This window comes from Hordeum vulgare, chromosome 7H (assembly GCF_904849725.1).
Source record: "Hordeum vulgare subsp. vulgare chromosome 7H, MorexV3_pseudomolecules_assembly, whole genome shotgun sequence".
Taxonomy (NCBI): domain Eukaryota; kingdom Viridiplantae; phylum Streptophyta; class Magnoliopsida; order Poales; family Poaceae; genus Hordeum; species Hordeum vulgare.
In genome coordinates this window covers 148,861,777-149,005,955 of record NC_058524.1, presented here as the reverse complement: position 1 = coordinate 149,005,955, position 144,179 = coordinate 148,861,777, and the positions used below count along the sequence as shown (strand labels likewise).

Here is a 144,179-nt window from a genome sequence, read left to right as displayed (position 1 = left end):
TATCTTGTCAAACTTTGGATGTTTTGTCTGCCTTTTATATCTTTTTTGGGACTAACTTATTAACTCAGTGCCAAGTGCCAATTCTTGTTTTTTCCGTGTTTTTGACCCCATTCAGAGGAGAATTTTAAATGGTGTCCAAACGGAAAAGAACTTCCGAAAAGATTTTTTTCCGGAATAGAAGATACGCAGGGGACGTGAGAACCAAGGCAGAGGCCACCAGGGGAGGCCACAAGCCCCCTAGGCGCGGCCAGGGGGGGCCCGCGCCTAGAAGGCTTGTGGCCCCCGTGTGGCTCGTCTGTCCTACCTCTTCCGCCTATAAATTTGTGAAAAATCCAAAACTGCGAGAGAGATCCACGAAAATACTTTTCTGCCGCCGCAAGCTTTGGTCTCCGCAAGATCCCATCTGGGGCACGTTCTGGTGCCCTGCCGGAGGGGCGATTCGAATACGGAGGGCTTCTTCATCAACACCATGACCTCTCCGATGATGCGTGAGTAGTTCACCATAGACCTTCGGGTCCATAGCTAGTAGCTAGATGGATTCTTCTCTCTCTTGGATCTTCAATACAAAGTTGTCCATGATCTTCATGGAGATCAATCCGATGTATTCTTCTTTGCGGTGTGTTTGTCGAGATCCGATGAATTGTGGATTTATGATCAGATTATCTATGAATATTATTTGAGTTTCTTCTGATCTCTTATATGCATGATTTCATATCCTTGTAATTCTCTTCGAGTTGTGGGTTTTGTTTGGCCAACTTGATCTATGATTCTTGCAATGGGAGACGTGCTTGGTTTTGGGTTCATAACGTGTGGTGACCTCACCCAGTGACAAAAGGGGTAGCGAGGCACGCATCGTGTTGTAGCCATCAAGGGTAAAAAGATGGGGTTTACATCATTGGTTTGAGTTTATCCCTCTACATCATGTCATCTTGCTTAAGGCGTTACTCTGTTTGTCATGAACTCAATACACTAGATGCATGCTGGATAGCGGTCGATGTGTGGAGTAATAGTAGTAGATGCAGAAAGTATCGGTCTACTTGTCTCGGACGTGATGCCTATATGTATGATCATTGCCTTAGATATCGTCATGACTTTGCACGGTTCTATCAATTGCTCGACAGTAATTTGTTCACCCACCGTAATATTTGCTATTTTGAGAGAAGCCTCTAGTGAACACTATGGCCCCCGGGTCTACTTCACACCATATTTTCAGCCTTACACTTTTTACTTCGTTGCACTTTCCGCCTTCACATCTCACTTTGCAATCAATCTTGAAGGGATTGACAACCCCTTTATAGCGTTGGGTGCAAGCTCGTTGTGTTTGCGCAAGTACTCTGGACACTTGGCTTGATTCTCCTACTGGATTGATACCTTGGTTCTCAAACTGAGGGAAATACTTACTGCTCCGGTGCTGCTTCACCCTTTCCTCTTCAAGGGAAAACCAACGCAAGCTCAAGAGGCAACAACGAAATTCAGAAAAAGTCTTCAGCAAATTCTTCAAACAGTGACAATGAAACTATTCAACATACAATATTGAGGAATTGAAAGAGTTGAAGAAATAGAACCCGTATCACGATGAAGACAATTGTTGATGACCCAGTTCCAACTGCTATGACAGTCGTACGTCTGGTTTGGAGCGGCTTGGTATTGAAACCAAAGGACACACAGTCCCGGAACACACAGTCCCTATCGTATTCTCCTTGAGATAAGGACACACAGTCCTCACGCAACACTCGTGGTATGTCTTCAGGGCAGACTTCCAAACCCTCATAAACTCGGTCACCCGGCGATCCACAATTGGCTGCTGGATGCTCTAGACCATGACGCCTAACCGTCTTGAGGATGCACAGTCGTCAAAGGTAAAAGGCTTCAGTTCCACACATGAACAAATTCTTCATGATGCTCAATCACTTGGTTTTTGGTTTGTGGTTTGGTGTTTGGGGTATTTCCTCACTTGATGATTTACTCTTGAAGACTCTGAGGAATTTGGGTTGCTCTAAATGACAAGTTTCCGTTTCTCGCGGAGCAGCCAACCAGCTAGTGGTATTGGGGGTGGCTATTTATAGCGTGGGAGCATCCCGACATGATTTGACATAAATGCCCTTAAATATTGTGACCGTTGGTGTGGATAGGATTGGTGAGGTGGAGCGTATCACAACAACGGTTAGAACTCTCAACTGTGAGAGTCCTCATGTCTCTCATATTCCTCACTTGAGGCTTTTGTAGGTTTAGGCTTGGGTTGAGCATCATGAGGGAATTCATTCCGTAGTATTACCTCGACCCCCTTTAACAATACAGTGTTCCTAAGACTCAAGACTAAAGAAAACGAAACAGAAAGAGTAAGTCTTGAAGCTTCGAAGTCTTCATGCAGTTTTTCTTCAGGGCACACTGAATTCCTCATCTTCAATATCTTCATGAGGAATATCAATTTCATCGCAATTTCTTCGCGATCAAAGTCTTCAAGCTTAGGCCAATTTCTTCAGCCGAATACATACATTTTTAGGGGTCGATATTCATCGTATAAATCAAACTCCTCAGCGACTTGTAGAGCATGTGTACACTTATAAACACATTAGTTACTTAGCCTATAAGTCTTCAAACCACCAAAATCACTAAGGGCACTAGATGCACTTACAACTATTAGTAAGCAACTTGACGAAGTCAATAGGGAAGTGTCCAATCTCAAGTCACAATTTGCAAACTGAAGAGTTGATAGGAAAGATATCTGCTACTTCTCAAACAACAATGCCATAAATTGACAAGTTGACGGAGATTGGGCTTGCGTTGGTTTTTCCCTTGAAGAGGAAAGGGTGATGCAACACAGGAGCAGTAAGTATTTCCCTCAGTTTGAGAGCCAAGGTATCGATCCAGAAGGAGGGTCTCGTCAAGTCCAGAGTACCTGCGCAAACACAAAAAAGCTTGCACCCAACGCTTCAAAGGGGTTGTCAATCCCTTCAAGATTGTTTGCAAAGTGAGATCTGAAGGCGAAAAGTGCAACGAAGTAAAAAGTGTAAGGCTGAAAATATGGTGTGGAGTAGACCCCGGGGCCATAGTGTTCACTAGAGGCTTCTCTCAAACTAGCAAGTTATACGGTGGGTGAACAAATTACTGTCGAGCAATTGATAGAACCGTGCAAAGTCATGATGATATCTAAGGCAATGATCTAGCATGTAGGCATCACGTCCGAGACAAGTAGACCGATACTTTCTGCATCTACTACTATTACTCCACACATCGACCACTATCCAGCATGCATCTAGTGTATTGAGTTCATGACGAACAGAGTATCGCTTTAAGCAAGATGACATGATGTAGAGGGATAATCTCAAACCAATGATGAAAACCCTATCTTTTTACCCTTGATGGCAACAATACGATATGTGCCTCGCTGCCCCTTCTGTCACTGGGTGAGGTCACCGCACGGTATGAACCCAAAACCAAGCACTTCTCCCATTGCAAGAATCATAGATCTAGTTGGCCAAACAAAACCCACAACTCGAAGAGAATTACAAGGATATGAAATCATGCATAAGAGAGATCAGAAGAAACTCAAATAAGATTCATAGATAATCTGATCATAAATCCACAATTCATCAGATCTCGACAAACACACCGCAAAAGAAGATTACATCGGATAGATCTCCATGAAGACCATGGAGAACTTTCTATTGAAGATCCAAGAGAGAGAAGAAGCCATCTAGTTACTAGCTATGGACCCGTAGGTCTATGGTGAACTACTCACGCATCATCGGAGAGGTCATGGTGTTGATGGAGAAGCCTTCCGTGTCCGAATCCCCCCTCCGGTAGGGCACCATGACGTGCCCGAGATGGGATCTTGCGGAGACAGAAGCTTGCGGCGGTGGAAAAGTGATTACGATGCTCGCGTGATTTTTTGGGAATATTTGGGAATTTATAGGCGCAAGATCTAGGTTAGGGGACCTCCAGGGGGCCCACAAGCCTGCATGGTGCGCCCCCTGGCTGCGGGGTGGGGGTTGTGGGGCCCCTGGGGCTCTTCTGGCTTGGCCCCCGTTTCAGGAATTTTCTTCCGTTTGGACTCCGTTTCAACATCTCTCTGAAAGGGGTCAAAAGCATGGAAAAAACAGGAACTGACACTTGGCACTGGATTAATAAGTTAGTCCCAAAAAATAAATAAAAGGCATGCAAAACATCCAAAGTTTGACAAGATAATAGCATGAAACCATAAAAAATTATAGATACGCTGGAGACGTATCAAGGATCCCCAAGCTTAACTCCTGCTCGTCCTCGAGTAGGGAGGTGATAAAGAATGAATTTTTGATGTGGAATGCTACCTAGCATAGTTGTCCTTTGCAACTTCTTTCACGTGGCATGAATGTTCAGATCCGTACGATTCAAAACAATAGTTTGCTATTGACATGAAAACAATAATACTTCAAGCAAACTAGCAAAGTAATCATGAACTTTCAAAATAACAAGGCCAAAGAAAGTTATCCCTACAAAATCATATAGTCTGGCTATGCTCCATCATCCTCACACAACTAATGTAAATTATGCACAACCCAAGAATTGGCCAAGTAATTGTTTTCGCACTCTTACTTTCTCAAACTTTTTATAACTATCACGCAATACATGAGCGCGAGCCATGGATATAGCACTATAGGTGGAATAGAGTGTGGTGGTGGTTGTGAGACCAAAAAGGAGGAGATGGTCACATTGACTCGGCGTATCAATAGGCTATGGAGATGCCCATTAATAGATATCAACGTGAATGAGTAGGGATTGCCATACAAGAGATGCACTAGAGCTATAAGTATGTGAAAGCTCAAAAGGAAAACTAGTGGGTGTGCATCCAACTTGCTTGCTCACGAAGACCTAGGGAAATTTTGAGGAAGCCCATCATTGGAATATACAAGCCAAGTTATATAAAAGATTCCCACTAGCATATGGTAGTGACAAAGCAAGAAGCTCTCAATCATGAAGAACATGGTGCTAACATGAAGCACAAGTGTGGAAAAAGATAGTAGCATTGTCCCTTCTCTCTTTTTCTCTCATTTTTTTATTTGGGCTCTTAGGCCTCTTTTTTTCTTTTCTCCTTTTTTTGTTTTTGGGCTCTTTGGCCTCTTTTTTATTTCCTCACATGGGACAATGCTCTAAAAATGATGAACATCACACTTTTAGTTACTCAAAGCTCAAAGATCACAATGATGATGACTCCATAGGAAATGCCTCCGACAGTGTACCGGGATGTGCAACAATCTAGTATGATCATGCAATGGCAATATGAGAGTGATGACACAAGTCATGAGACGGAACGGTGGTAGTTGCATGGCAATATATCTCGGAATGGCTATGAAAATGCCATAGTAGGTAGGTATGGTGGCTGTTTTGAGGAAGGAATTTGGTGGGTTTGTGCACCGGCGAGAATTGTGCGGCACTAGAGAGGCTAGCAATGGTGGAAGGTGAAAGTGCATATATACCATGGACTCAACATTAGTCATAAAGAACTGACATACTTGTTGCGAAAGTTTTTATTAGTAATCGAAACAAAGTGCTAAACGCATACTCCGAGGGGAAGGGTTGGTAGGTGTAAACCATCGCGCGATCCCGACCTCAACACAAAGGATGACAATCAATAGATCAATTATGCTCCGACTTCCTAACATAGCGGTTCACCATACGTGCATGCTACGGGAATCACTAACTTCAACACAAGTATTTCTAGATTCATAACACTCTACTAAAATAGCTTTTCATACTCCCGAATCCATGTCTCAAAACTAATTGAGAGGAATCGAAACTTTTCTTTCTACTCAATGCACATGAAGATGGAGGTTTTTGCATCCTCTTTGGGTACCTAGCACATGGGACTACTTTCATAGCATAAGCCAATTACAAAATCACACACCGCCGTGCTCTAAAGATATAAGCGTAGCACAAGAGCAAAAGTATCTAGCTCAAAAGATATAAGTGAAGCACTAGAGCAAAAGTATCTAGCTCAAAAGATATAAGTGAAGCACTAGAGCAAGAGTATCTAGCTCAAAAGAGATAAGTGAAGCACTATGAGCATTCTAGCAAAATCATGATGAGTGCATCTCTCTCTCTCAAAAAGGTGTGTATCAAGGATGATTGTGACACAACAAAAAGAAAAGACTCCTATGATACAAGACGCTCCAAGAAAAACACATATCATGTGGTGAATAAAAATATAGCCCCAAGTAATGTTACCGATGGATTGAAGACGAAGAGGGGATGCCTTCCCGGGGCATCCCCAAGCTTAGGCTTTTTGGTGTCCTTGAATTTGGCTTGGGGTGCCTTGGGCATCCCCAAGCTTGAGCTCTTTCCACTCCTTATCTCTTTGTCCATGAGAACATCACCCAAAACTTGAAAACTTAACAACACAAAACTTAAACAGAAACTTGTGATAACATTAGTACAAGAAAACAAACTACCACTTATTTTGGTACTGTAGCAAACTTGAATTCCATCTATATTGATGATGGGCTACTGTATTCTCACTTTTCCATGGCTAGTACCCCCCGATACTAACCATAGTTTCATCAAAACAAGCAACCAACCCAACAAAAACAGAATCTGTCAAAAATAGACCAGTCTGTAGCAATCTGTATACTTCGTATGCTTCTGGTACATCAAAAAATCTGAACAATGATCTGGGGAAAAAGCATATCAATCAGCATAAAAAAGAATAAACTCAAAAGCTCTTTCTGGATAAAAATGAAAAATCATCTCGTGAGTGAAAACTTTCTGTCTTTTTCCAGCAGGATCAAACAACCATTACCAAGACTGGTCATAAAGGCTTTGCTTGGCTCAAACACAAAAAGAAACACAAAAAACACAATCATAATAGAATTATGATAGTGCGGACACTACAAAACAAAAAGAAAAAAAAGCAAAGATAAATTCATTGGGTTGCCTCCCAACAAGCGCTATTGTTTAACGCTCTTAGCTAGGCATAAGGATTTCAATGATGCTCACACAAAAGACAAGAATTGAAGCACAACGAGAGCATCATAAAGCATGTGAAAATCACATCTAAATCTAACATACTTCCTATGCATAGGAACTTTATAGGAAAACCAATTGGCAAGACAACCAATAGTTACCAAATGCAAGGAAGAAGAAAGAGACAATAACAATCTCAACATAACGAGAGGTAATTTGGTAACATGAAAGTTTCTACCACAATATTTTCCTCTCTCATAGCAATTACATGTGGGATCATAATCAAATTCAACAATATAGCTATCACAAAGGATATTATTTTCATGATCCACATGCATGCAAAGTTGATGCTCTTCAAAAATAGTGGGATTAACATCAACGAAAGTCATGACTTCTCCAAACCCACTTTCAATATTATTGCAAATAACATATTCATCATGAGGCTTGAACAAATTTTCAAGATCATAAGAAAAATCATCGCCCCACTCATGATCATTGCAACAAGTAGTGGACATTGCAAAACTAGCATCCCCAAGCTTAGGGTTTTGCATATTTTTGGCATGATTGTCACTAATAGGATTTATAGTGAAACCATTGCAATCATGCTTTTCATTCAAGGAGCCCTCATGAATCACTTCATAAATTTCTTCATCACGATTTTCAGATTCACGCATCTCAAGCAAAACTCCATAGAGAAAGTCAAGTGCACTCAACTCACTAGCAATTGGATCAACATAATTGGATCTCTTAAAGAGATTAGCAAGTGGGTGAGGATCCATATCACTATATTTTTAGCAAGCGAAGATGCAAGCATATTGAAGGCACATAGCACACAAGCAAAGGAAAGGAAAATGAAAAAGGCAAATTGTGAAGTGGGGGAGAGGAAAACGAGAGGCAACTTGCGAACAAACTAAATGCAAGAGATGAGTTTGCGACACTTACTTGGATGAGTTCTTGACTTGATCTTCCTCCCCGACAACGGCGCCAGAAATCCTTCTGCTACTTCTCAAACAACAGCGCCAGAAATTGACACGTTGACGGAGATTGGGCTTGCGTTGGTTTTTCCCTTGAAGAGGAAAGGGTGATGCAGCACAGGAGCAGTAAGTATTTCCCTCAGTTTGAGAACCAAGGTATCGATCCAAAAGGAGGGTCTCTTTAAGTCCAGAGTACCTGCGCAAACACAAACAAGCTTGCACCCAACGCTTCAAAGGGGTTGTCAATCCCTTCAAGATTGTTTGCAAAGTGAGATCTGAAGGCGGAAAGTGCAACGAAGTAAAAAGTGTAAGGCTGAAAATATGGTATGGAGTAGACCCTGGGGGCCATATTGTTCACTAGAGGCTTCTCTCAAAATAAGAAGTATTACGGTGGGTGAACAAATTACTGTCGAGCAATTGATAGAACCGCGCAAAGTCATGACGATATCTAAGGCAATGATCTAGCATATAGGCATCACGTCCGAGACAAGTAGACCGATACTTTCTGCATCTACTACTACTACTCCACACATCGACCTCTATCCAGCATGCATCTAGTGTATTGAGTTCATGACGAACAGAGTAACGCTTTAAGCAAGATGACATGATGTAGAGGGATAATCTCAAACCAATGATGAAAACCCCATCTTTTTACCCTTGATGGCAACAACACGATACGTGCCTCGCTACCCCTTCTGTCACTGGGTGAGGTCACCGCACGGTATGAACCCAAAATCAAGCACTTCTCCCGTTGCAAGAATCATAGATCTAGTTGGCCAAACAAAACCCACAACTCGAAGAGAATTACAAGGATATGAAATCATGCATAAGACAGATCAGAAGAAACTCAAATAAGATTCATAGATAATCTGATCATAAATCCACAATTCATCGGATCTCGACAAACACACCGCAAAAGAAGATTACATCGGATAGATCTCCATGAAGATCATGGAGAACTTTGTATTGAAGATCCAAGAGAGAGAAGAAGCCATGCAGTTACTAGCTATGGACCCGTAGGTCTATGGTGAACTACTCACACATCATCGGAGAGGTCATGGTGTTGATGGAGAAGCCTCCCGTGTCCGAATCCCCCCTCCGGCAGGGCACCAGGACGTGCCCCAGATGGGATCTTTCGGAGACAGAATCTTGCGGCAGCGGAAAAGTGTTTACGATGCTTCCCTTTTTTTGGGGAATATTTGGGAATTTAAAGGCGCAAGATCTAGGTCAGGGGACCTCCAGGGGGCCCACAAGCCTGCCTGGCACTCCCCCTGGCCGCGGGGTGGGGGCTTGTGGGGCCCCTGGGGCTCTTATGGCTTGGCCCTCAAGCTCTCCGATCTTCTTCCGTTCCAGAAAAAATCTTTTCGGGGATTTTCTTCCGTTTGGACCCCATTTCAAAATCTCCTCTGAAAGGGGTCAAAAACATGGAAAAAACAGCAACTGGCACTGGATTAATAAGTTAGTCCCAAAAAATAAATAAAAGGCATGCAAAACATCCAAAGTTTGACAAGATAATAGCATGAAACCATAAAAAAATATAGATACGTTGGAGATGTATCAATATCTGATAAGAAAACTAGACTAGTAAATAGGATGGTCACTAAACCAGAATCTTTCCTTGTTGGTAATCATGATGAAGATCTTAAAATGATTGGTACTTCTCCCATTGAATCTTTGTTTAGTAATATGAAAACAGATGATAAAGGGACCAAATATGAGTCAACTTTAGCTAGAAGGCGTCTCGTTTGCTTGGAGGGTGATGATTCTAATGATAAAATTAAAAAAAGTGGGTTTGGAGAGGTCAAAACTTTAAATAGTGATGTGCCCACTCTTTTGGATTACAAGGACTTTAATTATGAAAGTTCCTCTTTAGTAGAATGTATTTCTTTACTGCAATCCATTATTAGCTCACCCAATGCTTATGACAAAATAAAGCTTTTACTAAACATATAGTAGAAGCAATGATAAAAGCCTATGATGAAAAACTGAAGCTAGAAGTATCTATTCCTAGAAAGTTGCATGATGAGTGGGAGCCTACCATTAAAATTAAGCTCAAAGAATATGAATGCAATGCTTTGGGTGACCTAGGTGCTAGTGTTTCAAGTATACCTAAATCTTTGTGTGATGTACTTGGTCTCATCGGTATACGTGAGTGTTCCCTTAATTTACATCTCGCGGACTCTACTATCAAGAAACCTTTGGAAAGAATAAATGATGTTATCATACTTGCTAATAGAAATTATGTGTCTGTAGATTTCATAGTTCTTGATATTGAATGCAACCCATCTTGCCCAATAATACTTGGGAGACCTTTTCTATGAACTATAGGTGCAATTATTGATATGAAAGAAAGAAACATAAGGTTTCAATTCCAATTAAAGAAAGAGATGGAACACTTACCTAAGAATAGAATTAAACCACCTTATGAATCTATCATGAGGACTACTATGGATGGAGTGTCAGGGATGACAACACTTGATCATATGCATTATGCCTACACTGGTACCGTTAGGTGCTATACAAACGGTTTTGAACCCCTTTCCGCGACGTAGTTTGAAAAGCCATCTTGCATGTGTGGGCGATAGGGGGACCTATCCCACATGACACCAAAACATTGTCTACGACGAGGCGAGCGCGTGCAAACGATTCGCCTAACGTAAGCCTATGAGAAGTCATAGCCTATCCGAGACGCCACACTTTGATGATACGTTTGTGATCGACCACATATCCGAGACGATGGCGCAGATATATTCGTGTGTGAAATATGGATATCACAAACATTTAATTTCATGACCTATTTGCGATAGGTACATTATGATAAACAACCCAAAACTTTTAACTAGGTGCGGTGACTCTACTATTGCCAACGTGCCAATTTAATAATCGTGTGCGATAGTTATTGTGATCGCGCACACGCTTCGTGTGTCAACCGTCTTCTTAGCTTCCTACATTACACATGCACTCAAGATTGGAACCGTTTGTGCTATTGACGCCAATATCACACAGTTACGACTGGCAAACGCGTGTGTGACATTGCGCACATGGCACACGCGCTAAATATGCGACTGTGTTGTAAAGCAGATAATCAGACACGCTATTCTTCAACAATCGTGTATAATGTATGACACCATCGCACACAGTTTATTTGTTCTAACTGTGTGAATTTATTACCTACTAGCTTATTTTCGTTAATTTATTATTAGAATGAGAAACTTCAAATTTTGAATTATGAAATGTAGATTTCACATCCATCAATATATACCCTAATTACAATGGTTCAACAACCAATGCATAAATGCAAAGCTGAGTACATGTTCGATGGTTACATAGTTCGACAGAAGATTAAATAAGATGAACCACAATATGTAGTACTATAAGTGGTAAATGTGAAGAGAGAATTGTAAATTCTTTTGGTTGTTGATGGTGTAGAAGAAGCGGAATACCCATAGTGTGCCCTCCTCCATGCCAAAAGTTTGCATAACTGTTGTCCAACCCCTTGTGATGATCGCCCGTCCATCCATCACCACCTTCACGAAGACTTCTAGACCATTATCATGGTAGCATGAATTGTGTACTATAACCTTCGTTTCCTACACTTTGGTAACGTGGTTTGCAAGGTAATCTTGATTAAGTTCCTTCGGAAACCACTAAAAAGAGACAACTTTCACATATTCATGTCTAATAGAGTAAATTGTTCTGGGAAGGAAAAGAAGGCAACATATCACTTACCATGCTAAAGTTCAGTGATGTTCTGGATAAAGTGTAAACAAAGAGCTTAATTCCAATCATATGTCTCTTCTGCCTAACAATTTTTCTTAGTTTCCTCACTTTATGCTTGTTCATGTTTATCACATTGACCATATGCAAAGGGGGTCGAAGCATGGATCAGTACCGCTGACATATGTACCCACAAGCAAAAAATAAATGTTAGTACCTAAGCCGGAATTGCACAAATGATGTAAAATACTACAATGGGATGTGACTAACCTCGATGGTAAACAACGGTATCACACATTGTAGCCCTACATAAGCACATAGAAAGGCGTGTTAAATACAACATGGTTAACATCCACCAAAAATAGCAAATGTTAATTACACGACACGATCTCCGGTGATATTTTCATTGGAGGGGTAGCACAGTAACAAAGGGACTTGTATTGGTGAAATTGATCTGGACAGTTCATACTTGGTAAATCCCGTGGGGTAGTTGCTGGGGCACTTCTTCTCGTCCAGAGCCCGCCCAAAATCGGTGGCGAGGTGTTCCCGCGGGTCTAAGCGTGGATGAGTACAACTAACATATGTACCTACAAGCAACAAGTAAATGTTAGAACCTAAACTGCAACAACACAAATGATGTAAAATACTATAAGATACTGGGATGTGACTAACCTCGATGGTAAACAACATCATCGTGCATTGTGACACTGTGTAAGTACATGGAAAGTCATGTCAATTACAACATGGTTAACATCCAGCAAAAATATCTAATGGTAATTGAAGTACATCATCAACAGTGATATCTTCATTGCGAAGAGTAGCCCGCTACTGAATGGACAACATAAAAAATGGATATAACTGTTCACTACAACAGGGTTGAAAACAACCTAGCATAGGCGTTGTAAGTTTCTAACTGGTATTGGTGAATTTGAACTGGATAGTTCATACAACAACACAGTGCGCATAACTGAAATAAATAGTGGTCGTGTTAACTACAGACTCGACTACATAGTACACACGACCTAACATGGCGATGAAAACATGTACCGGTGAAATTGAAATTGACACGGTTAAAAATTGCAATTGTTATTTGTAAAATTGAAATGGACAGTTCATACTTGGTAAATCCCGAGGGGTAGTTGCTTGGGCATTTCATCTCGTCCAGAGACCACATGAAGTTGGCGGCGCCGGTGGCAAGGTGTTCCTCTAGGTCGACACGCACAACGTCCACCGCACCATCGACAATCATGAGCTCCTTGACCTCCGCGTGATATGTAGCTGGGCTTACGAGGGGATCCTTGACTATAGGGGGCGGGGGTGTGGAGGCATGAGGGTGGTCCATAGGCTGCCTCTGAGCAATCGCGTCGGGGCCTTGGTGGAAATCGGTGGTTACCTCACTAGATTGATAAGCGAGGCGAGGGACGAAACATAGATTTGGTTGCGACGATGGCGGTTTGGGCTGCAAGGAAAGGGGGGTGGGGGACAGGGGGAAATGTGATGGGTGGGTATGGTGTGGTAGGAATAACTTCTGAAATTGCCCGCCTACTGATAGTTTGGCTACAAAACTCGAACCTTACGCGAGGGAAACATGCAACACAGACGAAGTGCATCAAATACCCGTGTGCTAGAAAAGAGAAAATTGGTGATCCCGTGTCCGAAAAATTGTTTGCTTGATGAACGTACTTAAATTCACAAATCATAATTTGCTCTAAAAACTACTAGTAGGGGTAAGTACTAGTACTTTGATGCTCATAATTAATTAAACAAACGTTCGGGTGACACACACACACACAAACTACTTCTCCTATGTTGGCGAGACGCCCTCGCTATCCGCCTTATCGGCAGCAGCCCACACCGTGCTTGGATCTCTGGCCAGCTCTAGTCAATGGCTTTGGTATCTACCGCCGCTTTTAGAGCATATATCTCCATATGTGGTTTTGGTAATTGATGACAATTCCTGTGGACTAATGGTTGCCTTAAGTTATATTTATAGGATTTCTCCATAGGCACTTCTTGAAGTCCATATGTTGGGTTCAAGGAGTTTATATGATGACCAAGATGGTATTCAAGGCATTATCCAAAGAATGGTCATAGAGACACAAGGTTGATCAAGATCTCAGACAAAGAGTAAATCAAGATGATCAACACACAAAGAGTACAAGATGTACCAAGAGGGATCAAGTGATCCCATGGTATGGTAAGCATTGTCCATTACGTGTTTGTGTACTAACCCATGGTCTTCGTGAGAGTTCTATGTGGGGGTTAGGTGTGTTTCCATGGGCTTGCGTCAAAAGGAAGATATCATACAAACCATGAAGGATGACGTCAAGTGGTGATCGTCATCAATATTGCGGTGTGCAAGTTCAAGTGGATCAGCACGAATATATCATGCTTGAAGCTTGCCGTCCATTGTGGTGGCAATGGACTTGTGAAGATATGCTGAAGAGTGGCTCGCCCATAGTGAGTATGGGGGAGCAATCAATTAGTCTTCATCAAGCCAACGCAACCAAGAAAGGTGGTCCATCTTGAGGAAGCCAAGATCATCATCATCTAACTCAAGAGGACGAGGTGCAAGGTATAGGTTTGCCCTTGATAGGTTTTCTATTTTAGGATAGATTGCCGTTCTGTCAAGGGGGGCTCTGAAGTGAGTAGCTCGATCGTATCATTCGTTGAGAGCTCAAACCAGTTCCATCCTTGCATCATACTTCTTGGTTCTTATTTTGTGTTTCTCTTTGTGAGTTTTAGAGCTTATGGTCATCTTCATGACAAGCTCGAGTTCATCGAAAACGGAGTCCATATGCATCTACTATGATGTTTTCGATGTTGGAGTTTTTGCTGGTTCTTCATTCACAGAGGTCTCACATCTCTATATCATTGGCATTTTCATATCTACATGGTCTTAAGATTTCCAACAAGCTTGTTTGGATAGCTCTTGTCGTCCTGAATCCAACAAGCTTGGGTTTGCTCGATTCGGAGCTCGTATGCGAAAGTTATGGCTATTTCAGTGGCGAGTGGCAGTACCGCTGGACCTAGCAACAATACCGCTAGAGCTGGCGGTAGTACCGCTGGCCCAGCGGTAGTACCTCTCCAGGACTTTAGTACCGTCATCTTTGCGGCTGTACTGCGTCGGACTTTTTGCGAAGACTTTCTTGCGGTGGTTGGCCCGGTAGTATCTTTGCGCTACCATGGGCTTAGCGGTAGTACCGCTGGAGCCAGCGGTAGTACCGCTGGGCTCGGGCTGTAAGTGGGGGTAACGGTCTGATTCTTTCCCCCACTATATAAAGGGGGTCTTCTTCCCCCTTGGTCTAATCTATCCGTTGAGCTCGTGTTCTTCCCCCATTGTTGACCTTCTTCGAGCTTGCTAACTCTCAATCCCTCCAATGATTCTTGCTTGTTCTTGAGGGAGAAGAGAGAGGAGATCTAGATCCAGATCTTCACCAATCACTTTCTCCTCTATGTGAGGGGAACCCCTTGGATCTAGATCTTGGAGTTCTTTGTGAGCTCCTTGTTCTTCCTCTCATACTTCTCCATAGCTTTTGTTGTTGTGGAGGGATTTGAGTGTGAGGGACTTGACCACTTCGTGTGTTCTTGCCATTGCATTAGTGCATCGATTTGAGTTCTCCACGATGATACGTGGAAGTGAAGTTTGAGAAGCTTATTACCTTTTGGTACTTAGTACCCTAGAGTTTGTTCTTCGTGGATGCTTTGGCGTCCTAGAAGCTTGGTGGTGTCTTGGAGCTCAATCATTGTGGTGTAAAGCTTCGTGCAAGCGTCGGGGTCTCCAATTAGGTTGTGGAGATTGCCCCGAGCAATTTGTACGGGTACCGGTAACCGCCCCCAAGGGTTGTCACGTGTATGGGTTCGGTGACCGCCCCCAAGGGTTGCCATTTCTACGGGTTCGGTGACCGCCCTCAAGGGTCCCTTAGTGGAATCACGTCATATTGCATTGTGCGAGGGCATGAGGAGATTACGGTGGCCTTAGTGGCATCTTGGGGAGCATTGTGCCTCCACACCGCTCCAACGGAGATTAGCATCCGCAAGGGTGTGAACTTCGGGATACATCATCGTCTCCGCGTGCCTTGGTTATCTCTTACCCGAACACTTTACTTATGCACTTTACTTTGTGATAGCCATATTGTTTATTTTCATATATCTTGCTATCACTTAGTTGTTTATCTTGCTTAGCATAAGTTGTTGGTGCACATAGGTGAGCCTAGTTGTTGTAGGTTTTGTGCTTGACAAATTAAACGTTAGATTTATTCCGCATTTGTTCAAGCCTAAACCGTAATTATTTTAAAGCACCTATTCACCCCCCCTCTAGGCGACATCCACGTCCTTTCAGCCGCGGTCTTGATGGCAGGTGGAGGCATCGGGCCATGGTTGCAAAAGACCGTCGTTCTCCTTCTCGGCCATGCCAGCGACAACCCACCATTCTTGGATATCCGTCGAGCTCTCATCAGCAGCACGTGCGGCCGCTTCTCTTTTGGCGTGGATGGGCTCTATTTTCTTGCATGCTTTTTCCTTTTTCCACTCAGCATGTGTGGTTTTGGCCTCCGCTTTGTCCTTCGTCCATTCGGTGCAGTATCATAGTCCTCCCACGTTGGTGTGCGGTCGCGGGCGGCAAAGAACTCAATGAAGTGGGATGCCATCGCCTCCTTACCAATTAGTGTGTGATCGTGGGCTGCGATGAACTCGGTGCGACGACATGCCATCACTTCCTTACTAATTAGTGCGCGACACGGTGGCATGATCGACGCGTGGAGATATCTCTGTGGACCTAGCCAGAATGTCGTATATTGCGGTTGTTTTTTATAGCACTCGATTCGATATATACGATGCCGCTGTTCGCGCTCTGGCTACTTAATTTTCCACGGCGCACCCTGGTTGTGCTTGCAAGCATGCATGTTTCCAAAGCATGCACGATCATCGAGAACTTTTGCAGTTGTCGAGAACTTGAGCCGTCGTCATTTCGTGCTGCCAGACACGCGGTCTCATCGATAGACCAGGTGCGGTAGTGTTGCCAAGGCACTTGCACGTGCCACTTCAAATAACTGCGGGGTGGCAAAGCTCTAGCATGCACCGCTCGACATTAAAAATGATCTCATACGCATATTACAATCCTTCTTTCTCTCTCTCATGTCATGAGACATTTTGCAAACAGTTCGTTGTAAGAAAACATTTGCGGATAAAATTGCATTTTCGGAAAACTAGTAGTATATATGAGATATTACATGATACTTTGCTTGGTGTTCAAATATTTACCACAACATACAGGTGTCGTATAATGACACCATGCTAGGTATCATGTTTTTCAGCCATGTTTTCCTTTTTCTAGAGTTAAAAAACCAAAGGACCATATATATGTGTCTGCCTGTTCCACACATATCCTTTAAATTCATATTAATTTTCCCGTGAAATACATGAAAAGTTATTTAATGTCGCAATTATGACTTTTCGAACCATTTTTTCACATTTTCGTATACATAATGTCCTCAACTTGAATTATGAGCACTAAATGCCTAGAGAGTGCATATAAAAGACTAAATATAGTAAACGAGCCCGAAAAAATGTGAAATTTGAACACACCGCGTTGTAGTGGGTATGTTGACCATAGAAAATAAATAAGGAGAAAGGACAAAGGAAATGTAGGTTCCCCTTGAAAACATGTCGATCTCCCTCCCAAACCATGAAACTTCATAGGTGATGGTTCGATATATGAAGAGTGTGTATGACAACATTAGCCAAATCTTCCTCTCAAATACTTGACACACCATACTAAGGTCATGCCAAAGGAACCACACAAGGTATCATGTTTTAGGCATGTTTTCTACTTTTCCTCGAGTTTAAAACCCATAAACAACACATATACGGTTGCCTCTACCCACACATATCATTTTAATTTCTATTAAGTTCTTGTAAAATAGATTAAATGTTATTCAATGACACAATTATGATTTTTAGAACCATTTCTTACATTTTTTTCATGCATAGATTATCCGAAATTGAATTATAAGCACAAAAGGCTTAGGAAAAATGCACATAAAAGCCAAAATATAGAAAACCAGTCCGAAAAATGTAGAATTTGGACATGGTGCATTGTAGTGGGTAGATGATAGTAGAAAATAAATCAGCTTGAAAGGAGCAGGAATATCGGTTCCCCTTTCAAAACATGGTGATTGCGCTCCCCGAACCATGAAACTTTATAGGTGATGGTTCGATATATGAAGAGTGTGTATGATGACATTAGCCAAACCTCCTCAAATATTTACCACATCATATTGAGGCCCTGCAGGCAGCACATGACGTATCATGTTTTCTAGGCATATTTTCCAATTTTCTAGAGTTACAAAACCAATAAATGACACACCCTTGGTTGGCTCTTCCCACAAATATCCTTTAAATTCAATTAATTTCCTACAAAATACATGAAAAGGTATTCAAAGACAAAATTATGATTTTTGAACCCTTTTGAACACCTTTTCATGTATAAAACGTTCAAACTTGAATTATAAGTAGTAAATGCCTAAAAAGTGCACATAAAAGCCTAAATACAGTAAACAAGCTCAAAAAAGTCAAATTTGAATATGGTGCATTCTAGTGGGTATGTTGATCGCAGCAAAAAAATCATGGCAAAACGACCAAGGAAATATGGGGTTCCCTTGAAACTTTGTGATTTGTTTGGACAGACGGTTACTTTGTGAAGATCGTGTGCCTTCTAGAACCGTGTGTGTTCATCCTATTTTGGGTTGTGTTGTGATTGGCCAGAACCTCAGCCACAAGGATCGCGCATGTGCACCATAGGATGCACCGCGATCAAACGACAATCCACACCTCTCTCATCACACCCGTATATTGTAGTTGGGATTTTAGTTGGTACATGCACTAAACTAAGTTACCAACGAAAACTTGCAATCAAATATATATTATATCATAATGACATTAATCACACACGATTCATGTTTATGAACCGTTTCTGACGCAGACCCTCATCCCCGGCCCTCTCTTCATTCGTCCTCATTCGTACTGTTGTATAGTTGCTCGTTCTCGACCTCGGTCCACCCAAATCTCTGAGCTCGACGACTCGTGTCACAGTCGCATGCTGCCGACGAATGTCACTTCATTTTGTTTCATCCCCTCGCTGACGCCTATCGGCGCCCACTTTCTCAATACTGTTCGATTGAGGATTTATGCGATATTTTCTGCGGGATTGGGCAGTTTTTTCTAATGGACAACCAAGCAATTTATTTTTTGAAATATTTGATCATCCCTTATCGCAGTTTGTATGTCCCTGTCATTCACGCAGGGGAAATAGTCGTCGATGAATTTTTCTTGTAGCTAATTCGAGAGTTTTCATTCATAGTGTCCACAGTGGAGACATAAATCAGGCAAGTGTGGTGGCATATTCCATACGAATAAGAAGTTCTATCTCAGCATACCAGGCGACTTCAGGGGTGCACGGTATGTTCAATCTCACCCTACTATGGTTGGCATGGCCTAATATTATGCGCTTGTACTATACATTGCTAAATTTGGATAAAAGGTGTCACATGCAACATAGACGTCAAAGAGGATTTTTCTTCTATATTAGGGAAATTTATATTGTACTGTTCATTCAATTACCCTCATATTTGCATGTCATCTTGGTTACATTATTTGTTTAATTACATATTTTTGTACTCTGATTTCAACTATTGTTATGTTATGTTCTCTCAATTCCTTCCATATTTGCTTTGTTTCTCAATATATGTAATGATCTTAGCATTTCCCGTAGTACATCCCCTGTTTTGCAAGAACACATGTACATGGAAATCATGGCCTTTACTTAGTTGATGACTCCATTGATGACAAATTGACCATGAACCATGGATGTACAACATAAGTACGGGTAAAAAACGATAATATTGGCCACCCCCATTTTGATTCGTGCATCTGGAGGAAATTATCTTAGTTTTATGAACTTAAAGTTGATAGTAAAATTTTATATGAGTTTGGTATGATTTGATTAGAACTAACCTAGACTGACACTATTTTCACCACAACTACCGTGTTGTTGTTTTTGTCCAGAAATAAAAGTTCTCGAAATGAGATGAAAATTTACGGGGAATATTTTTGGAAATTTTAAAAAATACTGGAGCGAAGATCTGGGCCAGGAAGTGGACCAGGAGGTCACAAGCATTACAGGCGCGACCACCCCCTAGCCACGACCCTATGGCTTGTGACCTCCTCGGGAACTTTCTAGACGTGAGACCGATGCCAAAAATTCCTATAAATCCCAAAACCCCTAGAAAGAAACCTAGATCTGGAGCTCCACCGCCCCAAGCCTCCACAACCACAAAAAACCATTCTGGAGCCTATTCCGGCACCTTGCCGGAGGGGGAAACCATCACCAGAGGCCATCTTCATCATCCCGGTGGTCTCCATGACTAGGAGGGAGTGATACGTCTCCATCGTATCTACTTTTCCAAACTCTTTTGCCCTTGTTTTGGACTCTAATTTGCATGATTTGAATGGAACTAACCCGGACTGACGCTGTTTTCAGCAGAATTGCCATGGTGTTGTTTTTGTGCAGAAATGAAAGTTCTTGGAACGTCCTCAAAATTTACGGAGAATATTTTTGGAAAATATGAAAAATACCTGCGCAAAGATCCACCGAAGGGGATGGGCCAGTGGGCCACAAGCCCTGTTGCCGCGGCCACCCCCCTGGCCGCGGCAACCAAGCTTGTGGGGCCCACGTGGCTCTGTCGCCCGCAACTTCGGCCCTATAAATTCACTTTCGTCCAGAAAAAAATCAGAAGAGAAGATTTCGTCACGTTTGCGATACGGAGGCGCCGCCACATCCTGTTCTTCATCTGGAGGGCAGATCTGGAGTCCGTTTTGGGCTCCAGAGAGGGGAAATCATCGTCATCGTCATCATCAACCTTCTTCCCTCTCCAATTCCATGAAGCTCTTCATCGTTCGTGAGTAATCTATTCGTAGGCTCGCTGGGCGATGATGAGTAGGATGAGATCTATCATGTAATCGAGTTAGTTTTGAGGGGGATTGATCCCTAGTATCCACTATGTTCTGAGATTGATGTTGCTACTACTTTGCCATGCTTAATGCTTGTCACTAGGGCCCGAGTGCCATGATTTCAGATCTGAAATTATTATGTTTTGACCAATATATGTGTGTTCTTGATCCTATCTTGCAAGTTGTAGTCACCTACTATGTGTTATGACCCGGCAACCCCGGAGTGACAATAACCAGAACCACTCCCGGTGATGACCATAGTTTAAGGAGTTCATGTGTTCACCAAGTGCTAATGCGTTGTTCCGGTTCTTTATTAAAAGGAGAACCTTAATATCCCGTAGTATCCTTTTGGACCCCGCTGCCATGGGAGGGATGGACAATAGATGCCATGCAAGTTCTTTTCCCTAATTACGTATAACTACACACGGAATGCATGCCTACATCACATTGATGAACGGGAGCAAGGCACATATCTCTCAATGTTATAACTATTGCATGATGAATGCCATCCAAACGAATCACCGACCCATTGCCTACGAGTTTGTCCTACAGGTGCTGCTACTGTTACTTGCTTTGCTTTGCTGCTGTTACTACTGTTGTTGCTGCTGTTACTTGCTTTGCTCTGCTGCTGTTACTATTGTCGTTGCTACTGTTACTACTTTATTTTCGTTTTCTTGTTTTGTGTCCTTTTGAGAAAACCCAAAAAGATTTTCCTTTCTTCTTTTGCTTGTTGGGAGCTTTCCCGTGTAAATAGTTTTCTTTTTCTTTGGGTCAAGGTAGAAGATATTGGTTACAATGTTTATTGGCTCTTGTATGCATACCTGTGTAGCTTTCAAAGAGCCATATTACTTTGTCTTCTCCTTTGTGTTTGCCTGCAGATTCAGCTTAGTCCAATGCACAAGCACTCTTATTATTGTTCACATCGTTCGATCGTGCAAGTGAAAGGCAATAATGACGATATATGATGAAGTGTCTGAGACTGGAAAAGCTGGTATGAACTCTATCTATTTTGTTTTTGTAAATATGACTAGCTTGTCGTCCCAGATACAGCTTTGTTGTGAGAGAACCATGTTTGCAATGACAACTTAGAGATCATAGTTTCTGATGCCATGCTTATTTAGCTAGGAGCTTATAATGGTTTGTCTTGAATGCCAACATAGATTTTGAGATGACCATGATGTAGTATGATAGGATGGTATTCTCCTTTGAATGATTCAAGTGGCTTGACTTGGCGCATGTTCATGCATATAGTTGAAACAAAATCAACATAGCCTCTATGATGTTTGTGTTCATGGTGATTTATATCATGTTCATGCTTGCAATCCATGTTAGTCAAACTCATTGCATCTTGATGACTATTGTCGCTCTCTAGTTGGCCGCTTCCCAGTCTTTTGCTAGCCTTCACTTGTACTAAGCGGAATACTGCTTGTGCATCCACTTCCATAAACCCAATTTTTTTTCCATGAGAGTCCACCATACCTACCTATTTGCGGTATTCACCTGCCGTTCCAAGTAAATTTGCATGTGCCATTCTCTAAACCTTCAAGAAATAATCTGTTTTGCATGCCCGAACCACTCATGTGGTGACAGGGGGATATTGGCATCTTCCATGTTAGGCATGTTATCCTCGATATGTGTTTATTCACTATCATTCACGAGAAAGGGGCCAGTAATTGGAATGTCCAGTTCCACGCTTAAATCGAAAACATAATTGTAAACCAAGACTCCCCCCGGATTGATGTTAGTATGGACGGTACCCGAGGATTCGGCTAGCCGTGGAGTGTGATTGATTGGTGGTGGGGGAGTTAAAACTTTACTAGTATGTCCCAGTATTGGGGGATTGATCCCTAGTATCCACTATGTTCTGAGATTGATGTTGCTACTACTTTGCCATGCTTAATGCTTGTCACTAGGGCCCGAGTGCCATGATTTCAGATCTGAAATTATTATGTTTTGACCAATATATGTGTGTTCTTGATCCTATCTTGCAAGTTGTAGTCACCTACTATGTGTTATGACCCGGCAACCCCGGAGTGACAATAACCGGAACCACTCCCGGTGATGACCATAGTTTAAGGAGTTCATGTGTTCACCAAGTGCTAATGCGTTGTTCCGGTTCTTTATTAAAAGGAGAACCTTAATATCCCGTAGTATCCTTTTGGACCCCGCTGCCACGGGAGGGATGGACAATAGATGTCATGCAAGTTCTTTTCCCTAAGCACGTATAACTACAGACGGAATGCATGCCTACATCACATTGACTAACGGGAGCTAGCCACATATCTCTCCGTGTTATAACTATTGCATGATGAATGCCAACCAAACGAATCACCGACCCATTGCCTACGAGTTTGTCCTACAGGTGCTGCTACTGTTACTTGCTTTGCTTTGCTGCTGTTACTACTGTTGCTGCTGCTGTTACTTGCTTTGCTCTGCTGCTGTTACTATTGTCGTTGCTACTGTTACTTGCTTTGCTCTGTTGTTGTTACTACTGTTGTTACTTGCTGCTGCTGTTACTCGCTACTGTTGCTACTTGCTACTGCTGTCACTACTGTTGTTCCTGGCCACTGCTGTTACTCGTTACACTGCTGCTACCTGCTACAATACTTTTCTAGCGCCATTGATACAACAGTTAGGAATAGTCTGCCTTGTCACCAGATCGTTTCTGACCCCGTTGTTATCATACTACTTTGCTACTGATACTCCGCTTGCAAATACTAATCTTTCAGGTGCGGTTGAATCTGACAAATTCAGCTGCTAATACTTGAGAGTATACTCTCACTTCCCGTCGTGCGAACCAACAAATTTGGGTTGAATACTCTACCCTCGAAAAATGTCGTGAACCCACATGCTGGTGGGCCATTGCAAGACAATTACTAATTGTTGAGCAACTGGGAGCAGTTCTGGCTCTGTTGCCGTGGAGGCATCAAGTCAGCCACACGTCAACAACATTCTTCTAGTGTCGTTGCTGTGGACTGCTAGCAAGCAGGGAGTAGTTCACCCTCGGGGCTGAGGGTATGTACCAGTAGCTATGTGTTTGATCTCTCTCTCTCTCGTGTTCTTGACATGGAACGATCTTGATGTATCGCGAGCTTTATTAATATAGATGAGTCATATGGAGTTTTACCCTCTCTATCATCTTGTTATGAATTGAATTTTCCCTTTGCAGTTTTCTTATCGGATTGAGTCATTAAGGATTTGAGAACACTTGATGTAAGTCTTCCGATGAGATATCTGTGATGACAATCGGATGTTCTATTGATCCACTTGATGTATGTTTTGGTGATCAACTTGCTGGTTCCGTGACCTTGGGAATCTATGTATAGGGGTTGTCACATGTTGTCGTCTTGACTCTCCGGTAGAAACTTTGGGGCACTCTTTGAAGTTCTTTATGTTGGATTGAACATGGTGAATCTTAAATTGTGTGATGCATATCGTATAATCAAGCCTATGGGTAATTGTGGTGTCATTCGAGTATTTAGGTGACATTAGGGTTTTGGTTGATGTGTATCTTAAGGTGTTATTTTAGTACGAAGTCTAGGGATGTTCGTGACACTTATAGAGATAGCTCATAAGATTGATCGAAAAAGATAACTTTGAGGTGGTTTTGTACCCTACAATAATTTCTTCGTTTTTTCTCCGCTATTTGTGAATTTGGAGTGAACTCTTTGTCACACGAGAGGTATTTACATATGATTCAACTATGTTAGTATTGTTGAGAAGAACTTGCACTAGTGAAAGTATGAACCCTAGGCCTAGTTTCTAAATAATTGCAATACCGTTTTTGCTCACTTTTATCATTAGTTACCTTGCTGTTTTTATATTTTCAGATTACAAAAACCTATATCTACCATTCATATTACACTTTATCACCATCTCTTCGCCAAACTAGTGCACCTATACAATTTACCATTGTATTAGGTGTGTTGGGTACACAAGAGACTCTTTGTTATTTGATTGCATGGTTGTTTGAGAGAGACCATCTTCATCCTACGCCTCCCACGGATTGATAAACCTTAGGTCATCCACTTGAGGGAAACTTGCTATTGTCCTACAAAACTCTGCGCTTAGAGGCCCAACATGAGTCCACAAGAATAAGGTTGTGTAGTAGACATCAATCTCTTTTCTAGTGCCGTTGCCGGGGAGGTTAGGTGAGCGGCACTCACATCCCGCAAACGAAGCTCTTTTTTGGTTCTGTTGCCAGGGAGGTGAGTGCTTGAAGGTATATCTTTAGGTCTTGCAATTAAATCTTTTAGTTTCTTGTTTTTTTCACTAGTTTGGTTTATAAAATAAAACTACAAAAAATGGAATTGAGGTTGCCTCATATGCTTTATCTTTTCAATGTCTTCCGTGAAAATGATGGAATGGAAAATTGTGCTCAAGTGTTAGAAGAAGAAGTTATTAAAATGTTTGGCACTAAATCTTTGTATGATGAGCATGATTGCAATGTTGTTAGTATAAACTTCTTGAATATTCATGATGCTAATGATATGCAAAGCCACAAGCTTGGGGATGCTATGTTTGATGAAGATGATATTTTTTGCCCCCCAAGTTTTGATGAGAAAAACTATTATGATGATAGCATGCCCCCTATTTATAATGATTATTGTGATGACATGTATGCTGTAAAGAATAATGATAACCATGAAACTTGTCATCATGATTTTAATTTTCAATTGGATTACTTCACATGATAGTTATTTTGTTGAGTTTGCTCCCAATACTATTGATCAGAATAAATTTGCTTATGTGGTGAGTAGTAAAATTTCTATGCTTGTAGGTCATGAAAAGAATGCTTTATGTTCTAGTTATATTGTGAAATTACTTCATGATGCTACTGAAAATTACTATGACGGAGGAACATATGCTTGTAGGAATTGCAATAATATCAAGTTTCCTCTCTATGTGTTCAAAGTTTTGAAGTTATGATTGTTTTGTCTTCCTATGCTAGTTGATACTTGCTCCCATAAATTGTTTTTTCACAAAATCCCTATGCATAGGAAGTGGGTTAGATATAAATGTGCTTGTCATGAGATTCATGATGCTCTTTTGCATTTATAATTATTATTTCTATGTGAGCATCATTGAAATCATCATGCCTAGCTAAAAGGCTTTTAAAAAGAGCTTGTTGGGAGACAACCCAACACTTTTACTTTCTGTTTTTTGGTGTTCACATGACTAAGCTACTGTGGTAATCATGTTTTATGCCTTTTATTTGAATAAAGTGACAAGTAAAGCCTTTGGGATAGTGTGGATGATAGTTGACTTGATTCTGTGCAAAGACAGAAACTTTTGCTCTTAGTCCAGGAATTTTGTAAATTCGCTGGACGTGATTTTGATCTGAATTTTTTACACATTTTTATATACAAATTGCCTATATTTTCCTAATTTTTTAGAATTTTTAGAGACAGTGAAGTATGGTTACACTACAGATCTTCATAGACTGTTATGTTTTTGACAGATTCTGTTTTGCATGCATAGTTTGCTTGTTTTAGTGTTCCCATAGCTTATATTCAATGATATAAACTATTGGAATAGTAGAATACATTAGGTATCATGTGGGAACAATTATGAATCTTGTCTTGACAGTACCTTAGTGAATGATCATTATTTATTAAACTAACAAATCTCACGAAGTTCTGCTAAGTTTTGTGTGATTGAACTTTTCAAGTTTTGGGTGAGACACCGATATGAGGAGAATAAGGAGTGACAAGGACCTAAGATTGGGGATTCCCAAGGCACCCCAAGGTAATATTCAAGGAAGACACAAGTGCCTAAGCTTGGGGATGCCCCGGAAGGCATCCCCTCTTTCATCTTCAACATTATTGGTATATCTTACTTGGAGCTATATTTTTATTCGTCACATAATATGAGTTTTGCTTGGAGCATCATTTTATTTTGTTTTTATCTGTTAGGTGTTATTTATAATCTTGTTTTTTTAATAAAAAGTTCCAAGAATTGCATTAGGATGCTTGCATTGCATGCTTTGATTGGTGCTGTGTAAAAACAAAAACCGGTGTTGTAGTGTTTTAATTTGCATATTTTACTGGAACGTGGAAAGGTTCTGAAATTTTTACACAGTGTTTCCATATAGATATTATAGCATGTCCTAAATTTTCATAATTTTTTGAGTTACAAAAGTACACTGTTTTCATAAATTGCTACAAACTGTTCTGTTTGGACAGATTGCTGTCATAGTTTTGTTATCTACTTATCCTATAGTTTCCATAGCCTATATTGATAGATATAATTTGTGGAAATGATAGTAAACAGTAGGTGATGTTTGCAATTATTATGCAATTTTTCTTGGTAGTACATGAAGAGTAGATTTATTATTATGTGTACTAACCTATCTCACGAGTTGTTTTTCCGAGTTTTGTGTGAACGAAGTTTCTGAGAATAGGTGAAACCGGGATACGAGAGGATTGAACAAGATACAAAAGTCAAGCTTGGGTATTCCCAAGGCACCCCAAGTAAATATTTCAAGAAGTCTCATGCATCTAATCTTGGGGATGCTACGCAGCCCACCTCTCTTCATCAACAATTATCGGTTAGCTTATGTTGAGCCCAAAATTTCCATTCATTCACATGATGCGTCCTATTCTTGGAATGTTAGTTTTCTTTTGCTTGATGTTTAAATAAAATACTCAGATATGAAAATATTTATTGAGAGAGAGAGATAGAAAGTCCTCACATAGCTACTTGATTGTTTGCCTACTCATTGATGTTCACTTATATGTTTTGGAGTAGTTTTGTCATTTACTTTCGTGCTTCACTTATATCCTATAAGTAAATGGTTGAATGAATTGAATATCATACATGTCAGATTATATAAGTTTTATATGCTTATCCCATGGGGAGTAATGACTTCACACATAATAAGTATAGGTGGTAAAATTTATTGAAAGTTAGCAAACACCGCATTGGTCACTTGAACAATTCATGAAAGAATATTGAAGGAAGAGAGATTCCATATATAAATATACTATCTTAGGCATCTACTATGAGTGTGAGCTCATTAATTATTTTCAAACTTGAGAAAATTAGTTGAAATTGGACAAGGAAGACAACTTAATGAGTTATGTTTGGGTATATTTGTATAGAAGTTATATTTTTATGGATCCTCCAAAATGTGGTGCTTGCTTCCACCTCATACAATCCAAAACTTCTGCACCAAGTAGAAATACTGCTTGTGCATCCAAACACCCTTGAATGCAAAGTTGTTCCATATGAGTCCACCATACCTACCTATATGCGGTATTTACCTATCGTTCCAAGTAAATTTGCATGTGCCAAACTCTAAACATTCAAATAATATTCTGTTTTGTATGCCCGAATCGCTCAATATAGTGACTACGGCCTGTCAGTATATTCCATGCTAGGTGATTTATTCTCACGATATGTGTTGATTCACTATCATTCACGAGAAAGTGCTGGTATTTGGGATGCCCAGTCCCATGCTCAAAAAAATCAAATCAAAATATAATGAAACAAAACTCCCCCAGGATTGTTGTTTGTATGGACGGTACCCGTGGATTTGGCTCGCCGTGGAGTGTGATTGATTGGTGGAGGGGGAGTAAAAACTTTAACATTCTATTTGGGAACCACTTATAATGTATCTAGCATGGAAGATACCGAGATCTCTCGGTTGTTATATTGACAATGAAAGCATACCTCTCAAAAATATTATTTGTCTCTGTTTTAAAAGCTTGAGCTCTGACACCTCTCCAAATCAATGCTTCCCTCTACGAAGCGCCTATCTTTTAATTTCTAGTACTTAACTTTATGCAAGAGTCATGGTGATCTTCACCACTTCCTATATTTAGCCTTTTTCTCATGGCAAGCATCATGTGTTGGGGAATGATCTAGACATATATATCCACACAAATATATTTGATCATGAATTATTATTGTTGACAATTATCTATATGATAAATAAGTTGGGAGGCGAAACATTAATCCCCTATCTTTCTCTATGTTTGATGGATGCTATTTGTTCTTAAAATATGCTTTGAGTGTCAATAATCATGGAAGACTATATGATAGTTGAGTATGTGGAATTTGCTAAATCAAAGCTCTTACACAGACCTTTCCTGAAAATAAGATGAATTGCAATTGTTCGATGACTAGGATTATGGTTTGTTAGTTTTCAAGAAACTTTTTGGTCTATACTTTAACATGTGAATAGCTTCTTACTTCATCATGAGAAGTTCTATGAGATGAGCTACTATTTATGGTTTATATTGATTCTAGAAAACGTGATTGGAAGTATCATTGATCAAACTTGCGCACTTGCTATCATTCACACTTCATAAATAATATCTTTTATCATTTACCTACTCGAGGACGAGCAGGATCTAAGGTTGGGGATGCTGATACATCTCCAACGTATCTATAATTTATGAAGTATTCATGCCATGTTTATAATAATTTTTATATGGTTTTGGTATGATTTGATTAGAACTAACCCGGACTGACGCTGTTTTCAGCAAAACTACCATGGTGTTGTTTTTATGCAGAAATAAAGTTCTCGGAATGAGCTGAAAATTTACGGAGAATATTTTTGGAAAATATAAAAAATACTGGAGCGAAGAGCTGGGCCAGGAAGTGGACCAGGAGGTCATAAGCCTGCGAGGCGCGGTCACCCCCTCGCCACGACCCTGTGGCTTATGACCTCCTCGGGAACCTTCCTGACATGGACCGACGCCAAAAAATCCTATAAATCCCAAAAACCCCAGAAAATAACCTAGATACGGACTTCCGCCGTCGCAAGCCTCCAAAGCCATGAAAAACCAACCGGGAGCCCGTTCCGTCACCCTACCGGAGGGGGAAACCATCACCGGAGGCCTTCTTCATCATCCCGGCGGTCTCCATGAAGAGGAGGGAGTAGTTCACCCTCGGGGTTGAGGGTATGTACCAGTAGCTATGTGTTTGATTTCTCTCTCTCGTGTTCTTGAGATGGCACGATCTTGATGTATCGCGAGCTTTATTAATATAGATGAATCATATGGATTTTTGCCCTCTCTATCTTCTTGTGATGAATTGAGTTTTCCCATTGAAGTTTTCTTATCGGATTGAGTCTTTAAGGATTTGAGAACACTTGATGTATGTCTTGCGATGGCATATCTGTGGTGACAATGGGATGTTCTATTGATCCACTTGATGTATGTTTTGGTGATCAATTTGTTGGTTCCGTGACCTTGGGAATGTATGCATAAGGGTTGGCACATGTTGTCATCTTGACTCTCAGGTAGAAACTTTGGGGCACTCTTTGAAGTTCTTTGTGTTGGATTGAACATGATTAATCTGAAATTGTGTGATGCATATCGTAAATCAAGCACATGGGTACTTGTGGTGACATTAGAGTATCTAGGTGACATTAAGGTTTTGGTTGATGTGTATCTTAAGGTGTTATTCTAATACGAGCTCTAGGGCTGTTCGTGACACTTATAGGGATAGCTCATAAGATTGATCGGAAAAGATAACTTTGAGGTGGTTCCGTACCCTACAATAATTTCTTCGTTTGTTCTCCTCTATTTGTGACTTTGGAGTGAACTCTTTGTCGCAGGAGAGGTATTTACATATGATTCAACTATGTTAGTATTGTTGAGAAGAACTTGCACTAGTGAAAGTATGAACCCTAGGCCTTGTTTCTAAGCATTGCAATACCGTTTATGTTCACTTTTATCATTAGTTACCTTGCTGTTTTTATATTTTCAGATTACAAAAACCTATACCTACCATCCATATTACACTTGTATCACCATCTCTTCGCCGAAGTAGTGCACCTATACAATTTACCATTGTATTGGGTGTGTTGGGGACACAAGAGACTCTTTGTTATTTGATTGGAGGGTTGTTTGAGAGAGACCATCTTCATCCTACGCCTCCCACGGATTGATAAACCTTAGGTCATTCACTTGAGGTAAACTTGCTATTGTCCTCCAAAACTCTACGCTTGGAGGCACCAACATGAGTCTACAAGAAGAAGGTTGTGTAGTAGACATCAATGGGAACAAATCTGCCAGTGGTGCAAACATTGAACAAGACCAATTGTGTCAACAAAAAGCTAGTACAAAAATATTATTTTTATGTTGTTCTTCATAAACTATAGGTAGCTTCAATGGTAGGTTAAAATTGGTTTGTGTTCTTCATTGCAACATAAATTGCTCACAACAGCTATTCTTGAACGTATTCCCCGGCGTGGTCCTATGACACTTGTGCCTACTAGGAACGCCGAAGTGATTGCAAGGTACTGCATTTCTTGCACAAATGGAACCATTCAAATTAATAGGTGCTCCGTTGTCCGACAATGCGTCCACATTTGAAAATTGGACACACTGTTATACTCATGCTCTACAAAGGTAGTGAAGGGGTCTTCCTTTTCATTCACGAGATGTCAAAATGTCGTGATCAAGCTGCTTCTACTGCATAGTTGTGGTTGCTGGCCCTGTGCTTCATAAAATGTGTTGGTTGTTACTATCTTAAGTGTGTAGTTATTGATCATAAGGTTGTCAAGATTGTTAACTTCAGATTTGTTAAGTACCATGTAAACCTGCGTACACTAAAATGATGTTTGTCAAGTCCATAAATTTTCATGGAAAATATTAGCATAACACACAGCTATTCAGTTTAAGCGTGTGTCAGTTAGAGTATATGATATCCATGTGATTCCTAGTAGTGATCACCACCGATTTCTAGAAGGAATTTCTCATATTAATTGTTCACATTCCAAAATGAAATAATATATATAGATAGGCCACCACATATAGTTGACACATTTGGCATGCATGAACAATTTAATCGAGCATTTACATGCTCAGATTGATACAGTGCATAGTTAGCGGAGCAATTAACAAAATATTACCTCGCTATTTTACATCAATATAATATATATGAATTGAGCGCGCACAAAAGTGCTACTTCCCCTAACGACCGACCCAACACGCACAACTGCCATCGTCCATTAGTGTCGTGGCGTTCCTTGGCTCAAGAGGATAGGAGATCGCCATGTAGATGACCTACACCTTGATCGACCGAGTCAGGGCCATCCTCGACATTGGCGATGGATACTTGTGATCAGCGTTGGGTTTTCCGTGAAGAGGAATTAGTTATCGCAGCATAATGTGGGTAAGTATTTTCCTCAGTTATGAAACCAAGGTTTATAGAACCAATAGAAATATCAACAACAACAGTTTTGGGAGGGTGCACATAAAAGAACAAACAACTTGCACCCAACATGCTCGAGAGTGTTGTCAATCCTCATGGTATTATTATTTGCAAGCAAGTGAGATGTATAGATAATTGTAAATTGAAAAACAAAATGAAAACAAGTAAATGGCAACAAGGTATTAACGGTTTTATAAATATATGGTGAATACAACCGGGGGCCATAGTTTTCCCTAATGGCATCTCTCATGAAAATAGAATACATCAGGTAAACAAATTAATGTTGGGTAGTTGATAGAAAAGCGGATAGTTATGAGATATTCACAGCAATGATCATGTGTATATAGGCATCACGTCCGTAAACAAATAGGCTGACTCCTGCCTGCACCTATTACTTTTACTCCACTCATCGACCACTATCCAACATGCATCTAGAGTATTAAGGAAAACAAAGTAATGCATGGAGAACGTTGACGTGATGTAGACATAGTAAACTCAAGAAATATGAATAAACCCCGTCATGTTATCCTTAGTAACAGCAACACAAAGACACATCTTGTCCTCTTCTGTCACTGGGATATAGAAATTTGACAGGTTGAATCTACTACAACGCACATGTCTCACCATAGAAATATCAATCTAGTTGGCCAAACTATTTTAATATATCGGAGAGAATTACGGAGCTATCATAATCATGCACATAAGAATCATATTAGTATTCAGAGAAGACTCAAATATTTATCATGAATAATCTGAACATAAACCCACAATTCATCAGATTCCAACAAACGCACCGAACAAAAGGATTACATCATATGGATCAAAGAAAAGATACGATGATCATTGTATTGAAGATCAAGAGAGAGAGATTGCCATCTAGGTAGTAGATATGGACCAGTAGGTCTTTGATGAACTACTCACACATCATCATGAGGGCAACAAGATTGATGAAGAGACCCTCCATCATCGATCCCCCACTGGCACGGTGCCGGAAAGGAGCTTGAGATGGCCTCCCGTCCGAATAGAGACTTTTGGCGGCGTAAAAAGTGTTTAGGGGTTGCCTTTAGGGTTTTGGGGATATATGATAATTTATAAACCAAACAACAGAGTCACGAGCGCCTCGAGGGGACCACAAGCCATCAGGACGCCCCCAGGCCATGCCAGGTTGGCTTGTGGGGCCCTTGGGTGGCCTCCAGCCTTCTTTTGATGCTCAACGGTCTTTTTTGGTCCAGAAAAAATCTCCAAAAAGTTTGAGGTCAACTGGACTTCGTTTGGTATTGAAAACATGAAAAGTGAAAAACATGCAGAAAATTGTAACTCGCACTAGGCACTGGATAAATAGGTAAGTGCTCAAAAATAATATAAAATTGGTAAATAAATACCGAAAAAGTATCCTAGAATGACAATATATCAGCATGGAACAATCAAAAATTATAGATACGTTGGAGACATATCAAGCATCCCAACCTTAATTCCTGCTCGTCCCCGAGTAGATAAATTGTAAAAAAAGAATTTTTGATGTGACATGCTACCCATTATGTAACCTTATGCATGTATGCTCATTGAGAAATGATGAATTAACAAACATTAACATAGCAATACTTATAAGTATAAGCAACAAATTCATTAATCATTCGAAGTGTAAGATCCTCAAAGATTGTTTTACCCCCATTCATATTATTATATCAGCAAGCCGTGGGTCCGTCTTCACCACATTAATACAAATGCCAAGCACCATGGTGCCCAAGTCAGGCAATTGGATCGTACTTTTTCAATATGCATCAACTTTTTATTCTTTACGCAATACATGAGTGTGAACCATTGAACATAGCATATAGGTGGAATAGAATATGGTGGTAGGTATCAGAGGGGAAAAACTGGAGAATATAGTCTCACATCAACTAGGCGTACCAACGTGCTATGGAGATGCCCATCGATACATATTGATGCAAGGAGTAGGGATTCCCATGCAAATGATGCACTAGAGCTATAAGTGTGTGAAAGCTCAACTGAAGCTAAGTGGGGTGTGCATCCAACTTGCTTGCTCATGAAGACCTCGGGTATTTGAGGAAGCCCATATCAGAATATACACGCCAAGTTCATGAAAAATTGATTTACGCTAGCATATGAATGTTATAACATGGGACTCTCTATATGAAGAACAAGGTAGCACCTTGAGGCACAAGTGTGGTAAAGGATATTAGCAAAGTCCCTTCTCTCTTTTTATCTTGTTCACTTTTTTATTATGATGGGGTCAGACAATGCTCTAATAATTATGATCATCACACTTTTATTTGTTTACAACTCAATATGAAGACTGATAGGACGATATGACTCTGTATGAATGCATATGCCAGTGTATCAGGATGTACAAAGATCTAGTGTGGCATGTATCAAAAATATGATGAACGGTGGCTTTGGGACAAATACTATGTGAGCTCTATATGATCCTGCAAAGCAATATGATGATGAACGAACTAGTCATGTGAAGTGACGATGGAATTTGCATGGAAATATATCTCCGAATGGCTATGGAAATGCCATGATAGGTAGGCATGGTGTATGTTTTGAGGAAGGTATACGAAGGATTATGTGTAATAGAGCATGTCATGTCACGGGGTTTGGATGCACCGGCGAAAGTTGCACCGATCCTCAAAGTGAGAATGTGCAATGGACGGTACAGAAGAGGCTAGCAAATATGAGGAGGTGAGATTGCGTATGTCCATGGTGTCATATTAGTCATAAAGAACTCATATACTTATTGCAAAGTTTTATTTGTTTTATCACACATCAAAGTACAACTTGGATGCCCCGAGGGAGAAGGTTGGTAGGAATTAACCATCGTGCGAATCTGACTCGAAACAAAACTAGGATTTCAACGAGGAATAGAAATGCTCACACATCATCACCATACCCTCTTAATTTTTAGAAGAACAAGAAGTTAACATCTCTTAATATCGACACCTCTATGAATTAATAATAATTCATTCACACCTTTTTCATATCACCACATCAGTATCATTAACCCACAATTTCTCTATATGTGCTACATGCTGGTTTTAATTATCACTAATTGAACACCTATTATTTTTTATCTAGTTTTATGACCAATGCAGATTACTGTAACTATTTATTTAACTCTCAAACAAATATAAGTGAAGAACGAGAGGATAATATTTCTATAAAATCTACACGCCACCGTGCTCAAAACGATATAAGTGAAGTACTAGAGAATCCGCTAAGCTTAAAATATATAAGGGAAGCACATAAAGTATTCTAACAAATTATGATGATGGTATATCTCTATCAAATAGGAGTGTCTAGAAAATGATGATTGTGGCAAACTGAAACAAAAGCAAACGACGCTCCAAGCAAAACTCATTTCATGTGATGAATAAAAATGTAGATCCAAGTGACATACTGATGGATTGAGACGAAAGACGGGATGCCTTCCGTAGCATCCCCAAGCTTAGACACTTGACTATTCCTAGAATATTACCTTGGGGTGCCTTGTGCATCCCCAAGCTTAGGCTTTTGCTGCTCGTCATTTCTTTGTCCATCGGGATAATACCCTAATACACAAAACTTGAAAACTTCAATCACATAAACCCCAACAAAACTTCAAGAGATCCGTTAGTATAAGCAATATATCAAATACTTTAGCTACTGTTATAAGTTGATTCTTATTTTATTTTATCATAAGGTATTGTATTCTACCTTCTCCATGGCTTATACCGCCCGATACAATCTATAGCATCATTAAAACAAGCAAACCATGCAAGCAAAAAAGAGAACCTGACTAAAATAGAACAATATGTAGTAATCTGTAATGAACCTATATTTCTGTAACTCCAATTTTTTTGACAAATTAGGAAGCCCCGAGGAATTTTTATATCAGTAATGTGTAAAAGAATCATCTTAAAAATATGTTTCAGTAAAATCAAAGAAATTCTACACTGGACGTCAAATTCCATCGTGTGCCCATCTAGAGCCGTGTTCCGGTGCCCTGTCGGAGGGGGATTGATAACGGAGGGACTCTACATCAACCTTGGTTATCCCATGGTGATGTGTGGGTAGTCCACCACAGACCTACAGGTCCATAACTAATATCTAGATGGTTTTCTCTCAGTTCATCGCATCTTCACGACGATCTATTCGATGTAATCATTTTGTGCAGTGTGTTTCTTGGGATCCAATGAATTATGGGTTTATGTTCAGATTGTTCATGAAAAATATTGGAGTATTCTTTGAATTGTTATTTTATTCTTATTTGTATGATTATTGTAGCTTCGTAAATCTCTCGCATTTATTGATTTGGTTTGGCCAACTAGATTGATTTATCATCAGTGAGAGGGGTGCGTTGTAGTGGGTTCAATCTTGCGGTGATCTATATCCCAGTGACAAAGTAGGGGACAAGACACGTATTTGTATTGCTTCCACTAAGGATAAAATGATGGGGTTGATTCATATTAATTGAGTTTACTTTGTCAACATCATGTCATTGTTTTCCAAGCATTACTCTGTTTTACTTAATACTCTAGATACATGCTGGATAACGGTTGATGGGTGGAGTAATAGTAGTAGATGCACGCAGTAGTTGGTCTACTTTCTTATGGACGTGATGCCTATATATACATGATCATTGCCGTGAATAAATATTGTATAACTATGCGCTTTTCTATCAATTACCCAACAATAATTTGCTTACCCACTGTATGCCATCTTTGAGAGAGAAGTCACTAGAGAACACTATGGCTCCCTGGTCTATTCAAATATATATTTACAAATCTTACTAATTCCTTCATACCAGTATTTAATTTTTATTTATTTTCCACTTTATATTTATCGAACTATCATCTACACTAGTCATTTGCTTGCAAGTAACGAGTTCCAGGGGATTGACAACCCTCTTGCCCGTGTTGGGTGAGTGTGTGCTCTTTTCTGCATAGGCGCTGAATACGTGAGTTGAATGATCCTCATATTGATTCGATGAACTTGGTTCTCTGTCACATCCCTGACACCTTAAGCAAGTTAGTCTTGTGCTCATGTCTTCTTTGCATTGCATCTAAGAAATTCTCCAACAAGAACAAGAAAGTGGCAAAGGAAAAACTCAAAACCCTAGCCACTACTTTAAATAAAGGAAATCTCAAACTAGTTAAAATCAATGAATCCAAAATGGCCTCAAGAAAAGTTCAAACTTTCTGATAAATCATGAAAGTAAATGAGCATTGGAGAAAACTATTTTCTTGACACTTTAAGCATTTTAAATAAATGCAAAAGCTACTGGTTTCAAATTTTAAATTTGAAATCAGAAACTTTAAACTTTCAAAAATGTTAAATTTTTTGGAAATGGTTGGAAATATTCCAACAAATATTCAGGTGTGTCTAAAATAGTTTTACAAACCATTTTGGAGCTGAAATAAATAGCAAAACAATAGTTAGCAAAACAGAAACAAAATAGAAAAGAAATAAGAGAAAGAAAACTCTTACCTGTCGCCCGTGCAGGCCCAGCCCACCAGGGGCACGGCTGTCTTCTTCCTCCTGCCAGGAGGAGAAGCAGCTGCGTGCCGACGCGCCGGCGAGCGCGGCCACGTCCCCTGGCCACCACCTGCTTGCCCGAGCCACGCAGACGGCGGGGATGAGTACCCCGTGCACGTCTCTCCCTTCTCCACCCATCTCTGGCTCCCCTCCATCTCTCTCTCGCCCTCTCCCACCATGGCCGAGCCTGCTTATCGCCGCCGATCGTCGTAGCCGTGGCCACGAGCCCCCTCTAGCCCAGCTGTTGTGCCCCAAAGCCCCGCTGTGCTCCTCCTCGTCCCCTAGAAGAAGTAATCAAGCCCGGAGGCCCCCTGTCATCGCCTCGCCGCCATCTTCTCCACCTCCGGCCGCCGGACCTCTTCCGTCGATTCGCTCCCTCCGGCGCACCCCCGAGGCCTACAACAACACCATCGGAACCGCCGTGAGCTCGTCATCATTTCCCCTCTCACCCCACGCTCTTCCGCGCACCGTAGCCCCGTTCCCCACCAAGGTCGAGAGCTCCTCGTCGCTGGTCATGTCGTCGCCGTCGCTGTGGTGTCTCTTCCACGCGCTCGAGCTAGGGATCGAGCTCCTGGAGCCGCCAGGAATGTGATGAGCCCATCAAGTGTCCACCCCGTGCCCTGGAGCCATCACCCGCGGAACGCCGAGCTTCGGCCGCCGCTTCGGCTCGTCGTCGGCGCCTCTCCCGGCAACCCTAGCTTCTCCTGATGCCCCTGCCAGATCGGCTGCTTCGCCAGCGTCCCGTAGCTACAAACCGCGCTCGATTTGGTGCCGTGTAGCGCCGTTTAGGTCGTCTCCGACGAGCCCTCCGCCGCGGGCTTGGTCGCCGGCGACCACCCTCCGGTGGGCGTCGACGTGGCCGACCATTAGGGCGTAATTGTCCTTCCCTCAGTCACTGCCAGAGGGCCCCACGCCTGGTCAAACCCCAATTAGGGGCTGGTCAGCGCGGAGTTAGCCCCTGGGTCACTGACCAATGGACCCCACTAGTCAGGTTTGACCTGGCCCAGGCGCAGTTGACCTGCTGACGTCAGTAGTGATGCAATATTTGCATTTCTGTTTATAAAATAAATCCAGGAAATTGCTAAAACTTGTAAAAATCATAGAAATTAAAATATAACTCGGATGAAAATAATTTATATATGAAAAAGTATCAGAAAAATCCAAGGAATCTGATTAAGCATTTTCATGCATGTTTGAAAAAGTTACAGAACCCAAACATGTAGATTAATGAATAAGTCAATTCTTATAATTACTTTATAAATGGAATTGGAAAATATTTAAATTACATTATGCTTGACATGATCAAACATTAATCTAATAACAAACCAGTACCTTAAGATGACATCTCATGCATGCTAACATCAAGTTGATCTGAGCATCAGGTCGAATCAATTAAATCGGTATCCGAGAATACCTCGTTTGAATTGATATTCGAATGTGATTCAAATCAACTCTAAACCTAATACATGGTTATTATAATAGTTTATCACCTTGCATTCTCATGCCATGCTCATGCATCATCTTGCTTGCATATGATTGTTATTGATTGTTGCCATTCATTTTGGTAGGCTCCGCACCCCCGGATTCCACCGAATATCCGTCTGACGGATATTGTCCCTCCTCTGAGCAACAAGGCAATCAACCTTTTTGATCATCCCGATAAATCCCATGTTCTTGCTGCTGCACCTATTTATTGCATTAGGATCAAATGCTTCAACTGCTTTTGCCACGTTACTTGAACCCACTTCCTTTGCATGACCTAACCTTGTCATAGTAAATAGCCGAACCTTGCAACCTAGCATACCTGGTAGTTGCTTGAGCTATGTTGTGCCTTATCCTGCTATGCATGCTATGCTTAGAGTTGTGTATGGTCTGTCATCTGGGAGATGAACAGAATTGTGAGAATGTGTTCGGTAATCAAAGGTTGTGTGTTGAACCTGATTTGGTAAAGGTACCGGTGAAAGGCTGCGTAGGAGTACATGGCGGGTTGTTTCATTGGAACCGTCCTTAGGAACTGAGTTCCGTGTATGTAATCCAAGACTAGATACTACCACACGTTGGGATACTTAATTGACCCTCTCGACTTATTAATCGCTTAGTACTTGGTCCAGGAGTTGCAAGTAGTTTCTGGTGTTTATAGTAATGCTAGAGGCCGTGCATGGTGCTGACCTGAGAGGTGGGCTGTGATGCGGTAGGCAGTGGCACGGTGTACCAAGTGGCACCCTGATGGTGGGCTTGGGAACCCTGCGCACATCGTTTGAGGCCGTGGCGGAAACCTCGGCCGGACTTCCGTACGGGTTACTCTCAGATAGGCGATAAACCTGGACTAGGTACTAGTGTGGTTAACGGTCGTGGCCGACTCCCTCGCTGGGCTTCCGCTTGAAGGTTGCCGAGGTGCATGACGTGCACATGGCGATAAGTGGCGAGAGCGTGTGTGACGAAGTACACCCCTGGAGGGTTATGATCTATTCGAATAGCCGCGTCCGCGGATATGGACTACTTGGAGACATATGTTGTTCATAGATAACTTCAATGGCTACTCATAAAATTGCCAAGATAACCATGAGTGTCGTGGACGGCATTTCCGTATGGAGACGGAATGATTCCACGATAGTGTATTGTTGTGGTGTTAGTGGACTCGTGTACGAGAAATCAAGTTGTCAAAATTATTTAAAATGCAAGTTGTCTAGCCACGAGTCAGATGCTGGCTTTCCGCATGAAACCCCACAATACCTTTTTGATACCTTGCATGAGTAGTTAGTTATCCTGAAGTCTTGCTGAGTACCTTCGTACTCATGTTTGCTTAATAAATGTTGCAGAGGTTGCTAATGACCCTAATGGAGGGTTCTTCGTAGACATCGACGACGACGAGTAGCTGGTGTCCCAGCTACGATCCGGCCCTACGTTGGATCTGTAGTATAGTCAGGCCATGTGCCTTCTAGTTGCCCTGTCTGTACTCAGACAGTTTAAACTCTTCCGCTGGCTTGTAACTGAATGACTGCTATTATGGGTCATGAGACCCTTAATGTGTAATATTATGTGTGTGGCTCTTCCGAGCCTTTTAAATAAAGGTTGTATGTTTATGGTTATGTTGTGATGCCATCGATGTATCTATACATATCGATATGCCATGCGTACGTGTGTCGTACTTGATATGTATGGGGTTCGATCACTTAGTCGTGAACTTTAGTAGCACTCCTTCCAAGGAAATGCCCCTTTGTGATCCAATGAGCCTTGGTAGTTCGCTACTTCTCCGGACACATTGGTTGACCGGCATGTGTCCTTCTTAGCTGCTGTGTCTGTCCCCTTTGGGGAAATGTCACGCGATGTAATGGAGTCCTTGTAGCTTGCTACGACTCGTCTACATTCGCTGATGACCGGCACCTGCTTTGTTGGGTCATGTATGCATGTCCTTGTGCGGTACTGCCACTTTGGTTTATGACTAGACATGTCGATCCGGGTTCTTTGACATTGGAATGCTAGCGACACTATTGCATACGTGAGTCAAAAGACGCAAATGGTCCCGGCTAAGGTAAGGCTGCAGCCGTGGAGTTAACCGTGCGTGAGACCGCAAAGGAATGCGATGTGTTACAGGCTGGATTCCTATGGCTTAGGATCGGGGTCCCGACAGCGTTGGTATCAGAGCCTGACTGACTGTAGGATTACGAAGCCAAACTGGTCGAAGTTGAGTCTAGAATTGCTTTAGTTATATATAAGGGAATTGTTTGTGGAAGGGAACGTAAGACTCTTGTTCTCTTCTCAAGTTATTCTATTCTGGTCATCCTCGTCTTTTCTGCGGGAATTAAGGGCCAGGTTACTCATCTTCTTTTAGGCTCGTGTTTCTGATCGGTAGATTATAGGACTACGGGTCAAGAGATATTGGGTTTCTGTCATTCCTAGGAAAAAGGAAGTAAGTTTGATGATCACAGAGTTGAACTTGATAGTTGGGTGGTTACGCTATTCCATTTTGGGTTGTCTCAAAATTTGTTTTTGAGCACTTACAGCAGTTATGCTGCCCAATTTTTCATTCGGAGCTCTAATGCTTTTGCATTACTCTCTATTTACAAATGCCTGGTCGTCCTTCTCGTCAGGTGGTACGTCTGACCAGGTGCATTGATGTGTCGGGTCATACGGCCATGCTGGTCAGGGTGATGTCGGTGTGCGGTTACCGCTGGTACCCCGAGTACACAGTGGAGGAACAGTACCGAGACTTCAACCAGAGCCAGTACATCTGCACTGTTAGGGTATTTCCAGACTACCCTGGAGCTGAGAAGCCAATCCATTGGTCCTATGGGTTGGGGGTCACTGTTGACATGGCAGTACAAGATGCTGCCTATTCAATGTTGACCATTATGAGAGCGAGACATGCACTGCTGCAGAATTCAGAGTTCTGCTATGTTCCGGCCTCTCAGCCTGGTGAAGAGGGATACCTCAGTGGAGTCTATTTTGATTCTTCTATGGAGGATCCACTACTGCAGTCCACTGTTGAGATGCTAGAGAACATGAGACAGGGATGCTCGTGCTCTCCGCATGGAGCTTTATGCTACCCGTGCCCGTCTGTGGACGGCTTTGACGCAGCTGGCACCGGTAGTCCAGACAGGGTATGGGGAGATGGAGATGCTGAACCCTGTTAGGACCCATCTTCCGGCCCACGTTGACTGGCCAGCTATAGGAGGAGTCACACCTCTTCGGGGACCCCTCTTACCACCAGTCAGAGGACCAAGGCCACATCTGTGTCCTTATGGATCCCAGGGATCTCAGGCTAGAGTGTTTCCTGATCCGCAGGTTGAGCTTCCAGGTCATGGAGGCAATCTCTATGAGATGTTTTATGCGGATGCCTGAGCAGTGAGCGGAAGGATAGTATGGTAGTAGCCGTACATTCACAGTCCTGCGTGACTTTTGAAGTATGCCTGTGATGTGAAATGAATTCCAGAGGCCTATATAAATAATGTGTAGGAAGCTTGTAAGCCTCTGATGAGTAGTTTCATAATTTCAGTAGTTTGCTCTTCGGTTAAGGTTGTACTAAACTATGTAAGGGTGTGTATGAACCATGGTGTATATATAGCAGTTGCTTGTTACCATGCTGTTTGGATATTCATTTCCGCATTCCATGCGTCCAGTACATTCTTAATCCATAGCTAGTATTGATATGATATTGGTCTAAGCTGTGGGTTTGTTTGTCAGGATGATGTTCACCAGGTTGAACCGTGCCCCTGCTCATGAGCAAGGCGAGGGTAGTCAAGCGTCGCAGGAAGACCTGCCTCACCCGCCTTCTCTGGTGGAAGTGATGCTTGAGGCAGAAAGAAACAAAAGGGAGACCAACCGACTGCTAGAGCGTATTGAGCAGAATATGGCTCGTGAGCCTAGGAATGCTGCAGTGTCCCTAAACGACTTTGTGAAGCTGAATCCTCCAAAGTTTCATCATTCCGTCGATCCCCTCGACGCTGATGACTGGTTGTGCAGCATCTCACGCAAGATTTGCTCTGCGAATGTGTCTGAGGCCGACAAGGTGACCTTTGCGGCGTATTTCCTGGAAGGACCCGCCAATCTGTGGTGGGAGAATTTTGAAGCTATGCGTCCCGCTGAACCAGTAGCCACATGGGCAGACTTCAGTGCAGCTTTTCGTCTGCACCATATTCCAGAGGGCCTGATGGGCAGAAAGAGAGAAGAGTTATGTGCCTTCACTCAGGGCAAGTTGTCTGTGGATGCCTATAGCCGCGAGTTCGGTAACCTCGCCCGCTATGCAACAGAGGAGGTGTCTATTGACGCCAAGAAGCAAGCAAGATTCCGTAAGGGTCTGAGCCTTGAGCTTCGTCGTGATCTGTGCCTCCATGAGTGTGCAAGCTTTCAAGCCCTGGTCAACAAAGCGATCAGTGCCGAGACTGGTCATACTGACTTCGAGGCCACAAGGAAGCACCCCCGTGATTTTGGCTCGTCTTCTGGTTCCGCGTTTCCAAAACGCAGGCTGTGGGTTCCAAACAGTTCTCTACCGCCAAGATACACTCCGAGGCCATCCTACGTGGCGCCTCAGACGAATCAGGCCAACCCTCCAGCAAAAGCTTATGGTGGTCCAGCTAGCAATGCTGCACCACGTGCCAACCAAGTGATATGCTATAAGTGTGGAGAACCAGGGCACTATTCCCGTGAGTGTCCTCAGAATGTGGGTGCCAAGCAACCCGGAAAATCCGTCGGGCAAGCCAAGTCGGGCAAAGCTTACTATGTGAAGCCAACTCCTGCACGTGGTCGTGTGAACTATGTGTCAGCAGAAGAAGCTGCAGAGGATCCCGACGTCATGCTGGGTACGCTTCTTGTTAATCATCACCCAGCGTCCGTTCTCTTTGACACTGGGTCTTCTCATTCCTTCATTTCAAAAAGTTATGCACAGTTGCATAACATGTCTTTTTGTGATATGCCAATTCCATTGGTTGTCCAAACCCCTGGTAGTAAATGGCAAACCTCTAGGATAACCTATGACAATGAAATTCTAGTAGACAGGCTAGTTTTTCTAGCCTCATTGATAGCATTGAAATCTTCGGATATTAATATCATCTTGGGCATGGACTGGATGTCAGCTCACTATGCCAAGATTGATACTCATTCTAGAAATGTCCAGCTTACCCATTCCTCGGGTGAGATAGTAAATGTCTCTACTCGAGTTGCCAAATGCCAACTCTATTCCTTAAATGCCAACCCTCTTCCGGAACTTGAAGACATTCCGGTAGTCCGTGACTTCCCGGATGTTTTTCCAGAGGAACTGCCAGGAATTCCACCTGACAGAGATGTAGAGTTTGTGATAGATCTTGTTCCGGGAACTGTCCCAATAGCCAGAAGACCTTATAAGATGGCACCCCTGGAGCTAGCCGAACTTAAGAAGCAACTAGATGAGGCCTTGAACAAAGGTTTCATTCGTCCTAGCTCTTCTCCTTGGGCTTGCCCCGTCCTCTTCGTCAAGAAGAAAGACGGAACGGATCGGATGGTTGTATATTACCGACCAGTTAATCTGGTCACCATAAAGAACAAGTATCCGCTCCCCAGGATCAACGAATTGTACGATCAGCTCGCTGGATCCTCAAGCTTCTCCAAAATGGATTTGAGGTTGGGATACCATCAAATCAAGATCAAGAACGGGGACATTCCAAAAACGGCTTTTGTTACTCGTTATGGCCAATACGAGTACACCGTCATGTCCTTCGGTTTAACCAATGCCCCAGCCACCTTCTCTCGACTGATGAATTCAATCTTCATGGAGTATTTGGATAAATTCGTCGTGGTATACCTCGATGATATTCTCATCTACTCAAAGAATGAACAAGAACATGCCGAGCATCTAAGGCTGGTATTGATGAAACTTCGAGAGCATCGCCTTTATGCCAAGTTTTCAAAATGTGAATTTTGGTTACCAGAAGTGACCTATCTGGGTCACGTAATCTCTGGTAAGGGTATTGCTGTCAATCCCGAGAGAGTTCAAGCTGTCCTTGATTGGACTCAACCTGAATCGGTTAAACAAGTTAGGAGTTTTCTTGGTCTAGCGAGCTATTGTCGCCGCTTTGTCGAGAATTTCTCCAAGGTTGCAAAGCCTCTAACTGAACTCCTCAAGAAGGATAAAAAGTTCGAGTGGACACCATAGTGCGAGCATAGTTTTCAGGAACTGAAAAGACGCCTGACTTCCGCACCTGTGTTGCTACCACCAGATTTTTCTAAGGACTTTGTTATCTATTGCGATGCCTCGCGACAAGGATTAGGTTGCATTCTCATGCAAGATCGTCATGTGATCGCATACGCATCTCGTCAGTTGCGTCCACATGAGGATAATTATCCCACACATGAACTTGAGCTTGCAGCTGTGGTCCATGCACTAAAAACCTGGCGACATTACCTTTTGGGTAATCGTTGCGAAATATTCACTGATCACCAAAGTCTGAAATATATCTTCACCCAGCCAGATTTGAATCTCAGGCAAAGACGGTGGGTTGAGTTGATCTCGGATTACGACTTAGGGATAACTTACACCCCGGGGAAGGCCAATGTTATGGCCGATGCACTAAGTCGTAAATCTTATTGTAATAATTTGATGCTACAACAAGGTCAACCACATCTCTATGAGGACTTTCGGAAGTTGAATCTTCATATTGTTCCTCAAGGATTCCTTTCTACCCTGGTGGCGAAGCCTACTCTTAGGGATCAAATCATAGCTGTGCAGGCCTATGATAAGGGTATATCCCGGATCAAGGAGAATATCGCTAGCGGCAACGCTAGGGATTTCTCCATCAATGAGAAAGGTGTTGTGTTCTTTCAGAACCGTTTAGTGGTTCCCAAGAGCAAATGTCTGCGGCAATTGATCCTTAAGGAGGCTCATGATTCTCCTCTCACCATTCATCCCGGTAGTACTAAGATGTATCAGGACCTACGCCAGAGGTTCTGGTGGACTAGGATGAAGAGAGAAATTGCTGAGTTCGTTGCTAACTGCGACGTTTGTCGTCGAGTTAAGGCAGAACATCAAAGGCCTGCTGGCACCCTTCAACCTCTAGCTATTCCTGAATGGAAATGGGATAAAGTTAGCATGGATTTCATTACCGGATTTCCCAAGACCAAGAAAGGGAATAATGCTATCTTTGTGGTCATTGACCGTCTTTCCAAAGTGGCTCATTTTCTTCCTGTTCGTGAGAGTATAACAGCTAGCCAGCTAGCAGAGTTATATATCTCCCGAATAGTGTCTCTTCATGGTGTTCCCCTGGAGATTAACTCGGACCATGGGAGTATCTTTACTTCTTGCTTCTGGGAAAGTTTTCAGAATGCCATGGGACTCACCTATCTTTTAGCACTGCTTTCCATCCCCAATCAAGTGGTCAAGTAGAAAGAGTGAATCAAATCCTAGAAGATATGCTCCGAGCTTGTGTTATATCGTTCGGTATGAATTGGGAAAAGTGCCTTCCATTCGCCGAATTCGCTTATAACAATAGTTACCAATCAAGCTTGGGCAAAGCCCCTTTTGAAGTTCTCTATGGACGAAGATGTCGAACACCTCTTAATTGGTCAGAAACCGAAGAGAGGCAACTCTTTGGCCCGGATATGATCCAGGATGCAGAAGAGCAGGTTTGCATCATTCGTGAAAAGTTGAAAACAGCCCAGTCTCGTCAAAAGAGCCAATATGATCGTCATCATAAGGCTGTGACCTTTGAAGTTGACGAGAAGGCTTACCTTCGGGTTACACCTTTGAAGGGTACCCATCGATTCGGTATCAAGGGCAAGTTGGCTCCTCGTTACATTGGTCCTTTTCGCATTCTTGCCAAACAAGGAGAAGTTGCTTACCAGTTGGAACTTCCTCTGCATCTTTCCAAGGTTCATCATGTTTTCCACGTCTCGCAACTCAGGCGTTGCTTTTTGGATCCTATCCGTGAAGTGGACCACGAAACGCTTGATCTCCAAGATAACCTTTCATACCGAGAATACCCCGTGCGTATTCTTGATCAAGCTGAGCGTACCACTCGACGTCGAAACCTCAAGTTTCTTAAAGTTCAATGGTCAAATCATTCTGAAAAGGAGGCAACTTGGGAAAGAGAGGATCGTCTCCGACTTGAGTATCCTGCGTTATTCCCGACGACCTCTAAATCTCGGGACGAGATTCTTTTGAGTGGGGGTGAGTTGTCACATCCCTGACACCTTAAGCAAGTTAGTCTTGTGCTCATGTCTTCTTTGCATTGCATCTAAGAAATTCTCCAACAAGAACAAGAAAGTGGCAAAGGAAAACTCAAAACCCTAGCCACTACTTTAAATAAAGGAAATCTCAAACTAGTTAAAATCAATGAATCCAAAATGGCCTCAAGAAAAGTTCAAACTTTCTGATAAATCATGAAAGTAAATGAGCATTGGAGAAAACTATTTTCTTGACACTTTAAGCATTTTAAATAAATGCAAAAGCTACTGGTTTCAAATTTTAAATTTGAAATCAGAAACTTTAAACTTTCAAAAATGTTAAAAATTTTGGAAATGGTTGGAAATATTCCAACAAATATTCAGGTGTGTCTAAAATAGTTTTTACAAACCATTTTGGAGCTAAAATAAATAGCAAAACAATAGTTAGCAAAACAGAAACAAAATAGAAAAGAAATAAGAGAAAGAAAACTCTTACCTGTCGCCCGTGCAGGCCCAGCCCACCAGGGGCACGGCTGTCTTCTTCCTCCTGCCAGGAGGAGAAGCAGCTGCGTGCCGACGCGCCGGCGAGCGCGGCCACGTCCCCTGGCCACCTCCTGCTTGCCCGAGCCACGCAGACGGCGGGGATGAGTACCACGTGCACGTCTCTCCCTTCTCCACCCATCTCTGGCTCCCCTCCATCTCTCTCTCGCCCTCTCCCACCATGGCCGAGCCTGCTTATCGCTGTCGATCGTCGTACCCGTGGCCACGAGCCCCCTCCAGCCCAGCTGTTGTGCCCCAAAGCCCTGCCGTGCTCCTCCTTGTCCCCTAGAAGAAGGAATCAAGCCCGGAGGCCCCCTGTCATCGCCTCGCCGCCATCTTCTTCACCTCCGGCCGCCGGACCTCTTCCGTCGATTCGCTCCCTCCAGCGCACCCCCGAGACCTACAACAACACCATCGGAACCGCCATGAGCTCGTCATCATTTCCCCTCTCACCCCACGCTCTTCCGCGCACCGTAGCCCCGTTCCCCACCAAGGCCGAGAGCTCCTCGTCGCCGATCATGTCGTCGCCGTCGCTGTGGTGTCTCTTCCACGCGCTCGAGCTAGGGATCGAGCTCCTGGAGCCGCCAGGAATGTGATGAGCCCATCAAGTGTCCACCCCGTGCCCTGGAGCCATCACCCGCGGAACGCCGAGCTTCGGCCGCCGCTTCGGCTCGTCGCCGGCGCCTCTCCCGGCAACCCTAGCTTCTCCTGATGCCCCTGCCAGATCGGCTGCTTCGCCAGCGTCCCGTAGCTACAAACCGCGCTCGATTTGGTGCCGTGTAGCGCCGTTTAGGTCCTCTCCGGCGAGCCCTCCGCCGCGGGCTTGGTCGCCGGCGACCACCCTCCGGTGGGCGTCGACGTGGCCGACCATTAGGGCGTAATTGTCCTTCCCTCAGTCACTTCCAGAGGGCCCCACGCCTGGTCAAACCCCAATTAGGGGTTGGTCAGCGCGGGGTTAGCCCCTGGGTCACTGACCAGTGGACCCCACTGGTCAGGTTTGACCTGGCCCAGGCGCAGTTGACCTGCTGACGTCAGTAGTGATGCAATATTTGCATTTCTGTTTATAAAATAAATCCAGGTAATTGCTAAAACTTGTAAAAATCATAGAAATTAAAATATAACTCGGATGAAAATAATTTATATATGAAAAAGTATCAGAAAAATCCAAGGAATCTGATTAAGCATTTTCATGCATGTTTGAAAAAGTTACAGAACCCAAACATGTAGATTAATGAATAAGTCAATTCTTATAATTACTTTATAAATGGAATTGGAAAATATTTAAATTCCATTATGCTTGACATGATCAAACATTAATCTAATAACAAACCAGTACCTTAACATGACATATCATGCATGCTAACATCAAGTTGATCTGAGCATCAGGTCGAATCAATTAAATCGGTATCCGAGAATACCTCGTTTGAATTGATATTCGAATGTGATTCAAATCAACTCTAAACCTAATACATGTTGATTATAATAGTTTATCACCTTGCATTCTCATGCCATGCTCATGCATCATCTTGCTTGCATATGATTGTTATTGATTGTTGCCATTCATTTCGGTAGGCTCCGCACCCTCGGATTCCATCGAATATCCGTCTGACGGATATTGTCCCTCCTCTGAGCAACAAGGCAAGCAACCTTTTTGATCATCCCGATAAATCCCATGTTCTTGCTCCTGCACCTATTTATTGCATTAGGATCAAATGCTTCAACTGCTTTTGCCACGTTAGTTGAACCCACTTCCTTTGCATGACCTAACCTTGTCACAGTAAATAGCCGAACCTTGCAACCTAGCATACCTGGTAGTTGCTTGAGCTATGTTGTGCCTTATCCTGCTATGCATGCTATGCTTAGAGTTGTGTATGGTCTGTCATCTGGGAGATGAACAGAATTGTGAGAATGTGTTCGGTAATCAAAGGTTGTGTGTTGAACCAGATTTGGTAAAGGTACCGGTGAAAGGCTGTGTAGGAGTACATGGCGGGTTGTTTCATTGGAACCGTCCTTAGGAACTGAGTTCCGTGTATGTAATCCAAGACTAGATACTACCACACGTTGGGATACTTAATTGACCCTCTCGACTTAGTAATCGCTTAGTACTCGGTCCAGGAGTTGCAAGTAGTTTCTGGTGTTTATAGTAATGCTGGAGGCCGTGCATGGTGCTGACCTGAGAGGTGGGCTGTGATGCGGTAGGCAGTGGCATGGTGTACCAAGTGGCACCCGGATGGTGGGCTTGGGAACCCTGCGCACATCGTTTGAGGCCGTGGAGGAAACCTCGGCCGGACTTCCATACGGGTTACTCTCAGATAGGCGATAAACCTGGACTAGGTACTAGTGTGGTTAACGGTCGTGGCCGACTCCCTCGCTGGGCTTCCGCTTGAAGGTTGCCGAGGTGCATGACGTGCACATGGCGATAAGTGGCGAGAGCGTGTGTGACGAAGTACACCCCTGGAGGGTTATGATCTATTCGAATAGCCGCGTCCGCGGATATGGACTACTTGGAGACATATGTTGTTCATAGATAACTTCAATGGCTACTCATAAAATTGCCAAGATAAGCGTGAGTGTCGTGGACGGCATTTCCATATGGAGACGGAATGATTCCACGATAGTGTATTGTTGTGGTGTTAGTGGACTCGTGTACGAGAAATCAAGTTGTCAAAATTATTTAAAATGCAAGTTGTCTAGCCACGAGTCATATGCTGGCTTTCCGCATGAAACCCCACAATACCTTAATAAATGTTGCAGAGGTTGCTAATGACCCTAATGGAGGGTTCTTCGTAGACATCGACGACGACGAGTAGCTGGTGTCCCAGCTACGATCTGGCCCTACGTTGGATCTGTAGTATAGTCAGGCCATGTGCCTTCTAGTTGCCCTGTCTGTACTCAGACAGTTTAAACTCTTCCGCTGGCTTGTAACTGAATGACTGCTATTATGGGTCATGAGACCCTTAATGTGTAATATTATGTGTGTGGCTCTTCCGAGCCTTTTAAATAAAGGTTGTATGTTTATGGTTATGTTGTGATGCCATCGATGTATCTATACATATCGATATGCCATGCGTACCTGTGTCGTACTTGATATGTATGGGGTTCGATCACTTAGTCGTGAACTTTAGTAGCACTCCTTACAAGGAAATGCCCCTTTGTGATCCAATGAGCCTTGGTAGTTCGCTACTGCTCCGGACACATTGGTTGACCGGCATGTGTCCTTCTTAGCTGCTGCGTCTGTCCCCTTTGGGGAAATGTCACGCGATGTAATGGAGTCCTTGTAGCTTGCTACGACTCGTCTACATTCGCTGATGACCGACACCTGCTTTGTTAGGTCATGTATGCATGTCCTTGTGCGGTACTGCCACTTTGGTTTATGACTAGACATGTCGATCCGGGTTCTTTGACATTGGAATGCTAGTGACACTATTGCATACGTGAGTCAAAAGACGCAAACGGTCCCGGCTAAGGTAAGGCTGCAGCCGTGGAGTTAACCGTGCGTGAGACCGCAAAGGAATGCGATGTGTTACAGGCTGGATTCCTATGGCTTAGGATCGGGGTCCCGACATTCTCACTGAGGGAAATACTTATCTAGACTATGTTGCATCATCCCCTACTCTTTGGGGGGGGAACCCAACGCAGATCACAAGTATTTGTTATGTTCGTGCAAAAATTCGCGAAGGTTGGACATTCGAGGAGAGTGTGGCAAAAAGCGGGTTTGTAAGAAACATTTGAAAACAACATTGTTCATGCCTCATTACGTCTTTTTTTCGTGTGCTCCTCGAGTGTCCAAACTTCACCAAATTTTGCATGAACATCACACACATGCACATCTTGCTTGCCAAAAAAATCAGATCTTTTGAATTTTTCTATTTTTATGCATTTAACTTTTCACCGGGTTCATCTCAGCGTGGGAACCGAAGTAAATACCCATGCATCCCGTGTTTACTTATTAGCAACCTTCCAAAAGTAATAAACTTGGTCAACTTATTCCTGCCACTCCACTTAATTCTTGGTGAAGAAGTTTATTTATTTAGCATTTTGGAAATCCTTATGGTTAAGAAGTTGAAGTTATGACCAAGCAAAAAAATTAAATATAACCACCAGCTCTTAAAATTTCTATAGTAAAACGAGATTCAAAGTAAATGGATGATTAGTCCAGATTTCTATTGATTCCCAGCTATATATACATTTGGAATAGATGGACAAAAGAGGTGTATGTTCCATGGCATCCCTCGAGAACATGTATCTTTTAACAATAGAGAGATGAGGCTCATGACTTTTTGGGGTTGGACACACCCCTTGCCAATTACAATTCATTAAGTAGCATGGGCTAATTGACAATACACACATGTGCTAATTTATTCCTAATACTCTCCATTGTACAACACCGCTTCTTAAGCTTCATTGAAAGCTTCTTGAACATGACTGAAGGTGCCTAGTATATTCATCTTCCATCTTGTGAAATTCTTTGTAGAATTTTGAGAGTCTCCCTAACAAAACCTGTGTAAAAAATATGAGGAGAATCGTGCTGACATGTTGCTAACCTATTTTAAACCCAGTGGGAAAATAAATAGGACAAAGGATACAACATATTATAATTATTGTCTCATTCATAACTCATATAAGAAAAACCTTTGAAGAAGAAAACTCATTAGTGAGTTTGGAGAACAATCAGTATGGTTTGTATACTTTCCTTTAAAAACCCTAGTGGGTAAAGATAGAAAGTATTGCATACATTGCGTTATTAGTAACCTTTTATGATAAACTTCGATAGAAGCTCATAAGGAAAAAGAGTGTGATCTGATATGCCATTGAAAAATCCTCTAAAACCGAGTGAAGAAAATATAAGGAGAGAATGATGACATATCATGATAATGGTCTATTTTAACTCAACTGAAAAACATCGAGTTTAGGGAACAATAAATATGTCGTTTATACTTTCCTAAAAACTTCGGTGGGAAAAACTCGAAGTATAACATATGATGTCATGTTGATATTACCTCATTAAAAAACTTGACGAGAACCTATAAAAGTAAACTCATAAAGGGAAAAGGAGTGCAATATGGTGCTTTGAACATGAGTAATGCTGGAAGATACCCCGCGTGATACTTGCATATTTTAAAGTCGCCGAATACCAATTCCATGATCATATTTCTGAAATGTTGAAGTTTGTAGAGACTTCATAAACAAATCAACAAAGTAGTCACATGATGTTCATTAACACTAGATTTATAATGCAAGATTTCAAATAAATGATGTTCATGCAAAATTTCGTGAAGATTGGACCTTCTTGGAGATTGTGGAGAAAAAACAAAATTCGGGTACGTAAAAAACATTAAAAAAACATTGTTCATGCATGTTTTTTACCCTTTCCGTGCACTTCTTGAATGTCCAAAGTTCACCAAATTTTGCATAAACATAACACACATGAACATCTTGCTTGTAAGAAAAAAAATAAGATTTTCTGAAAATTGTTTCCAATTTTTATTTTCAAGGATATATTGTTCACCGATTCAGGTAAGCCTAGGCACTAAAGTAAATACATGTGCAACCCGTGTTTAATTTGTACGAACCTTCTGAAAGGAATAAACTTTGGTCAAATTATTCCTATCACTCCACTCTATTCTTGGTGAAGAAGTTTATTCATTTACGTATTTTGGAAATCGTTTCTGGTTAAGATGTTGAAGTTACGACCAAGCAAAATCATTTAAAATATAACCCCATCTCTCAAAATCACTTCAATGCCTCTTTCCTAGATTTTTTTAACAGAGTACAATTGAAATCACCCACATACACTAACCGTTGTGAATGCACACACGTACACCCTATCTCTGTGAGCACCTTCAAGAGATTGAGCCGACATGTCATTTTAAGATTCATAAAGTCACCACAGACGACGAGAATGTGTCCTTCCGCTCATCGCACATCGCTGAAAGGCCTGAAATTAATTCAGGAAAATGCAAGTACCAATGTCAAGTATATGACTTGAACTCTGATGGGCAAGGAATACCACTATCCTCCTAACCATCAAACAAAAGGTTGGTTTGTGCTTTCCCAGTTTTGTTCTACATGACAGCCACCAAACCATCGTAACATTTCTCTCCTCTGCAACTCTAACTTTGTTCATTTGTTTTTGATTAAATATAAGGCCTCTTCAATGACAGGCCTCAAACCACCCACGACCGTCTGGATTCAAGATGTCAACGAGGACGAAACCCACCGGGTTTTGCCTCTTCAAACCCATCCCACGATAAAATCTCAAGCTCGTCCCCGTCCCCATCACCATGTGCGGGGCTAGTTTTTTGCTCGTCCCCTAAACCCATCAGGGTTTCTAAACCCATTGGGAACACACGAGGAAATCAACATATTTAAGAAAACATAGTAGCAACACAGAATATAATTTCAACATCAAAAAGAGCATATTCCAGCCGCATAACTTGAGCAAATTTCAACAAAATACAATAGTACATGGTTCAGCAGCTACAAGGAGCATATTTCAGCAGCATAACTGGATCAAAAATGAGCAATAACAACAGCTACAAGGGCCATATTTCAGCACAATACAATGCCCCATTTGAGCAAGAAAGGTAAGCATATTTCAGCAACAAACAACAAAATTTTGACGGGGATGGTGGGTTTCAGGTTCGGGTATTGCTGAAACGGGTTTGAACCCACGAAAGGTGACGCGTTTTATAATTTACCCAACAGCACCCGTGCGGAGATAAAAGGACACCCATCCCCGTCCCCTAACAGGGTAAAAACCCGCGGGGGTGCGGGTTTCGGGGGCCACATTGTCACCTTGAGTCTGGACCATGTGGTCCAGACGTGTTATGTCATCCAACACGGTCCTGTGTCGGTTCGTTCGGCGGTCTAGACACATTTTCCTCGCAAACCAGAGACAAAGTGGGGGTGGGGTGGGGGTTGCGGCCGATCGGACAGCTGCCAAGTCCGCGCCTGCCTATCGTGGCCCACCCAAAAACTTGTGTCCACATCTACGTGTGTTCCCACCTTGGCTAGCTGCCTGCATTCATGCCTATATAGAGCGAGCGCTATGCATTGACGTCGCCCAATAACAGACGCGACCTCTCACTCACGCGGACATTGAAGTAGCGCCCCGACGAGGAAGCCGCCCACACCACATTTCTGGTGTCCGTGCTTGCTCAACACCGGCGATGTTTTCTATACGGGACGGGTGGATATCTACCATGCTCGTTCAATACCCAGTTCGTCCGTATGACGCCATTAAGCGGGCTCGTCGGTTGAGGAACCAACTCTGGCGCAATACATTAACGCACCCGGACGCTTGGCCTCACTGGAATCCCTATTTGAAGGCGGCCACACATGACTAACTCCACACCACAACACTTCCGCCCCACATCCGCCCCCACATGCGAACACTTTATGAGTTAGTACTTCGTCGAAGATGAAGCATGAGGTGGCCGCTCTTGCAGCGGCCTGGCAGTCCCGCCGCGCCAGGCGGATTGAGCACGGCATGCCGGCTAGGTCTCTGATGATGATCCCACTATGGAGACGGTCTTGGGCAACGACACTGCGTTGGACCCCACGCCGGTGCATGCCAGCCTGACCATGCATCAGGCACATGCGTAGTACGATGCTGCCATAGTGGAGGAGGAGCAACGTGTGTCGGCTCCTATGTCACCGTTCTTCCAGGCGTAGAAGGAGTAGAGGTATAACATGTTTCTTCTCGAGCAAAACGAGATGATAGAAGGCCAGATCTACGGCAGTACGCAAGCGAGGAGGTCGTGGCTGCCATGATTGCAACGAACCCAAATTTCATTGAGGAGCGGAAGGCGTTGTAACGAGTGTGTACGCACCGCTTGCAACAAACACCTATGCAGGCGGACGCGTAGGCGGCATCATGCGTGCACGTGCTGGCGTCGTAGGCGACCAACGATGAGAACGCCGTCAACGGCACGTCGTACGCGTCGTTGTCCAACTTTCACGGGTACATGTGGCGGGTGGACAATGATGGAGCGTCCACGTCCATTGCCGATCTCACATCCGCCGGCGCCGACGATAGACATGTCGCAACCTCCTTTGAGGATGAGTAGGGCCTTGTGTCCCATGTGGGACGGTCCATCTCTTATGTCCTACTCTTCCTCATCGAAGACCGCACCTTCATTTCATGGATCTTAAACCGCACCGGTGCTCAGATGAAGGACATGGCCGACGATTGGGAATACAAACGAAGTGGATGACATGGGCCGCCATAGGATATGTTCAGGTCTGGCTACTATTTTTTTAATGAAAAAACTGTCTGAATTGTAATTAATGTGTTTTGGTTTGTACTAGCAAAAGGGCCGGTGCGTTGCAACGGGACAAAGAAATGCGTGATAATTTTTTAAATCAGCAAACATTTTATAAATGAAAAACTATTTTATAAGTCACAAATCATTGTTTTATGAACTTTTAGAATATTTTTCCATTCATGATCATTTTTAGAATTGACAAAAATTTGCACAATTTCATTATAAAAAGTATTTCATGAACTTTTAAAAAATCATAAACATTGTTTGATTTCTCGAATATTTGTTTTCAAAATTTCAAACATTTTCTGCAAAATCGCGGGTATTTTTGAATCCACAAACATTTTCTAATTTACTAAACATTCTATTTCAAAATTCCCACTTTCTTAAATTTTCGAAATTTTTGTGAAGCCCCAAATTATTTAAAGTAGAACAAAATTCCCGAAGAAAAAAATTCATGAGGAAGTCGCCGACGGCGAAGTACTTAGTGAGCCCGTCGGCGTCCTCGTAGGGCAGGGTCGCCGTAGCGCAAACAAACCAAAATAAAAGATGTGTGACCACCGGCTGACCCGCGGGGCCCACGGCCAGTGGCCACCACCTGACCACCGGGCCTCCCCGCAGCCGTTGACAGCCATGGCCCACCGCACTCCCACCCAGCTGCTCCTCCTCCTCTTCGTGCTCGGCGACTATGAATTTCGTTCGGCTTGATTAAAAAGTGTTTCAAATGTACATAGACAACGTCGGAGTCTCTTGCAACCGTGTCCGTGAATTGATTCCCTATCTATGGACGGAGATACAAGAACAGATGTGCAGACCCTAAAGCAGACAACCTAATGCCCTCATGTCTCCGATGAAACGGATATCAGATAAGATCACAAGAATAAGTTGTACACATCTTAGTCTTGAAGACCAAATAGAAAACAAATACTAAAAAAATATGTCACCGTCCAAGGATAGTGATGTGTGACCCTGTGTTTGATACGAAGACAGAATGCGTATAAAATGTGCGAACCCTCATGTGATTTTGCTAGATCACGCGTCCTTCAGATGTGATAGTGCGTGGGTTCACTGCGGGTCCTGTTTCCAATCCATGTTTTTTAAAAGCCAGCTCTATGTATTACTCGTGGCTGCAGTGTCTATGGGGCAAAGCCTCGTCCTCATCTCGCTCTCTCGTCGTCACTTTCTTGATTTCTTCCCCCATAAGAAAGAAGGGCTAGTAGAGTTTTTTTTTCTGTACTTCATCCGTCTTAAAATAAGTGAGGTGGTGTTTCTTTTTAAGAGACTAGATTTTTTTTTAGTTCCAGTGACTAAATAAAAAAGTCTCTTCAATAGAGTCTTTTTCTAGTTCCTTAAAAAAAGTCTCTTCTGTTTCTTTACATAGAGACTAAAAGAAACTTTTTAGTCTAGTGCCTAGATAAAGAAATACCACCTGATTCAAAATAACTTAACTTTACACTAATTTTAGAATAAAGTTAAGTCATTTTTTAAGACGAAGGTAGTATTATATAAATTAGGAAGGGGTCTATCCAAACCGATTGTACACCAAATCAAAGATAAGGGAAGCAAATTAGTCAGCCTTGTGATAGCATGTACCAAATTATATACGAATACTTGTATTTTCTCGAAAAGTAGAACAGCACATATATGGGATCATCACTACTGCAGAACATGCTAGTAAAGGGCCGGCTATGTGATTTCAAAGCCCCAGTGCAAACTCTATCAATGGGCCTAATAGAGAGATAAATCATATACGATACATGATCATATATAATTTCTATAAATTCATAAAACTAAACATATTTTACTAGAATCAAAAATTCGTTATTTTCACTGGCTTTGTTCCAAACCAAGTATCATAGAAGTTACAGCGCGTAAAAAACTAAACATTTTTTTGTACCTCTACTCGGTAATATATACATGCTGCATATATACTATGGGCCCCTCTTTAGGCTGGGCCCGAGGCCGTCGCACGCCAAAGACGGCCCTGTGCTAGTTGTGGCGGGCCAGGCGATTGATGCGAAGGCGGCCATTGTGTCGCGTCGCTAAGTGATTTTCATTTTGCCGGACCAAAAAAAAGGCGCTGCCTTGCCATCGTTTTTGGCTGCCATGGCAGCTTTTTCAGTTTAACAATAATAGTAGTATCGTAGAGGGCGTACTATTATTCTTAAACAATACACTTTAGTTCAATAACTCTCTTATGTTTAGCACTTACACATAACACTATAATAATTGGAGGTAATAGCACCTCAGGTCCTGGAACTTGCAGCAGATGTGATGATTTGGTCCTACAACTTGCAAAGTGAACCTATTTGATCCCAGAACTTGTAAGGCTGGTCACAATGGAGAGTAACATAAGGTAGGAACCTACACGCTTTCCTAGACTATGTTTCTACCTTCACAATGGGGAGTAACATGTATGTAGTGTCATGCAACAATGCATTTATTAGGCTATAGACTCATTGTTTCTTGGAGTGTGTGATGTTCCGGTAACTTAGCTAGTTACCACAAGCACCTCTCTCTTCACTAAATACGTGCCACATAAGCAAAGTTGTATTGGAGTGTGTGATGTTACTGCTAAGTTCCTCCCCATTGTGACCAGCCTAAGTCCTGTGCAATTTTAGTCTACAGCCAATCACAACGCGCCAAGTAGACAGGGTGGGTCAGGATGGGTCTTTTACATACAGCCCCTTGCATTTGTCACTTATTAATCTCGTTTCAAAAAGCGACTGAATTAATTAAAGCCCCCTCCCTCGTCGAGCGCGGGCGCTGCGTGGCCGGCCGTGCCAGGCTGGAGAGGATCCGCAGCACTAAGGAGGTGGACGACGAGTTCGACGAGATCAACTTAGCATGCGAGACGGCGGCTGCGTTGTGCACGGAGAAGAAGCCGTTCCGGCGACTCAGGCGCCGCGAGAGCCGGCCGCCGCTGGTGATCGCCATCGTCATGCAGGTGTTCCAGCGCAGTTCACGGGCATCAACGCCATCATGTTCTACCACGCAGTCCACGGTCGGCAGCACCATGCAGGCAGCCTTCGTCTTCTTCCTCATCGGCGCCGGCCTGTGCGCGGGCCCCGTCAACATCGTCATGCTCACGTCGGCCGCATCAGCCTGGGCGTCGGCGTCGGCTTCGGCAACCGACCCTAGAGCTAGCAATGTACTGGCATGTGAAGGGTGAGGTGGTGGGGGAGGCGCGGAGCGTCTAGTGCGAGTGCTGAGGGATCGTGGAGGAGTGCACGCCCACCTACATCGGCCGCGTCCGGGCGCACTTTTCACGGCAAGTGGGTGTGTGGGCTGTGCGTCGAGGCCGTCAAGGAGCGGCAGCAGCGGGACCCCGACCTTGCCGTGGCCGCCGCCGTCGACGCCACGGCCGCGCTCTGCCAGCGCTTCAACTCCACCGTCGGCCTCAACCCAAAGCTGTCCCTCGCCAACTCCATGCGCGATATCGCCCCGCATGAGCTGCCAGAACCGCGCCACCAGATCAGGCACCTGCACCGCTGCTGGGAACTCCTCAGGCGCCATGTGCTGCGGCGCTGGCCGCGCCACCAGCTGCGCCCTGCCCCACGCCTGACGATGAACAAACAGGGATACGAACCCTAACTACAGAATACAGATTGATCGACCAACACATGCATGCATGCAAGCATTGGCTCGTCTGCAGTGTTTGTTTGATCTTGCATGTCTTTGTGATTTCAGATGATACTATTAAAGTGATTTACGGTTCATATGTTATCCATGCACCGTATGCACATGTGCCTGCTGGCGGTGAGATGTAAATGAATTAATGTACGTGTGGCCAGGTCTATCGGATAAAAATAACAACTGAATGCTGGTAGTTTAGTGACTTTGGTTTCGTTGATAGTTCTCGATTGTTTTACCTACAAACATCAGTGAAACTTTGTGCCGTTTGACTGTGGAAGTTTGGATATACTCCTTTATAGGCCTTTTTTTAGAGTCGGGGGAGTACATTGGAGAAAGAGAAAGTAATATCGGGTATAAGATGACTCCAAATTGTGCATGCTGCCAAAATGTTTACTGAAGAGATATGTATGTGTTAGTACGCCACATACCCAGATGGCTTTCAGTTCAGTTTAGTTCTCGGCGAATCAAAAAAGAAAGGAAAATTGGCCCAGTTCATGTCATGTTTAGGGATTTCAGGTGATTAGTTAGTCAGCGCAGAGAGGACGGACCTGGGCGATGAACATTTGGACACAGTTCTCGAGGAGTAGCTTGCGGCGGCTGATCTTATCGACGAGGACGATGGACACAAGTGTGGGGACGACATTGATGCCACCGATCACGACGTCGGAGTGGAGAGAGGCATTGCTCTCGAAGCCCATTGTTTGGAACAACACCGGCGCGTAGAATATGATGACGTTGATGCCCGTGAACTGCTGGAACACCTGCATGACGATGGCGATCACCAGCGGCGGCCGGCTCTCGCGGCGCCTGAGTCGTCGGAACGGCTTCTTCTCCGTGCACAACGCAGCCGCCGTCTCGCATGCTAAGTTGATCTCCTCGAACTCGTCGTCCACCTCCTTAGTGTCGCATTCGGACGAGGCTTGCCTGCTCCCGTCGGCGTGCGCCGATCCGTGCTCCCGTTCGTTCTTTTACCATCCAACGGCCGCACTATCTTTTCCTCTTCTGTGCTGCCTTTTCTTTTTAGAAAAAAAAAAGATAGGCAAAAGAATCCTTACGTATTTTCGTCTCCCTCCCTCTAGTATGTATACAAGCGTCGTCACGAACCGTCCAAGAAACCCATCGTGGCGTACATGGTGTACCCACCGCTGGCGGCAAGACGGACGCTGCAGGCCAAAGGTCGTGAACTTGTGGATCATCGGTGTGTTCACGGCGGAGTCCATCTTCTCTTGCTGCGGCCTGCGGGTATATGAACGTCACAGTTGCAAGCCATCCTTCCTCCACCCTTCTTCCTCCTCGCTCCTCCCCATCCTCTTCTTGCTCGATCTCATGCCTGGATCCTCCAAGAAGCTCAGGCTTTAGGTAGCTAGCAGGCAGATCGAGCTGTTCCCCACCTTCACAGCTTCTCCGGCTATGCCAGTCGGCCGAGAATTCTAAATTCCAATCTCCCAAGCTAGCCAAATATTGTAAGCCCACCCAAATCCTACACTTATAAACAACAGTAACAGCACAACACTTGGAGTGCGAGAAGGGGAGCACCAGCTGCTAAGCTAGCTGCTGGTCAAAGGTCAAGGCCAGGAGAGAGGAGCAAGCAGAAGCAGGCAAGGGGAGGGAAGGGAGGAAGGAGGCATCTACCACCTAACCTACCTCTCCTCCATCGATCGGTGCACATGGAGTTCACCGCAATCAGGGCCTCCACGGCGGCCGCTGGTAGCTGCTCGTCGCCGCCTGTGGCGGATCATAAGGCCGAGGAGGAGGAGGCGGCGGTGGTGGTACATCATCGGCACGTTCGAGCAGCTTTACGACATCGACGACATGACCATAACGGAGGCAATCGGACGCTTGCGGACATGGGAAGAGAATGCTCGTGGCTGTCGGAAAGGCAAAGGAGGAGGTAGCGACCAACTCATGTACTCGCGCGCAGATTGGGAGGCCCCAAGTAGCAAAGGAAGGCGTGATGGTGGCGAAGGCTCAAGCAACGTGAAGCACGACGGACAAACCGGAAAAGGCAAAGGAAAAGGCAAGCCACAAGGTCGTGGTAAGGCGGACCAATCTAAAGGGCGGAAGCCACGGAACTTGGATTTATCCGAGGTTAAGTGCTATAACTGCAACGAGATGGGTCACTTTGCAAAGGATTGTCCGAAGCCTAACAAGCGGGAGATCAAGGCAAATTTGGCAAAGCAGGAAGACGAAGGCCCAGGTCTTCTGATGGCCGAAGTTTGTGATCTCGCTAAAACGGTGGTTGTGAAACCAACCCGGAAGGTGCTACTTCATGAGAAGAATGTGACACCTAAGTTATCCGGGGATCACAATGGGTCGTGGTATCTCGACACGGGTGCCAGTAACCACATGACGGGATGCAAGGAGAAATTCCTCGAACTGGAATACGATGTTGAAGGCTTAGTCAAGTTTGGTGATGGTTCAGCTGTGGAGATTTGCGGGCAAGGATCTGTCCTCTTTGAGGGTCTCACAGGCGAACATCGCATACTCACCGGAGTGTACTACATCCCACGGCTGCGCAACAACATCATCTCTATTGGGAAGCTTGACGAGAATGGATGCAAGGTGAATATAGAGAGCGGAGTGATGATGATCTTCGACAACCTCCGAAACGTGCTAGCTCGTGTTAATCGCACACGGAATAGGCTCTATATCCTCAACCTTGATCAATCTCAACCGGAGTGTTGGCTTGCCAAGAGTGATGATGATTCGTGGTTATGGCATGCTAGATTTGGACACGTTAACTTCTACGCCTTGAAGAAGATGTCAAAGATGGAGATGGTATCCGGGATGCCAGTTATCGACCATGTTGATCGAGTATGTGACGGGTGCTTGGTTGGAAAACAGCACCGCAGGCCATTCCCTGCTATGTCTACCTATCGTGCAAGTGATGCACTCGAGCTGCTCCATGGTGATCTATGTGGCCCTATCACCCCGGCAACTCACGCTGGAAAGAAGTATTTCTTCCTTGTGGTAGACGACTACTCGAGATATATGTGGGTCATTCTCCTACGATCTAAAGATGAGGCGTTTGAAGCATTCAAGAAGCTGAAGGCTAAAACGGAGATGGAACACAAGTTGAAGGTTTGCGCTCTACGGACAGATCGCGGCGGAGAATTTATGTCGAACGAATTCAACGATTACTGCGAGAAGATTGGCATAAAAAGGTTCCTCACGGCACCTTACACGCCGCAGCAGAACGGGGTCGTTGAAAGGCGCAATCGAACCGTCGTTGACATGGCAAGGAGTTTACTCAAGAGCAAGAACCTGCCGGGGACTTTTTGGGGAGAAGCTGTTTCGACGGCGGTCTATCTTCTCAACCGGGCTCCAACAAAGGCGGTGGTCGGCAAGACTCCGTATGAAGCAATTTACGGACGTTCGGGTGTGTGGCACATGTGAAGACGGCGAAGCCGCATCTCTCAAAGCTTGCCGATCGTAGCACCAAGATGGTGTTCATCGGATACGAGAGGAGTTCCGGCATCAAAGCATACCGCTTCTACGATCCACAAACCAAGCGTCTACGGATTTCACGCGACGTCGTGTTTGAAGAAAACCAAGCGTGGAATTGGAGCGCCGCAGCCGACAATGCTCCAAACAGTAACATATTCACGGTTGAATTTCCAACTGATGATGATGCAGGGGAGGATGTCCAAGTGGTTGATAAGACGCCCAACCAAGGTTACCACAATGGTAGTGATCATCATGGTGCCGACACCGACGATGATGTGCATAGGTCGCAAGGAGATAGCGACAACGAAGCGCACGGCACGGGTGGAGATCTCGACGACAACATCGACAACGAGGCGTATAGTGACGATGACAATCAAGATGATGATCATGATCACGACGACTACGTCGACGACGCAGATGTCGATGATACGCCCGAGACTCAGCCATCTTCCTCAAGTGCATCAACATCGACACAATTTGTGTCACCTCCTTCGCAAGCCACAACGGATTCCTCAGGGCCTCGTCGCTACAAGACCCTCAAGAAAGTCTACAAGTACACAAAGCCATTTACGCTCGAATACTCCGGACTATGTCTTTTCGGAGTTGAGGAGCCAGCGAACTTCGTAGAGGCGAGCAAAAGTCCTAGCTGGACGCACGCCATGGATGAGGAGATGAAGGCAATTGAGAGCAATGGCACGTGGACTTTGGTAACCCGACCTCCAAACCAAAAGACGATAGGTTTGAAGTGGGTTTACAAGTTAAAGAAGGACACGGAGGGTGCCATTGTGAAGTACAAGGCAAGACTCGTTGCAAAGGGCTACGTTCAACGCCAAGGAGTTGACTATGATGAGGTGTTTGCACCGGTTGCTCGAATCGAGACGGTGAGAGTGCTCCTAGCTTTTGCAGCACAAGAGGATTGGAAGGTTCATCATATGGATGTTAAATCCGCTTTCGCGATCTCACAGAAGAAGTGTACGTGGAACAACCCCTCGGCTACGAGAAGAAAGGCGAAGAAGGGAAAGTTTACAAGCTCAAGAAGGCACTTTACGGGTTGAAGCAAGCGCCAAGAGCTTCGAACTCAAAGTTAGACCGAAGTCTGGTCTCGCTCGGGTTCAAGAGATGTCCCCTCGAGCACGCAGTCTATACAAAGAACTCCAAAGGCTCAAACCTGCTAGTTGGAGTTTATGTCGACGATCTGATTATCACCGGAGATAGCGTACAAGAAATTGAACGTTTCAAGGCGCAAATGAAGAACAAGTTTAGCATGAGTGATCTGGGATTACTCAGCTATTACTTGGGCATCGAAGTGAAGCAAAGCTCCGGAGAGATTTCCCTATGTCAATCGGCTTACGCGGTCAAGTTATTGGACAAGTGTGGCATGTCAGATTGCTACGCAACACAAGTTCCAATGGACCAACGTCACAAGTTGAGCAAGCGTAGCTCAAACCCGCCGGTGGACACCACAATGTATCGAAGCGTTGTGGGCAGCCTAAGATATTTGGTGCATACCCGACCTGACTTGGTTTATTCAGTCGGGATCGTGAGTCGTTTCATGGAGAATCCGACAACCGAGCACATGAGCGCGGTCAATCAAATCTTGCGCTATGTGAAAGGCACCATTAATCTTGGTTGCACATACAGAAAGGGAAAGGAAGGATTGATCCTTCGTGGATATTCACATAGTGACATGGCAGGTGATGTTGATGACCGAAAGAGCACAACGGGCATGGTTTTCTACCTTGGCCCGAATCCGATTAGCTGGAATTCTCAGAAGCAAAAGGTGGTGGCACTGTCTTCATGCCAGGCAGAATACATAGCGGCAAGCACGGCGGCTTGTCAAGCAGTGTGGCTGAGAAGACTCCTAGCTATTCTTGCAAAGCGGGAGGTGCAGAAGGTGTCACTGAAGATCGATAACCAAGCTGCAATCTCGTTGTGCAAAAATCCGGTTCATCTTGAAAGGAGCAAGCACATAGATACCCGGTTCCACCATATCTAGGAGTGCATTGAAGGGTTGATCGAGGTTCAACATGTGAACACGAAAGACCAACTTGCCGATATTTTCACCAAGTCCCTCGGTCGACAGAAGTTCATCGAGATGAGGAGGAAAGTCAGAGTGCAAGAAGTGAAGTCAAGCAACAAGATTAAGGAGGTGAATGTAGAAGTTAATCATGTTGTTTCTTTAGGATTAGGAAAGAAAGCCAAACCGATCCTAGTAGTATTAGGATTTCTAGTCCTAGTCTATTTCCATAGTCCCTTGTGGACGTGTATAAAAGACACCCTAGGGGTGTTGATTGTAACACCAGAAAAACGAAAACCAATACAAAGCAAAGGCACGACACGAGCGTTTAGCCATCAAATCCATCGATCAGTTTTATTCGTGTCGCTAGTTACGCAAGTTCCGTCAAGTAGCCGGCCGAAGCAAGATTCGCGTAGGCACGCCTGTACAGCTGCATACGGACGTTCAAAAGCCAACAGAGCACATGTTCGACAAGGTCGTGACGCCGAGCGACGTGGGCAAGCTGAACCGGCTGGTGATGCCGAAGAAGCACGCGGAGAAGTACTTCCCGCTCGACGCCTCCTCCACCGACAAGCTTAAGGGCCTCCTGATCAGCTTCGAGGACCGCGCCGGCAAGCCGTGGCGCTTTCGCTACTCCTACTGGAACAACAGCCAGAGCTACGTGATAACCAAGGGCTGGAGCCGCTTCGTCAAGGAGAAGCGCCTCGACGCCGGGGACACCGTCTCCTTCGGCCGTGGCGTCGGGGAGGCCGCCAGGGGCAGGCTCTTCATCGACTGGCGCCGCCGCCCCGATGTTGTCCTCCCGCCCGGGCACCACCGAGGCTTTGCCCTTCCCTCCATGCCCTTCTCGCCGTGGATGGCGCACCCGACCGGACCCGACGACGCTGGCGGCAGGATGTTCCTCCAGGCGACTACTCCGGCGTCCGTCTACGACTACGACGCCTACCAGTACCAACACCAACACCACCACCAGCGGCGACACATCGGGTACGACGGCTATCGGCACCCGGCAGGCAGGTGCTCTTCTACCAGCCGCAGCAGCAATACCACCGCCAGCACCAGTCGCTGGTCCTGGAGTCGGTGCCGGTGCGCATGGCGGCAGTGCCAGGCCTGTACGTGCATGCATGCATGCGCCAGAAGATTGAATGCCACGAGGGAGGGGGCTTAATTAATTCAGGTGCGTTTTGAAACAGTCTGCAGCTATATTAATAAGTGACAAATGCAAGGTCCTGGGTGCAAAACGACCAACCCTGACCCACCGTGTCCCCTTGGCGCGCTGTGAATGGTTGTGGACTAAAAATGCACAAGACTTGCAAGTTGTAGGACCAAATAGGTGCACTTTGCAAGTTGTAGGACCAAACCATCACATGTGTTGCAAGTTCTAGGACTTGGGGTGCTATACTGCTATTACCTCTAATAATTGCATACACCATATATGTTTAATGCTAGTATGGTAGAACTACGTGTACGAAATCGGAATCAACACCAAAATGCTATGGTGACTGAGGGATGTTGAACCATAAATAGATGTCGTCGTCCTTATCATGTTCTTTGCCAAGAAACAACATGGACACCTTTCCATCTTGCATCTTTAATTCTGCTGCAATTTGTGTCAAACGAGGACCACGCAAATACGCTTGGTCAGCCTTGTTAGTGACCACAAGGGTCAAAGGTGTGTCATTTTTCACATAGTCATCTTGAGCTCAAATATGCCCTCCACCACCATGGGCAGGTTCGACTTACGCATGAAGTCGGCTCTTATCAAAAAGGGTTGCACTGAGCATAAATGAAGAACACAACAACTAGACATTGGGCACAACTTTATATAGGTGACCAACTCATCAGCCACAACACAATTTTAACTAAATTGCAGCGTCCTCTTCAGAACGTCCTCTTAAAAATCTACGTATATTTCATTGCAAGTGAGAACCACAAGATGGTACACACCAACCCCGCTGTCGCCACGCCATGGGCATTCCTGGTTCATTGCCAACATTCATGTTTAGAAATTTAATAGAAACCACATAATTCATGGCATCATTTATACACTATAGTACAATCGTCACATCGATAAAGCAAGCGCTAAAAATTATGAATCAACGGAAAAGTTGGGTATGGTTTTTGCTTATATTGGGCATCATCATTTATACATTGTATATATATACAGCCAATCTATTATGCAAATATTAGTAGAATGGTTATTCTGCTAATACTTTCGAACTGCAAGTTCAACAGAGATGCACGTCATTTTTGAAGCACCGATGCGAGTGCACTTCCCGTCGGGAAAAACTACACGCAATTGTTTTGACACCGTTTTTATTCTAGTTTTTGAACAGTTTGCCGAAATGATGCGTATAATATACCGTTGGATAGCTACGGAAAATTCACAACTTTGTCATGTTGAACACTTTCCGAGATTCCTCGAGATTTAAGAGCAGTTTCGGAAATGATGGACGTCTAACGGATGGCAGTGAGCGTATTTTCGCGTTTTTTGTAAACTGCTAGTCGGAATGAAGCAAATGATGGGGCGTTGGAAAGATGTCGTCGAGCCGCAATTTTATGTAGATTAGGCTCTCTAATTCCTTATGGTTTGAGAGCAATTTCCAATTTACCAAACGCAGAATTCTGTTTTTCAATTTTTTTATTTTTTCGTTACGTTTTTCGCTGCAGTTTTTCAATCGTTTGTTGGAACGGGGCGTGTGATACGGCATTGAAAAGGTATGGAACATGCGCAACGTCCATATGTTGGTCATTTGTTGAGATTTCTCACTGTTTTAAAGGAACTTTGAAAACGATGCTGCTGCCTAGGAGTGGCAACGAGCGTATTTTCGTAATTTTTTCAAACCGCCCCTCGGGGCGATGCGAATGATACCGCGTTGGAAAGATATCGACGAGGTGCAACTTTTTCATGTATAACTCTCTCTCTCTCTCTAATTCGTCATAGTTTAAGATCAGTTTTCAAATTACGGAAATGCGGACACTCAGCTTTTCGCGACACCTAAATCGACATGCGAACCGCATCCCATAGGAGGACGCATTGCTTCAGATGGAAAACCGCACTACATCAGACGGGGAAGTGAACTTCATAATTTTATTTTTGTCACACGTAAAATTTGAAGATGAGGGAGTGGAGCACACTTCGCGTTGGGCGTAAGTGAATCTCAACACTATCGAGAAGTGAACTGCAGTTTTTTTATCGATTCCATAACAATTTATTGCACGAGATGAACAACATTAGACGGCCGACCACACTGTTTCAGATAAAAAACCGCACTGCATCAATCGACCAAGAGAGCTGCATGATTTCTTAAGATATTTTATAGTTAAGTGCATTTAAGTTTGTGTTTTTTGTTGCTTGTCTTCTTCACTAATACAACAACAAACTGAACACAGAAACAACAAACTGCACTAAGGAAATGTTGTCAAAATAAACATTGTTCATATTTTTTCTGTTTGCGGTTTTTTAAATTGCAAAGGTTGCCAATCCAATCGGCAAGGATGCCGGAATTGAATTGTATAAACACTAAAACGTACAACAAGATAAGCACACTTATGCAAAATATACACAAAAAATCGGCGTGTTTCACCCATCTTCTCGGACTGCACGTACACGGGAGCCGCACAAATCGGCGTGTTTCAATAACTCTCTTATGTTTAGCACTTACACAAGAGAGCATGGATTTGCTATCAACACAAGCTAGGGTGGTTGCTATCTGAACCCTTTGTTTGCATCGAGATCCAAACTTTCTTGTAGATTTGCTATCAACACTAGCTAGGAAAGAGAAGGGAACAGATCCCAACACATAACATGCAACACTAATTGCAGTCGCTCCAGCGAAACTTTATATCTTTGCTTTTGTCTATATACAACAGAATAATATTCTCTTACTATCAGGCCCAATCAGGGAGCGGCGCACCCCAACAGGTATGACCCGGCCCCACCCCGACCCGCCTCCTACCGCCAGAGGCAGCCGTCGCGGACGAGCGTGCGATAACAGCAAACAAAGCGAGGGAGCCTACAATTCCATGACGGGTCGCCGCCGTATCCAACGCCGCCATCTTCTTCCTCGTTGACGGCGTCGGCGCAGAAGCAGCCACCTCGAGTCGCCCCCTCCCCGAAGCTGATCTCGCGAGATGTTTGATCTCCGCCACCAGGCGCTCCCTCCGAGGAGCTTCTCGTCGGATCCGCCCTCTCCCGCTCGCCGGATCACCACAACCAGCTGGAGGAGCGTCACCGTCTCCCCAAGCTCCTTCCGTGCATCAATGGCGCCATCTTCCAAGATGATGCCAATTCGTTGCCGCCGTGATCAAGAAGACAACAGACGGATGCCTCTACAGGTTATGTGTGCTTCTCAACTGCAAAATTTATGATTTTGATTGCATAAACTATGATTTGCTCTGTTGTTACACTATAGTGTCATCATTTATACTTATATATATCATTTGAGATGCGCCTGTTGAGCTGCAAGTTTGTTGATACAAAAGCTGATATTACATTGCATATGCTTGCATTAGTTCATTACACCATTGCCAATTAATACACAAGTTCCATGTCAAAAGGTTACAATAAGTGCATCAAATGTGAAATAAATCCATCAAAATAAATGAATCAGTTCAAATAACTTCAAACAGTACATATAGCTTCAGCTACGAGTGCAAGTTCATTTGTTGAGATTACTAGGTAGTGCATCCCATGTAGATGCATCAGTTCGAATGATGAAGATTTTTGTTGGATAAAATTAAATATACGTGTTTCACAATAAGTTGAACGATTCATAAACTAACAGTACATCCCATCTAGATGCCTCAGTTTGAGTTTAAAGGGAAAAAGACACGCATTCAGTTTTATAACTGCCAAATTGATACACAAGTTCAATGTTCCAGTTACTAGCAGTGCAACAATTGTGCATGCATCAGTACTATTTGAAATAAATCCATCAAAGAAATGAATGAGTTCATATAACTTCAAATAGTACATATAGCTTCAGCTACGAGTGCAAGTTCATTTGTTGAGATTACTAGGTAGTACAACCAATGTAGATGCATCAGTTCAATGTTCCAGTTACTAGGTAGTCCATCCTATGTAGATGCATCAGTTCTAGTTGAAATAAAAATGTTTCATGACAATGCAGAAACATCCAAGGCGGGTGAATATGAAACTAAATCAATCAGAAGCTGACACTGCAACCGTCAGTTCATCAGTTCAACATTATGTGCACTTTTAGTTCATGAGCCCACCACTTTAGCACTGAAGTTACCTAACAGTACTATGCATGTGCATGCATCAGTTCAAGTTGATACCTCCAATTAAGTTGATAGTACATTGCATGTGCTTGCACTAGTTAATTACACACTTCCCAATTGAGGACCAAGTTCAATGTTCAAATTACTAGGAGTGCATCAAATTTGCATGCATGGTTCTAGCTGATTCATAAACTGACAGTTCTTACCATGTAGATGCATCAGTTCCAGTTTAAAATAGGAAAAAAACATGGATTCAATTTTATAACTGCCAAAATTGATGCACAAGTTCAATGTTCAAGTAACTAGCAGTGCATCAAATGTGCATGCATCAGCTCTAGCTGAAACTAAACTATTGAATGACAATGTCGAAATATCCAAGGCATAACGCACAAGAAGGGTTTGATGAGCCAAACAGAAAAGAGGCGACGCCTCGTTGGGCAACACTAGAAATAGGCCCCGGATACTTCAACTATAGACGTAGTTTAAAGCTACACGAGAATCAGCGGATGCAAGGTCTTGTTCTTCTATGCAGCAAATGTTGCTTCGTGGCCATACAAGCTTTGGCCCTGACAGGATGCAACAAGGTCCACATTGTCGCCGGCAACCAATGTTTCCCTTCCCTGCCGTATGCAAAATGCCAAGGACGCAGAGGCTTCCACCAATGGCACCATCAGCATCAATCATCTGTGCTGCAAAAGCGATTGCAACAGGAAGATCACACCAAAGAGAAAAGAGTGTTCACCAATCAAGGAGGGTGCAAAGTAGAAGATATGAACCGTATAGACAGGAGCAATCTCACAACACATTTGAGCAACAACGGCCATACAATGAGGGACAGTGTGCTTCATCAACATTCCTCCCTCAAAGAGATGTGCTCCTACATGTTTCGATGGTGACACCACCCGCGCCCATACACCAGGGTGAACAGCAAACACCGGCAGCGACATACTATTATACACATGTAAGAATCATGCTTGTTCAGAAGAAAACACACAAAAATATGTTTATACAAAATACCATAGTACTGTGATAACCCAACTCACATTTTGCTCACCCTGTATTGTTTGTTGACTGTTGCATGCAGCATCCTACCATTGATGCCTACGTCCTGCCATGGTTGGAGATGCGGTTTGAAACTTTCAAACAGGCAAAAATATTTCTACAACATGTACGCAAGGCATGCTAGTTTTGCTGTCATGGAAGGTTCTAAAGTTCACACGAGAGTGTACCTTTTGTGCACGTGCTATGGCGTCTATGAATCAAAAGTTCCCGATGCCAATCGACAAAGGAACAAGAACACTAGTAGGACTGGCTACAAGGCAAAAGTGAGGCTAAGAGAGGAAAAAGATGGAACTCTTGTCGTAAAGGACATATGCTGGGAACACAACCACAGACTAGTGGTGAGCCCAGAAATGCTCGTCTTCTTGCACTCCCACAAAAACTTTGACAACACAATAATGGAGTACATCATGCACTTACATTTCTAAGGCGTTGAACACGCAAAAATAATGAGCATACTGAGTGGTGATGACCCTGGTGGCTACTTTATCGAAATGACCGGCCGAGACCTAATTAACGCTTAAGCGCAAAATTGTTCTCCTCTTTGAACACCCCGTTTTTCGTCTGTCACTTCAAACCGATTACACAACGCATGACCTGATGCCCGTTCAACATGCATTTTGCGCTGACCTTTCGAGTTTACTATGCAGGAAAGCAAAAATTCAAGGATGGATCATGTGGACGATGTCCTCAAGACGGTGAACTTCTTTAGGGAGATGAAAACAATAAACAAGGAATTCTTATGTGACATACAACTTGATGAGTCCGATAGGGTGAAAAACATATTATGGGCGAACGCGAGCTGTTGAGGCGCATATCAGGACTTTGGTAACTGTGTGACCTTTGACACCACATATAAGACCAACAAGTACCATATGCCACTTGGGGTGTTTGTCGGTACTAACAACCATTTGCACACAATGTTCTTTGCTTTCGCCCTCATAAGAGATGAGGACGCAAAATCATTTGAGTGGTTGTTTAAAACATTCTTAAAATGCATGAGAGGGAAGGCTCCAACATGCATCCTCACACGTACCACCGACCACTCACAAAAAGCATAGTAAAATTGTTGCTAGTCCTTTTTGTATACATGCACTAACAACCCCTGACCACTCCACGTCTATTTCTCCTTACCAGACCAGTGCCCGGCAATGGCTTGGGCGATCCCACAATATTTCCCAAATGAAGAAGTACAAGGAACACCTAGCGTATCTATACAAACTTCACACAACCTTCAAGTATGTATTCACGGCAATCCTCAACTAGCCACTCATGCCAATTGAGTTTGAGGATGCCTGGAAAGCACTCATGGATAAGCGCAACCTTCGTGACGATGCCATCATGGTGTCAATGTGGAACGAGAGGTAGAAGTAGATATCAACTTACTTCAAAGAAATATTTTGTGCCAAAATGACATCGACCCAGCACAGTGAGAGCATGAACCATGTGCTCAAGAAAGGTTTTGTAATGAGAGTCAAAACCTGTACTAGTTTGTGAGCCACGTAAACACGTGCATCAAAACCAGGAGGCAGGAAGAGAATGAGGAGACAATGGGTAACCGTGTGTAGCTCTATCACGTGTTGTAAGATCAAAATCATTCTTACTAAATTAATTCTTTCCTATTGACACAAGTTTTTGCTGCAAGAAAACTAATAGTTTGTTCATCATTCGTGCTTGTGCAGAAAAGAACAAAACACACTGACCCTCTATGGATTTGAAACTCAGATGGCAAAGGTTTACTCACGAGGTGTCTACACCGAGATAAGAAAGAGGATAAAACTGAGCACACTCTTCACGGTGGAGAGATGGACGAGCCTACAAAGTACCTTGTCCACTACTACAACACGCAGAAACGGTTTGCATGGTCAGAACACGCATTCCAAGTGGTTGCACACCTCGTGGGATAAATATACGACTATGAATGCAAACTGTGGGACCACACAGGTTAGGACTAAAAAAGATGTGACAAAAATTAGTAAATTTTCTTGTAAGTTTTATTTGATTGAAATGACAGAAACAATGCACCTCTTCAATTAAAATGCAGGATTTTCTGCTTGCATGTGTTTTGCATGATGATAACAAATAAGGTTGGTAGCGTTCGAGAGAGATACATCTAGAGGAGATACACCAAACGCTCGAACACACAACCAACCTTCAACAGGAATGACCTAAGAACAGTAGTGTTGTGGGTGTCAAAACTAGCTGATCTCGATTAGGGGTTCGAACTATGGATCTAGAGTTGATGTGTAACAAGAGACGAAGAAGACGATGTTTTACCCAGGTTCGGGCCCTCTTGATGGAGGTTAAACCCTATGTCGTGCACTTGTTGGTATTGATGGAGTAGTATAGAGTACAAAGTTGATCTACTACGAGATCGGATGTTGTGGTCTAAACCCTAACCGTATTGAGCTTAATGTATCCTACGAACTATGGCTCTGTGGCTTATATAGATGCTAGGGGTGCTAGGGTTACGCAAGGTCGGTTACAATAGAGAAGGAATATGCCGATTAGTACATCGCCTTGGATTTTACGCCAAATCTTCGGAAGAGTCCATCTTGAGTCCGATACTTCTACTAACGGTCCAACACGCACGAGAGTACGGGCCATGAGAATAGGCAGACGCCCGAGGGCCCCTAGTCCAGGACTTCCTCGGTAGCCCTCGAATTGGCCTCCAATGCTGAAACATTTTTCCTTTGGACACTTCATAGGGACTTTGGCTTGAGAGGCGAGTTTCTCTCTTCCTTTAACCGATGATAGCTCGGTTGTCGATGACTTCCTTTCCTTCAAACCTATAAACAAAGATGTATATATATATAAATTTTAATTTCCAAGGCGACCATTCAACAATGAGTAGCATATCTCCTCATTCGAAAGGTCGCGGTTGGTCAAGGCCTGTACCCTTTTATGAAAGAGCGGTTTGAGATTGTTTTACTCACACATTCCATCACAGAGATCATGCCCCTCTTTTCCATGGACAACAATAAAACTTCAATATGGAAAGATGATAGAGTCTTTGGATTCATACCTTTAGGTCAGGGGCTTGACCATGGGGTTCCTTCGAGGAACCCTTTCAAAAGCCTCAGACTCCTCGGTGGAGTCCAAGCCATCATCAAACAGGGCCATCTTAGCGCTGCATGGCCTTTTGGGGTAGTGGGAGGTAGATCTCCCTCGATGTCTTCGACCGCTGCCCTCTTCATTGTGTGGGAGGAGTCGCTCTCCTCCCCACCCTCTCCCTGCTCTCCCTCGAGAGCAGAAGGGGCTTAGGTGTCCCCGGACTTAGTGTTCGTAGGTCCTTTTGACCGGAGGCCTCCTCAGGCCTCCTTCTTCTTTTCCTTCTTCTCCGGCACTATGTACGGCTTTTTGACCAGCATGGTCGTTAGTAAGGCCGTCCTGGGGCCCTCGAGCAGCAGTGTCAAGTAGTTGATTTGTTTGGTTTTCTCTAGCCAGCTGTGCGAATACGAAGAACAAAGGGTTAAGTGCCTTATTAAAAGGAAGTACCCGGACACAAGAATGAAATTTTATCATACCTCTCTAGGGGGTGCGTGGCGTCAAGTTCTGTATCTTCCTCCACGGCTTGCCAAGTTTTTTGTGGCTTGAACAACACCTTCCATAGCTTGCTGTGGGTGGTGTGATAAAAGCAGAGCATGGTGGCCGGGTCTTCGGGATTGTAGGACAACATGGGGGTGGCCCGATGTTGGTGATACGTCTCCAACGTATCTATAATTTATGAAGTATTCATGTCATGTTTACAAAAAATTTATATGGTTTTGGTATGATTTGTATGGAACTAACCCGGACTCATGTTGTTTTCAGTAGAACTACCATGGTGTTGTTTTTTGTGCAGAAATAAAAGTTCTCCAAATGCAATGAAACTTTTTGACAAAAATTTTTGGAACAAAAGAGGCACTAGAAGCTTCGTGGGAGGACCAGAAGGTGAAGGAGGTGTCCAGTATCGACCAGGGTGCGGCAGAGGCCTTACCCATGGGCTAGTGGGTAGTGGACACTTCGTGGCCCATCTTAACGTGATTCCAACACCAAAAATTCCTATAAATACAGAAACCCCCAGAAATAATCCTAGATGAGAAGTTCCACCACCACAAGCCTCTGTAGCCACGAAAAACCAATTGGGAGCCCGTTTCGGCACCCTGTCGGAGGGGGAGATCGTCACCGGAGGCCATCTTCATCATCCCTATGGCCACCATGATGAGGAGGGAGTAGTCCACCCTCGAGGCTCAGGGTTTGTACCAGTAGCTATGTGTTTAATCTCTCTCTCTCTCTCGTGTTCTTGAGATGGCATGATCTTGATGTATCGCGGGCCTTGTTAATATAGTTGGATCATGTGGTGTCTCTCCCTCTCTATCTAGTTGTGATGAATTGAGTTTTCCCTTTGAGAACTCGTTTTATCGTATTGAATACTTCTATGGATTTGAGAGCACTTGATTTATGTCTTGCTATGCATACCCATGGTGACAATGGGGTATCATATTGATTCACCTGATATATGTTTTAGCACTCAACTCGCAGATTCTCAAGGTGACATTGGGGTAATCTATGCATAGGGGTTGATGCACGTTCTCGTCTTTGTTTCTCCGGTAAAAATATTGGGGCACCCTTTGAGGTTCTTGTTGGAAATATTCCCTAGAGGCAATAATAAATTGGTTATTATATATTTCTTTGTTCATGATAATTGTCTATTATTCATGTTATAATTGTATTAACCGGAAATCATAATACATGTGTGAATATATAGATCACAATGTGTCCCTAGTGAGCCTCTAGTTGGCTAGCTCGTTGATCAATAGATGATCATGGTTTCCTGATCATGGACATTGGATGTCATTGATAACGGGATCACATCATTGGGGAATGATGTGATGGACAAGACCCAATCCTAAGCATACCACTAGATCGTGTTGTTCGTCTGCTAATTTTTTTCTAATGTCAAGTATCATTTCCTTGGACCATGAGACTATGCAACTCTCGGATACGGTAGGAGTGCTTTTGGTGTATCAAACGTCACAACGTAACTGGGTGACTATAAAGGTGCACTACAGGTATCTCCAAAAGTGTTTGTTGGGTTGTACGAATCGAGACTGGGATTCGTCACTCCGTGTGACGGAGAGGTATCTCTGGGCCCACTTGGTAATACACCATCATACTGAGCTCAGTGTGACTAAGGAGTTAACCACGGGATGATGTGCTACAGAACGAGTAAAGAGACTTGCCGGTAACGAGATTGAACAAGGTATAGGGATACCCACGATCGAATCTCGGGCAAGTATCATACCGGTAGACAAAGGGAAATGCATACGGGATTGATCAAATCCCCGACATCGTGGTTCATCCGATGAGATCATCGTGGAACATGTGGGAACCAACATGTATATCCAGACCCCGCTGTTGGTTATTAACCGAGAGGTGTCTCAGTCATGTCTGCATGGTTCCCGAACCCGTAGGGTCTTCACACTTAAGGTTCGATGACGCTAGGGTTATATGTGAATAGTGTACGTGGTTACCAAAGGTTGTTCGGAGTCTGGGATGAGATCTCGGACATCACGAGGAGTTCTGTAATGGTACGGAGGTAAAGATTCACATATAGGAAGTGATGATTTGATCGCCAGAAATGTTTCGGGTGTCACCGATAATGTACCGGGACCATCGAAAGGGTTCGGGGGGGGGGGGGGGGGGGTCCACCGGGAAGGGCCACCAGCCCCAAATTGCTACATGGGACAATAGGTGCGTGGGAACCAGCCCCTAAGTGGGTTGGTGCACCACCACCATCAGCCCAAGGCGTAGCAAAGGGGTAAGGGGCCAAAACCTAGAAGTGGAGGGGCTGCCTTGGGCCCAAATCCCACCTTGGTGTGCCACCTCTTCACCATCTAGGGCTTTCGCACCCTTTGGGGTGGAAACCCTAAAGGGTGGGCACCTGCCTCCCTCTCCTCCTATATATATGTGAGGTTTTAGGTCTGTTTGAGACACAAGTTTGATCTCTCCTCGGTGCAGCCCTATCTCTCTCTCACCTCGTCCTCCATAGTGCTTGGCGAAGCCCTGTCGGAATACAACGCAGCTCCACCGTCACCACGCCGTTGTGCTGTCGGAGCTCTCCCTCAACCTCTCCTCCCTCCTTGATGGATCATGACGTTGGAGGCATCACCGGGTTGCACGTGTGTTCAATGCGGAGGCACCGTTGTTCGGTGCATAGATCGGAATCCACCGCGATCTGAATCGCTGCGAGTACGACTCCATCAACCACGTTCTAGCAACGCTTCCGCTTAGCAATCTTCAAAGGTATGATGATGCTCTACTCCTTTGCTTGTTGCTGGTTTCTCCATAGATAGATCCTTGTGAGACGTAGGATTTTTTTTGAAATTACTACGTTCCCCAACAGTGGCATCCGAGCCAAGGTTCTATGCATAGATTCTATGCACGAGTAGAACACAAAAGTTGTGGGCACTGATTTGTCAATTGCTTGCCCCTACTAGTCTTATCTTGATTCGGCGGCATCGTGGGATGAAGCGGCCCGGACCGACTTTACACGTACTCTTACATGAGATTGGTTCCACCAACCGACATGCACTTGTTGCATAAGGTGGCTAGCGGGTGTCTGTCTCTCCCACTTTAGTCGGATCGGATTTGATGAAGAGGGTCCTTAGGAAGGGTAAATAGCATTGGCATATCAACGTTGTGGCTATCACGTAGGTAATAAACCTTCTTGCTAGAAACCCTAATCAGCCACGTAAAAGTTGTAACAACAATTAGAGGACGTCTAACTTGTTTTTGCAGGGTATGCTATGTGATGTGATATGGCAAAAAGGATGTGATATTACATATGCGATATATGAGATTGATCATGTTCTTGTAATAGGATTCACGATTTGCATGTCAATGAGTATGACAATTGGCAGGAGCCATAGGAGTTGTCTTAATTTATTGTATGAGATGCAACGCCATGTGATTACTTTACTTTATTCCTAAACGTTAGCTATAGTAGTAGAAGTAATAGTTGGCATGACGACTTCATGGAGACACAATGATGGAGATCATGATGGTGGAGATCATGGTGTCATGCCGGTGACAATGATGATCATGGTGCCCCGAAGATGGAGATCAAAGGAGCAAGATGATATTGGCCATATCATGTCACTATACGATTGCATGTGATGTTTATCATGTTTTTCATCTTATTGCTTAGAACGACGGTAGCAAAGATAAGATGATCCCTCATTATAATTTCGAGATATGTATTCCCCTAAGTGTGCACCGTTGCGAAGAATCGTTGTCTCGAAGCACCACGTGATGATCGGGTGTGATAGATTCTAACGTTCGCATACAACGGGTGTAAGCCAGTTTACACACGCAAAACACTTAAGTTGACTCGATGAGCCTAGCATGTACAAACATGGCCTCGAATACGGGAGACTGAAAGGTCGAACATGAGTCGTATGGTTGATACGATCAGCATGGAGATGCTCACCATTGATGATTAGTTCGTCTCATGTGATGATCGGACACGGGCTAGTCGACGTGGATCATGTATCACTTGGATGACGAGAGGGATGTCCATCTAAGTGGGAGTTTATTAGATGAACTTAATTATCATAAACATAGTGAAAAGGTCTTTGCAAATTATATTATAACTTACGCTATAGCTCTACGGTTTTTGATATGTTCCTAGAGAAAACTTAGTTGAACAATAGAAGTAGCAATTATGCGGACTGGGTCCGTTAGATTAAGGATTGTCCTCATTGCTGCACAGAAGGCTTATGTTCTTAATGCACCGCTCGGTGTGCTGAACCCCAAGCGTCATGTGTGGATGTTGTGAACATCTGACATACACGTTTTTGATAACTACATGATAGTTCAGTGCATAATGCTTAAACGGCTTAGAATTAAGGCGCTAAAGACGTTTCGAACGTTGCGGGACATACGAGATGTTCCACGAGATGAAATTGGGATTTCATGCTCGTGCCCTTGTTGAGGGGTATGAGATCTCCGACAAGACTCTTTGTCTACAAAGTAAGGGAGAAAAGCTCAATCATTGAGCATGTGCTCAGATTGTTTGAGTACTATAGTCACTTGAATCAAGTGGGAGTTAGTCTTCCAGATCAGATAGTGATGGTTCTCCAAAGTCACTGCCACCAAGCTACTAGAGCTTTGTAATGAACTATAACATATGAGGGATGGATATGATGATCCTTGAGCTATTCACGATGTTTGACACCGTGAAGTATAAATCGAAAAGGAGCATCAATTGTTGATGGTTTTGTAAAACCGCTAGTTTCAAGAAGGGCAAGGGCATGAAGGGATACTTCATTAAACGGCAAACCAGTTGCTGCTCCAGTGAAGAGACCCAAGGTTGAACCCAAACCCAAGACTAAGTGCTTCTGTAATGAGGGGAACTGTCACTGAAGAGGAACTACCTTAGATGCTTGGTAGATGAGAAGGTTGGCAAAGTCGACAAAGTATATTGGATATACATGATATTGATGTGTACTTTACTAGTACTCCTAGTAGCACGAGGGTATTAGATGTCGGTTTGATTTCTAAGTGTTAGTAACTCGAAACAGAAGCTACGGAATAAACGGAGACTAGCTAAAGGCGAGGTAACGATGGGTGTTGAAAGTGTTTCCAAGGTTGATATGACCAAACATCGCACGCTCCCTCTACCATCGAGATTAGTGTTAAACCTAAATAATTGTTATTTGGTGTTTGCGTTGAGCATAGACATGATTGGATTATGTTTATGGCAATACGGTTATTCATCTAAAGATAATAATGGTTATTATGTTTACTTGAATGATACCTTCAATGGTCTTGCACCTAAAATGAATGGTTTATTGAATCTCGATCGTAGTGATACACACGTTCATAATATTGTTGCCAAAAGATACAAAGTAGTAATGATAGTACCACTTACTTGTGGCACTGCTGCTTGAGTCATTTTGGTATAAAATGCATGAAGAAACTCCATACTGGTGGATCTTTGGAGTCACTCGTTTTGGAAACGTTTGAGACATGCAAACCATGTCTATTGGTATAAATGCATGAAGAAACTCCATGCAGATGGATCGTTTTGGACTCACTTGATTTTGAATCACTTGAGACATGCAAATCATACCACATGAGCAAGATGACTGAAGACCTCATTTTTCCAGTGAGATGGAACAAAAATGTGACTTGTTGGAAGTAATACATTTTGATGTGTACAGCCCAATGAGTATTGAGGCACGCAGTGGATATCATTATGTTCTTACTTCACAAATGATTTGAGTAGATACTAGTATATTTACTTGATGAAACACAAGTCAGAATTATTGAAAGGTTCAAGTAATTTCAGAGTGAAGTTGAAGATCATCGTGACAAGAGGATAATATGTCTACGATGTGATCGTGGAGGTGATATATATCTAAGTTACGAGTTTGGTAAACATTTAAGACAATGTGAAAATTGTTTCACAACTCATGCCACCTGGAACACCATAGTCTGATGGTGTGTCTGTATGTCATAGTCGTGCCCTGTTAGATATGGTTCACACTATGATGTCTCTTATCAAATTACCACTATCGTTTATGGGTTAGGCATTAGAGACAACCGCATTCACTTTAAATAGGGCACCACGTAATTCCATTGAGATGACACCGTATGAACAATGGTTTGGAGAAAACTAAGCTGTTGTTTCTTAAAAGTTTGGGGTTGTGATGCTTACATGAAAGAGTTTCAGACTGATAAGCTCAAACCCAAAGCAGATAAATACATCTTCATAGGACACCCAAAACAGTTGGGTATACCCCCTATCTCAGATCCGGAAGCAGAAGTGTTTTTTTCTAGAAACATGTCCTTTCTCGAGGAAAAGTTTCTCTCGAAAGAATTGAGTGGGAGTATGGTGGAAGCTTGATGAGGTTATTGAACCATCACTTCAACCAGTGTAGCAGGGCGCATGAAGTTGTTCTTGTGGCGCCTACACCAATTGAAGTGGAAGCTGATGATAGGGATCATGAAGCTTCGGATCAAGTCACTACCGAACCTCGTAGGTCGATGATGACGAGATGATGTATATACTTCTCGCTCCTCGTTGGTTACCCCAAGTGGAAGGTTGAGATGTAGTCAGCAGCAAGTTTTCCCTTACACGGAGATTGTAAGGTTAATCGAACCAAGAGGACACCTAGGATCAACAAGAAGGTGTCTCCCACCCTGGCGCTAGCAGAAGACGTGGACCTACACACACACAAATAACTTTGCTCCCAACGAGTATAGAGAGGTTGTCAATCTCTCCGTCCTTGTAGTTTGCAAAGGATCAAAACACAAGCGGGAAAAGTGATAGTGATTGCAACGGGAAAGTAAATGAAAGAAATAAATGATGGAGGTGTAAGCAATGGTGGTGATATGGACCAAAATCACATGATGTTCACTAGTGATGTCTCTCTCCCAAAAGACGATAAACAACTATGCTTGGGTGAACAAATTACTGCTGGGCAATTGACAGAATTATGAACGCACCGCAATGCTAATTATGTTACTTGAAAGTTAGAGGCTCAATAGTAATGGGAAATACGCCAAGAGAAGTAGACCGTTTGTTCATCAACATCTACTTACTAATCAAACACCTTGAGATATCTATCCAGAAGATCTCGCTGGTATTAAGTTGCGAGCCCCACCCAAAATGTAAACTCAAAGCAACGGACAACTGCCTTAACAAACTATGCGTAAGGTAAACAATCCTTGCAACCGTGGTCACAAGCACCGTTGTTTTATCCTTGGTGGCAACAACACATCCCCTAGTCGCATGTTTCTGTCACTCAAGCTAGACATCAGGGGGCATGAACCCACAGTCATGCATAACGCTCCCTCTTGGAGTTACAATCTACTACTCGGTCAAAGCAATACAAAGCAACGGAGAACATACATGAATCACTAAAGTACATAATATAAAAGGATAATCAAATATATAACTCATAACAATTTGAACATAATCTCATAATCCATCAGATCCCAACAAACCGAGCATAGAAATAGCATGAAAATTACATAGGTGCCTTGATCATGTAGGGCAGCTCACAAGGACTAATCATGGAAGCACAAGATTGGAGAGAAGACATCACATAACTACTGGTCATGGACTCATGGTCCAAGGATGAATAATCACAGCACGTCCGGGAAGCGTCCATGGCGGTGGAGAAGCTCCCGAAGGTCAATCCTCCCTCCGGTAGGATGTGGAGAAGAGGTCTCCTCATGCTCCCAATATCGGAAGCGCTGCGACAGCAGAACGATGAAGAAATTTGCGATTATGGATCTCGTATAGGGTTTTCCTCATCGAGGGCTAAATATAGGCGAAAGTGTTGGAAATATGCCCTAGAGGCAATAATAAAATGTTTATTATCATATTTCCTTGTTCATGATAATCGTCTATTGTTCATGTTATAATTGTATTAACAGGAAACAGTAATACATGTGTGAATAAATAGATCACAATGTGTCCCTAGCAAGCCTCTAGTTGGCTAGCTCGTTGATCAATAGATGATCATGGTTTCCTGATCATGGGCATTGGATGTCATTGATAACACGATCACATCATTGGGAGAATAATGTGATGGACAAGACCCAATCCTAAGCATAGCACTAGATCGTATTGTTTGTATGCTAAAGCTTTTCTAATGTCAAGTGTCTTTTCCTTCGACCATGAGATTGTGCAACTCCCGGATACCGTAGGAGTGCTTTGGGTGTATCAAACGTCACAACGTAACTAGGTGACTATAAAGGTGCACTATGGGTACCTTTGAAAGTGTGTGTTGGGTTGGTACGAATCGAAATCGGGATTTGTCACTCCGCATGGCGGAGAGGTATCTCTGGGCCCACTCGATAGAACATCATCATGAGATCAATGTGACTAAGGAGTTAGTCACATGATGACATGCTACGGAACGAGCAAAGAGACTTACCGGTAACGAGATTGAACAAGGTATAGGTATACCGACGATCGAATCTCGGGTAAGTTCTATACCGACACACAAAGGGAATTGTATACGGGATTGATTGAATCCTTGACATCGTGGTTCATCCGATGAGATCATCGTGGAGCAAGTGGGAGACACCATGGGTATCCAGACCCCGCTGATGGTTATTGGCCGGAGAGGTGTCTCGGTCATGTCTGCGTGTTTCCCGAACCCGTAGGGTTTACACACTTAAGGTTCGATGACGCTATGGTTATAGGGAATTGTTATACGAGGTTACCGAAAGTTGTTTGGAGTCCCGGATGAGATCCCGGACGTCACGAGGAGTTTCGGAATGGTCCGGAGGTATAGATTGATATATAGGATCTATGGTTTTGGACACCGGAAATGTTTCGGGCGTTACCGGTAATGTACCGGGACCACCGGAAATGGTCCCGGGGGTCCACCGGGAGGGGCCACCAGCCCCAAGAGGTAGCATGGGCCAAAAGAGGGAGGGCAACCAGCCCAAAGTGGGTTGGTGCACCTCCCACAAGGAGTCCCAAGGTGCAGGAGGTAGAGAGGGGGGGGGAAACCCTAGGCGCTGGTGGGCCTAAGGCCCACCTAGGGGTGCGCCACCCCCTCCCCCTGCCCTGGCCGCCGCACCTCCCATCTGGGGGGGCTGCCGCACCACCTAGGGTGGGAACCCTAGGGGTGGCACCCCCTCCCCTCCTCCTATATATAGTGGGGGTTTTGGGGCTGTTTTACACACAATTTTCTATCTCCCTCGGCGCAGCCCTGCCCCCTTCTTCCTCCTCTCCCATGGTGCTTGGCGAAGCCCTGCCGGGAGACCTCGTCTCTCCATCGACACCACGCCGTCGTGCTACCGAAGATCTTCCCCCAACCTCTCCCTCCTCCTTGCTGGATCAAGGTGCGGGAGACGTCACCGGGCTGCACGTGTGTTGAACGCGGAGGTGTCGTGGTTCGGCACTAGATCAGAATCACACCGCTATCTGAATCGCCGCGAGTACGACTCCATCAACCGCGTTCTAGAAACACTTCCGCTTAGCGTCTTCAAAGGTATGAAGATGCACTCACCCCTCTCTCATTGCTGGTCTCTCCATAGGAAGATCTGAATATGCGTAGGAATTTTTTTTGAATTTATGCTACGTTACCCAACAGAAAGGAGGGCACCAGAGAGCGTGGTACCCACCCAGGCGGCCTCCCGGCGCGGCCTAGGGGTGGGTCGCCCCCACAGGTCTCCTGGGCGGCCCCTGTCACCCCTCTAGCCCCCTTTCGTGCTTCGTGAAGCTTCTGGTACGCTGGTTTTTATATTTTTTCTCGGGATTTTTGGGGCTCCGGAAAATTGGGTAAAACCCTACAAAAAAAGACATCAGGTGACAAAAACTGGCACTTGGTGCAGTGAGTTAGTAGGTTAGTCCAAATATGTGTAAAAAGATATAAAAGTGTAGCAAATCATATAACAATGTCACCCAAAAGATCATGGATCAAGTAGAAATTATAGATACGTTTGGGATGTATCAGTCGACAAGGACACGTACTACTCTAGAGTGGTACGGTAATCCTGTCTTGAAGGTCATGTTGTTGGACAACATTGAACCTACGAGCTATGGAGAAGCGATGGTGGGCCCAGATTCCCACAAATGGCTGGAGGCCATGAAATCCGAGAAAGGATCCATGTATAAAAACAAAGTGTAGACTTTGGAAGAATTGCTTGATGGTCATAAAACTGTTAACTACAAATGGATCTTTAAAAAGAAGACAGACGATAATGGTGAAAAGTCACCATTTAATAAAGCTTGACTTGTTGCAAAGATGTTTCCGACAAGTTCAAAGAGTTGACTACAATGAGACTTTCTCACTCGTATCGATGCTGAAAATCTATTGGAATTATGTTAGCAGTTGTTGCATCGTTTATGAAATCTTGCAGATATGATGTCAAAACATTGTTTTCTCGACGGTTTCCTTGAGGAAAGGTTGTATGTGATACAACCAAAAGGTTTTGTTGACCCTAAAGGATGCTAACAAGTATGCAAAGCTCCAACGATCCTTCTAAGGACTGGAGCAAGCATCTCAGAGTTGGAATATATGCTTTGATGAGATGATCAAACTTTTTGGGTTTATACAAAGTTTATGAGAAACTTGTATTTCCAAAGAAGTGAGTGGGAGCACTATAGAATTTTTGATGAATATATGTGGTTGACATATTGTTGATCGGAAATAATGTAGAACTTCTCGAAAGCATAAAGGTTGTTTGAAAGTAGTTTTTCAAAGGAAAACCTGGATTAAGTTACTTGAACATTGAGCATCAAGATATATGGTTATAGATCAAAATGCTTAATAGAACTTTCCCGAAATACATACCGTGACAAGATTTTGAAGGGGGTCAAAATGGATCGGCAAAGAATGAGTTCTTGACTGTGTTGTAAGGTGTAAAATTGAGTAGGACTCAAAGCCCGACCACGACAGAAGAAAGAGAAAGGACGAAGGTCGTCCCCTATGCATTAGCTATAGGCTCTATAGTATGCTATGTTGTGTATCGCACCTGAAGTGTGCCTTGCCATGAGTCAGTCAAGGGGTACAAGAGTGATCCAGGAATGGATCACGGGACAGCGGTCAAAGTTATCCTTAGTAACTAGTGGACTCAGGATTTTTTTTCTCGATTATGGAGGTGATTAAAGAGTTTGTCGTAAAGGGGTTACGTCGATGCAAGCTTTCTCACTAATCCGGATGACTGTGAGTAGTAAACCGGATTCGTATAGTGAAGTAGTCATTTCGAATAGTTCCAAATGGTGCATGGTAGCAGTATCTATAGGAAGACATAGAGATTTGTAAAGCACACCCGGATCTGAAAGGTTCAGACCCGTTGACTAATAAATCTCTCTCACAAGCAAGACATGATCGAACCCCAAAATTGTATGGGTGCTGGATTCATTGCAATCACATAGTGATGTGAACTAAATTATTGACTCTAGTGCAAGTGGGAGACTGTTGGAAATATGCCCTAGAGGCAATAATAAATTGGTTATTATATTATTTCCATGTTCATGATAATTGTCTATTATTCATGTTATAATTGTATTAACCAGAAATCGTAATACATGTGTGAATATATAGATCACAATATGTCCCTAGTGAGCCTCTAGTTGGCTAGCTCGTTGATCAATAGATGATCATGGTTTCCTGATCATGGACATCGGATGTCATTGATAATGGGATCACATCATTGGGGAATGATGTGATGGACAAGACCCAATCCTAAGCATAGCACTAGATCGTGTTGTTCGTCTGCTAAAGCTTTTTTAATGTCATGTATCATTTCCTTAGACCATGAGATTGTGCAACTCCCGGATACCGTAGGAGTGATTTGGGTCTATCAAACGTCACAATGTAACTGGGTGATTATAAAGGTGCATTACAGGTATCTCCAAAAGTGTCTGTTGGGTTGTATGAATCGAGACTGGGATTTGTCACTCCGTGTGACGGATAGGTATCTCTGGGCCCATTCGGTAATACACCATCATACTGAGCTCAATGTGACTAAGGAGTTAGCCACGGGATGATGTGTTACGGACCGAGTAAAGAGACTTGCCGGCAACGAGATTGAAAAAGGTATAAGGATACCAACGATTGAATTTCGGGCAAGTATCATACCGGTAGACAAAGGGAATTGCATATGGGATTGATCGAATCCCCGACATCGTGGTTCATGCGATAAGATCATCGTGGAACATGTGGGAACCAACATGGATATCCAGACCACGTTGTTGGTTATTGACCGGAGAGGTGTCTCGGTCATGTCTGCATGGTTCCCGAACCCGTAGGGTCTACACACTTAAGGTTCGATGACGCTAGGGTTATATGGGAATAGTGTACGTGGTTACCAAAGGTTGTTCGGAGTCTCGGATGAGATCCCGGGCATCACGAGGAGTTCCGGAATGGTCCGGAGGTAAAGGTCCATATATAGGAAGTGAGGATTTGATCGGCGGAAATGTTTCGGGCGTCACCGGTAATGTACGGGGACCACCGAAAGGGTTCCGGGGGTCCACCGGGAAGGGCCACCAGCCACAAATTGCTACATGGGCCAATAGGTGTGTGGGAACCAGCCCCTAAGTGGGCTGGTGCGCCACCACCATCAGCCCAAGGCGCAACAAAGGGGTAAGAGGCCAAACCTTAGAAGTGGAGGGGTTGCCTTAGGCCCAAAGCCCACCTTGGTGCGCCACCTCTCCACCATCTGGACTGCCGCATCCTTTGGGGTGGAAACCCTAAAGGGTGGGCACCCTCCTCCCTCTCCTCCTATATATATGTGGGATTTTAGGGCTGTTTGAGACACAAGTTTGATCTCTCCTTGGTGCAGCCCTATCTCTCTCTCACCTCGTCCTCCGTAGTGCTTGGCGAAGCCCTGTCGGAATACCACGCAGCTCCACCGTCACCACACTGTCGTGCTTCCGGAGCTCTCCCTCAACCTCTCCTCCCTCCTTGCTGGATCAAGGCGTTGGAACGTCACCGGCTGTACGTGTGTTGAACGCGGAGGCACCATTGTTCGTTGCATAAATTGGAATCCACCGCGATCTGAATGACTGCGAGTACGACTCCATCAACCGCGTTCTAGCAACGCTTCCTCTTAGCGATCTTCAAAGGTATGAAGATGCTCTACTCCTTTGCTCGTTGCTGGTGTCTCCATAGATAGATCCTTGTGAGACGTAGGAATTGTTTTGAAATTACTACGTTCCCCAACAGTTCTTTGTGTTGAATTGAGTATTATGAATTTGAATTTTTATGGTGTTATTTTAGTATGAACTCTTGGATAGATCGATCGGAAATGATAACTTTTCATTTTAGTACGAACTCTTGTATAGATCGATCGGAAAGGATAACTTGTCATTTTAGTATGAACTTTTGGAAAGATCGATCGAAAAAAATAACTTTGAGGTGGTTGCGTCTCGACAAACAATTTCTTCTTATGTTCTCCGCTACATAGGAACTTTGAAGTGATTATTTATCGCACATTGAGGGATTGTTATGTGATCCAATTATATTAGCATTGTTGAGAGATTGCATTAGCGAAAGTACGGACCCTAGGCATCATTTTCAAGCATAGCAATATCGTTTGTGGTACCTTTTATGAATTGCTACCTTGATGTTTACTATTCAGATTAGAAAAATATATTTCTACCATCCATATTACATTTGTATCACCATCTATTCTCTGAACTAGTGTGCCGATGCAATTGACCATCGTATTGGGTGTGTTGGGGACACAAGAGACTCTTTGTTATTTGGTTGCAGGGTTGTTTGAGAGAGACCATCTTCATCCTATGTCTCCCACTGATTGATAAACCTTAGGTCATCCACTTGAGGGATATTTGCTATTGTCCTACAAAACTCTACGCTTGGAGTCCCAACACGAGTCTACAAGAACAAGTTGTGTAGTGGACATCAGTTGGCAGGGGAGGAGGAGGCGGCCAAGCATGACCTGAACCACACGGGTTAGCTCAAACTTCTTATTTACCAGTTGGGAGATGCACCTCTGCAGTGACTCCACCTCCGCGGCTGACCCCCAATCAAGCCCTTTCTCCTTCCACAACACTAGCCTGGTGGGAGGTTCGGAACTGAAGCCAGAGGGAGCTGCCCAGTCTATGCCGCGTGGTTTAGTAATATAAAACCACTCGTGTTGCCAGATCTTGACGACATCTATAAAAGAACCGTTCGGTCAATGTACCAGGGGGATCTTGCTGATCATCACCCCCCTCCCGCGGTGTGCTTACTCATCACTAACTACTTTCGGATTGATATTGAATATTTTAACCACAAGTCGAAGTGTGGTTGGACCCGCAAAAAGGCCTCACACATGATAATAAAGGCCGAGATGTGCATGGAAGAGTTCGGGGGAGATCTTGAAAATATAACCCATAGAAAAACATCAAACCCCTTACAAAGGGGTGGAGCAGAAAACCGAGTCCTTGAATGAAGTGGGGGATGAACACCACCCTCTCGCCTTGCTTTGGCATGGGGATGACCTCGCCCTTCTTCGGAGTGCGGTGAGCTACGTCGACCGACAAATAGCAGGAACGCTGCAGCTCCTAGATGTCGTCATCGGTGATGCAGGAGGCCTACCACTTTCTCATGGAACTAGAGCCGGCCATGGCTGAACTGGGTGTGTGTGTGTCTTGAGGGGATTGGGGGGAAGGTTAAGCCTGGATGCTTAGAGCCCAGAAGATTGGGGAAGGCAACGACAATGCGAGATTTGAGAAGCGTGTGGAAGTTGTGGTGGTTGTTTCCTTTCTATAAGATGATGTAATACCAAGAGCCCCTTTACTGTGCCACTTCCTGATATAATCGTGCAGTTATGCACACACGGGATATCCCAAATCATAAACCGTATCCCTTGAAAAACGGGGCACGATCTCCATATTGATGGATGTACCAATGAAGGAACTGCCTCGAACCGCGAATTGAGTTTTTGTAACTGGTCAGTTGTCGCTAAAAAGTTGTCAGACAAAGGCACTGTTCACACTCGAGTAGTTAGCCTTTGAGACTGGGTGCACATATAGCTCGAAAATAGGGAAGTCATCGGTGGCCACGCAAAAGCTGGCCGAACATAAACGGGGAGAAGAACTCGCCCCGCAAGCCGAAGACTTCGGGCACGAGAAGCTGTCGGAAATCAAGACTACAACATTGGAGGGCAGTTCGGGTTATATTGAGGGAGCCTGAGACTAAGGGGTACTCGGGCCGCCGGCCTATCTCTACGGGCCAGACTCATGGGCCACTCTATGACTATCATTGAAGATTCGAACTACAAGTTGACGTCGTCTTCAGGATGGAAACTTCCGAAGCCTTGGTGTGTGATCCAAGTCAAGATGATAATATCAGCATGTTTATTTCCAGATGTAACCAACCATATGTAACCCTAGGTACCCCTGGTGTGTATATAAACCAGAGGGTTTTAGTTTGTAGAGGACATCGACAACATCATTACTCCTAGGGTTTAGACCACCACATACAATCTCAAGGCAGATCAACTCTGTACTCGATACTCCATCGTCAATATAAACAAGAGCTGGACGTAGGGTTTTACCTCCATAAAGAGGGAATGAACCTAGGTAATCATTGTCTCCCCTATTCTTGTTACCATTGATCCAAGATCCATAGCTTGCCCCCACCTACCCGAGATCTGCTGGTTTTGACACCGACGGCAAGGTCAACATTTTGGAGCCGTCGAAATACATAGTACAGTGGGAGTATGTGATGTACTCTCAAGGAAGTTCGGCTTCCGTCCATTCCGCTATGAAAAAAGCCAGTACCTCACACTTAATTCCTCGTCGTGGCTGAAAGATGATTTCAAAGGGAAGGGGCTCTATTGCCCATTTAGCAATACGCCAAGTGGCATCTCTATTATTAATTATATCCCCTAAGAGGACTTCATATGCCAAAATGATGGAGCACTCTTGAAAGTAGTGTCGCAGCTTCTGAGATGCCATAAAGACTGCATAAACGATCTTCTAGGAATGGGGATACCTTGTCTTACATGGGGTTAACACCTTCGAGACATAGTACACCAACTTTTGCACCTCGAACTTATGGCCTCAGCGTCGCGCTCGACTACTAGCACCGCACTGACCACGTGATTTGTTGCCGATATGTATAACAACATTGGTTCCGTGAGCCCAGGTGCTGCGAGGATGGGGTTGGTGGCGAGGAATTTTTAATATCTTCAAGGGCTTCGCCCGTCTCATTCGTACATGTGAAGTTCTTTGTTTGCTTTAAAATTTTGTATCATGGTAGGTCTTTTTCCCTTAGCCGAGATATAAATCGGATGAGGGCCGCTCCGCAGCTAACCAATTTTTTGGGCATGCTTTAGTTTGGTTGGTATTATGAGCACCGATAGCCTGAATTTTTGCTGGATTGGCTTCGATTCGTCGCTGTGAAATGATGAATCCGAGCAATTTTCCTTCTAGCACCTCGAATATGCATTTCTTCGGGTTAAGCTTAATATGGTAAACCCGGAGACTGGTGAAGATATCGCCGAGGTCTTTTAGCATCTACCGGGCATCCTTTATTTAACAACCACATTGTATACATAAGCTTTGGCCGTTTTGCCGATGTGATCTTTCATGCATGTTTGGATCATGTGTCGACATGTGGCACCTACGTTTTTTAGCCTGAATGGCATTGTGTTGAAGAAAAATGGTCCATATGGGGTTATGAAGGCAATTCCTTCTTGGTTGGATTCCTTCATTTTGATCTAATGGTACCCTAAGTATGCATCTAGGAAGTAGAGGGAATTGTGCCCCGCAGTTGCATTGATAATCTGGTCTATGTACGACCGTGGGAAAGGGTCCTTGGGGCAGGCTTTATTAATGTCTTCAAAATCGAAGCATAACCTCCACGATTTTTCTTTCTTAGGAACCATCACAAGTTTTGCTAGCGAGTCGGAGTGTTTGATATCTCGGATGAATCCGGCTTCCAATAATTTTTCCAGTTCCTCGCCCATGGCATGTCGCTAGGGCTCGAAAAACCATCCTAGTGCTTGCTTAGCTGGTTTAAACCCCTTTATGATGTTCAAGCTGTGTTCGGTGAGGTTGGTTGGGATTCCTGGCATGTCTGAGGGATGCGAGGCAAATATATCCCAATTTCCCCGAAGGAAATTTCTGAGCGCCTCGTCAACCTCCGTGCCAAGCTTCATGCTCATGGACGCCATTTTTTTAGGTCAATTAGGTGTACATGAATTTTCACAATCATGTGTGCTGGCTTGAACGAGGTTGATTTGGAACATTTTTCCAGGATGACATCATCTCTATCGACTAAGGACCGAAGTTCCGTTAACTCTTCAGCTTCAAAGGCCTCGGCCAGAGATTCTATCGTCAGGGAGTCGTCTTTTTTTCAGCCCTAAGTGCCAGGTCCAAGTTACTAATCATTGTGATTATTCCATTTGGGCCTGTCATCTTAAGCTTCATGTAGCTGTAGCGAGGTACGACGTGAAACTCTGGAAAAGCTTACCGACCAAGGAGGGCGTGATAACCACTTCAGAAGGGTACGATGTGGAATGTTAGCTCGTGGGAGCAATAGTTCTCGATAGTGGTGAAGACCACATTAAGGGTGACTTCACCCATGCACCGTGCTTCCTTGTCGGGGATGATTCCTCGGAACATGGTGAAACTTCGTCTAATGCGACTTGTATCGAGTTCCATTTTCTCGAGCATGACCTCGTAGATGACATTTAGGATGCTACCACCATCCACTAAAACTTTATGTAGGCGGCATCCATCTATTATTGGGTCCAAACCCAAAGCGTCTAGGCGTCGACTTAGGTCACCCGTAGGCGGATGAGTTTGTTCAAAGGTGATCAACATGTCCATGCGGTCGATGGTGTTGCAGCTTTGTGTGGGACCAATTTCCGTAGAGCTCGTTTTCGTTGGTTTCTCGATATGTATGTTTGGTAAATCATCGTTACTTTGGCTTTGTCCGAGCTGTTGTTTGGGTGGCTGCTACTGCCATTAACCCTGAGGGATTCACCATGTTTGGCTACTTGCCGCACCACCCAACAAGCGTGAAGGTTGTGAGTTGGGTTGGAGTTGAGTGGTGTTGTGTGCATGTGGCATGGTCAGTCCAGCAGTTAAGGGTGCTTCACTCCCCCGTTTTCTTCTTCTTTGGCGGTGGTGCGATTAAGGCAGGGCGCCTAGAAGTAGTCTACTGCTGGGCTAAGTCGTGGGATACATGTTCATCAGGTTTGGTGAGTCGCTTGGACCGCCAAGCGTCCTCCATGTTGCAGAATGTTTTCACCAGGTCGAAGAGTTCGGCAAACGACTGAACTCGGCGTTGGGCAAGGGCGTTTAGCACCCATGCGCTACCACAATTGTGGCATAAGGTGGTGAGCAGTTAGGAGTCCTGACAATAGGTTCTTTTGTTTTTCACAAATAGAAATCTGGACTAGAACTGTCGGACGACCTCCCCAGCTTGCTACTTTATGTTGATCAAATCCCATACATCGGTAGGTCCCGAATTATCTACGCAATACCCGACGTGGGGGTGGGTGGGATTAAATTTTCCAACCCGATCAAGGGGGACTCCATCGTGACACCGTGTTTGTTGTAGGAAGGTGGTATGGGTTTTGGCTCGACAGGGACGATTCTAGAGGGGACAAGGGGGGGCTAGACCCCCCCTAACAAATTGATTTTTGTACTATCATAATGGTTGTTGTAGCTAATTTTTTTACTTCATATGAACTTTGCCCCCTTCATGAACAAACTTGCCCCCCCTATGCTTGCGTTGGCTTCGTCCCTGGGCTCGAGGTCCAAGACCTCCCTCCTCCCAATTCGATTATTCTGGTGTACGTTCCTCAACGGGGAGTTTGGATCCGAGACTTCTTTGGAGGGGGAACTATAGGTTGAACAGTTTGTGGAGGCAAATGCCTAAGGCAAATTTCTCGATCGCATCCTCCCACCCTTGCGGTGGAGAACGTCTCAGGGTTTGCCGTCTTCTAGGTGACCCATCGAAGAAAGTCATTGGGATGATGAAGGCCTCAAAGGGGTTCAAAGCATCGGTGGGAGAAGCCATCAATCCTGATGACCGCACAACAGGCTCTCAGTGAAAGCACCAATGTCAGTGTCAAAACCGGCAGACTTCGGGTAGGGGGCGAGCTATGAGATCGGACAGATGGTAACAGGAGACGAAGAACACGAGGCTTTCACCCAGGTTCAGGCCCTCTTGATGGAGGTAAAACCCTACGTCATGCTCGTGTTGTATTAATATTGTTAGATTATAGAGTTGATCTACCTCGAGATCTTGGGTTTGTGGGCTAAACCCTAGGGGTTGTGAAGTTGTGTATGGATTTCCTCAACGGACTAAACCCCACGGTTTATATATAGGCACCGAGGGTATCTAGGGTTACATCAATGCCGGTTATCACCTATTCCTTACACATCGAACGGAATCCTCCTCCCTTGGAGCGCACACCAAGTCTTCGACGGTATCCTGGATGCTCACGCCTCGTTGCAAAGCCTCCGAAGTCGTTCCTTAGGGTCGGCCTCCAACCTAGCGCACAGATTAATTCACCTCGGCACGGACCCCTAGTCGAGGACTCCCTCACTAGAAGAGTGGGCATTAAAATAGTTTGTCGTTATAGCAATAACCCCCATAAAAATCTGGTTAACATCTTGAGACTTTTTTTTCATGAACCGACATTCGTCTATCCCATCATAAATACCAAGCAGTTATCGCCATTAATTCACGTGTGTTATGGTAACCTAGTATACTTCCTCCGTCACGGTTTAAAAGACGTAATTGGACATTTTCTGAAATCAAGGTGGTTATTGATTGGCTGTAAAATGGACTAAAAAATAGCATTCACATTATGCATGCATATAAAAGTAATACAACCTAGTACTCCCCCCGTCACGGTTTAGAAGGCGTTCATGGAAATTCTCTAGAACCTAGGTTGTTATTGATTGGCTGTAAAATGAGTTAAAAAATAGCATTCACACTACGCATGCATATAGAAGTAGTACAACGAAGTACTAATTAGCTGCTAGGAGTAAATGCAATGCGCCTTAAACCTTGTGTGTTGTGGAAATGCACGCAAACTTAACCGTGCCTTCTAAACCGTAACGAAAGTAGTACTAATTAACTATTAAGAATAAATGCTATGCGTCTTAAACCTTATTTATTATGGAAATGTACGTAAGTTTAATCGTGTCTTCTTATAAACTGTGATGGAGAAAGTAGTTTGCCGTTCTGGTAACCACCCTCACCGTGCTAGTCTTTCGATATAGAATGAAAGAAATGCACGTGTTTTATACAATGATTTCACAATGACACCAATCATTATTGCATCTATTAATTAGAACATAAGTCAAGCGTCGGCCGACATCATGTCACAGAGCAATCTTTTGTTTTTTCCTTGCCTACAGTCAGGATCATCTACTTATTACACTCTCTTATTAATTAATAAAAGGAGGCAAAATTTGGTCATTGTTCAAAAGATGACACCCATGCCGACCTCGTCTAAGGCTGTCCGTAATGGTAGTATTTTGCATGCCAACTAGGCGTTTTTTATGAGATGATATAGAATTAAATGAAGAAAGAAAGAGTTGAGTATCATATCATGGTATAATATTAAATGATGTGCTGCTATGTGTTTTGCATGACAATAAATGAACTACACTATGATACTAACATATGATAGTACTATGCATTACGAATGTGGTATCATATACTAGTATCATATGCATGATACTACTATATGATACTATCCATTACAACCAGCCTAACACCTCATCCAAAGCACCATCAAAGGTCATGAAAACAGAGAAAGAATTGCATCGCGCTTTTAAAGCCGTGATTGCAATATGCAAAATGCAATCGGTATCTGTCAAATATATCTGGTCTAGTTGGCTAGTTGCAGACTGAGATTGTGTTTCACACCCTAGTAGCGTGCAGAAACAGGTTGGAGTGAAACAATTCGACCGGCAACACGTGCAGTAGCTTATCTAGCTCAATAATTCAGGATGGTCTAATAATAAAATCTTCATTTATATTTAATTATCCATATTAAATTTTATTCATTTTTTGCCCCCAGCTACGTCACTGAACACCTGAGATGATCTGTCCATCTCAATCTGACAGGGAATTCTTGAAAAACATACATCTTTTATTTTCGAAAGATTGGAAAAATCATGTGCATAGAGGATATATAGATGCAAGTATATGCATGTAAATTTTGATTATGCGGATCAATGAAGAGTGTAACGAGCATGCTTTAGGCACCGGTGGCAGCTTGGCGTGTTGGCCAGTTGAAAAAAAAGAACTCAGGAACAATGCAGTTTTCTTTGTCGTGATTTATTTATAGATAGAGGCAGTTTGAGCAACTTCAACACGGGCGAGACAAACCATTTTGTCTGTTATCGTCATTTGGATCCGTTTAAAAAAGAATATCACACGCGTCGATCTAAACGGACGGACGCGAATTCGCTTTTTATTTGTCTCGCGACCCATTCATGATTAAATTTTAAGCCTGATTTACGTCAACGTGAACAAAAAACAGACGCTCGGGACACACGCCTACTCCCCTCCCTGACCCGCAAGTCGGCGGTAAGCGATCACTTTTTCTCTCCATTTTCCCTAAACACTTCCGCTCGCTCCCGCGCCTGCTCCCACTGTCATGGACGACGACCTCGAGACCGCCGCCGCCATCGCCTCCCTCGCCTCGTCCGACATCGCTGCCGAAGCCAGAGGCAAGGCCCACGCCCGCCCGTAAGGCCGCCGCCCCGCCCAAGAAGAAGAAGGAGGAGTTGACGCCCGAGGAACGGGCCGTGGAGTCGGCTAAGAGGAAGGGTCGAAGGCAGGCACAGGATGCAAGGGGTGAGGCAGTTACCGTCGTCACAATCGCCGTCGCCGCGCAACAGAAAGACACCAATGTCCGGGTGAAGGCGGCAACGAGGGAGGCCTTGTTGTATCTAGGGGTAAACCCTAGCCAGCACAGGCTTGTCGCCGTCATTGCCGCGGCCGCGGCCAGCACGGGCTCGTCAGCATATCCTCGGATGATGCTGCCGGAGTCGCCGCACGCATCTTCCACATAGCCGATTCCCTTCCCTTTTGGTATGTGCCAGCATGAACTGCGTGATGGTTTTGTATAGGGTCGCAATGTATGCCGGCATGAACTATTAGACGTTGGTATGAAGGTCTTTTTAATCTAAATGTGCGGACATAAAATGAGTCGTTCGCGTTGGGCCGACGGCCGACAGAAAAACGGACGAACGCAGAGTGGACGGTGGATCCAAACAGATAAAAATCGTCGTTTCATTTGTGTTGGTCGGTTGGAGTTGCCGTAAACGTTTCTAGTCAACGAACTATTCTTTGCGGCGTTCTTGTGCTTCAATTCTACGACCGCGCACGTTGGAATCGCATCGTATCCCCCAAATTCGAGTTGAATTCCAAGACGTGTTGCGTGAAGGGGCGTAGAACACTTTGTGCGCACTGCTTTTACGTTTTCGCTCCTCCAAAATTCCTCACATCCAAGTATCCAACCTCCACAGCAGCAGATGCTTTCGTGCACCCCGACTCGCTAGGTACAGTTGCAGTACAGTACCAGTCTCATCACTCATCAGCCCGCAAGTCCGAGGTCCAAAGACAGCAGCGGCACACACGGCCGGACGTCCGGGGTCCATTTCTTCGCGCCGGCCGTCCGGAACTCTCGCGCTCGCGTGTAGGCGGCCGACATGCTAGACGAGGCCGATTTCACTGTTTTAACCTTTTTTATAGTTTAGCTCAAAAAAAATCAGATCTGATTTGTTTTCTAAGATCATCCGCTGTGACGATAATCATACACATCTTATCCTCAGAAAGAGTCGGATTAGCGCAGATGGCATCGTCGGGTCAACAGGTTCAAACGACGCCGTCTCAGTTGATCCAATTCCTGCTGCCATAGAAAGTGACGATAGAATGTTTGTCACAGCGCATGACGGTAAAAAAAATCAGATTTTTTTGGTTTTTACAAACGGATCACATCGGGCTGAAATTTGCAAAAAGATTGTGAATTTGGCCGCGAGGCGAGGTAGCGGTGGCATCTGGCAACCCCGCCGTTCAGAGATAGCAGCGGCACGCACGACCGGACGGGGCGAAGCAACCCGTGACGTCCCGCGGCAGCGAAGATACGCGCCGCGCGGCGGGACGCGGGCCGCCACGTCGAGCGCATGCGGCGCGCGCACGACACCCGTGCAGTGCTATCACAACCAGCCAGGAATCGGCTTTATAACGCGCCGCTCCATCCGAGATTCCGAGGCACCGCACAGCACATCCGACGGCCGAGGCGCCACCGCACCAAACGCATAGGCGGCGGCCGGCAGCACCTTTGCCGGACGGATCCGCCCGCCTCCGAGCAAGGAACACCCGCAGGAAGCGGCGGAGACCAACCGGTCGGGAACCTCCTCTCCTCTTCCTCCCTTCCGCCGCCCCGGCTCCGCGACATGGGCGCGAATGGCGCGCTGGAGGAGGAGAGGCCGCGGGCCGACGGCGGCGACGAGGAGGGCGGGGCGACGGTGTTCCGGGGCACCAACTACTCGCTGCCGCGGACGATCGCCGCGCTGGCGCTGTGGCTCGGGGGAATCCACTTCAACGTCCTCCTCATCCTCGCCTCCCTCTTCCTCTTCCCGCTCCGCCTCGCCGCGCTGTGCGTCCCTCCTCCCGTCCCTTTCCATCCCTTTCTTTTTCTTTTCTTTTCTTTCTTAGCAGGAGGCCAAAGAGCATCTCCTTTCCTTCCTTCCTTTGCTCCTTTCTTTACTATTCTGTTCTCGCCTTCCATGGTTGCTGAGGCGAATCCTCATCTGATGTGATGGTGCAGGGTGGTGGCGTTGCAGCTCATGTTCATGTTCATCCCCCTCAACGACGAGGACAAACTCGGCCGAAAAATCGGCAGGTCCATTCCTCTCTACCCACTTCCTTCCTAATTGCTGCAATTTGCTCGACCGATGATGATCAACCGATGGCTCTGCTATGCTTGCGGCTGCAGGTTCATATGCAAGTACGCCATGGGGTACTTCCCGATTAGCTTGCACGTGGAGGACTACGAGGCCTTCGACTCCAGCAGGGCTTACGGTGAGTTCCCTCAAATATCACTTCCCCTTTAGAGCCGATGCCATGATCATCGTATCTACCTACGGAGTCTCGACCAAGATTTCCCGGGCGATTCAGCGTCACTTTCCCTGCTGACCATGTCGAAAGGGCCAAGAAAAACAGAAATCCGTTATGCAGAAAGCTTGTGCCCGCCTGACTTGTCCAGTACCATGTTCGCAGTGTTTGGCTATGAACCGCATTCCGTGCTGCCCATCGGCGTGGCGGCTCTGGCCAACCATGTCGGGTTTATGCCTCTTCCTAAGCTCAAAGTCCTCGCGAGCAGAGCGGTAATGCCCCCCCTGAATTTGCTTGCCGATTAATTTCGTTGCATTGGCTAGTAGGCTGTGTTCCTTACACTCTGTTCAATGCTTCGTTTGGGTTAGGTGTTCCACACCCCATTCCTGAGGCAGATATGGACGTGGATAGGGCTGATCGCGGCAACGAGGAAGAATTTCTACTCGTACCTTGCGGCGGGTTACAGTTGCGTCGTGGTGCCCGGAGGTATACAGGAGATTCTTCATATGGATCATGATTCCGAGGTTTGTGCTTATGACACGCCGAGGACATCCTTTCTTGTACAACTCATACGCAAGAAGCATTGACTTTGAGATATAATAGTCTTATCACCTACTACTCTTCCTAAGTTAAGTTTGTCCAACCCTTCCGTGTTATGCAGGTTGCTTTCCTTAAATCAAGAAAAGGGTTTGTCAAGATAGCTATGCAGTCTGGCTGCCCTTTAGTCCCTGTCTTCTGCTTCGGACAGGTAGCAAGATTGTTTTTTATTCGGGCTATGTACCACCTGACTGCTTTAACTGTAAATTTCGAAAGCAAAACTTAAAGCAAAAGGAAGCTGTGGAATTGATTCATTCTTGGCTTCTTATCGCCGAATACATACCTGGAAAATCACTATTCTGATTATGTGTTGTCATCATCTGGTCAGAGCAAAGCTTACAAGTGGTGGAGGCCAGGAGGCAAATTGTTTGTGAACATTGCTAGGGCACTTAAATTTACCCCTATTATCTTCTGGGGAAGATACGGGTAACTCCCTGCATATTGATGTATTTATTTTTTGGTTTGCGGTATCGGTTTAAATGGTTTTTCATCTCTACTGGTACATCTGAATGCAGGACGCCGATCGCTTTCTCGTCACCTATGCATGTGGTTGTTGGAAGACCCATTGAGCTGAAGAAAAATCCTCTGCCTACCATTGATGAGGTGGAAACCCATAATCATGCAAACTGCTGCCAGGAACAGATTTGTCAATCTATTGATAAGCTTGTAGAGGACAATAGGTTGATTACTGATAGGACTATCTTAAGAGTTCATCTTTTGCACATTTCGCCTCTTTAGACAGAAGGTCACTTATTCCACTGAAATCAACTCCTCCATTAAACGGAAGCGTTAATAGGATTTGACCTCCCTAACACGTGAACAGTACTAGTATTACTACTAGTACTTCTTTTACCATCTCGTTACCTAGAAAAGCATGTTTGCCATTGTTTTCAGGCGTCTAAAAACAAGTTTCCTCGTTGCTTGTCTACAGATAAACGAAGTGCACGGGCAATTCATCGGCGCCTTGCAAGAACTGTTTGAGAAGTACAAGACGAAAGCCGGATATCCCGGCCTCCATCTGCGAGTCCTATAACACTTTGCTTGTGGAGAATAAGCGGCTTGTAATGTCACGGCAATTCACCGACACCTGCGGCCTGTTCGATCACGGCAATTCACCGACACCTGGGGCATGTTCGATCGTCGCGCGATCGTTAGTAGCAAGCTCCGGTTAGTTGAGTTGTTACACGGCCATGATGCCTGGTACTGGCGCATGTTTGGTGATCGACCACACGGCGCATCTGATGTAACAGAATCGCCACTGGTCGCGGTTGCTCGTAATAAGAAGTATGTAAAGCCTTGCACAAGTCGATCCTTGAGAGGAGGTCTTGGTTCGTTCTTTGCTTTCAGGTTTGGATGACTGCTGGTCTGATTCTGCAGGATATGAGCTACACGCATTAGTCGGGTGTGTGAACATATCCACGGAACATGTCAGCATGCTGTCATGTGGTTGGTCGTACTAATTTTTAATATGAAATAAGATGATGGATGACGTCGTAAAAGATTGAGCGAATTCGAACCCCTTCTGCTAAACACTTTGGAGGAATGGCTTCTGACCTCTGTGGGCACGACACGGCAAAGCTCATGCGGCGAGAATGAACACGTTTTTATTTCAAAAAGAATGGACACGTTCGGGTTCGGCTGTCGCGCACGCGAGGTCGCCGGATCGATCATGGCCTCTGCGGCTAGCTCGTCGCTTTCCGGGAGCACTAGTTGGCAACCAAGCGTGCGTTCAAACCCGTGGTGGCCTGGCCGCCTGTTCCCATACTCATACCAACCCCAGTCAAAATGAATCCCTGCATACCATTTAGATGTGTCAAACAAATTTACAGTTCAAATTTTCAAATAGTGACAAATACATCTTCGAAATTTATAAAATCCGAACGTTCGGATATGTACATTAGGTCCGAATGACACCATCTCCGTCGGTTGGCGATCGCACGGCCAAAACTCCCCCCACACGATAACTAGCGCGCGAGAGAAAGCCGTTTCATCGTTGTGTCGCTGGCAGGTGGGGTCGCACTGCTCGTTCCTCCAATCGTGGCTTCTCTCCCTCTATTTTCTTCCCTCCCCTCCCCCCAACGGCTGGCAACCGCATTCATCGCCCACTCCGTCGCTCTTTTGCCCACTTCGTCATTCACTCGTCCCGCTCCGCCACTCCATCTCCCCCTCGGTGAACCAAGGCGGAATCGAGGCGGGTGGCCGCTGGTTGATTCTGCGGCGATCGTCGGCAGAATCGTTCCGGTGAGATTTTCCACCCCTTTGTTGTTTGCGCCGTGGGTTCAACCCGGGGTTTTGCGGTCAATTTTTGGAACGTGTACATGATGCAGCAAGGCATTCTATTCTGGTGTTAGTTCGCTTGATATTGGTCTGCAGAAGGCCGTTGGATTGGTGTGCAGATTGGTGTTCGATTTTAGGTCGTCCGTGGTGGTGGTGCGGTGGTGGTGTTCAGTGTAGTTCTTCTCATGATGTTGAGCGTAGATTTGTGGTTGAAGCACCGTTTGCTGGCCGGTGATGGTATGTGGCTGATCCTCACCCCCTTCCTCGACGGTTACATCTAGATTTGTGAATCTATACCAATTTGTACAGCTTCATTTGTTTTGAAATCAGAGGTGTGCTTACATGATGTATCGTGGGAGGTGTGTATGGTTTAGATTCATTAGGTAGTTGTAATCTGTGCATATCTATCAATACTCGTTAACTGTAGTTACCATTTGATTTGGTCCCTGTTACCACGAAATTGCATGATAGGCTACATGCTTCCATGTCTTTTTTGGTTGTGATTTTCACTGTATTTTTTGTTAGTTGTTACCATTAATTTCATCTATTTTGTCTTCAAATTACCAGTGTTTTTAGAAATAATTTGTTGTCATTTTGGCTTTGTGATTACCTATGTATTTATCAATGTTTACCTTGAAATGCCACTGTAGTTCACTAGTAGTTTAGCTTAATGCTTGATTTTTGGATTGGCTAATTACTTTAAGTTATCACTGTATTTTGTTTGTTGTTACCATGAATTTCATATATTTTGACTTCAAATTATGTATTTTGTTTGTTGTTACCATGAATTTCATATATTTTGACTTCAAATTACCAGTGTTGTCACAAACATTTTTTCTGTTATCAATTGTGAAAGTTATCATGTCTGATAAGTACTGGTTACCAGTCTCCTGCATACAAGTTACCATAATAGTTTTTGTTAGGATTTTGGTTGCTATGTCATTCAGTTCACCTTTTTCATCTATTTAATTTGTCACCCTTTAATTATTGTAGTTCTTTTTTATTTGGCGGGTGCATGATGCCGCCAAGGAAGCACAAAGCAGCTGGTGGTGACCATGGGGAAGTTCTTTCGAAGAAGCTGGGGTGTCCTCCCTCTCGAAACAGGGCTTCCCCTACCATGCTTTTGACGGCTTGCAAGGACATGCCCGATGAGAGGAAAGACATCATTGATGAAATGAATTTCAGAAGCCTTAGGGGTATCAAGTGCGACCACCTTTTCAGTTATCTCAGCAAGTGGCTTCTTAGTTTGTACGATCCAGATTCTCGGGAGGTGGTTGTTCTAGGGCATGGCAGGATCCCCGTTGACGATGAATTTGTTCACCGCGTCATGGGTGTGCACCGGGGTGGGGAGGATGTGCCATACAACCTGCCTACAGAAGTTGACTATGAATTGGGTGAGGAGATGTTTGGTGATCTTGGGTATACGCCGAAGATGACAGATGTCCTTGAGCTTATCACTAATCTTGACAATCATGATGATATTTTCAAGCGGATGTGGCTTATGCTTGCCGGCAATACTATGATTGCGCTTACTACTTCCAACAAGGTCAGTCCCAGATGGTACGGTGTGCTAGTAATTATTTGACATCCTTGACTATGTGGTCAGTTTACCTATTGCTTCTCATAACTTTCGTCATGTTTGCATGGTAACCGCATTGCTTCCTTCCATCTTAATTGTTGTCCCCTTTTGTTCCTTGTATTTTTGCAGCGCAACCTTGAGAAAGTTAAAGATCTTAACTGGGCGAAGTTCGTTGCTTAGGAGCTCCACAAGGCACTATCTAAGAAAAATCCCACTAAGGGTTGTCTTCTTTTCGACAATGTTAGTGCTGCTGCTTTTTCGTTTTCTTTCTCTTGATTTTGTTAGCTCTTTATTTTTAGGTGTATCCTAAACACATTAAACATTCTTACCAGCTTCTGTACATTGATGCGATCGACCTTACTGGGCTTCACATCGTGTTGCGTGCCGGTGAATTTCCTATTAATGTTTGGTCGAAGGAGGAGATATCTCAACTCCTTAGTAAGGATGTCCAAGGGGATGATTTTTTTTGGGAGACTTCCGGTAACTTGTTTCAATTTTCTGTTGTTTTCATGCACTTTCATCTACCACATTTGTTTTTGACATTTTTTCTCACTTCATTTTTTCTATCACAATAGATCAGTTGAAACCCCAATTTGGTATCGATCACTCCTTATTTGGCGGTTTACAAGGCCTTGGGAAATTCGTGCGCGTGCATGTCCCCCAGGACTACACTCGACATGTGTGCTCTTTTTCTTTTTTTGTGTGTGGCCTTGTCCTTTTGCTTTCTTCTATTTTGATTTCTGATGTGTAATTTCTTGTTGTAAATTGCTGGTAACTGATGTGCACCTGTGTGGTAAATTGTGAAAGCCCAGCTGGTAACCCATGCATCTAACCATAACATTTTTTTAATTTACTGGTAATTTATGCTGTCAGTTGATGATAACTATGGTTGTATTGTTATGATAACGTATGCTATTACTTGATGATAACTTATGCATCTGTCTGTCATTTGATGATAACCATAACCTTTTTTTAATTTACTCATAACTTCTGCTGTCAGTTGATGATAACTATAGTTTTATTGTTATGGTAATTTATGTTGTGATTTGATGGTAACTTATGCATTTGACGAGACTATGTTTATTCAATTTGTATGTGATTCTTTTCTGGTTGTGTGTTTTCCTTAGTTCATGTTCTTTTGATAACTGAGAATCACATTATTTTTGGTGAATTATTTTATTTTCCGTGTTGTTTGCTTTCTTTTTTACTATTTATGCAGAAACTTGCAAAGGCTTCAAAGATTTTGGGTCGATTTTCATCAGGCTTAGTGGGCCTGCTTGGAAATCTTGTGCAAGGTCTTGTAACCCTGGATGACACACACATTTCTCATTTGTCTCGATGTCTTGAGGGAGACATTGGTGCGGTTTCTACTGCTACCCGCAATGTGGCAAGGCCCCCTCCTCCATGTCGTACTCGTCAAACTGATAGCGCTGGCAAGAATGTTGCTGAAGATTGAGAGGAGAGTGATTTTGCGGGTGATGAGAGTGACGGGAGTGATGACTCTGATGATGAAGATGATGACACTAGTTACCCATGTTGTTTACCATGGTAAGAAGTGTCGTAGTTCTTCTCATAGTGGGGCAGCGTCTGAGTCTTCCGGCGGCAGGGCAGCGGGTGTAGAGTCCTCGGAGTCGGATGATGTTGATGATGTTGATGTTGACGTTGATAATGTCGAGGAAGATGATGCAAATGTCGAGGCAGACGATGGTCCAGCAGCAAATATCCAAGCCTCACATGTCCGTGCGGGTGATGAACATGTCATCGAGTCCCAGATCATGCTTACCGCTGCATCTAACACGACCACAGGCGGCTCAGGGGATGGTATGTGTAGCTAGTGTGGCATGACAGACACGCAGACGAAGTTGGCCACTCGTTCTTCCATGAAACAATGTGGCTCTCAACTCGTCAAGGCTTTGGCCTACAAGAGAAGGCGCAAGAATTTGAAGCTGCCATCTCCGCCCCATCCAGCTTCGTCGTGTGACCCCGCCCCTCCGTTAGAGATGGATGTTCATGGTGCTGTCAAACAAATTGTTGTTGAAGAGCTTGGGATTGGTGATGTGATTCGAGCCTCAACTCATAAGAAGCAAGTTCCTCGCAGGCGATATATTTTTTGTGTCATATTAGCTTAATTTTGTTTATGTACTTGTTCACTGCATCGTAGTTTCTTCTGTTAGTATGTGGTAATTACAGTATTACATTCCTGATAACTTGCAAACTCTTTTTTGTTTTCTTGTATATGCTTTGTTTTCTTCCTTTGTTGTCAAATAATATTTTGTTTATTTAGGGCACGTGCGAAACAAGTCGGTCCTCCTAAGCGTTATCAAGTGTCCTTGCATCAAGGTATTTTTTCCTCCATTTTGTTTTCTTGCATAAGCATTTTCTTGCTTAGTTTTGCTTGAGCTACTTATTTTGGTTAAGGATTTACAAAGGCTTTTTTTATGGTGTTTACTATGCACATGGTAACTTATGTTGTCAAATGCTAGTAAGCTAGTAGTACTAATCTGCTAACTGCATTACATTATTCTGGTAAGTTTGTATTTTTTTAAATTTTGGTTTTTTGTTCTTCCTAGTACATAGCTGACATGTTCCATGACTCAGTTAAGAGCATGATATTTTTTGTTTTTTGCAGTTAGGAAAAAATCAAATAAAGATGTTAAGAAGGTGCATTTCGAAGCTGTTAAGACTAGGTCTTCTCCTTGTGTGAGAGCACTTCAGTCACAACCGGCAGAAAATGTATTTGTTGATCTTGAAGAACATCCCACGGCAACATCTCCTGTTGTTGTTCCAGAAGTTAGTGTGACGGGCTCTTGGCCGCCTTCTCAAGCTAATGCTACTACAGATCCGTCACAAACCATCGTTGTTGATCAGCTTGCTGCAGCGGCCACCATCACTACTGTTGTCGAAGAGATCGCCGCTGCAACAGTTATTGAGGAAGAAGCAGCAGTTGATATGCAGGTTTACCAGATCACTCCTGCAGAAATTGCTATGCACGAATGTCCCTTTAGTGTGTGGAATTTAAGTTTTGTTTGTCTTTCCTTACGATGGTAACATATGTTTGTTGTCCTTCCATCTTGTGCAGCTGAACGTGTTCAAGAAACCACTGAACAAGTTGCTGAAGGATCTGTGCCCCCCGTTGATGGAGTGATTGTTGCAAAAAGTGAGGTTGGTGAAGAGCCAACAGCTCGAGGTAAATATGCATGATTCTTATGGTGACTACAATATGCACATTGTTGTAACCCGCATACTTCTGTACTGGTAAGTCTCATCTTTTTCTGATGATAAATTTCAATTTTTGATGTGCACTTTCTTGTTTTAGAGCTAGTTGTCAATGATGTGGTCCAAGATGAAGTTGTTGATTCCAATGTCCAAGATGAGGCCCATGTGGTGGCCCAGGATGAAGGAGATTCTGTTGTGGATAGAGTGTGTGGTGATTTCACCCCACCAAGCTGCTCTCTTCGCCTCGACTCCATTTTTGTTGCGACGCCTCCAGAAGAATCCCGTGCATCAGCTCAGGCCACACCAGTAGCTCCTCAAGCGGTAGCTTCTATCCAGAGCATTCCTGCAGCACCACAAGTAGCACCACCAGCACAAACCAGACGAGCACCCGCAAGAACAGCAGGACCACAAGTAGGAGCAGCACCACAAGCAACACATGACCTTCAGTCGCGGTGCTAGCGCTTGTGTCTCCTGTCGCGGACCCCACCAAAGTTCAACCAGAGGCTTGGGCTCCGCCTCATGACTCTGGTAAGTGAAGACCTTTTTGTGTCTTCGCTTCACAAGAAAGATTGAATGACGCCGATGTTTGGTTGAAGACTCATTTTACCGTTTTATGTGCTTGTGTTATGATGCTAGTACTTCTATTTACTATGTGTGTGTGTGGGTATGGATGAATGTAATTTGAATCTTCTGGCTTTGGGTTACGGTGTGAACACGAACCGTCGTGTCGTTTGGTTGCTTTTGTATTTCGATCACTCCTGTTGTGATTCTTTTTTTTACCGCTTTACGTGTGCAATCGCGATATACTTTTAGTATTTTGTTTAGTTATCATATCTAATTCCCTCCCTGGTGACACACATCTCCTACAATCCCCTCCCCCTGGTAACATTTCATTTGTGATGTTACACATATCCACTCGTAACTTACATTCATATTGATGATAACTTGTGTCTGTATAGGATGGTTACATTCTTTTTACAACCCCTGATAAAATTTCCCCTTATTTTACTCTTTGTGATAACGTAACCTTTTTACCAGCTGATAACATTTGTCATTCATCTCTCGTGGAATTGTCTTCATTTTTTCTTTGTGTGCCTACTATGTTGAATACCCCTCTTACTTTTTGTGTATGCTATAAGAAGTGATGTCTTGATAATTGCATAATTCTTATCTTATAACTTTCACTATCCCCTTTATTTTGAATTTATGCCCTAATATAGCTTTCATGTCACGCCTTCTACTTGGCTGATAATCCTTTATAATATATGTGGTAATTTCCATAACAATGGTTGATAACTATGTTACTTCTTCCTGTTAACTTTTCACTCTCCCCTACAAATCTATCACCTGGTATAACCTTTTGATACCACCCCTTTTCTGTTGTGCTGATAACTCATCCTTGTATTTATGGTAACATTCATATTTATTGTGGTTTGTAACTCCACGCGAACATCCATTTTTTACACTTTTATCATGTCCCAACCTTACCTTTTCTTTTTTATACAATCTTTTGAAGTTCGTAGTGTTAAAGTGTACGATGTCGAAATTGATGATGATGAAGTACTCATGTGGTGGGAACAATATGAACATGAAAACACAGCAGCAAAAGGAGAAGCCACTGCAGCCAAAGGAAAACATGGTGCGGCTGCTGCATAAGGAGGTAATCCTTTTTGGCAATGCATAGTTTGTGTGACAATAATATCATTCCTGTGATAACTCAAGCGCCCACCTGAGATAAGTCCATCACATACTCGCTGATAACTATTTTTTTGTCTAGTGATAACTCCTCTTTACCATCACCAATCCTATTGTTCTATATCTTTCACCTTACTTCATAGATATTTGTCAAGGCCCCACCTTTGTTACACCAGATTTACCACTACACGATGAGCATAAGCAGGACATTGCCACACCTAGGTCGTTAATTCGTAAAGTTAGGGTTACTCGCCCGTCCCAATACCTTCTGCCGCCATATTCGACACTGCAACCCAGTGAAGATGATGAGGCTGTTTATAACGAGGTCATCAAGCATACAACTGATTCGAACTCCAAGATTAAGGAGTATGAAACTATTTTTCTTTTCTTGTATACTCTCACTGTATAAAATTCTGTTGGCATTACATTTTTTGAGTTGCTCTCCTCTTGTTAACGCAGTATTAGGGTAATTGACATCGATGGGAGGTGGGTGATGCTTGGGGAGCTTGCTAATTGCGTGAGAGAAATTGGGCAGGTTTCAACGAGTATTGCTGAGTTGCATGTACATGTTCTTCAATATTTGGAATTGCCAAACAAGATTACCTTCCCTTGGTTGTTGTCTGTTTATTTTCTTGTTGGAGACTTCAGCTGCAAATTAGTATTGCATCATTTCTGACGGGACCAACGGTACATTTTGAGACATCAAAATGAGGTACTGGTTGTATTTTATTTTTACCTTTTTAAACATTTCTCCTCATATAGTGATAGTTTTAATATAGCAAGCCTGGTAACTTCAACTTCCATATCCTAGTAACATATTGTTTTTTCATGGTAGACTACCAGCCAACATTTGTATATTCTGTCATGTGATAGCTTGTTTGTTTTCTCATGGTAACTTCTATAACTTTCCCTGGTATCTTGTTCTGTTATCTTATCATAACTCTTTTTCTCTACCATATTTGTAGCTTCTATTCCCAGTGTTGCAAAAGTTGGGACCAGGACCAGATGACGGTCATTGGTATGTATTGTCATTGAATCTTAAGGCGAAAAGATTTGAGGTTCTAGATTCATTGCGTGAAGAAGATAGCCCATCTTTACTGGAGCACGCAACAAGGTATATGAATGCTATAAAGAAGGCTTGGTTGATATCATACAAGGACTCGCACAAGCAAATTCAAGACTACGAGCTTGTGTATATTGATGTTCTTAAACAAGAGAATGAGTTAGTTGTGTATTCTATTCGTTTTTTCTTAGACCAAGCAACATTTTGTGTGTTATCATGTTTTTATGTTCTCTAACAACCATTTTTCATTTTCAGCATTGATTGTGGATTCTTCACTTTCATGTTTCTGGAGTTGTCGAATCAGAAAAAGATCCTGCTTTCACGGATGACCAAGTACCAGCACTTAGAAAAATCTTGACATCGAGGTGGCTAAATCACACTAAAAACAAGCGCAAACAGTGGCACTATCATTTGGTTGGCAGCAGTTCATGAGGTATTTACTGTCGTCATCTTCATTTTTGTCGTGCTAGTAGGTTTTCAGTTGTGAAAGAGGCAACACATTTTTTGACAGTACTTGTTCTGATAAATAACACTGCTGGTAACTTGTTTTACCACAGCTGGTAACTACCATTTTGTAGGGCTGATAACTATGAGTAAAACAGAGTGCTTTTTTGATGACCAACTATTTTTGAGGTGACATAGGTGACCGATACGTCTCAGTTGTATCTATAATTTTTGATTGTTTCATGCCTACAACTTTCATATACTTTTGGCAACTTTTATACTATTTTTGGGACTAACATACTGATCCAGTGCCCAGTGCTAGTTCCTGTTTGTTGCATGTTTTTGGTTTCACAGTAAATCCATAGCAAACGAAGTCCAAACGGTATAAAAACTTACGGAGATTTTTTTTGGACTATTTGTGAATTCTGGGAAGTGGAATCAAGAGAAGGCGGTGCCCGAGGGGGCCACAAGCCATAGGGGCGTGGGGTGGGGGTAGGTCGCGCCGGGCAGGCTTGTGGCCACCCCGTAAGGCGGTTGATGCCCTTCTTTCATGGCAAGAATGCTAATTTTCGGATAAAACCCGTGTTAAAATTCAGCCCAATCGGAGTTACTAACTCCAGGAATATAAGAAACAGTGAAACGCCAGAATCTGGAACTCACAGAAACGTAGAAACAGAAAGAAACAGAGAGAGAGAGAGATCCAATCTTTGAGGGGCTCTCGCCCCTCCACCGCCATGGAGGCCAAGGACTAGAGGGGAAACCCTCTTACCATCTAGGGGGGAGGGCATGGAAGAAGAAGAAGGAGGAGGGGGGCTCTCCCCCCTCTCTCCCGGTGGCACCGGAATGCCGCCGGGGCCATCATCATGACGACGATCTACACCAACAACTTTGCCGTTGTCATCACCAACTCTCTTACCCTCTATGCGGTGGTGTAACACCTTCTCCCCTCTGTAATCTCTACTTAAAAATGGTGCTCAATGCTATATATTATTTCCCAATGATGTATGGCTATCCAATGATGTTTGAGTAGATCCGTTTTTGTCCTATGGGTTGATTGATGATCATGATTGGTTTGAGTTGCATGTTTTATTATTGGTGTTGTCCTATGGTGCTCTCCGTGTCGCGCAAGCGTGAGGGATCCCTATTGTCGGGTTTGCAATATGTTTATGATTCACTTATGGTGGGTGGCGTGAGTGACAGAAGCATAGACCCGAGTAAGTAGGTTGTTTGCTTATGGGAATAAAGAGGAGTTGATACCTTATAGTGCTATTATCGTGGTAACGATTCCGACAATAGAAAGAGGGTAGGATAACGGAGCATGATCTATCAAGATGCACATGGGTGACACGGTGGTTTTAGCGAGTTCACGCCTTTCACAGTGGAGATAACAACCCTACGTCTCGTGCTCCGGAGAGGCTTTGTTTTATCTGTCATGGACATGAGTTTCATGGTGTAGAGGGAGCCAGAGCTCGAGGGAAAGAATGAGCCCGAAGGAGGAGAAGAAGAAGATGTCTCTAGCTATGTGGAGGGGGGGTGGCTTATATAGAGTGCGCCACCTCCTCACCTCTTATGTTACAAGATGGGGCATTGATGCCATAATGTCATTCCACTACAGATGTCTTGCCGACTGTTGGTATTTGCATGACCGAGTGAGTCATTTGGCCGAGTGGTTGACTGTCATTCGAGTGGATGGAATGTACTTGTTTGAATGGATCCGTACCGAGTGGATTAGATGTTGTGACGATCTAGTAGGAATTTCCCTTGTAGTCCTTAAACTAATAATGAGGTGCCCTTGGGTAGGACGTATTGGTCAGACCTATGACCCTACCCTAGGGCTATATCCCCGTCATTAGCCCCCAAATGGATCACGGTCCAAGTGGTGAAGATGTCGATGTAAATCTTGTAGTAGCAGACCGAACATGAACGTGCTTCGGGGCCTTGCAAAATTATGCGTTGATTGAAGTCTTCATCATTCGCCCTGATCGATTCCGCTCAGTAGTACGTCTGAGTGAACTTAAGAATTGAAGTAGATCCGAGTGACCAACAGGATCTTGAGACTCTGACTGACTGCTGGTAGTCGGTTGGAATCTGTTGAACTTGGATGTTGTTGGTGGACCTGACCAAGCAGAATGTTTCTTTTTTGTATTTCTCTTCCTGTGGGGGCACGCTCAGTGCACCCACTAGGTGTAGTCCCCGAGCCTCTGTCGGACTAGATGAGTCTGGCAGAGGGTTTAAGACTTCCACTGCTTGTCATGTTGAATATTTGTTGAATCGGCATTATATGATTTCTGGATTAAAGTCAAGTCTGTGAGTGTATTTTTTAAGTTAGGCGATACGGGGTCGCAGCTAAGTTCCCGAGTGTGGAGCGTGTCTGTACTCGGAGTACTTTTAACTTAGGCGATACAGAGTCGTAGCTAAGCCTCCGCGTGTGGAGCATGCCCGCACTCGGAATTGTTTTTAACTTAGGCGACACAGAGTCGCAACTAAGCCCCCGAGTGTGGAGCATGTCCGCACTCGGAGTTGTTTTTAACTTAGGCGATACGGAGTCGCAGCTAAGTCCCCAAGTGTGGAGCGTGTCCGCACTCGGAGTTGTTTTTAATTTAGGCGATACGGAGTCGCAGCTAAGTCCCCGAGTGTGGAGCATGTCCGCACTCGGAGTTGTTTTTAACTTAGGCGATACGGAGTCGCAGCTAAGCCCCCAAGTGTGGAAGATGTACGCACTCGGAGTTGTTTTTAACTTAGGCGATACAGAGTCGCAACTAAGTCCCCGAGTGTGGAGCATGTCCGCACTCGGAGTTGCTTTTTAACTTAGGCGATACGGAGTCGCAGCTAAACCCCCGGGTGTGGAGCATGTCCGCACTCGGAGTTGTTTTTATCTTAGGCGATACGGAGTCGCAGCTAAGTCCTCAAGTGTGGAGCATGTCCGCACTCGGAGTTGTTTTTAACTTAGGCGATACGGAGTCGCAGCTAAGCCCCCGAGTGTGGAGCATGTTCGCACTCGGAGTTGTTTTTAACTTAGGCGATACGGAGTCGCAGCTAAGTCCCCGAGTGTGGAGCATGTCCGCACTCGGAGTTTCTTTTTAACTCAGGCGATACGGAGTCGCAGCTAAGCCCCCGAGTGTGGAGCATGTCCGCACTCGGAGTTGTTTTTAACTTAGGCGATACAGAGTCGCAGCTAAGTCTCCGAGTGTGGAGCATGTCCGCACTCGGAGTTGTTTTTAACTTAGGCGATACGGAGTCGCAGCTAAGTCCCCGAGTGTGGAGCATGTCCGCACTCGGGGTTGTTTTTAACTTAGGCGATACGGAGTCGCAGCTAAGCCCCCGAGTGTGGAGCATGTCCGCACTCGGAGTTGTTTTAACTTAGGCGATACAGAGTCGCAGCTAAGCCCCCGAGTGTGGAGCATGTCTGCACTCGGAGTCTTTTTTAACTTAGGCGATACGGAGTCGCAGCTAAGTCCCCGAGTGTGGAGCATGTCCGCACTCGGAGTTGCTTTTTAACTTAGGCAATACGGAGTCGCAGCTAAGCTGAGCGGTGGCGCGCAGGGCAGCCGAATGATGAAGACGTGCCACACGGAGTGGCGATGCGCATGGCATCCGAGTGAGGTAGACGATTCTGGCTGAGTGGCAACGCGCGGGGTGGCCAAGTGATGTATGTCGAGGAGGAGTCCGACCCACCGACGGCACGCGGGGCGGCCGTGTCCACTACGTCATTGAAAGGGCTTCCAAACACGTGAATACGCATGAATGATCGTTGCGGCGACTGAGCCTGAGCAGCGACGAGGATGGCCACGGATGCATCGAGTAACCTGTGTATGAAAAATAGCACAAGCCAGCATAAAAAATTATCAAAGTAATATGATCTTTTCTGAAATAGTTTGTGTAAATTGCACCCATAGACACCCGCTGGGTGTGCCACGTGATTGCTGGTTCGGAACCAGCAGGAGGCTAAAAGAGTGAAGGATCCAGCTGAACTCGTTTGAGTACTGGACCCAAACGAAGCGGAAGTCAAGTGTTCCCACATAAAAATAAACAACCGAGTGCAGAGGTACACTCAGTGGTGTGGCCTCCGAGTGAACGTCATGTGCGACTTCCTCGACACTCGGTAATGTAGAAACGATTATTTAATAGAATGTAGTCTGTGAAAAAATGACTTAGATGCCTGACGACGCGCGGGGCAGTCGAGTGAAGTAGACACGTCCGGCTGAGCATGGCATGCAGGGCGGCCGAGTGATGACGACGCGTCCTCATCAGGGGCGGCGCACGGGGCGGCCCAGTGTTGACGACGTATCCGACTGAGGGACGGCGCGCGGGGCGGCGGAGTGATGACGACGCGTGCGACTCAGGGGCGGCGCATGGGGCAGCCCAGTGTTGACGACCCGTCCGACTGAGCGACGGCGCACGGGGTGGTCGAGTGTTGACGACGTGTCCGATTGAGGGACGGCGCGCGGGACGACCGATTGATGATGACACGTCCGACTGAGCGACGGACCGTAGAGCAGCCGAGTGATGACGACGCGTCCGATTGAGTGATGACGCCCGGGGCAGCCGATTGATTCCGTCGTGTCCGATTGTATGACGACGCGCGGGGCGGCCGAATGATGAAGACTCATCCTACGAAGTGGCGACATGCAGGACGTCCGAATGATGAAGACGCATCCCGCGGAGTGGCGATGCGTGCGGCGGCCGATTGATGTAGACGCGTTCTGCAGACTGGCGACACACGGGGCAGCCTACTCGCTGCATGTTAGTAGTAACCATAGCTACAAATATTTTTTAATGGACTAAGTGTCCTGTATAGTTGCTATTTGCAATGAATAAAAACCACCAATGAATATGCATGCATGCATGCATGCACGATTCGCCGTTGATGGAAACAGTGTGGCAGATGTTTTGGCCGCACTAATTAGGAAACCGGTGTCATCAATCCTCACCTGATGAGCCGGTTAATGAGGCCATTACCTTATGCAAACCGTCAGCCCATCTCATGAAGGACTATGAAGACCACGTTCTTCTGTTTCCGTTTTTCCTGCATGCAGTTAATCTAATCAAGGAACAGGCCCACGTAACGCATGCACTTACGAAGCAATGGATGGCCATCGGTTGCAGCCTTGCAAGTCGAGGCTGATTCGTAGGTCGCCGTTGCTGTGCGCCTTGGTCACAGAGACCTCGCCGGTGGCCGACGTTGAAGGAAGAAGCGTTGCGCGCCCGCACCGCACGGAGCCCGCGCTTCCACCGCGTAGGTCGCCCTCGAGTGGCCGAGAACACAAGGCTCGTGTCGACGACGAGGTCAACGGTGGCAGCGGTCGTGCGTGGGGGCTCAACGTGGTTGGAGACGACGATGAGGCGAAAGGCACTGGCGACCGTGCGCAACGACGATGAGAAGAACGGCACCGGCGGTCGTGCGCGACGACAATGGGGCGGACGACACCGGTGGCCACGCGTGGTGACGATGAGGCGGAAGGCTCCTACGGCCACCCATGGCGATGATGAGGCGGACGACACCATTGGCCGCGCATGGGGGCTGCACGACGACATCGCAGACGAAGTGCAGTGTGCAGCGTCGAGGTCGGAGAGGACGATGAGGCAGACGACACCGGCGGCCGTGTGCGGAGGAGCAGTCGGTTTCCTGAAGGTCGATGGTGCTCCTTGTATGTGCTCGGATAGATGTCTGTTTTCCTTCTGCTTGCGATGCTTTGCTCGTCTTGGAGATGAACAATACAGAGAAATGTGTTAAATAATGAAGATGAAAGTGAATAGAGGGCACCAGCGGAATCGATCCGCCGCCAGTGGCTGAAGAAATAACCATATGCATCATGGCTCGATAGACGCCATGCCCCATGGTGGGCGCCAAATGTCGTGGTAACGATTCTAACAATAGAAAGAGGGTAGGTAACGGAGCATGATCTATCAAGATGCACATGGGTGACACAGTGGTTTTAGCGAGTTCAGGCCTCTCACAGTGGAGATAACAACCCTACGTCTCATGCTCCGGAGAGGCTTTGTTTTATCTGTCATGGACATGAGTTTCATGGTGTAGAGAGAGCCAGAGCTCGAGGGAAAGAATGAGCCCGAAGGAGGAGAAGAAGAAGATGTCTCTAGCTATGTGGAGGGGGTGGCTTATATAGAGTGCGCCACCACCTCACCTCTTATGTTACAAGATGGGGCATTGATGCCATAATGTCAGTCCACTACAGATGTCTTGCCGACCGTTGGTATTTGCATGACCGAGTGAGTCATTGGGCCGAGTGGTTGACTGTCATCCGAGTGGATGGAATGTACTTGTCTGAATGGATCCGTACCGAGTGGATTAGATGTTGTCACCATCCAGTAGGAATTTCCCTTGTAGTCCTTAAACTAATAATGAGGTGCCCTTGGGTAGGACGTATTGGTCAGACCTATGACCCTACCCTCGGGCTATATCCCCGTCAGCTATGGTTGGGTTTTACCTTCATGATATTTAGTAGTTGGGGATGCTTGCTAGAGTTCCAATCATAAGTGTAGATGATCCAAGTAGAGAAAGTATGTTAGCTTATGCCTCTCCCTCATATAAAATTGCAATAATGAGTACTAGTCTAGTTATCGATTGCCTAGGGACAAATAAACCTTCCTGTGACAAAAAGATCTCTACTAAGACCAGCTTTGTTGTTTCTTTATCTTAGCAGCCCCTAGTTTTCATTTACGTATTCTTTATTTTCTTGCAAACCTATCTGTTGGGGAACGTCGCATGGGAAACAAAAAATTTCCTATGCGCACGAAGACCTATCATGGTGATGTCCATCTACGAGAGGGGATATTCGATCTACGTACCCTTGTAGACCGCACAGCAGAAGCGTTAGTGAACACGGTTGATGTAGTGGAACGTCCTCACGTCCCTCGATCCGCCCCGCGAACCGTCCCGCGATCAGTCCCACGATCTAGTGCCGAACTGAAGGCAACTCCGCGTTCAACACACGTACAGCTCGACCATGATCTCGGCCTTCTTGATCCAGCAAGAGAGACGGAGAGGTAGATGAGTTCTCCGGCAGCGTGACGGCTCTCCGGAGGTTGGTAATGATCTTATCTCAGCAGGGCTCCGCCCGAGCTCCGCAGAAACGCGATCTAGAGGTAAAACCGTGGAGATATGTGGTCGGGCTGCCGTGGCAAAGTTGTCTCAAATCAGCCCTAAAACCTCCGTATATATAGGGGGAAGAGGGGGAGCCTTGCCTTGGGGTCCAAGGACCCTCAAGGGGTTCGGCCGAGCCAAGGGGGGCAACCCTCCCCTTCCAAACCGAGTCCAACTAGGTTTGGAAGGAGGAGTCCTTCCCCCTTTTCCCACCTCGTCTTTTTTTTCTTTTCTCTTTGATTTTCTTCCTATGGCGCATAGGGACTTCTTGGGCTGTCCCACCAGCCCACTAAGGGCTGGTGCGCCACCCCCAAGGCCTATGGGCTTCCCCGGGGTGGGTTGCCCCCCCCGGTGAACACCGGGAACCCATTCGTCATTCCCGGTACATTCCCGGTAACTCCGAAAACCTTCCGGTAATCAAATGAGGTCATCCTATATATCAATCTTCGTTTCCGGACCATTCCAGAAACGCTCGTGACGTCCGTGATCTCATCCGGGACTCCGAACAACATTCGGTAACCAACCATATAACTCAAATACGCATAAAACAACGTCGAACCTTAAGTGTGCACACCCTGCGGGTTCGAGAACTATGTAGACATGACCCGAGAGACTCCTCGGTCAATATCCAATAGCGGGACCTGGATGCCCATATTGGATCCTACATATTCTACGAAGATCTTATCGTTTGAACCTCAGTGCCAAGGATTCATATAATCCCGTATGTCATTCCCTTTGTCCTTCGGTATGTTACTTGCCCGAGATTCGATCGTCAGTATCCGCATACCTATTTCAATCTCGTTTACCGGCAAGTCTCTTTACTCGTTCCGTAATACAAGATCCCACAACTTACACTAAGTCACATTGCTTGCAAGGCTTGTGTGTGATGTTGTATTACCAAGTGGGCCCCGAGATACCTCTCCGTCACACGGAGTGACAAATCCCAGTCTCGATCCATACTAACTCAACGAACACCTTCGGAGATACCTGTAGAGCATCTTTATAGTCACCCAGTTACGTTGCGACGTTTGATACACACAAAGCATTCCTCCGGTATCAGTGAGTTATATGATCTCATGGTCATAGGAACAAATACTTGACACGCAGAAAACAGTAGCAACAAAATGACACTATCAATATGCTATTTCTATTAGTTTGGGTCTAGTCCATCACGTGATTCTCCTAATGACGTGATCCAGTTATCAAGCAACAACACCTTGTTCATAATCAGAAGACCCTGACTATCTTTGATCAACTGGCTAGCCAACTAGAGGATTGCTAGGGACAGTGTTTTGTCTATGTATCCACACATGTATATAAGTCTTCATTCAATACAATTATAGCATGGATAATAAATGATTATCTTGATACAGGAATTATAATAACAACTATATTTATTATTGCCTCTAGGGCATAATTCCAACAGTCTCCCACTTGCACTAGAGTCAATAATCTAGACCTCACATCATCATGTGAATTACATTGTAATAAATCTAACACCCATACAGTTCTCGTGTTGATCATGCTTTGCCCGTGGAAGAGGTTTAGTCAGCGGGTCTGCTACATTCAGATCCGTGTGCACTTTGCATACATTTACGTCCTCCCCTTCAACGTAGTCGCGGATGAGGTTGAAGCGTCGTTTGATGTGTCTGGACTTCTTGTGAAACCGTGGTTCCTTTGCTAGGGCAATGGCACCCGTGTTGTCACAGAACAAGGTTATTGGATTCAGTGCGCTTGGCACTACTCCAAGATCCGTCATGAACTGCTTCATCTAGACACCCTCCTTAGCCGCCTTCGAGGCAGCCATGTACTCCGCTTCACATGTAGAATCTGCTACGACGCTTTGCTTGGAACTGCACCAGCTTACCGCACCCCCATTAAGAATAAATACGTATCCATTCTGCGACTTAGAGTCGTCCGGATCTGTGTCAAAGCTTGCATCGACGTAACCCTTTACGGCGAGCTCTTCGTCACCTCCATACACGAGAAACATCTCCTTAGTCCTTTTTAGGTACTTCAGGATATTCTTGACCGCCGTCCAGTGATCCACTCCTGGACTACTCTGGAACCTGCCTGCCATACTTATGGCCAAGCTAACATCCGGTCTAGTGCACAACATTGCATACATGATAGAACCTATGGCCGAAGCATAGGGGACGGTGCTCATATGCTCTCTATCCTCATCAGTTGCTGGGCACTGAGTCTTACTCAATCTCGTAGCTTGTAAAACTGGCAAGAACCCTTTCTTGGACTGTTCCATTTTGAACCTCTTCAAAACTTTATCAAGGTATGTGCTTTGTGAAAGTCCTACCAGGCGTTTTGATCTATCCCTGTAGATCTTAATGCCCAAAATGTAAGCAGCTTCTCCTAGGTCCTTCATAGAGAAACTTTTATTCAAGTAATCCTTTATGCTCTCCAAAAACTCTACATTGTTTCCAATCAGCAATATGTCATCCACATATAATATTAGAAACGCCACAGAGCTCCCACTCACTTTCTTGTAAATACAAGATTCTCCAACCACTTGTATATGCCCAAATGCTTTGATCACCTCATCAAAGCGTTTGTTCCAACTCCGAGATGCTTGCACCAGTCCATAAATGGATCGCTGGAGCTTGCACACCTTGTTAGCATTCTTAGGATCAACAAAACCTTCGGGTTGCATCATATACAACTCTTCCTTAAGGAAACCGTTAAGGAACGCCGTTTTGACATCCATCTGCCAGATTTCATAATCGAAAAATGCAGCTATTGCTAACATGATTCTGACAGACTTAAGCATCGCTATGGGTGAGAATGTCTCATCGTAGTCAACTCCTTGAACTTGTGAAAAACCCTTTGCCACAAGTCGAGCTTTATAAACGGTCACATTGCCGTCAGCGTCCGTCTTCTTCTTAGAGATCCATTTGTTCTGAATAGCCTTGCGGCCCTCAGGTAGTACTTCCAAAGTCCACACTTTGTTCTCATACATCGATCCTATCTCGGACTTCATGGCCTCTAGCCATTTGTTGGAATCTGGGCCCACCATTGCTTCTTCATTATTTGCAGGTTCATTGTTGTCTAACAACATGATTGACAAAACGGGATTACCGTACCACTCTGGAGCAGCACGTGGTCTCGTCGACCTGCATGGTTCGATAGGAACTTGAACCGGAGTTTCATGATCATCATCATTAACTTCCTCCTCAACCGGCGTTGCAATGACAGAGGTTTCCCCTTGCCCTGCGCCACCATCTAGAGGGATGAGAGGTTCGACAACCTCATCAAGTTCTATCTTCCTCCCACTCAATTCTCTCGAGAGAAACTCCTTCTCGATAAAAGCTCCGTTTTTAGCAACAAACACTTTGCCCTCGAATTTGAGATAGAAGGTGTACCCAACTGTCTCTTTTGGGTAACCTATGAAGATGCACTTTTCCGCTTTGGGTTCCAGCTTTTCAGGCTGAAGCTTTTTGACATAAGCATCACATCCCCAAACTTTAAGAAACGACAACTTTGGCCTTTTGCCATACCACAGTTCGTATGGTGTCGTCTCAACGGATTTTGATGGTGCCCTATTTAAAGTGAATGCAGCTGTTTCTAATGCATAACCCCAAAACGATAATGGCAAATCGGTAAGAGACATCATAGATCACACCATCTCTAATAAAGTACGATTATGACGTTCGGACACACCATTACGCTGTGGTGTTCCAGGCGGTGTCAACTGTGAAACAATTCCACATTGTCTTAAGTGAGCACCAAACTCGAAACTCAGATATTCACCCCCACGATCAGACCATAGGAACTTGATCTTGTTGTTACGATGATTTTCAACTTCACTCTGAAATTGCTTGAACTTTTCAAATGTTTCAGACTTGTGCTTCATTAAGTAGACATAACCATATCTACTCAAATCGTCAGTGAAGGTGAGAAAATAACGATATCCGCCGCGTGCCTCTACGCTCATCGGACCGCACACATCGGTATGTATGATTTCCAACAAGTCACTTGCACGCTCCATTGTTCCGGAGAACGGAGTTTTAGTCATCTTGCCCAAGAGGCATGGTTCGCACGTGTCAAGTGAATCAAAGTCAAGTGACTCCAAAAGTCCATTGGCATGGAGTTTCTTCATGCACTTTACACCAATATGACCTAAGCGGCAGTGCCACAAAAATATGGCGCTATCATTGTTAACTCTAATTCTTTTGGTCTCAATGTTATGTATGTGTGTATCACTATCAAGATTCAATATGAACAATCCTCTCACATTGGGTGCATGACCATAAAAGATGTTACTCATAGAAATAGAACAACCATTATTCTCTGACTTAAAAGAGTAACCGTCTCGCAATAAACAAGATCCAGATATAATGTTCATGCTCAACGCAGGCACTAAATAACAATGATTCAAGTTCATAACTAATCCTGATGGTAACTGAAGTGAAACTGTGCCGACGGCGATTGCATCAACCTTGGAACCATTTCCTACGCGCATCGTCACTTCATCTTTCGCCAGCCTTCGCCTATTCCGCAGTTCCTATTTCGAGTTGCAAATATGAGCAACAGAACCGGTATCGAATACCCACGCACTACTACGAGAGCCGGTTAAGTACACATCAATAACATGTATATCAAATATACCTGATTTTTCTTTGGCCGCCTTCTTATCAGCCAGATACTTGGGGCAGTTGTGCTTCCAGTGACCCATACCCTTGCAGTAGTAACACTCTGTTTCAGGCTTAGGTCCAGCTTTGGGTTTCTTCATCGGATTGGCAACAGGCTTGCCGCTCTTCCTTGAATTACCCTTCTTGCCTTTGCCGTTTCTCTTGAAACTAGTGGTCTTATTCACCATCAACACTTGATGCTCTTTACGGAGTTCAGACTCTGCGACTTTCAGCATCGCAAACAACTCGCCGGGTGACTTGTTCATCCCTTGCATGTTGTAGTTCAACACAAAGGCTTTATAGCTTGGAGGCAGTGATTGAAGGATTCTGTCAGTGATAGCGTCTTGCGGGAGTTCAATCCCCAGCTCAGCTAGATGGTTTGAGTACCCATACATTTTGAGCACATGTTCACTGACAGACGAGTTCTCCTCCATCTTGCAAGCATAGAATTTATCGAAGGTCTCATACCTCTCGATCCGGGCGTTCTTCTGAAAGATGAACTTCAACTCCTGGAACATCTCAAATGCTCCATGACGCTCAAAGCGACGTTGAAGTCCCGGTTCTAAGCCATACAAGACTGCACATTGAACTACTGAGTAGTCCTCCTTGCGTGTTAACCAAGCGTTCTTAACATCCTAGTCAGCCGTAGCGGGTGGTTCATCTCCTAGCGCAGCATTAAGGACATAATCCTTCTTCCCAGCTTGTAAGATTAGCTTAAGATTACGAGCCCAGTCTACAAAGTTGCTTCCATCATCTTTCAACTTAGCTTTCTCTAGGAACGTATTAAAATTCAGGGTGACTGTCGCGTGAGCCATGATCTACAACACAAATATATTCAAAGTGGACTTAGACTATGTTCAAGATAATTAGAGTTTAACTTAATCAAATTACTCGCTAAACTCCCACTCAAAAAGTACATCTCTCTAGTCATTTGAGTGGTTCATGATCCACTTACACTAGCTCAAGTTCGATCATCACGTGAGTTGAGTATAGTTTCAGTGGTAAGCATCCCTATGCTAATCATATGATCTATATGATTCATGATCGACCTTTCGGTCTCATGTGTTCTGAGGCCATGTCTGCACATGCTAGGCTCGTCAAGCTTAACCCGAGTGTTCCGCGTGTGCAACTGTTTTGCACCCGTTGTATGTGAACGTTGAGTCTATCACACCCGATCATCACGTGGTGTCTCGAAACGACGAACTGTAGCAACGGTGCACAGTCGGGGAGAACACAATTTCGTCTTGAAATTTTAGTGAGAGATCACCTTATAATGCTACCGTCGCTCTAAGCAAAATAAGGTGCATAAAAGGATTAACATCACATGCAATTCATAAGTGACATGATATGGCCATCATCACGTGCTCCTTGATCTCCATCACCTAAAGCACCGGCACGATCTTCTTGTCACCGGCGCCACACCATGATCTCCATCAACGTGTCGCCATCGGGGTTGTCGTGCTACTCATGCTATTACTACTAAAGCTACATCCTAGCAAAATAGTAAACGCATCTGCAAGCACAAACGTTAGTTTAAAGACAACCCTATGGCTTCTGCCGGTTGCCGTACCATCGACGTGCAAGTCGATATTATCTATTACAACATGATCATTTCATACATCCAATATATCACATCACATCGTTGGCCATATCACATCACAAGCATACCCTGCAAAAACAAGTTAGACGTCCTCTAATTTTGTTGTTGCATGTTTTACGTGGTGACCATGGGTATCTAGTAGGATCGCATCTTACTTACGCAAACACCACAACGGAGATATATGAATTGCTATTTAACCTTATACAGGGACCTCCTCGGTCAAATCCGATTCAACTAAAGTTGGAGAAACCGACACTTGCCAGTCATCTTTGAGCAAAGGGGGTTACTCGTAACGATGAAACCAGTCTCTCGTAAGCGTACGAGTAATGTCGGTCCAAGCCGCTTCAATCCAACAATACCGCGGAATCAAGAAAAGACTAAGGAGGGCAGGAAAAAGCACATCACCGCCCACAAAAACTGTTGTGTTCTACTCGAGAAGACATCTACGCATGAACCTAGCTCATGATGCCACTGTTGGGGAACGTCGCATGGGAAACAAAAAATTTCCTACGCGCACGAAGACCTATCATGGTGATGTCCATCTACGAGAGGAGATATTCGATCTACGTACCCTTGTAGACCGCACAGCAGAAGAGTTAGTGAACGCGGTTGATGTAGTGGAACGTCCTCACGTCCCTCGATCCGCCCCGCGAACCGTCCCGCGATCAGTCCCACGATCAAGTGCCGAACGGACGGCACCTCCGCGTTCAGCACACGTACAGCTTGACGATGATCTCGGCCTTCTTGATCCAGCAAGAGAGACGGAGAGGTAGATGAGTTCTCCGGCAGCGTGACGGCGCTCCGGAGGTTGCTAATGATCTTATCTCAGCAGGGCTCCGCCCGAGCTCCGCAGAAACGCGATCTAGAGGTAAAACCGTGGAGATATGTGGTCGGGCTGCCGTGGCAAAGTTGTCTCAAATCAGCCCTAAAACCTCCGTATATATAGGGGGAAGAGGGGGAGCCTTGCCTTGGAGTCCAAGGACCCTCAAGGGGTTCGGCCGAGCCAAGGGGGGCAACCCTCCCCTTCCAAACCGAGTCCAACTAGGTTTGGAAGGAGGAGTCCTTCCCCCTTTTCCCACCTCCTCTTTTTTTTCTCTTTGATTTTCTTCCTATGGCGCATAGGGCCTTCTTGGTCTGTCCCACCAGCCCACTAAGGGCTGGTGCGCCACCCCCAAGGCCTATGTGCTTCCCCGGGGTGGGTTGCCCCCGCGGTGAACACCCGGAACCCATTCGTCATTCCCGGTAAGTCCGAAAACCTTCCGGTAATCAAATGAGGTCATCCTGTATATCAATCTTCGTTTCCGGACCATTCCGGAAACCCTCGTGACGTCCGTGATCTCATCCGGGACTCGGAACAACATTCGGTAACCAACCATATAACTCAAATACGCATAAAACAACGTCGAACCTTAAGTGTGCAGACCCTGCGGGTTCGAGAACTATGTAGACATGACCCGAGAGACTCGTCGGTCAATATCCAATAGCGGGACCTGGATGCCCATATTGGATCCTACATATTCTATGAAGATCTTATCGTTTGAACCTCAGTGCCAAGGATTCATATAATCCCGTATGTCATTCCCTTTGTCCTTCGGTATGTTACTTGCCGGAGATTCGATCGTCAGTATCCGCATACCTATTTCAATCTCGTTTACCGGCAAGTCTCTTTACTCGTTCCGTAATACAAGATCCCACAACTTACACTAAGTCACATTGCTTGCAAGGCTTGTGTGTGATGTTGTATTACCGAGTGGGCCCCGAGATACCTCTCCGTCACACGGAGTGACAAATCCCAGTCTCGATCCATACTAACTCAACGAACACCTTCGGAGATACCTGTAGAGCATCTTTATAGTCACCCAGTTACGTTGCGATGTTTGGTACACACAAAGCATTCCTCCGGTGTCAGTGAGTTATATGATCTCATGGTCATAGGAACAAATACTTGACACGCAGAAAACAGTAGCAACAAAATGACACGATCAATATGCTACGTCTATTAGTTTGGGTCTAGTCCATCACGTGATTCTCCTAATGACGTGATCCAGTTATCAAGCAACAACACCTTGTTCATAATCAGAAGACCCTGACTATCTTTGATCAACTGGCTAGCCAACTAGAGGCTTGCTAGGGACAGTGTTTTGTCTATGTATCCACACATGTATATAAGTCTTCATTCAATACAATTATAGCATGGATAATAAATGATTATCTTGATACAGGAATTATAATAACAACTATATTTATTATTGCCTCTAGGGCATAATTCCAACACTATCCTATCACACCTACAAAGTACTTCTAGTTCATACTTGTTCTAGGTAAAGCGAACGTTAAGCGTGCGTATAGTTGTATCGATAGTCAATAGAACTTGAGGGAATATTTTTTCTACCTTTAGATCCTCGTTGGGTTCGATACTCTTACTTATCGAGAAAGGCTACAATTGATCCCCTATACTTGTGGGTTATCAAGACCTTTTTCTGGCGCCATTCCGGGGAACAATAGCGTGGGGTGAATATTCTCGTGTGTGCTTGTTTGCTTTATCACTAAGTAGATTTTATTTTTTGTTTAAGTTGTTCTCTATCTTTAGTTATGGATATGGAACATGAAATACCAAAACAATTAGGTGTACTTGCTACTCATGGACATGGGGAACTGATATGTCTCAAACGTGTCGACTTTTCCAAACACTTTTGCTATTGTTTTGGCCTCACTCTTGCATGATTTGAACGAAACTAACCCGGACTGACACTGTTTTCAGCAGAGCTCCCTCTATGGTTTTCTTGTGTGCGGGAAAATGGATTTTTAGGTGTCCCGGAAAATTCCAATAAAAACTAAAGGAACTACACGCACCAGGAGGAACCCTTGACTAGAAGATGGGTGAGAGGGGAGTCACCAGGCCTCGAGGCGACCTAGTGGCGTGGCCTGCCCCTGGCCGCGCAAGGAGGCCGCCTCGGTGGGGCCCACGCCCTCTGCTGCCCTACCTTGGCTCCTATTTTTACCCGAGACAGAGAAACTCCAGAATATAAGTCTTTTTGCCAATTCTCGATGCGGAACCGCCGCCACCCTCGGTTCTTCTCCGAGAGAGCTAATCAGGAGGCTGCTTTGGCCTCCGGACAGGGGAAATCGTTGCCATCGTCATCACCATCGCCACTCCATCACCCTTCCATGAATTCCCCTTTCGTATGTGAGTAGTTCCCTGCTATAGGCGAAGGGGTTGGTAGGGCTTGGATGAGTTAGATCATGTAATAGTTCGTCAGATTGTTGGGGGCATGTTGCCTATCATCTACTATGGTGTTTATGCAAGAAGCCAAGAAGTCTATGCAAGTGACATCCCTCATGGTAAGCTCCCTGATCAATGTTTAGATGAGCTTGATAATTTCATTGTCAAACAAAGTCACTTTAATGAGAGGATTCAAAGCCAGTTGCATGATAATTCCCTTGCTATCAAAAGTTTGCTTGATGTTTTAAGTAGAGCTGTTAATGATGTTAAAGGTCTTGTTAAGAATTTTCATATGGTTCAAACTCAGCTTGAACAAATTTCTAATGTGCAAAAAGATTTGCTTGCTAACAATGCCAAACAAGTTGATACACATGCATATGGTATAAAGACCCGAGGTGGTACACACACCCAGGACCCCCTCTATCCGGAGGGGCATCCAAAGAGGATCGAGCAAGATTCTCAATTGCACGAAGAAGACGTTGTGAGGTCCCCGAAGAAGAAGAAGAAACACAAGGAATCTGATAACTCCAATGATCCCATAATTGATGAAGAACCTATTGTTGATCCTAATAGTATATCTACTTCTGATGCTGAGAGTGAAGATGGTGCTGAACCTGATAAAGATAATGAGAAGAATGATCCTCCTCAAGTACAAGAAGAAGAAGCACCCGACAAGTGCAATAGATATACTAGAGAAGACTTTGTTGCAAGAAGACATGGGGAGGAAAGAGAACCATGGGTACAAAAACCAATGCCCTTCCCGGTTAAGTCTTTCAAAACCAAAGAAGAAGAGAATTACAATAAATTTTGTGAATGGATGAATCCTCTTTTTCTTCAAATTCCTTTGACTGATGTTATTAAGTTGCCTCCATACTCGAGGTATATGAAAGATATTGTTACTAATAAAATAAAATTTCCTAATGAGGCAATATCTACTATGCTTGCTAATTACTCTTTCAGTGGTAATATTCCTCAGAAGCTTGGTGATCCAGGTATACCCACCATTCCTTGCTCCATAAAAAATAATTATGTCAGAAATGCTTTATGTGATCTTGGTGCACGAGTGAGTGTTATGCCTTTCTCTCTTTACAAAAGGCTTTGGCTAGATAAACTAATCCCTACAGATATCTCTCTTCAAATGGCTGATAAGTCAACAACCGTTCCTATTGGTATTTGTAATGATGTTCCTGTTGAAGTTGCTAATTGCTTGATCCTTAATGACTTTGTTGTGCTTGACATGCCCGAGGATGGGAGTATGTATATTATTCTTGGTAGACCTTTTCTTAACACCGCAGGTGCTATTATTGATTGCAATAAAGGAAATGTGACTTTCAATGTTAATGAGAAGGAGCACACGGTATATTTTTCGAAGAAGATTGATAAAAGGCATGGCCTTAATTCTATTGAGAATATTGAGACCGTGAAGGTTGGAGAGTGGGATTGTCCTCTACATGTGCACCACAAATACAAACCCATTATGGTGGGGACAATATCCATTAAAATAGAGGTACCATGATTGTTTTATAAGAAGTGAAACTTTTTGCTCGATATATCACCTGTTTGGTAGTAAGACTTGATTAACCTTGCTAACAAACATGTTTTACATGAGTATAAAGCGAAGCTTGTCACGATTTCATTTCCTTTATCTTTCATCATCCTTGCTGTACCAAAGTTTTATGTTTTCGAAGCTTCATATGTTTAACCATTGCTTCGAGATTTCCGGAAGTTTAGCAGCTTTTGGTACTTCGAATTTTTTTCAAAGGTGAAGTTGTGAGAAAAATTTAAAAAAATTTATAATAGAAATTTCCATCAAAAAAGAGACACAGGGGCACGTGGGACTGACCAGGGGGGCCACCCCTGGTCCAGGCGGCCAGGTGGCGCGGCCTGGCGCGTGGCCGCGCCCACAGGGCGCCTCGGCCCACCTGGTCCCCTTTCCAGGTATTTCTTCTTCCCTTCTCTCTCTCTCACTCCAAAAATCCCGAGTTTTCTCCTAAAGCTCGAGTTCTTGTTGTTCTTGGTGGCAAATTTTGATCTCTCTCTACAACCCATCATTTACATTGAGAATTTGAGCATTTCCTCCTTGGTATGTGACTCCTCCACCCCTCCAATTAGAATTTTGATTGGTAGTCTTATTTGTGAGTATTTAGGAGTTCTTGGTGCTGTTCATATGAGCTTGCATGCATGTTTAGGAATTTATTTATGAAGTTTTGATGCAAGTTTATGCATTAGGGAAGTGTTTAGAATAGTTTGCTCCAACTCATTTTTCTTAAATCTTCATTTTTGTGATGCACCAACAATTTCAGAAATGAGTTTGTTTGGAAAAGCAAAAGGATGGCTTGGGAAAAACAGACCCGTGCCTACCGGTAGACTAACTAGAGCTGCAGCTTCACCCTCTACAGTGAGGACAAGTTACAATGATGATATCATGCCACCAGAGTTGCTGCACGAGATGGACACAACACGTGCCATGACATACCCGTGTTCAGAATTTCTTGCGGCGGGAGGTATTAAGGATGAGTTTGATAACCTCTGTGCAGCTGCAAGTTTGACACGTGTCGTAACACGACGTTTGCCACAATACCCAAAACTCGCCTATTATTTTGTCAAATGGTTTAGATATAATGATAAAACTTCCATGATTGAATTCAGATTATATGAGGATGTCTTTACCATGTATTTGGCAGAATTTTTTGACGTTATAGGTGTGCGGAATGTCGGGAAGACGAACATAATGAAAGTTCAGGCCTACGAGCTGAAATCCATGTTCGCCTCCCTCTGCAACAAGAAAGCCGGTATTAACTCTATTTGTTTCTAATTTTGTACATATGCCTATACTTATGATCTAGAGACCAGCTTGTAGGGACATAGTGCTATGTTTACAATGCTTTCCCAGTAGTTCATGCTTTCTTTGTGACTAGTCTCAAATAGCTGGAGTGCATAATGTGTTATTGAAATGATTTGCATGCACTGCATTGTTCATGGTTTGGCATATTGAAGTGTTATTTCCCTTCGGAGAGTTTTTGGATTGACTTGGCACATGCTTACACATGTTCATGACTAGAAGTCTATCAAGCATTGATGATCTTTTTATTTCAAAATAGGTATATCACTTTCATGCCCGATTCAATGTTGCTTTGTCGCTCTGCATGATTATGACCGTTATTGCTCTCTAGTTGGTCGATTCCCCGTCTTTTGCTACCCTTCGCCTGTGCTAAGCGGACTGACTGCTTGTGCATCCAAAATCCTTTAAACCAGTTGCTCCATGGGAGTACAACATACCTTCCTATATATGGTATTTACCAGCCATCCTACCAAAGACTTTCTTGTACCATCTCAAACTATTCAAATGCACTTCTCTTTTTGTACCCGTACAAGGTCATGCGGCATTAGGGGCAATCCGTATCTTCCATGCTAAATATATTTTACTCCTTGACAAAGTTTATTCTAGTCAAATTTATGAGGCAGAGGATGGTTTGGAGAATGCCCAGTTCTAATTGGTTTATGAAAAATAAACTTACACTCCCCCCTTGGCTTGAGATTGTATGGAGGGCACCCGCGAATGCGGTTAGCAATGGCTTGTGTAAGAATTGATGGAGGAGGAGTATAAACATAAAAAGCATGGGAACCGCCATTAATATGGTTGGTATGGAAGATATTGAGAACCTTTACCGTCTATCGTTTACAGGAAAGTTACACTCCTAAAAGCATTTATCTCTGTTTTCAAAACGCGAGCTCTGGTATTTGTTTAGTCTTTGCTTTCCAGCCACGGGTTTTCAACCTTGCCATAAAAAGCCACGGTTCGAGAGTCTTCACCTTCTTTCTTCAAGGCACCAACTATTGGGCGCATAATTGTCATTCTGAGTGTAATGTGCATTGTCCCAAAGTACCACATTGTCTTCTGCATGATTGTGATATTACTCATTCTAAAATATTTACTTCTAGTCTCCTTTAAGACTCCGAAGGAGCGTCTGCATTTATGTTTAGCTTCACTCATGGGGGCTAGCGAGATACCACTCTAGTATGTCCAAGTCATGTGCATTGTGATCTCGTTATGATTTTCAGTTGCATATTATTCATTCTTAGTTGTTTGAAACTCTTCACATGATCGAAGGATTGCTTCGTGCATTGTCTTTGTAGCATTGCTTCAATACTTGTTGGACTTGTTCGTAGTACATGCTTATATACATCTAATGAAGCAGAAGAGTTTGTCAAAATTTTCTTTGTCGCGTCCAGTTCGTTGAACTGAATTGCTTGAGGACAAGCAATATGCTAATCTTGGGGAAGCTGATACGTCTCAAACGTATCGACTTTTCCAAACACTTATGCTATTGTTTTGGCCTCATTCTTGTATGATTTGAACGAAACTAACCCGGACTGACGCTGTTTTCAGTAGAGCCGCCTGTATGGTTTTATTGTGTGCAATAAAATGGATTTTTACGTGTCCCGGAAAATTCCGATAAAAAATAGAGAAAATACTCGCACCAGGACGAACCCTTAACCAGAAGATGGGCCGGAGGGGGGGTCACCACGCCTCCACGCGACCTGGTGGCGCGGTCTGCCCCCTGGCCGTGCAAGGAGGCCGCTTGTGTGGGGGCCACCCCCTCTGGTGCCCTACCTTGGCTCCTATTTTTATCTAAGATGGAGAAACTCTAGAAGAGAAGTTGTTTTGCCAATTCTCGACGCGGAGCCACCGCCACCCTCGGTTCTTCTCCGGGAGAGCTAATCTGGAGGCTGCCTTGGCCTCCGGAGCGGGGAAATCGTCGCCATCGTCATCACCATCGCCACTCCATCACCCTTCCTTGACTTCCCCTTTCATGTGTGAGTAATTCCCTGCTGTAGGCGAAGGGGATGGTAGGGATTGGATGAGTTAGATCATGTAATAGTTTGTCAGATTGTTGGGGGCATGTTGCTTATCATCTACTATGGTGTTTATCATCTTTGCTACTACTTGTTGCTCTTAATGCCTGTCACTTTGGGCTCGAGTGCCATGATTTCAGATCTGAATACCTTATGTTTTCACGAATATATTTGTGTTCTTGATCCTATCTATGAGTAGTATGCACCTATTATAGTCCGGAACCGGCGATCCCAATGGTGACAGCTTGGGACACCAAAGGGGGTAGACTATAATTTGAGGATTCCATGTATCCATTGATTGTTAATGCTTTGTTCCAGTGCTCTTTGATAGGAGCACCTTAATATCCGTAAGTTCCTTTTGGCCCCGTTGGTAGCGGGATGGTAGGACAAAAGATGTTGTGCAAGTTCTTATTGCAAGCACACACGACTACCTTGGGATACATGCCTAATGTTGGATATTTGCCTAGATGGTAATTACGTTTTTGTGTGCCTTGCCCCAAGTTAAATACATGATATCTCTCATCCATGACCAACCATCCATCTCCCTAGCCTACAGTATTTTAATCCTGCTGGTTACAAGTTGCTTTGCTTTTGCTGTTTTACTTTTGTTGCTTTGCCGCCATTATTTCTGTTGCCACCATCACTTCCATATCACAATTGCTACTAATATTTCGTTGCCAAGCAAGTATATTTCAGGTGTGGTTGAATTGACAACTCAACTATTAAAGCTTATAAATACTCTTTGGCTCCCCTTGTGTCGAATCAATAAATTGGGTTATCTTACCTGCAAAGACTGTTGCAATCCCCTACACTTATGGGTTATCATAAACCTCCTAAAACCCTCGATGCTCATTATGTGGAAGATATTATGCACTACTTTAATAATCCTTAGAAAACCCCATTCAATTATATAATGGGAGACACGTTGGATCAACGTGAATACTCTAGAGATTATCGCTTGACTCAAAAAGGGAAACTGTTATGGGATCAAATTCATATGTTGAAATGGTATGCTTGGAATCTATGCTTTAGATATGATATTACTTGTTGCTCTAGGATGAAGGCTAAACACCTTCCCTTTTCATGTAAATTTAATGATAATGAAACCTTGGCTTCTTATGCTAATGGTATATATGATTACTATAATGTTGAACAAATAGAAGAGTTTGTTGCTTTTAAGGGTGCTTATGAAATTGAAGCTTTGTTTGAAAAGTATGAAGATTATGATGATGTTGTTTACCGATCTAAAAATTTGGCTATGCTTCGTTATTGTTATGCCAATTATGAATATAATGCCCATATTGATTGATTTATTGAGAAAGTCTCCGCTATCGAAGAAGAGACTAATATTTTGAATGAATCTATGGAAGAACAAATTGATGACATTGCGAGTTCATTGGATGAAAAAGATGACGAGGAGAGTGAAGAACAAAAGGTGGAAGAGTGGATTAGATACCCGTGCCCACCTTCTAATGAGAGTTACTCTTCAATTCATACATTGTTTAATTTCCCTTCGTGCTTAGCGAAGGAGGAATGCTATCATAACTGATATGATCCCTTAGATTCATTTGAAATATCCCTTTTTGATGAACTTGATGCTTGCTGTGCTTGTGGCCATCATGCCAATATGAATGATGATTATGGATATGAACTTGATATAGTTCCTTATGTTAAGAATAAAATTGTTTCTATTGCACCCACACATGATAGTCCTATTATCTTTTTGAATTCTCCCAACTACACTATATTGGAGAAGTTTGCACTTATTAAGGATTATATATATGGCTTGCCTTTTACTATTACACATGATGATTTTGATAGATATAATATGCATGTGCTTGCTGCTCCTACTTCCAATTATTACGAGCGAGGAACTACATCTCCGCCTCTCTATGTTTCCAATACGATAAAATTGGAAGAAATTGTTTATACTATGCATTGGCCTTTACTTTGTGTGCATGAATTGTTCTTTTATGACACGCTGATGCATAGGAAGAGAGTTAGACTTCGTTGTTGTGTGATATATGTTACTTTGTGCTCACTACTATATTAAAATCATTGTTAATTAAAATTGGCTTTGATATACCTTGGGATTCGGGTGGATCCATTACTTGAGCACTTTATGCCTAGCTTAATGGTTTTAAATAAAGCGCTGCCAGGGAGACAACCCAGAAGTTTTGGAGACCCATTTTATTATGTTGTGTGCTTTCATATAGCTTAAAGATAAAAATAATAAAGAGGGAACCTAAAACGTTTTCAAAAAGAAAAGTGAAAGTAAAAAGGACGAGCACCATTGAAGTGGGGGAGCTCCTTGAACTTTGTTCATGCCCATGGAAACTTTGCAAAACTTAATTACAGAAAGTTTTGAACAAAATTAATTATCCCCTTGTATAAATACATTGTATTATAAAAAATATTGTGCCAAGATTTGCCTTTAGGATGATTAGATTGCTTGCTTGGTGTGTGCAGTGCAAAAACATAAACTTTGGCTGTAGTACGTGAATTTACATTTTTAACTCGAATGTCAAAAGTTTCTGAAATTGATGTACAATACTTCTATGCAATTGTTTTATTTCTTCCTAATTTTAAAGAATTTTTAGACTTACATAACTATGGTTAATGTACAGATTACTACAGACTGTCCTGTTTTTGACAGATTCTATTTTTGATGCATTGTTTTGCTCGTTTTGATGAAACTATCGATTGTATCGGTGGTGTAAGCCATGGAAAAGTTATATTACTGCAGATACAATGCAAAAACGAAATATGAATTGGTTGGAAACAATACTTAAAGTTGTAATTTGCTTTATTATTACTAACGGATCTCACGAGGTGTCATGGTTTTGTCACGACACATGTGCTCGTGAAAGGACTTAGTGAAGGAGCCATCGCACCTTGGTGGCGACTCAAAGGGGGTGAGAAAAAGCGAGACTTGGATTTACCCAGGTTCGGCCCCTCATGTGGAGGTAAAGGCCTACGTCGTGCTTTGTGTATATTGATGGTGGATTCAATTAAAAGGGGGGGGGGCGTAACTTGCCTGACCTAGCTCTCGATGACTTCTAACTTGATCTATTCACCCTGTGGGACTCGCCTTTATATACAGGTCGAGGCCCCAGGGTTTACAAAGTCCTCGCAACGTAAAAAATCGTGGCCTTCCTTATCTCTAAGTTGCCGTGTACCTCAAGCCGAGGAAAACTCCTTGGCGGCTCATCTTCTTCGCCATCCTTGAACCGTCATCCGGCTCATGGGCCGTGGCGGCCTTCTTACAAAACATCCCAACATGCACCAAGCCCAAACCAAGACTTATGTTGGTCATATATGTATGAGTCGCCACTTTCCTGACCCGACCCATTAGGGTGGGTCATATTGCAGGTAATATCCCCAACATCAGGCCCCAGATTGACTTGAATTTATTCACGCCAATAGACTTCCACACTCATCCTGGGTGACTCGTACCATTACCATCCTTCCCATAAGTGACAAGCCGCCATCCTTCACAATTTGTCTGAGTTGCCAAATCATTTATTGATGACATCACCTTTTCCTCCATTCCCGGGATCCAATGACATCACTCCCAACGGATCTTTTTTCGTCTTCATCATGTTATCTCGAAAATTTAGGCGCCATCATTGCTGGCTTTCAACTTGTCGCCTTGATTCCCGTGCCTACCGTTTCATTTTTGCCCAAGGCCTTTAAATAACCGCACGGGAGTGGGGGCGCCGTCACCTACCTCCACTTCATCTCCTCGACTGCTTCGTCTTCCTCAAGCCCGGGCTTCGGCCTCCTCGCCGTTCCCGAAGCTCTGTCGCTGGCCACCGCAGTCCGGGCATCCCCAGGCGAGTCAAAAGTGTGGTCTCCGTCGTGGATCCTCCGCAACCATCTCCCAGCATCACCCTCCTTTTTTGGTCAACATTCTTCCCCCATTAGGGTTAAACCTCGAATCCCCATGTTCTTCTAGATCAGCCCCGGAACGCTATGAACACCACTTCCTCTATCTTGAATCCGTCCAACACGTTTATTGTAGATCCTTTGCAATAATAATTGTGGTAGTTTCATCGCATCACCTGACCATTTAGTGTTTACTTCATGGATTCATATGTCATCCCTGTCGCGTTCTTGCATTTATAACCTCCGTAAATTATCGCTCATCTTAGAAACATGTTTTATCCTTCTTCCGAGAATATCCCTAAGGAAAAACCCTTTTAGAATTGCTACTCGCCTCCTTCCACCATGGGGAGTTAGAATATCCCCATAGATACACTTTTGATTATTGAATTGGCGAGTCATAATACCCTTGTAGTTGTACTGTAGATCATCCAACTGGCAAGTTGCCACTATGTGGTTTCTAATAAACCGTCTTGTTCCTTCCTTTTGTAGTCATGGGCACTATCTCGAAATGCAATTGGTTACCAACCAAAATCAACGATGCCTACCTTGATAAATATGTTAAGGCGAGTTATGTTGACCCCAAAGAATTCGTTGGCTGGCGGACCGCCCCAGGCGAGGCGACCCACCCTGGCGAGGGGGAGGTAGTCATTTTTGTTGATCACCTTCAACGAGGCTTCAAGCCTCCCGGGTCAAAGTTTTTCAGAGATATTTTGCACTTTCTCAACCTTCACCCTCAAGACTTGGGGCCAAACTCCATCAGCAACCTCTGCCAATTCCAGGTGTTTTGCGAGGCTTATCTGCAGATAGAACCCACATTGCTAATGTTTAAGAAATTCTTCTATCAATACCGCCAGACCGAATTCACCAGGGGGCCTGCTACTTCTCAAACAACAACACCAGAAATTGACACGTTGACGGAGACTTGCTTGCGTTGGCTTTTACCTTGAAGAGGAAAGGGTGATACCGCACAGGAGTAGTAAGTATTTCGCTCAGTTTGAGAACCAAGGTCTCAATCCAGTAGGAGCATCTCGTCAAGTCCAGAGTACCTGCGCAAACACAAAAGAGCTTGCACCCAACGCTATAAAGGGGTTGTCAATCCCTTCAAGATTGTTTGCAAAGTGAGATCTGAAGGCGGAAAGTGCAACAAACTAAAAAGTGTAAGGCTAAAAATATGGTGTGGAGTAGACCCGGGGGGCCATAGTGTTCACTAGAGGCTTCTCTCAAAATAGCAAGTATTACGGTGGGTGAACAAAAAACTGTCGAGCAATTGATAGAACCGCGCAAAGTCATGACGATATCTAAGGCAATGATCATACATATAGGCATCACATCCGAGACAAGTAGACCGATACTTTCTGCATCTACTACTATCACTCCACACATCGATCGCTATCCATCATGCATCGAGTGTATTGAGTTCATGACGAATAGAGTAACACCTTAAGCAAGATGACATGATGTAGAGGGATAATCTCAAACCAATGATGAAAACCCCATCTTTTTACCCTTGATGGAAACAACATGATACGTGCCTCGCTACTCCTTCTGTCACTGGGTGAGGTCACCGCACGGTATGAACCCAAAACCAAGCACTTATCCCATTGCAAGAATCATAGATCTAGTTGGCCAAATAAAACCCACAACTCGAAGAGAATTACAAGGATATGAAATCACGCCTAAGAGAGATCATAAGAAACTCAAATAAGATTCACAGATAATCTTATCATAAATCCACAATTCACCGGATCTCGAGAAACACACCGCAAAAGAAGATTACATCGGATAGATCTCCATGAAGATCATGGAGAACTTTGTATTGAAGATCCAAGAGAGAGAAGAAGCCATCTAGTTACTAGCTATGGACCCGTAGGTCTATGGTGAACTACTCGCGCATCATCGGAGAGGTCATGGTGTTGATGAAGAAGCCCTCCGTATCCGAATCCCCCCTCCGGCAGGGCACCAGAACGTGCCCAGGGTGGGATCTTGTGGAGACAAACGCTTGCGGCAGCGGAAAAGTACTTTCGATGATCTCCTAATTTTTTGTGGAATTTTTGGGGATATATAGGCACAAAACCTAGGGCAAAGGGGCCTCAGGGAGCCCACAAGCCAGGGGCCGCGGCCCCCCCTGGCCACGCCATGAGGGCTTGTGGGGTCCCTAGTGGCCCTGCCCTGATTCTCCGGCTTTCCGATCTTTTTTTGTTCCGGAAGAAATCTTTTTGGCAGTTTCATTCCGTTTGCACTCCGTTCAAAATTCTCCTCTGAAAGGGGTCAAAAACATGGAAAAAACAGGAACTGGCACTTGGCACTGAGTTAATAAGTTAGTCCCAAAAAATATATAAAAGGCATGCAAAACATCCAAAGTCTGACAAGATAATAGCATGAAACCATCAAAAATTATAGATACGTTGGAGACGTATCAAGCATCCCCAAGCTTAACTCCTGCTCGTCCTCGAGTAGGGAAGTGATAAAGAATGAATTTTTTATGTGGAATTCTACCTAGCATAGTTGTCCTTTGCAACTTCTTTCACGTGACATGAATGTTCAGATCTGTAAGATTCGAAACAATAGTTTGCTATTGACATGAAAACAATAATACTTCAAGCAAACTAACAAGGTAATCATGAACTTTCAAAATAACAAGGCCAAGGAAAGTTATCCCTACAAAATCATATAGTCTGGCTATGCTCCATCATCCTCACACAACTAATGTAAATCATGCACACCCCTGGTATTGGCCAAGTTATTTTTTTCGCACTCTTACTTTCTCAAACTTTTTATAACTATCACGCAATACATGAGCGTGAGCCATGGATATAGCACTATAAGTGGAATAGAGTGTGGTGGTGGTTGTGAGACAAAAAGGAGGAGATGGTCACATTGACTCGGCGTATCAAAGGGCTATGGAGATGCCCATTAATAGATATCAATGTGAATGAGTAGGGATTGCCATACAAGAGATGCAGTAGAGCTATAAGTATGTGAAAGCTCAAAAGGAGAACTAGTGGGTGTGCATCCAACTTGCTTGCTCACGAAGACCTAGGGCAATTTTGAGGAAGCCCATCATTGGAATATACAAGCCAAGTTGTATAATGAAGATTCCCACTAGCATATGGCAGTGACAAAGCAAGAACCTCTCAATCATGAAGAACATGGTGCTATTATGAAGCACAAGTGTGGAAAAATATAGTAGCATTGTCCCTTCTCTTTTTTTTATTTGGGGTCTTAGGCCTCTCTTTTTTCTCTTTTTTTATTTTTGGGCTCTTTCTCCTCTTTTTTTCCTCACATGGGACAATGCTCTAATAATGATGATCATCACACTTTTATTTACTCACAGCTCAAAGCTCAAAATGATGGTGACTCTATAGGAAATGCCTCCGGCTGTGTACCGGGATGTGCGACGATCTAGCATGGCGTATGATGTTGGAACATCTTGCTAGCTATCTTACGATCATGCAATTGCAATATGAGAGTGACGGCACAAGTCATGAGACAGAACGGTGGGAGTTGCATGGCAATATATCTCGGAATGGCTATGAAAATGCCATAGTCGGTAGGTATGGTGGCTGTTTTGAGGAAGGCATATGGTGGGTTTGTGTACCGGAGAGAATTGCGCGGCACTAGAGAGGCTAGCAATGGTGGAAGGTGAAAGTGCATCTATACCATGGACTCACATTAGTCATGAAGAACTCACGTACTTGTTGCGAAAGTTTTTATTAGTAATCGAAACAAAGTGCTAAACGCATACTCCTAGGGGAAGGGTTGGTAGGTGTTAACCATCGCGCGATCCCGACCTCAACACAAAGGATGACAATCAATAGATCAATTAGGCTCCGACTTCCTAACATAGTGGTTCACCATACGTGCATGCTACGGGAATCACTAACTTCAATGCAAGTATTTCTAGATTCACAACGCCCTACTAACATAGCTCTTAATATTACCAAATCCACGTCTCGAAACTAATTGAGAGGAACCAAGACTTCTTTTTCTACTCAATGCACATGAAGATGGAGGTTTTGCATCCTATTTGGGTACCTATCACCTTTGGGACTACTTTCATAGCATAAGCCAACTACCAAGTCACGCACCGCCATGCTCTAAAATATATAAGTGAAGCACATATACCAAAGGTATCTAGCTCAAAAGATATAAGTGAAGCACTATGAGCATTCTAGCAAAATCACGACGAGTGCATGTCTCTCTATATCAAAAAGGTGCACAGCAAGGATGATTGTGACACAAAAAAAAGAAAATACTCCTAAGATACAAGACGCTCCAAGCAAAACACATATCATGTGGTGAATAAAAATATAGCTCCAAGTAATGTTACCGATGGATTGAAGACGAAAGAGGGGATGCCTTCCCGAGGCATCCCCAAGCTTAGGCTTTTTGGTGTCCTTGAATTTGGCTTGGGATGCCTTGGGCATCCCCAAGCTTGAGCTCTTTCCACTCCTTATCTCTTTGTCCATGAGAACATCACCCAAAACTTGAAAACTTCACAACACAAAACTTAAACAAAAACTCGTGATAATATTAGCACAAGAAAACAAACTACCACTTCTTTTGGTACTGTAGAAAACATGAATTCTATCTATATTGGTGTTGGGATACTGTATTCTCACTTTTCCATGGCAAGTACCCCCCGATACTAACCATAGTTTCATCAAAACAAGCAACCAACTCAACAAAAACAGAATCTGTCAAAAACAGACTAGTCTGTAGCAATCTGTATACTTCGTATACTTATGGTACCTCAAAAATTCTGAAAAATTACGTCTGCTTGGGCAAAATTCATATCAACCAGAAGCAAAAAGAATCAACGCAAAAGCTCTTTCTAAATAAAAATGAATAATCATCTCATGAGCGAAAGTTTCTGTCTTTTTCCAGCAGGATCAAACAACCATTACCAAGACTAGTCATAAAGGTTTTGCTTGGCTCAAACACAAAAAGAAACACAAAAAACACAACCACATCAGAATTATGAAAGTGTGGACGCAACAAAACAGAAAGAAAAAGATAAATTCATTGGGTTGCCTCCCAACAAGCGCTATTGTTTAACACCCTTAGCTAGGCATTGATAATTCAATGATGCTCACACAAAAGACAAGAATTGAAGCACAACGAGAGCATCATAAAGCATGTGAAAATCACATCTAACTCTAACATACTTCCTATGCACACGCATTTTATTGGAAAACAGATTGTCAAGACAACCAATAGTTACCAAATGCAAGGAAGAAGAAAGAGACAATATCAATCTCAACAAAACGAGAGGTAATTTGGTAACATGAAAGTTTCTACCACAATATTTTCATCTCTCATAACAATTACATGTGGGATCATATTAAAATTCAACAATATAGCTATCCCATAGGATATTCTTTTCATGATCCACATGCATGCAAAGTTGATGCTCTTCAAAAATAGTGGGATTATCATCAACTAAAGTCATGACTTCTCCAATCCCACTTTCAATATTATTGCAAATATCATTGCAACAAGTAGCGGACATAGCAAAACTAGCATCCCCAAGGTTTGGGTTTTGCATATTTTTAGCATGATTGTCACTAATAGAATTTATAGTAAAACCATTGCAATCATGCTTCTCATCCAAGGAGCCCTCGTGAATGACTTAATAAATTTCTTCCTCACAATTTTCAGATTCACGCATCTCAAGCAAAACTCCATAAAGATAGTCAAGTGCACTCAACTCACTAGCAATTGGATCAACATAATTGGATCTCTTAAAGATATTAGCAAGTGGATGAGGATCCATATCACTAGATTTTCAGCAAGCGAAAATGCAAGCATATTGAAGGCACATGGCACACAAGCGAACAGAAAGCAAGCGAAAGAAAAGGGCGAACGAAAAAGGCAAACGAAAAAAGGCAAATTGGTGAAGTGGGGGAGAGGAAAACGAGAGGAAACTTGCAAACATAGTAAATGCAAAAGATGAGTTTGCGACACCTACTTGGATGAGGTCTTGACTTGATCTTCCTCCCCGGCAACGGCGCCAGAAATCCTTCTGCTACTTCTCAAACAACAGCGCCATAAGTTGACACGTTGACTGAGACTTGCTTGCGTTGGCTTTTCCCTTGAAGAGGAAAGCGTGATGCAGCACAGGAGCAGTAAGTATTTCCCTCAGTTTGAGAACCAAGGTATCAATCCAGTAGGAGAATCTCGTCAAGTCCAGGGTACCTGCGCAAACACAAAAGAGCTTGCACCCAACGCTATAAAGGGGTTGTCAATCCCTTCAAGATTGTTTGCAAAGTGAGATCTGAAGGAGGAAAGTGCAACAAAGTAAAAAGTGTAAGGCTGAAAATATGGTGTGGAGTAGACCCTGGGGGGCATAGTGTTCACTGGAGGCTTCTCTCAAAATAGCAAGTATTATGGTGGGTGAACAAATTACTGTCGAGCAATTGATAGAACCGCGCAAAGTCATGACGATACCTAAGGCCATGATCATACATATAGGCATCACGTCCGAGACAAGTAGACCGATATTTTCTGCATCTACTACTATTACTCCACACATCGACCGCTATCCAACATGCATCTAGTGTATTGAGTTCATGACGAACAGAATAACGCCTTAAGCAAGATGACATGATGTAGAGGGATAATCTCAAACCAATGATGAAAACCCCATCTTTTTACCCTTGATGGCAACAACACGATACGTGCCTTGCTACCCCTTCTTTCACTAGGTGAGGTCACCGCACGGTATGAACCCAAAACCAAGCACTTCTCCCATTGCAAGAATCATAGATCTAGTTGGCCAGACAAAACCCACAACTCGAAGATAATTACAAGGATATGAAATCATGCATAAGAGAGATCAGAAGAAACTCAAATAAGATTCATAGATAATATGATCATAAATCCACAATTCATTGGATCTTGACAAACACACCGCAAAAGAAGATTACATCGGATAGATCTCCATGAAGATCATGGAGAACTTTGTATTGAAGATCCAAGAGAGAGAAGAAACCATATAGCTACTAGCTATGGACCCGTAGGTCTATGGTGAACTACTCACGCATCATGGGAGAGGTCATGGTGTTGATGAAGAAGCCCTCCGTATCCGAATCCCCCCTCCGGCAGGGCACCAGAACGTGCCCCAGATGGGATCTTGCAGAGACAGAAGCTTGCGGTGGCGGAAAAGTACTTTCGATGATCTCCTAATTTTTTGTGGAATTTTTGGGGATATATAGGCGCAAAACCTAGGGCAAAGGGGCCTCAGGGAGCCCACAAGCCAGGGGGCCGCGGGCCCCCCTGGTTGCGCCATGAGGGCTTGTGGGGTCCCTCGTGGCCCCCTGCCTTGATTCTCCGGCTCTCCGATCTTTTTCTGTTCCGGAAAAAATCTTTTTGGCAGTTTCATTCCATTTGGACTCCGTTAAAATCCTCCTCTGAAAGGGGTCAAAAACATGAAAAAAACAGGAACTGGCACTTGGCACAGAGTTAATAAGTTAGTTCCAAAAAATATATAAAAGGCATGCAAAACATCCAAAGTGTGACAAGATAATAGCATGAAACCATAAAAAATTATAGATACGTTGGAGACGTATCACGGCCCTGCTTGGAACTTGGGGGGTTTAACATTCAACGACGTCGTGAATGCGGGTTCCCATCTGTCGTTCTGCCCAACCATTCCAAAGGCTGGGCAGAGTCTTGGTTCTATTTTCCCGACTGATCTCCACCCGACGATAACCCACTTGCGGGTTTGAGAGAAGAACGCTTGCCCATGGATTTCATGCAGCCAGAAAAACTATCTGAAGAAGAAGAATCAAATTTTATCCCTTCTTTCTCCAAGCTAAGGTCTTTGACCAACAATGGGCTTACTGGGGTTGACCTAATCCGTTGTTGGGTGGAGTGGAGGATTCTGCCTTTGAGTCGCTGGGATGGCCTGATGTGTGAGTATGATGGTAGCTTGAACCACCCCCAATGTTTCTTCCATACAAGACTTACTGAAGAAGACATTGTTGAAATGATCAAGAAGTTAACTAGCGAGCCTTTAGAGAACTGCGCCAAGATTGGGCTCAAGCCTTTCTGCCTCTCCAACCCGGCTCCAGCGGTAACACCCTAAGTCGCCTCCTTTTATTCTTTCAATATATTCACCAATGTTCCAGATTTGAACTGTCATTATATCAATCAGAGAGGATCAGCATTTTGGTCTCGAAGGCCCAAGGTGACTGTCGAGAAAACAACCAAGCCGCCTCCTAAGAAGAATAAGAATAACAAGGGCAAATCCGCCACCAAGGAGTCATCTGTCGTTGGCGAGTCTCGGACCGGCGAAGAACAATCAGAGGTAAAAAATTAGCCTTTTGTTTCTTATCACTATGTTCTAACTTATCCTTATGCCTCGTTATGTTTGTTCGTAGGATCATGACTATGAGAGCCAAGATGACGCTGTCGAGGTAATTTCTATGTCTTCCGACGCAACTTCTTCTTCTCCCAAGCCGGCCAGGCAGATCTGTGCAAAAGTTCCCATGTCTCACCCAAATGCTCATCTGGACCCCAATTTCCTTTTGAAGAAGGCGAGGTACACCCCCAAACGTCATACCCGAAGCCATTTCGGCGACTTAGTTTCTGGGTTACCCAAAAAGACAACTGGTCAAAAACGGCAAAGTGAGGTATACTCCTGCTAGCACCTTACCCTTCTTGTGAAAAATGTTGTTCGTCGTTCGTTCATTCCTTGAACTCTTGTCCATCAGGTTTCACCTCCTTCATCCGGCGACTCAGCAATGTCGGCTCTCCCCCCAATCATTCGTGTTCAGGGGCAAGTTCCTTTACTCACCTTTTTCCTTCCCAATACTAATACCTGTCCTAACTTTGGTGTCTTTTCATCTCAGAGCACAAGCAAAGAAAAGGAAAACTGGCGACTCGTCTTCTGCTCCTAAAGCAGCTGAGGTGTTTGGTATGAGCACCTCTGTCCCAGAACTTGATGAAGACCGAGCGGCGACTCATGATGACCTTGTGGATGATTTTCCTGATGTCCGGAGTGATCCTTCAAGCCCTCTGAAGGAGGTAACTGAAAATGTTAACCCGCCAAGCTCTTCCAAGGTGGCTGAAGACCTAGATATCGTAGTTGTTACTGGTACTGGTTACTCTAAACCTGCAACTGTGGTGTTAACAAAACATGCATCCAAAGAGACCCACTCTTCTGCAGAACAAGACATTACCAAGCTGAAGCTTCCCAATTATGAGAAACTTGAATTTGAGAAACTCTACTCT

General features: G+C 44.1%; 1 protein-coding gene and 1 pseudogene across 2 annotated transcripts; both read left to right on the top strand.

Annotated features, from left to right (window-relative positions):
* Window positions 1-61,041: 61,041 nt before the first annotated feature.
* On the top strand, window positions 61,042-96,711 carry LOC123408511 (annotated as a pseudogene).
* Window positions 96,712-97,886: 1,175 nt separating this feature from the next.
* LOC123411065 (diacylglycerol O-acyltransferase 2D-like) lies at window positions 97,887-100,687 on the top strand. 2 transcript variants are annotated; one of them, XM_045103987.1, is made up of 9 exons: window positions 97,887-98,300; window positions 98,472-98,546; window positions 98,640-98,725; window positions 98,924-99,030; window positions 99,127-99,282; window positions 99,420-99,506; window positions 99,684-99,781; window positions 99,871-100,035; window positions 100,287-100,325. In XM_045103987.1, exons 1-9 carry the CDS (start codon window positions 98,098-98,100, stop codon window positions 100,288-100,290), a joined length of 981 nt encoding a protein of 326 aa, XP_044959922.1. In that variant the 5' UTR covers window positions 97,887-98,097; the 3' UTR covers window positions 100,291-100,325. The 2 variants fall into 2 exon arrangements, with proteins under 2 accessions (XP_044959922.1, XP_044959921.1); XM_045103986.1 differs by having other exon boundaries at window positions 97,889-98,300; window positions 99,871-99,958; window positions 100,287-100,687.
* Window positions 100,688-144,179: the final 43,492 nt, after the last annotated feature.

Excerpts from the sequence above, each read along its gene's own strand:
- LOC123411065 (XM_045103986.1), top strand. The coding sequence starts at position 98,098 with ATGGGCGCGAATGGCGCGCTGGAGGAGGAGAGGCCGCGGGCCGACGGC. Across the intron at positions 98,301-98,471 it reads CCGCTCCGCCTCGCCGCGCT|GGTGGTGGCGTTGCAGCTCA; the intron begins GTGCGTCCCTCC and ends GTGATGGTGCAG. Across the intron at positions 99,031-99,126 it reads AAGTCCTCGCGAGCAGAGCG|GTGTTCCACACCCCATTCCT; the intron begins GTAATGCCCCCC and ends CGTTTGGGTTAG.